A 142837-nucleotide genomic window follows, 5' to 3' on the forward strand; every position below is an offset into this window, starting at 1 on the left:
AAAATGTATAATTCAGTGGTTTTTAATTAACGGGGTTGTGCAGCCATCACCACAATCTAATTTTAGAACATTTTCATTCGCCCCCTCCCCAAAAAACATACCCGTTAGCAGTCACTCCTCTTTCCCCTACCCTTGCCCCAGTCCCTGGAAACCACTAGTCTACTTTTTGTCTCTATGGATTTGCTTAATCTGGAATTTTATATAAAGGGGAACGTACAATATGTGTCCTTCTGAGTCTCTTTTAGCATAATGCTTTCAAGGTTCACCCATGTTTTAGCATGCATCAGTACCTCATTCCTTTTTATGACTGAATAATGTTCTACTGTGTGGATGTGCCACATTTTGTTTACCTATTCACCCTCAGCAGGTGAACGTTTGATTGTTTCCACATCTGGACTATTATGAATAATGCTGCTATGAACATTCATGTACAGATTTTTGTGTGGATATATGTTTTTTTATTTATCTTGTGTATATACCTAGAAGTGGAATTCCTGGGTCATATGGTAACTTTGTGTTTAACATTTTGAGACACTTACAAATTGTTTTCCAAATTGATGCACCATTTTACATTCCCACTAGCAAAGAATGAAACTCCCAATTTCTTCACTTGCTCACCAATACTTCTTGTCTGTCCTTTTTATTTTAGCTATCATGGTGGGTGTGAACTGGTATCTCAGTGTGTGTGTTTTAAGAAACTGATGTTTATTTTTCAACAACCTTATTTCCATTTTATATTTAAGAGCCTGTGGAAGAACAGCTTAACCACCCAGTGGTTATTCCTACCCATTCAGTGATGTTGGGCTGACCAGCAGTGAACTAGGGGAGCCAGAGCAGTCTATTCACCCTGAAATTCCTCCTTGGCAACAACCTATTCAGCAGCAGCCTGCTCTCCCTTTTCAATCTCTTTAGGATCTATGTAGAAGTAGAGCTCAGGCATGACCTCCCATGGATGCTCACAGGAGATGGTCCTACACGTGCACAACAGACCTGCTCAGGGAGCCCCCCTTGCTGTTGCAAGGGATGGCAATGTCCACGTAGCGCAGAGAAGTGTCTGTGTTACAGAGCAATGGTAAGCAGGTTAACATAAGATGCCTCTGTGAGCCCTGGCTGGTGTGACTCCATGGATTGAGCCCTGGCCTGCGAACGAAAGGGTCACCGGTTTGATTCCTAGTCAGGGCACGCGCTCAGGGCACATGCCTGAATTGCGGGCCGGGTCCCCAGTTGGGGGCGCGTGAGAGGCAACCACACGTTGATGTTTCTGTCCCTTTCTCCCTCCCTTCCCCTCTCTCTAAAAGCTAAAAAAAAAAAAAAAAAAAAAAAAAAAAAAAAAAAAAAGATGCGAGAGGCTGGTGGTCAGACCTGGGATCAGTAATCACTGGAAGTCAGTGGCTTCTAGCATGCGCCTGGGTCTGATTTAGTGAAGGTTCCAGGAATGAGGCAGCCAGCAATAGTAGTGGCCCTGGTGAAAGCCCCAAACCAGCACAGCTCACAGGCCAGTAATCCTGGACAGTATGATACTAACATCAGCAGGGTTTTTCAGTGGCAACAAGAGCACGAACTGCCGGCAGAAGCTTCTCTCAGGTTCTCTTCAGACTTATGATGCAGATGCCATCACTTTTCCTTTTGTAGATGTGCTGTTCCATTTGAAACTCAAGGTTGGTGCCATGTAAGTGGGTTTCTGCTGCAAGGAATTTAAGGGCACCCTCCTCCTTCATCTGCAGAACAGCAAGGGCTCGGACGTTGTGAAAGTTTCCCTTTCAGTTACAACAGGAACCCAGAAAAACACTTTGGGGGTAGCACATGAAACTCATTGTGGTTTTGCTCTGCATTTCCCTGATGGCTAAGGATGTTGAGCATCTTTTCGTGTGCTTAACTGGTTATTTGTACATCTTCTTTGGAGAAATGTGTATTCAAGTTCTTGTTGGGTTGTTTTCTGTTGTTGACCTGTAAGAGTTCTTTACATAATCTGGACACAAAACCCTTATGAAATATATCACTTGCACATATTTTCTCCCATTCTGGGTTGTCTTTCCTGTGCCAAATGTTTTTGCATGTTTTTTTCCAAGACCACCCTGTGAGGTAGGTGTTATTGATAAGAAAATGAAAGTCGAGGGAGAAGATGAAATTTAAATCCAGTTGTTTTTGTTTTCTGACAATAAAACTCGTGCTTTCTCCTCTACCCGAATGTGCTCACAAAGATGAATGAAGACACATTTCTGGCTTTTTAAAGAGTTCAGTCTGGCAGAGGACATAAAATAAGAACACAAATGAATGCACTGTAAAGCAGAGTTCCACTTGTCCCTCAAATGACACAAGAGAAGTGTAGAGAAAGTGCCGTGGGAGGTCAAGAGGAGAGAAAAAGTGAGCACTTCTGGCTCGGGAAATCAAGGTTTGCTTCAGTAAGGTGGCATTTAAGTCGTGAAGGGTGGGTACCGTTTCAGTGTGTGGAAATAATGGCCTGAATGGGGGAGAAGATTTCCAAAGAAGAGTAGAAAATGAGGGTTTAGGGAACATACGGCGCTTTGATCCTAAGTCTGTCTGCGATGGTGAGTCCCAGGGGGTATTGGAATGGGAGATCCTGAGACTGCTTTGGTTGCAGGACCTAGGCACTGGCTAACCTGGGGGTATCTGACACTTGACATTGGAAGACCCAAAGGGGATGGAGAGTCCGTGGGATGCCTGGACCGGAGGGCTGCATGGGATGGGGGAGGGGGGTTCCTGGGGGGTTCCTGGGGTGTCTTAGATGAGGATCTTGGGCCTGGCGGACCCGGGGTGCATTGGGACGGACTGGACCGACTGGCATGGAGGGCTTCATTAGGTTGCGTTAGGTGAGGACCCTGGGACCCGTGAAGGGAGCAATCTCCCGCACCCTGCGATGGGGCTGGCCGGGTGCTTGGGGCGGGTCCGGCTCCGGGCGCTGGTGGCTGTGGCAGGTGGGGAGCGCGGGGGCGGGCCAGGAGAACCGGGTGGGGGCAGGGGCGGGGGGCGGGCCGGCTGCCGGGGCGGTCCCGCGCGGCCGTGCTGCGCAGTGACTCCGCAGCGGGCGGAGCGCCGTGGGCCTCGTCCTCCGGAGCCGTGGTGGTGGCGGTGGCGGCAGAAGCGGCAGCCTCAGCTCCTGCTCCCGGTGCCGCCGGACCCAGCGCTGTCTCCCGGGCCCCCCCGGGCCCCGGGGCCCTCGAGCCCGGTGCGCGCCCTCGCGTCCCGCCGGCCCCCTCCCCCGGCTGGGCCCGGGGGAGGGTGGCGCCGTGAGAGAGCGGGGACCGGGCTCTCCTGCCCCTTCCCCTGCCCCTGGGCCGCCAGGATGGAGGCGGGGTCCGGGCCCCCGGGGGGCCCGGGATCCGAAAGCCCCAACCGGGCGGTGGAATACCTGCTGGAGCTGAACAACATCATTGAGAGCCAGCAGCAGCTGCTGGAGACCCAGAGACGGCGCATCGAGGAGCTGGAGGGCCAGCTGGACCAGCTCACCCAGGAGAACCGCGACCTGAGGGAGGAGAGCCAGCTGCACCGTGGAGAGCTGCATAGGGACCCCCACGGCGCACGGGACAGCCCGGGCCGCGAGAGCCAGTACCAGAACCTGCGAGACACCCAGTTCCACCACCGCGAGCTGCGGGAGAGCCAGTTCCACCAGGCGGCCCGGGACGTGGGGTACCCGAACCGGGACGGTGCCTACCAGAACCGGGAGGCGGTGTATCGGGACAAGGAGCGGGACGCCTCCTACCCGTTCCAGGACACTACCGGTTACCCAGCCCGAGAGCGCGACGTGGCCCAGTGCCACCTGCACCACGAGAACCCAGCCCTGGGTCGCGAGCGGGGCGGGCGGGAGGCCGGGCCAACGCACCCGGGCCGCGAAAAGGAAGGCGGCTATTCAGCTCGGGAGCGGGGCCAACTAAGCCGTGGCGCATCCAGGAGCTCCAGTCCCGGGGCCGGCGGCGGCCACAGCACCAGTACCAGCACCAGCCCGGCCACAACCCTCCAGAGAAAGTAAGGAATGTGTTTGTGCCTCTGACTTGTACCCTCTCATTCCCTCTCCAACTTGTCCAGCTGATAAAGTCAGAACCTGGTGCCTGATTCCATGTCCTCCTCTCCTGTCCCAACCTGTTAGGAGAAGTGGGAACCCCTCATGGGGCAAAGGCCCTTTTTCTAGCCACCCCAGACAGGGTTGGCCCGATGAGAGCAGGCATCTCTTCTTTCTCAGAACCATGGCCAGTGAGAGCCTACAGCAGTCATCACCCCTCCACTTTTTTTTACTCCCTAGCTGTATCCTTGCCAGAGGATGGCTTTGCATTTATTTATTTATTTAGGGTGTGTTTATTGTCTGTGAAGGTGCCAACTCAGAGCCCTAAGAAAAAGAAAACCCACCTCCTTTTTCTTTTGGCCTATTGGGGTCTTCTCTGCAGGTCCTGAGTGCTTTGCCTGATCTTGTTTCCTCTGGCAGCCTCAGCTCCATCCTTTCTCAGAGAGGCAGGTGGGGACCAGAATGGCTGCTCGAGGCTGAGACATCCATCTGAGGGGAACTGCAGCACATCCTGGCCTGGGGAGCAAAGATGGGGGAGCAAAGATGGAGGCGTAGTCTGTGACTAGTTCCTCAAAGACCACCCCCTCTCCACCCTAAAGAAAAACACCACCCAGTTAAAGAGCATACAAGGAAGAGAAGTCTACAGAGCTTCCCTCTTCTTGGATCAGGGCCAGTTTCTGTGCTGGGGTCTGTGTGTCTGCCTATTTGGGACACCTTGGCATTATCTCTTGGGTTGGTGGGACCTGGGCTGGGTCCACTTCTTCCACGCAGATACCACAATAAGCTGCTGGTCAGGATAAATGTCAGGCTGAGAGAGTCAAGGGCATGCAGGCTCACAGGGCTGCCCTAAAGGCTCCCTGATTTCTATTCTGCTGGGTTGGAAAGAACACTGAACTGGGAGTTAGGAGACCTGGGTTCCCCTTCCAGCTCTGCTGCAGATTGGCTTTGTGACCTTGACTGAGTCTCTTTCTCTCTCTGGCTATCAGTTCCCTTATATCTTTTTCAAAGGCAAGGTCTGCCTTGAATGGTCTTTAAGGGCCGCTGCAGCTTAAATCTGATGGTTCTGTAACTAATCCGGCCCCACTACAGAGCAAGTCTAAAGTCCTCTAGCGAATGGACAGCCTTCCCCCTCCTCTCACTGCTCAGCTGGTCCTACCATGTGCCACAACCAGTGGAGTGTCTCTTGGAGGCTGGGCTGGGGGTGGGGAAGCCTTCTGCCTCAGGAAATCTGCCGGGAGACAGCTCTCTGCAACTCCCCCGTGGTGAGGCAGCAGACTGGGGTGCTGGGTTGAGATGGCTGGGCCCCAGGAGCAGCAGCTGCAGTTCAAGGGCCCGGCTGGGCTCCACTGCAGTGCACCCTTGGCTGAATTTTGGTGTGCACTGTCCTAGAGTAGTCCGGGGGCTAGGGAAGTAGGCTCTCCTGACCAGGTGGGGCTGCTTGGAGCCCATTCCTGAAGGACTGACTACACAGGGCTTGGGACCCCACACTGGAGGAAGGGTCTGGGTCAACCAAGCACGGTCTTGGTCTTCTTTCTGGAGAGGGCCACGGTAGGATGAGGGCAGAGGGAGATTGGATAGGCGCTGTGGTCCTCAGCCTGACTGCGGACTCTCCTAGGGTAACCAGGCCTGTGACAGAGGAGGCAGCCTCTTTATGTGTGGCTCTGGGGAGCAGAACCAGGAGCAGTGGGAAAAATTTGGGATAAATCAGGAAGAACTTTCCAACCTGGCCGTCTGATGATGCAATGGACTGCCTCAATAGGTGGGGATGGGGGCTGGCTGGATGTGTCCGGCAGAGGCCCAGTGGGGGTCGAGGAGAGCTGAAGAAAGGCACAATTCCTGAATCAGGTGTAAAGCCCAATGAAATGACCTGGGCCTCCCCTGGTTCCAGGATTCCATGATGCTCACACTCTCCATCCTGCAGACGTAGGTTTGAGTCTCTTGGCTGGCAGCCCATTTGCTCTTGAGCTCTGTGCTTCTGCCGTCCACACAAGTCAACCTCTTGTTCCTTCCCAGTTCTTGTTGGATTTCCTGGTTTCACATTTCCTACTGGATTAATAAGGGGGGGTTAGATAATAGTTCTTCGAATTTCTCCTAACCACACATTAAATATTTGCACATCCAGTATTTCCTCTTTTGGTCCTCACAATAGGCCCTGTACAGTGAGCATTAATAACTCCATTTTAGAGATGGGGAAACTGAGACTCCAAGATGAAGAGACCTTGCTCAAGGTTATGCTGCTAATTCCTAATGGAGCTGGGACTAGAACCCAAGTCCACCTGTCTTCTATGACTATTATTTTTTCACTAGAGCTTTCCAACCCACAGGACTCTCTTGGCCTCAGGAACCTGGCTGGGTCATGAACTGGGAGAGGCGAGGAGAGCCTTAGGTATCTAGAGGATTGGAGCGGAAGAAAATGACTCTGGGATTAGTGGGGGAGTCAACGTGGAGGAAAGAAGGCTGTGTCTCCCTCCTTTCCACTCTTCCTCCTGGCCAGGTGTTAGGAAGGCCTGTTGATGCAGTAGCCATTGCTGCCACCACAGCTACTGCAAGCGACTCCCCTGCCAGGCCTGTTCTGGGTTTGTAGAGTGGGTGAGAAGCCTGCCTCTGGAAGCTAGGGCAGGCGGGGTGGGAGTTTAGCAGCAGAGGCTGCAGCATTGGGGGAGGAAAGGTAGATGCTGGTACAGGCTGGGCACTCCTGGTCCCCAGGCTCCCTCTGGTGGAGGAAGAGGGGAGAGACGGGCCTGGACCCAGCTGCCGCTTTTTGAGAGCCCCCTCTGCCTAGGGACTTACTGAGTCCTCCCCACCACCCCGTGCGTCTGTCAACACAATCCACATTTTACAGCTGAAGCAACTGAGGGCTCAGAGCAGTGAAGCAACACAGCAGAAATCACACTACCCATAAGACAGACTCCCAATCCTGCGAACTTTCCCTTTACTGCTGTTGATAGCAGCTATCAGGTCCACCCGCACCCATGTCACCCCCCAGGATTCCCACGTCCTCCCACACTGTCTCTTCTGGACAAGTTCCCGGATGCCAGTATGCCTTCTGCTGTGGTCTGGGTGTGGCCTTTCTAGTACAGCAGAGAGCGAGATAAAGCCCGGCCTCCTTCTGGCCACTGGTCCTCTGTACGTCAGGGCCTTGCTTATTTGTTTGTGTTTTTTAGTAGCTGCAGGTCACTACCAGTGCTCACATTTTTTTCCCTGGAATTGTCAGCTCCCCACCACCACCACCAGATGACTAGAAAAGAGCCCTGCTTTCTTTGTTGATCTTGGCCTGGCCCCCCTTGCAGCTCAGGCACCTGGAATGATTTACAGGCATGCTGGGGGCCACTGCTGAGCCGCTCCGTGCTGAAGAGAGCTGCGTTCCCCGCACTTTGTGTACAGGCCCAGCTCTAGTTCTGCTGTAGGCGGTGGTGAGCTGAAGCTGCTTTGGTGGTAACTCTCTGTCCTCTGCTCCCACCTCCTGCCCACCCCACAAGCTGCCTCACATTAGGGGACAGCAACAAAAGGACTGGCCTGGTATTCTTGACATCCAGGGAAATATCTGGGCTACCATGCAGCTGTTTCCCACATGCAATGGGGTGTCAGAGTGCTTCCCAAAGGGGGCTGAGGGTGCTGAGAGGGTGCGAGTGAGACCAGGGAGGGGCTCCTGGGGAAGTCTGTCTCCTCCGGGGTCTCTGGTGCTTTTCCCAGGAGGGTCTCCGTCTTCTCAGGAGGGAAAACCATTTATCTTCCCCCTACTGTGTTGGGAGCTTTATACTTGTGTGGGAGGAAATGATAATGTCGAGTTGAATGAGAATTAGAGGAGTTTTCCTTCTCTGTCTAGATCTGTGGCAAGAATGGGGTTGTTGTTATCCACAAACATTTCTTAGCTGCGTGCACACAGCAGGAGGGTCCACCAGGCTGAGCCAACACCATGCTCTCTGTACTCGAGAGCCCCCTGCCCCCTGCCAGAGACACAGGGTTCCAGGCTGGCCCCCCATCACAATGGTGCCCGGGACAAAATGCGTAGCAAGGCTGGTGAGGAGTGGGTATTCTCTGGACGATCAGGATAGGCCAGGCCACTGGTCAAGGACCCAGACAGGGGCCTTTGAAGAGAGTGAGTGTCTTCTGGAGGAGGCGGTGGGAAGAAGACTGGATGCAAGCTTGCTCTCGGCTGGTCTTCGATCTGTCCCATCCCTGTCTGCTGTGGCTTCTGAATTTTCTGGGCACACAGTTAAGTCCTGGAGCATGGAGAGGGGGCCATGCGTGTGCTGAGTGAGTCTCAGCCTTCTGCATGCCAGGCGCCACCCTGTGTGGCTTTATGTAATAATAGCTAACATTTTTACTGCATTTACCGTGTGCCAAGCACTATTTGTTCTAAGTGCTTTCCATGTATGAATTCATTCAACCTTCACCTGAATCCTTTGATGTAGATAGTTATTAAAATCATTTTACAGGTGAGGAAACCAAGACCCAGAAAAGTTGGATAAGTTACCCAGGGTCACTCAGTGAATAAGAGGAAGAACTGAGAAGGAGCTAGGAGGAGCCCTTGTCAGTCGGGCTCCCGAGTCCGTCCTCAGAGTTCTTACGCATCAGGCGGTACTGCCTCTTAACTCATTTGCACAGGGTCCGTGCCAGGTGGATGTTAGTATTATCCCCACTTTTCAGACAAGATAACGAGGATCAAAGGGGTGTGGTTACTTGCCTGAGGTTACTCAACTGCATGGAGCCCAGAACCAGTTGGCTCCCAATCCTGTGGTACATTGTTGCCTCCTGCAGGCAGGCAGAGTGTAAAGACATAACACTCCAGGTATGGCTCAGGGCTTCCCCCATCAGAGCTCCCGGGACCACTGTCCCAGTCAAGCTCCCTTTCCTGGTTCGCTCACGGATTTTTGCCATTGTCTCCCAATATACCCCTCCTGCTCTTGCTTCGCCAGGCCTCTGATGAAGTGCAGCCAGGCCAGGCTTTCTGCGGGGCTCCAGCAGTTTCAATCTCTCTTCTGCCTGCAGACGTGAAATGTTCAAACTCTTCTGCCTGCTATGCATGGTCCTCTTTGGATGTGCCCCCAACTTACCTCTCTCCTCTCATCTTTTTACAGCCGCCCCTCACACAGACCGTGCTTCAGCCCGACTGGCCTGTGTTCCCCATTGTTTGCTCACTTAGCCTTTTGATAGCCCCTGGGTCTTTGCTCATGCTGTTTCCTTCTCCTGGGCTTTCTCCGTTCAGTTCCCAGGCTCAGCTCTGCTGTCATCTCCCCCATGTTTGTTCCCTGGTTCCTCCTGATGTTTGGTCTATCCCCAGCCCTTGAAATGAGCACTTTGGCCCTTTTTATACCTTAATGGTTATTTGCTTACATCTTGTGTCCTCTCTACTAGATTGAGAGCCCCCTCAGATTGTGATTTAATGGACATATATTGAGTGCATATTGTATCTATGCTAGGTGCTCTGGGCATGAGTCAAGGAACAAGAGGCTTGGAAACACATAGCGTAGCACATAATAGCTGCTCAATAAATATTGAGTAAACAAATGACTGTCAGATTAAGTCCTAGTGCACTAAGGGCCACATGTGTCTACCTTTTTCTTCATCTCAGGACTTCTGTATAGAGAGATGACTCAACTTCAGAATTCTCTTGGCTTCTCTCTGGCTTTTCCCTTACGTTCCCTGATGCTGTTTGGCCTCTGCTCTCTGATGCTCCTCACACTCACCAGTGCCCCAGTTCATAGAATGGCAGATTAACAGAGTCAGATGAGACTTTGGAGACATTTAGGCCCATCGTCCTATGGTTATCAGTTTGTTCCATGCCATGGCCATGTCATATCGTGGTCATATTCTATTCTGAAAGGAGCAAAGAGGCCTACATAAGACGTCTGTGCAGTCTTCCCAGTCCAGTGAGAAGTTCGTTAAATTTAGCTATCAAATCTTTTTTGGGCTCAGACCCTGGGCCAGGTACAGTATCTTGGAGTCAGAATAAGACTCAGCCAGCCTCTCTGGCTCATTCCCTGCTGTATTTCCTGGAAGAATAATAAACACTGGTCACAAGGGAAAATGATGAATAAGTGACTTATTTCCTCTTTTGAGGTAACTCATTTCAAGCAAGATCATTTGCTAGTCACTCTCACTTCCTTGTGGCATTGGGTCTCTCTCCAAGCGTCCATGTTGAAAGCATTTATACAGGGAAGCCTGTTCTCAAGCACTTAGGGACTGAAGTTCTCTGGGAACTTAGCATTCAGAGCAAGTGTGGTGTTGGAGAAGGTGGACTTTGTCACTTAACTTTCAGGGCCTCTGTTTTCTCAAGTTGGAAACGGGCATAAAATTATGTTTTCTGATATATAAGATTTGTGTTGCCCCCTACAAAAATGTACCAGAAAATGTCCTGGTGTCCTAGCACACTTGTCAAGCTTCTGATCAGGATAGAAAGCTGAGGGACAAGGATGGAAAATAATATGTAAGGCTGCCCTGCCCCCTAGAGGTGGAATGTAGCAAGCAAAACAACCAGACAAGATCGTTGCATCACTGCTTTTCCAAAACAAAGATGACAAGCCAGAGGTACACTGCTGACCAGGGTGATGTCTCTAACATTTTAGAACGAAATCTATCACAGTTATCACTCTATATGTGCCATTTCACAAATATCAAGTGCATTTATTTGTAGCTATCTGATTTTTATGCCATTTTAAAAAGGGATAATATGATTGCATATCTGGGCCTTATGATCTCCTACCGGATTCCAGAATGCAGTATACTGCATTCACCTGAATAAAACCAGTATTCTTCTCTATATAACCACTTTAAAATTATTGTCATTATATCTGTAACAAAAGGTACTTACTTTCTTTCTTCCCCCACATTTCCTTACAAAACTGGGAGGCATCTCACAGAACTGTACACATTTGATATGCTAGCCAATTCATAAATAACCCATCTTATGGTGATTGTTGTGAGAATTTAAAAAGATGACGCTTATAAATTGTTCAGCACATAGTATGTGTTCACTCAGTTCTAGGCATTTTTATTATTAATAATAACTTTGTAAAACTCTGCCATGGAATGGCCGGAGGGGGAAGTCATGTGGGAACTTACCACATCTCTGAGAGAGATGTCAGTCCAGTGACTATTGTATGCCTAGTATGTGGCACACCTTGTACTATTGCAGGGAGGTCATTCTTTGGTTAACATTATGCACTTCCTGGCCTCAGGGCACTCACATTTGGACGGAGAAGATTGTCATGGAAACGGATGATTGCGGTGTGGTGTTTGTGTGTGCTGTGCCAGAGGGGAGCTAGGGTGTTCTGGGTACCCAAAGGAGAAATGTCTACCCTGATTATCAGGGAGGGCTTCCTGGAGGAGGTGATGCCTGAACTGAGGCTTGGAGGGTCAGTAGGAGTTAGCTAGGTGAAGAAGGCTAGCATGTGGGTTGGTGGGAATTGGCAAAAGGGAGGTTAAAATAGAGAGGACAGCATGAGCAGAGGAGACAGTATGACCAAAGGTACAAAGGCATGGAAGCAGCAGGGTATGGGGAAGGGATGAGTACTTTTATCAAACCAGTGCAAACTAGAGCACAAACGGAGGCAGGGAGCATCTGTAGAAGAGTGAAGAGTTGGCCAGCCCAGACCATGAGGACACTTGAACGGCAGGGTCAGAAGCTTTATCCTGTTGGGAATTGGGAGCCAATGTAGGGTTTTAAGCTAAGGGAAAAGTCGTGCATTGTAGAGCATGGAGTGACCTGTTGAGAATCATGTTTTGAAGAAATCCCATTAGAGGGATGATAAAGCCTGAGCTTGGGTAGGGGGAATAAAAATAATCTACTGAGGAAAAAGGGCAGTGATAACACAGTGACAAGTGCTGTGACAGAGGGAAGTGCAGCCTACAGCCAGAGCTCAGAAGAGTGGTGACCATTCATGACCAGAAGAGTTTTAATAATACTAGCATAAAAGTCAAGAAAATTGGAGCTGGAAGGATCCTTAAAAATGATCCAGCTCAGCTGCCCTGGCCAGGTGGCTCAGTTGGTTGGTGCATCATCATGTGTACCAAAAGGTTGCAGGTTCGATTCCCAATCATGCACATACCTAGGTTGCGAGTTCCATCCTTGGTCAGGGTGCTTATGGGAGGCAACCAATCCATATTTCTCTCACACATCAATGTCTTTCTGCCTCTCCTTCTGTCTCTCCCTAAAACCAGTGAACATATCCTCGGGTAAGGATTAAATTAAAAAGTAATCATCCAGCTCAGGCTCTTCATTTCATAGATGAGAAGACTGAGGCCCAGATAGAGAAAAGATTTGTAAAAGGCGATTTAATGTGTAAGCAGAGAAGCTCTGATTAGATGAGTCACTCTCATATTGATGCCAGTGATCAAAGCATCGTTCCTTAAATGAACTATTTTATGCCTTGAAATCTTGTGGAGGTTTCAGGGATCATTATCTTTGTGTTCTGCAGATGACAAAATGGGGGCTCAAGAAACCTAGATTACTTGTGGGGGAGGAAGCGGTGAAGAGGCATCACCTAAACAGAGGGTTTCTTGCTTCCATATCAGACAAACCCTCTGCCCTGGGTCAGCCCCTCGGAAATCAGATCTGCCAGATTCATAGCTGGGGTTTATGGTCTCCCTTCCTCAACTTAGGCCAGCCTGCTTTCTGCTGCTTTCTGCCTTAGAGGTCCTCATTTAATGTCAGTGAGGCAGCTCAGGGGCAGTGTCTGGCCTGACAGCCAGGCCTGCCCCGCCCCCATTCTATTTTCATGGGAGAAGGCAGGCCTGTGTCTGTCATCAGTGTGTCCCCATTGCCCTGGGCAGGGTGTCTCTAGCCTGGGTGCCTTTGTTTTGAGGTCAAATGGTATGACATGCAAAGAATGAGCGTTGGAAACAGAGAGACCTAAGTTTGAATCTAAGCTCTGCCCCAACCCACTGGATGACCTCAGCTAAGTCATTTTACCTTCTCTGAGCCTTAGTTTCCTCATTTGTAAAATGGGATGGCAATGCACAATTCACAGGATCGCCCAAGATCATTTGAATGGCACTTCCTGGTACTTTCAATAAGGAATCATTGGGGGAAGAAAACTGATGAAATAATCCACAGTTGTGTCAAAGCATACGCTCTTATATCTTATTTCATAATCATGATATTACCAGGAATTCTTCAGTTTTTATAGGACATAACTCATCCAAATATTTAAATAGCATATCGCTCAAACAAGACAAGGTTGAAAAGAAACAAAGCAAAACAAAACAAAACAAAGTCATTTTCTTCTCCTTCATGAACTCTCCCATGGACAATGACTTCAAGAATTCAGTGCCTGGCAGAGATTTGCTTCTCGTATTTCCTCCTTCCCAATATGGGCTGTCGTGGCTCATTGTATCTTGGTTTCTCCTTCAGCTATCAGTTAATTTGAAGAACAACTCTCATATCATTGTTACTCTCTTTTTTGAGTTCTTATTTCTAGTTCAATTTTTATTCTTTTCTAGTCTGTGTTATTGGAGTAAGCCACCTCAAATCCTTTGTGACTCAGGTGGGTATAAATAACTAATGGGTGTAATGGGTGTAAATAGTTGAATGAATGGGAAGCTGGAGAGGCTGGACTGGCAATGATGGCATTAGAAGAGGACCAGAGGGTGGTGTGGGCTGGGGCAGCCAAGAAGGCAGCGTCTGCTTGGGTCACTGAGTCCTATGTGGAGTTGAAGAATTGGTTAGGGAGGAGCGGGTCCTTCACTCACCTGTCCTGCTCCTGCTCTAAAAAGAAGCATGGATTGGCGAACAAGGTCCTCATGTTACCTCCCCCTGGAATCAACAACCTCCTCCTTTTGTACATACCGTGTGGGTGACCAAGGTCCAAAAAAAGAGGAGGGACTTGTTTTTAAAATGAAATCAAAGCAGTCCATTTACACAATTTAAAAAAGGCAAATAGTACACAAGGATGTATATAATAAAAAAAACCAATGCCCCCACTTCACAGCCTCCAGAAGTACTTCCTATCTCTAAATAACTTGCTCCAATGGTTATTTCTTCATTTAGCAACTGTAAACATTATCTATTGAATTCTTCCTGCTATGACAAATGAGAATTTAGCTTTTTTATAACACCTGGCTCTTTCTCGGCCCCTCCTAAATTTTGATAATTATATTACTATTTTTGTTTTTCTATTAGTTACCTTTGTAACTTTATTAAATACTATTTTAATATGTGATTTATTTTTCCATCAATTTTCCACAATATCTCTTGAGTACTCACTTTGTAAGATGTAGTTACTAGTGCTTCATCCTTCCTTCCATCTTTCCTCTGCCCTTCCACCTCCCACTTTTCTGTGTTCAGTAGTTTTGCATCCAGTGAGGCTGGTGACATTTGTATTCTGTGCTGTAAAAATAATTAGCTTTCCAGCGATTTAGCTAGACAAATTGGTTTTAAAAGTTGAACACTAAGACACTGTGTTTATGTGATGATGACTACGTCAATATTATTCATCGCAGGACCAAGTAATGTACTATAATTGCACATCACTTCCCACGGGTCCACTGTCACAACCTCTGTACTCCCAGGAAAATGTTTCTAGCTTCAAGAGCAAATAAAATTTCCTTTCTTATCCTCTATGAATTGCTCAAAATCATGCCACTTTTTATTTTGTTTCATATCTGAACGACGACTTTCCTTCTGCCTCCCTCCCTCCTTCCCTCTCTTGCTTCCTTCCTTCCTATTTATTTGCTTGGTTGCTTACTGTTGTATGGAGTTCTTGAATCCATGAGATAATTGTAACACCTTTTCTGGGGACATTTTACTTGTAGGTTTTTAGGAGAGGTTTCTTTTTTTTTTTTAACTTCATACTGAAGTATAATATGCATATAGATGAGCGCTCATATCACGAATGAATTAGTTGGTCAGTTTTTACGAGGCAAACATTCCTTATGTAACCAGCACTCAGCTCAAGGTCTGCTTGTCATTCACCCCACCTGGTGCTCAGTGAACCCTTGCCATTTGCTGCTCTTTGGTTTTTCTTACATAATTTCTCTGATAGTTTCTCCCCCTTCGTTTTCTCCTTCTGGAATGTGTTAGTTGGATTCTGAACTTCTTGGTTGATCCTCTAGGCCACTCACCTTTCCTCTCATATTTTCCATCTTATACTTTATAAGTGAGTTAGTAGAAGGTCAGATCGAGACATCTGTCTATCCAGGCTGGTTTGTTCACTCACTGGCTTTTTTTTAGGTGAACTACCAGGGAGCTGGCTGTTATAATGGGTGTCCTCCAAATGGTAGAATAAAAAGCACTTTATTTGGGGGGCACCAACATGTCACTAGGTGCCCTAATTCATCCCAGATAGTTTAATTTCTTCAGTTAAAAGCCTTCTGATATTTTGCCTAAGGATGAATGGCAGGCAGCTTGTGCTCTGGCTCTGAGGGTTGTATTTACCTTCAGTTTATCCCCGTTTTCAGCCCTTCCGTCATACCTACCATCTCCTAGTCTGGAGTGTCCTGGGCCTCTGGTGGCCCAACTGGCTCCCTCCCTGGCTGCAAGCCCCTGAGTGATATCCCTGGCTGTCCTCCCACTGTGAACAGTCTTCTGTTTGATTTTTGCTTCCAGAAATTTGTGGGAATTTCTCAGCTATTGATATCATCCTTTCTTTCACATTTGCTTCACTGTTAGGAGTTCATACCTTATTTTATTCCTTCACTTGCGTGTTAGTGGGGTCCTGAAAAAGAGGGGAGATAACAAACATTTGTGCTCTTGAGGTCCAGACTAAGACTAAAGCTATTTTTAGAAATGGTTGTTCTGTTTTCTCAATCCATATTGAGAATGGAAATTATTAGTAACCCCCCTAAATACCCAACGCTGGGTGGCCTCACTTTGGCGCGTGCTGCTTGTGGCTCCAGCCCTGTCATGCATATTCCTGTGGCGCCCCTTTTCCTCAGCCTCAGCCATTGAGCCCATGCAGTCCAGAGCATCCCCAGCTGAGGGGCTGGATGCCCGCATTCTGACCCCGCCTTGCCACTGCCTCCCTCTGGATCTCTGGGTCAGCCCCTCCACCTCTCAGGATGCCCTTGCTGGGACCGAAGAGGACCTGGGTCTGCTGTGAGTTGTGCTTTGGCAGGATTTGGGTGAGTGCTCAGAGAGCAACCCAGCCTCCTTTGCTCAGGCAGTGGGGAGCAGGTGGGCCAGAGATGGACCCCAAGTGCACAGGAGGGGGGTTTCCAGGCTGAGCCCAGGCTTCTGCAACAGCAGGCTGCTCTAACTGCTCCCCCTTCCGCCCACTCTTTCCCATTATGGCTGCTCCTCCACCCTTCTTTCTCCAGCCAAGGGAGGCAAGAAGGAAGGGCTGGAAGGCCAGTTCTAGTTTTCCTTTCTTTCCTCTCTCGCTCTCTCTCTTTCTTTCTCCCCTCACCCATCCCTCTATCTCTCTCTCTATCTTTCTCTCTATCTTTATCTCTATCTCTAACTCTCTGTCATAGTGCTGAGCTGACCTGGGCTGCAATACCTGTGCCTAACCCCACCTTCCATTTCTGGTGCTCCCCTCTTCCACCCTTGAATGATTACCTCTTTCGGTGGCACTCCCTAAATGCTCATGGTATGGGGGACCTTGGGCTGTGCTGTGTGGAGGGGAGACTGGAACCAGGCAAGGAACAGAGGCCAGGCCTATGGGCTGATATGTGAGATAAAGTGACACTTAGCTCTGGCATGACAGAAGGAAGCCATAGCTGTAGCAGTTAAACGCATTGATTTTGGAGTCAGACAAACCTAGACTTGAATCTCAGCTGCACTACTTATTAGCTGTGTGACTCTAGGTAAGTCATTCACATTGCTACTCTGAGCCTCAGTTTTCACATATATACAATGAGAAGAATAACTACCAAGCACAGCTGTTATGAAGTAATACAAGTCTCGGACCATTGTAAATGCTTAATAAATAGTCACTTTTTTCTTTTGGGGTTATTAAAAGGCAGAATATGAAAAGGACCAAATAAAGCTTGCTTTAGTTATTGAAAGGAGTGGGCGGGGGTGGGGTTTAGGGAAGACAGCATTTGACCTTGGGGCACTCCTTGGGTCAAGCACCCCAGAGGCTCCCCAGCAATTACAGAATGAAGTTCCCACTCTTGCCTGCTGTTCAAGGCTCTCTTTGCTATAGTCCCTGCCTGTCTTTCTTCTCTTTAAAATAAAAATGTAAAGTGATTCTTGTTTCTTTATTTACTAAGAAATTTAAAAAATGATAGACAAATATTTCCTTTGACGTATACAGCAATCATTATCATCATCATCACCATCCTTGCCGTTCCCAGAATTTGTCCAATGAGTAGTGGCAAGAATGAGAGAAACAGCAATGTGTAGTTGCCTCTAATGCACCCCCAACTGGGGACCTGGCCCACAACCCAGGCATGTGCCCCGACTGGGAATCGAACCTGTGACCCTTTGGTTCACAGGCCAGCACTCAACCCACTGAAGCACGCCAACCAAGGCTGTTCCTCTCTTTTAATAAATCTTTATAAGATTTTCTTGCATGTCACCATTACCTCTTCCACCTGACTTCAACACCTCCCTATTTGTGACTTCTAGGTCTGATTCCTGGCTCAGATAGGCCCCTTAGAAAGGGGTTTTTCTCTCCATCTGAATTGTCTTTCAAACGGTTTTTACTTGCACCTTTCACATGGTCATGATTTAGTGGAACTTGAACTTGGGAGACAACTTTGCTTCTCTACTAGTGCTTTTCCACTTCCTGGCCATCACAAGTAGGTCTCCACACCACTTGTGGTCTAGGAAAGGTCTTGTGTGCACCTTTGGGTCAGACTGCAGCTGCACACATCTTTCTAGCCACTCTGTTTCCTTCGTGACCTTTTACTCAAGTTGTACTGAACTGTCTAGGCTTCTCTAAGCATGGGGACCCTAGACATGCCTCCATGCTTATGTTCCAGCTGTTCTCCTGGTCAAGAATGCCTTTTACCCCTGTCTGCACAGCAGATATCTACTCAACTACTGAAGAACATTTTCACACTCCTACTATTCCAGGCACTGGGAAACAGTGAACAGAACAGACAAAACCTCTGCCCCAAGGAGCATACATTCTAGTGTGTGAATGTAGGGAGCAGAGGCAAAAAAGAAACAAACAAGAAGATACAGAATATGTCAAATAGTAATAAGTGCTATGGAGAAAAATAAGGCTGGGCAGAGGGATGGAGAATGCAGAGGCCCAGTCAGCTCCACCATAGCCAGTATTCACAGGGCCATTATTAAGCAGCTTTTTCTCATTTAAGCATTTTCCAATGTTATTACATGTTCATTACAACAACTTTATCTGGTTAGCGATATTATCTCAATAATACTGGTCCATGAACTGTGCCTTAGATCTGGAAATCACACAGTTAGGAAGGCAGAGCTGGAATTTAAACCGAGGCCTGTCTGACCCAAAGCCTGTGCTCCCCACCACTAAGCCATTGTGCTCCCATCACGCCTCATAACAGCTCTATGAAGTTGAAATTATTATGCCTATTTTATTGTTGGGGAAACTGAGGTTCAGAGAGGGGAATGGACTCATCCACGGTTGTATAGCAAATAAATGGGTGTGAACCCTAATCTGTCCAGCCAACACTCAAGGCTAGTCCTTTCTACAAACCCTGAGGCTTAGTAGGAACCTAAGGACTTGTCTCCATTTATATTTTTGGGGCCCAGGCAAGGTACAGTGCAGGCCCTGGCCCTCCACCCTTCTCTTCCCACCTGTGGTTCATACGGGACCTTGAGATGTATATGGGCATCCTAGTCCACATCCAAGCCCCATCTATTTCTCTTCCCTCTTGGCCACCTGTTGGACTTCGCAGGTGGACCTAGATAATAAGACCTTACAATTCCTGCAAGTAAGCTCAGGAACCATGGACAAGGAATTATGGGGTCCTGGGTATCTGGAGTGGAGTCTGGAAGAGAGGGGGCGAAAGATACTGATGAATATACTCCCTTTGCCCCAAAAGACCCTTTACCTCATGGAGAAGAGCCTCTAAAGTGTCAGGACCAGTGTAGCAGCCTCTGTTTCCCAATAAAACTTATGACATTGTGATTTGTCCTGGACTGGGCTTCATGAGCCCCTTTGGCTTCCTGAGCTAAGTCCTGCTTTGTAGTGGGGATGGGGTGGTGACCCATGGGCCCGGGCCTTCAGGGTCTCTGGTCAGTGAAGAACTGAGCCTTCCCAGCAAGCACTGCTAGATGTGCACACAGACCCTTAGATCCCCTTCATGGTATTTTTTTTCATAGCACTCTCAGGATACTTACCTTCCTTTTTTAGGAGACTTTAAAAATTATACATTTAATGTATTCTTCCATTAGAAAATTTAGAAAAACTTGGAAAAGTAGAGGAGAAAAACATTGCCCATCATTACAACACACAAAGGCAGACACTCAGAACATCTAGTGTATTTCCCTCATTCTCTGCATTCTTTTCATATAGTTTAAGTGATACAGCACATATGATTTTTTCCTTGCTCTTTAAAAAAAGATTTTATTTATTTATTTACTTGCTTATTTATTTATAGAGAGAGGGGAAGGGAGGGAGAAAGAGAGAGAGAGAAACATTGATCGGTTGCCTCTTGTACACGCCCCAACCAGGGACATGCCCTGACCAGGAATCGACCCGGTGACCTTTCGCTTTGTGGGATGACACTCCAACCAACTGAACCACACAGGTCAGGGCTTTCTTGCTTTTTCTGTTTGAGCATTCCTCCATGTCACTGCACATTCTTCATAAGCATAGCTTTTAATGGCCTAATTTTTAATGGCAAGGATATACCATATATACTGAATCATCCTCTGAATGTTGGGTGTAGAAGCTGGGCCCATTTTTTTTTTTACTGGTTTAAATCATGCTACAGTGGGCATCTTTGCACATACAGCTTTTAGGGAACTTACAACTTTCAGGGAACGGACCTTGTACAGGAACAATTGCATTCAGCTTCTTATTTCCTGTCCTAGATGGTCCCTCTAGCTGCTCTGATTCATTGTCATAGTCATTCATTTATTCATTCATTCCATCACCACATGTTTGCTCTGTACCTCTGCGGACCAGATGCTGGGAACTTGGGGTATGGACATGACTAAGACACAGCACAAGGCCACCAGGAGCTCGCAGTCTGCAGGAAGAATAAAACATGAAAATGGACACTTTTGCAACAGTTTGCTCAAGGCTGTGATAGAGTCAAGAAAAGGATCCTGTGGAACAACAAAGAAGGGCTCCTCATCCAGCCTAGGGACATTAAAACAAGCTTCCTGGAGGAGATCTTTCCTAAATAAGTCACTGGAGGATGAATAGGTGTTGGCTGGAATAAGAAGGCAAACTTCCTGTTAAACACAACAAGTTTAATAAACTTATTTATCTCTGTTGCTTCCCCAAGTCCCACTGAAATATGAGTAAAGGAATAAAAAAAGGTAGAAACACATAAGGTTAAAAATGTTGATCAGAAGTAAACTATTTCATTCAGAAGGCTCCATAAATGCTCAGGATTCAGAGGTGCTATGAACCACAAGGTAGGGTGAGGTGTGGAACTGAAAACAGGGAGAATATTGAAAATCTGTTAACAGACCTCTTGGCCCATCCCCAATGCCAGCGAGTCAGGGACTCTTCCCACCCCACCCCATCCCACTCTGCAGTTGGATGTCAATTCTTTGGAGAAACTGAAGAGGTGCCAGGCTTGGAGACGCCAGGAACAATGGAGGAGGGGTTGAAACAAGGCTGCAAGCAAAGGGATCTGCATCCAGGACACCAAAGTCAGGACCACATGAAAGGGCAAAAGTGTCTTCTCTAGGGAAGTGAAAGGCCCCACAAAAAGGCCTCCAAAAGATGAAATTTGCGTCTTCCAACAAAAGAACAGGTTTGCAGCTCAGTAACTCTGTAGTGAAGCCCACCACCTGGCAAACACCATCTACACATAGAGATTCCCATCAGCTTGTTAGTGTCATGGGAACCAGTCCCAAGGAACACCAGCCAAGGACCCTTAAATTAGGTATATTTCACTTCCTATAAATCAAACTGACATTAAAAAAAAAAACCCAAGCCTTAGGTAACCAGAGATGATCAGCTAGTACAAGGCTATTTGAGGAAGACCATCAACCTGTAAAAATGACCAAAAAAGCAAGTGAACAAACAAACAAGATTTTTAAAAAAGGATCTTGGAAGGAACAGAGGTAATAAAGAGAGGAGAAGACCCTGGGAGATAAAAGGCAGTGAGAGCCAAAATAAAAATTTCAACAGAAGGACCAGAAAATAAAAAGTGAAGAAATGTCCTAGGAAGCAGAATAACAATATGGGCAATGGAAGAGAAAAAATGAGGAAATTGGAGGATCAGCTGAGGAACTTTAACGCCCAACAATAGGAGTTCCAGAAATAGAGAATGGAGGAAACAGCAGGAAAGAAATGATCATAGATGTAATACAAGAGTCAAAGGAATGAAAATCCCACTGAGTAGCCGGCAAAATAAATGATAAAAAAGACCCATACCAAGGTATGCTCCTATGAAATACCAGAGATAAAAGGAAGATCCTGAAAGCTTCCAGAGAAAAACCGTATCATATACAAAGGATCAAGAAAAAGAATGACATTGGACTTCTCAGCAGTAACACTAGAAGCCAGGAGACAATGGATTAGTGTTCTCAGAATTATGAGGGGACATAATTTCCAACCCAGAAGTCTATACTCAGTCTGTATGAGTCAAAGGTGAGGGTGCAATAAAGACATTCTCAGACATATAAGATCTATAAAGATTTTATGTCCTGTGCCTCCTTCCTCAGGAAACACTGGACAAAGTGCCCCAGTGAAATACAGATCTGAACTCAGAAAAAAGGCCAAGGAATCTAGGAAACAGAAAATCCAACACAGAACCCCAGGATTATGGGGAAGGGAGAAGATCTAAGGGCAACCTTGTGCAGGTCTAGAGAGCAGCTAGTCTGGATTGCAGAGGGATGATGTCTTGAAGAAACAAAACATATATCTGATGGATTACCTATGTCATAACAAAAGAATTGCACTTGTGACAGAGTTTGGGGAGAATTGATTATATATACGAAGAAAACTATGCAAGCAAAAATAATATTAATCAACCCCAGGGAAAAGAAAAAGTGCATGGAAAAGTAAATGTAATTATAGCATATGATATGATTTATCCACTCTTAGCATCGAGAAAGTCATAATAATGGAAACCACTAATATTGATTTAATCAAAACTTTGTGATATGACTACAATGGTAGAATGAGGCGGGGGACATGTACACCTGCATGACAACTGGGGGCTGGGGGTGGAAGTATGTGTAACAGCGCTGTATCCTCCCTGAATAGTAGGAATTCTGTAATAATATATAAAACTAAAAAATAAATCAAGAAATAGAAGTATGAGTATGTTCTTTAGAAATGAGGGGGTAAATATCAAAAAAATCAGCTAAAAGATTTGAAAACCTTTTGTCTCTGAGAGTGGGAGTTGAAGGGAGGATGGGTAGAGTGGGGAATTTATGGCGTTTTTTTATTATAATTCTTGCGATACAGTGTGACATGAAAATCTATATACATGTATTGCTTTGGTAAAAAATATTTAAAGGGCACACAGGAGTATTTCGAATATGGACTAACAATATGAGCATCTACTTTAAAAATATGAACACAAATTCAGGGGGAAAAATAACTAAAGTTGTTTACAAAAAGACTTATTTTTGTTAAGATCTTGTTACAATTTGACTTTTTAAACTATTTCATGTATCGCTTTAATAAATTAAAATTAATTTTAAAGCCATAAAAAGGACCAAACACTAAATGTAGCAAACACTAAATGTGCTTTAAAAAAAGAAAAGAAAAAAAGCAGATGGCAAGGCAGAGTGTGATTTAGAGCTTTGGAGAGCTTGGGCTTGACCAGCAGGCCTGTTGGTGCTGAAATTACTGAATGATGGAGGCAGGAGAACCACATCAACTGGTTTGCACTTCAGAGGTGGGAGTTGTCCACTGAAGAGGCAAAGTGATGTTTGGGAAAGGAGCTGCCTGGCTGTCCCCAGGACTGGCTCTCAGCTTTTGGAGAGACCTACCTGACTCCTACGTCAGGGTACCCACCTCTTTCTCCTTGGGACCCTTCTGGGAGGTGCCCTGCTCACAGTTGCCTTTCAAGCCTCCTAAAAAAAAAATATCTACTTTCATTGGTGTCCAATCTCCTTTCTAATGGACACTTGACTTTTTACATGTGTTACTCAAATCCTGGCTGGAGGACCAGTCTATTTCTTTCAGGTAACTATGCACATCTTATTTCTGATGCATTTTATGTTTTTTCTTTTAATAGTTTAGTTCTCAGAGGACAACCTTGTTTATCTAATTCCAGCTTCTTGGGGAGAGGTGCTTTATAGTTTCACCAGGTGCCGTTTATAGATTGTGTAGAAGATCAAAACCAGAGGCAGGGAATCCAGGCAGGAGGCAAGGACAGAAGCTCCAATATGGCCATCAAGGACCTACATTCTTTTAAATGATTCTGCCCTGTTGTCCCCATAAGTCTCCAGAAGGTTCAGGAACTTTCTATATTTTGCCATTTAATCTTCCATCTGCCACATTGTCCCTTGCATCTGGAAGCAGCAACATCAAAATCCTTGGTAGGGTTACATACCTGAGTTCTTAGTTCAGAAAATGTGGTCACTGTACTCATAGGATTCAATACATTACCGTTTAGTGAGCTTCACTCCTGAGGATAGGAATCGGCATAGCCGACCCTTGAGAAGTGAGGTCCAATGTGGCCTTTCCATAGGAGAAGGCTGTGGGACAAGCAAGAGAAGTCTATTTCCTCTTCTCACATGGATGGATAAAGGGAGGTCTGCCTGGGTCTTTGCTTCTTTATGCAGACAGTTGATAAAAGAAACTTTGGGATTCTAAAGAAACTAAATGTTTTAGACCTGAGGATTGTTCGGAACTCAACTAACACAGCCCCATTATTTTACACACGAGGATCCAACGTCCAGAGAGCAATAACGTCCAAGTCTACGTACGCTGCCAGTTAGGGGAGGAGCCATAATAGAACCCAACATTCTTTCTACAAGTCTATGCTGCCCCCAAGAGAATGGTGGCCCAGCTTCCCGGAGTAAGAGGTGGACTGATCACTGGGTAGGGCACAAACCCCAAAGAGGTGTTAATGACTATTATTATTTATGCATAATTAATAATATACTAAGTGCATAAGGGGCTGCAAACCCCTGAGGTGGAAGCATGCCACGTTGAGGGTCACATAATGTCATATACCCCCAAGCTAGTAAAAACCAGCCTGCAGTGAGGAGAACTGGCTAATTCACTCTGCGTCATGGCTCCCCTTAGCTGTCATCTTGAGCACTGTAACATCTGTCTTGACACTGGGGAACAGGATAAGGAAAGCCACCTTAACTGTTCACAAGCGCCCAGCCCTGAGCTACTGCTACAGTGGAGCCTGGTGGTAAAAGCACAAGCTTTGGGGTTCACACCAAACTCCCTTTACTTGTGTGACATGGGACAAATCATTCCAACTTCTCTTAGTCTCAGTTTCATCATCTTTAAATTGGACGGGTAATTCCCAATTTGCAGGATCAAAGAAGATAATGTACAGAAAGAGCCTGACACCTTGCCCCGTACGTGTAGGTGCTTAGTGATTGTTCACATCAGAATGGAGAGGAGTATGTATGTCATTCTAAAGTAAGTTGGGACAGAGGGCCATTTCATGGGATCCTTGAGGGTTTGTACTTCTGGGTAAGGACCTGGTTACAGTAGACTGCATAAGTGTGTGCTGGGGTTTGGAGGTGGGGTGGGGTAGCAAGGAGACCTGCTTGCCTGGGGCAGAGGGTTAATGTTAGGGAGAGAGACTGAGGAGCTTGGCCTCAGGATCCTTGGACCTGATACCTGTGAATAATTGGGCCAGGCCTCAGAAGCAAGCTTGTTGCTGCAGTCAGATGGATAGTTTTAATAAATGTGAAAAGGTGCTCTGTGGCCCTGGTCCTCTGTCCCTTGAGGGGGCTGTGAAGGCTAAAGGCTTGACCCGCTGTCAGGCACTATGCTAGGCTGAGCCTCATAGCCCCGCCCATAAGGGGAGGGATTCTTACCATCCTGCCCCCAGTTTACAAGTGAAAAAACTGAGGCTGGACAGAGAGGAGTGCCTTCCCCAGGATTATGTGGCTAGTAAGTGGCATAACTGAAAGTACTGTACTCACCCACTGTCTGAGCTCCCGCACCCTGATGCTTGCCTGCCCCACCTCATTGGCGGGCGCTCCGTTCCCTCCTCCAACAAATAAATACTCTCTTCTGAGGTGCACCTGCTTCCTGTGTGTCCCTCTCTCATTTTGCACTCAGCGTAGATGACGCTCCCCTCACTTAAGGTTGCATCATGGTTCTCTCACCTGCAATGTGTTGGTGTCTCTCCCATCTGGAGTGTGTAATGCTGGGGGAGGAAGCTAAAGAAGGAGAAAGAATAGAACAGGGAGTGAGGAAGGCACTTCCCATAGTCTCCCACTTCTCCCAAGTTCTCTGGTCCTACTTTCTGCCTGTGGCCACCCCTGGAGTGACAATGTACCAAGTTCCTTCCTACTCCCCACTCCCCTGCATGCACAGACACCCCCCCAGCACAGCTCTTGGGGAGGAGCGGTAGAGGGGTGTGGTTCAGAGTTTACTCGTTCCCTCAGTTCCCTCAAAGCTGTCCCCACCCCATTCTCTTTCATCGCCCTTCCTTTGCCTCTGAGGGAGCTCACAATGAAGAAGGCAGACCAATGTAGTAGAAAGGAGCTCAGCAGCTGACTCACTCACCCTCTCAGCCTTGTTCTCTTCATCTGGAAAATAAGCAGGTTGGACCAGGCAATTGCCAAAGCCTTTTCTATGTTGTTAATAATATCTGGCATTTGTCTGCTGGGTTCCAAAGGGTTTAATCATCCCAACAGCTCTGTGAGTATTGGTCTTATGTTACAAGTGGGGAGACTGAGGCTCAAAGTTCCAAGAGGGAAAGTGACTTGCCTGGGTTCCGAGGCTAGTAAGTGGCAGAGCCAATACATGAGGCTCAGTCTGTTCGTGTTCAAAGCTTGGACTTTGTCCTTGCCCACAGTTGCCAGTTGCCACTGAGCTACAGTGATGGAAGACCTCACTCCTCACCTTGACCCACGAGGCCCACATGGCTGGTTCCTGGCAGCTCTTTGACCTCCCTTCCAATCACTCTTCCCCTCACTCACTCCACTCCAAGCACGCTGCCCTCCTCCCTGTCCCAACAGCTATCCAGGCCCTTTGCCATCTCAAACCCTTTGCACTGGCTCTTTGCTCTGACTCCTTATTCCTCACTTTCGTGATGTGTGTTAGGCTTCAAGACCATTGCACAGGGTAGAAGGAGGAAAGGTGAAAGCATATGTTGACTGTCGGGTTTTTTTTCTCTGTTTCCCTTTCAGATCTGATGGTGAGAATTCCCGAACAGTCAGGTCAGTACCTCTTTTCTTTAACAGTGGTTGGGAGATGGGACAGGGACTGGGGTGGGGGTTCTTTGGTTTGTTACTTTTGGATCCATGAGCAGGGGTGGGGACCAAGTCCAAGGGTTCTGTCCCATTGGTATTAGGGGTGGGTATGGAGTGGGGTGGGAGGGCTGAGGTGAATGTGGCAGGTGTGGGGAGGGGGCTGAAACTGTTCCTCAGTCTTTCTGACCCTAGCTGACTCATGGGCTAGGCTGAAGCTGGAGGGGTTCACGGGAGCTGCCCAGATGGGAAGGCTGACCTGCAGGGAGTCCAGCTCTGGCCCTGGGACCTTTTCAGCTTTCTCCTCCTGGGAGAAGAGAGCACAATAAATGCATGGCTTCCCTGGTCTGGCTTTCATGCTCCAGCCTGAACAACTGTAGCTCTGAGTAGTGGGATTTGGAGTGACCTTTGATGTGACACATTGTACGTATTAGAAAAATACATCATGGTGACAAGTGGACATGTTTTTTGCATAACTCAGTAAAAAGGTTTACAAGCGTCAGTAAGTTTTCAGGGTTTGATCAATTTACCACTTGAGGAGGTGGGAATAAAACTGGTTTAGAGACAAGGGCTATTTGTGCATTTCCCAGCCCTTAACCCATCAGAAGCTTCATGAAGACACAAGTGTTAAGTATAGGAACAAAGTGAGAATGATGGGGGATGGGTCTCAGAAGAGGGCCCATTACTCCTAGCATTAAGGCCTGGGGTGATAGGGCGGGCCTCTGAGGTGAGATGGGCCCAGGCTACAGAGGCAGGGGATGGGTGTGTCACATCCCAGCCAAGGCTGCGACCAGCATATGTAGCACCTTCACAAAGAACAGAATCCACTGAGCGTGTCAGTTGGAAGAATGTTCCTTTTCCATTGGGCTACTGCAGCCCATCACCAGGGTTTCTGGCTCAGTAAGCAGAGCACAGGTTGGATTCAGCCCCCACTTATGCCCTCTTGGCTGCGAACCCTTGCGCAGGGCACAGCTTGTCCAACCATATGCAGCAGCCCAAGTCCTGGCATCCAGGCAGTGGGCATGGGAGGGGTAGAAGAGCCTAGCACACAGAGGTGCACAATGAGACCCACTGTATCCTAGCGTTCCAGGCAGGGTGTATGGGTGAGCACACTGATGCCCGGGGCCAAGGTGGGGGCTATGGAATGGGAGCATGCTCAGGCCAGCAAGCAATCAAGGGGAATATGATGGCCACAGTCAGGCCCAGTGTCTATGACAAGACATAATTAGTCCCTGCCCATGCATGCAGTGGAGGATATGACATGGGCACAGCCTGTCCTAGAGTTTAAGAGGGCACTGGTCTCAAAAAGGACACAGATCCCACTGTACCCCTTTGGGTTTAGAGAAAGGCAGTTTGGGCTGACTTCCAGCACAGGCCCCCAGGATTCCTGCTGATATGCCTGCTACTTGTCAAGGGACAGATTGAAGGCGTCTCTAGCTCTGAGCTCTTCCCAGTAGGGCAGTTCCTGAAACCTGTAGCTCAGGGTATTTAGTAATTATCATAATCATAAATCATATGGTGATATAAGTTGGGCCTTTACAACTTACTGAAGTTGTCAGGGACTTTCTTTGGTTTGATCCTCCCAGTGACACTGTAGGCGGAACCTGGGCTGGCCCTGTCATCATTGTTTTACAGTTGAGGAAACTGTGGCTCGGCCTGGTTTGCCCACAGCCACACAACGAATATTTGGCTGAGCCTGGATTCAAACCCAGGTCTGCCTGGCACAAAGCCCAGAGTCCAGCCCACGTCCCTGCGGGAGCTGTTGGAAGCCATGCAGATAATAGTAATCGTCCTCATCCTCATCCTAATATTAGCAATAGTAGCAGTTATCATTTGCTCCTCACATTCTAAGAACTCTAAACATGTTCTTACTTAATGCTCACAACATTCCTATTAGTCATAGATTAGGATCCTTGATTTACAGATGAGGAATATGAAGTTCCTGAGAGGGTCAGTGACTTACCCAAGAAAAGAAGAGCAATGGGGCCTGGTGGCATCGCTCTGACTCACACCCTGGGCTATCTGGATCCAACCAGCATCTGTGTTCCCAACATCCGTCCTGGGCCCACAGTCATGGAAGCTACAGGGGCTTTGAGGATTCAGCAATTGGATAAGTAAGGGTCGGGCATAGCACTTGTGGGGCAAGACCTTGCAAACTTGGCAGGAAGACTCTCTAACTGGGAATAAGGGCCAGGTGGGACTGTCTGAGGATGCTTTCTGGAACTGCATGTAAATTCTGGAGCTCACTTCAGTTCAGGGTCAGGGATGACTTCCCAGAGAAAGTGGCATCTCAGCTGGGCTGTGGAGGACTCTGCATATGAAGGGCATCGCTGGAAGTGGAACCAGTGTGCCCAGAATGTGCGCTTGTGGTTAGAGATGGTGGCAATTAGTTAGGCTAAAACAATTCTGGAAAAGGCAGGAAAGGCTCAAATATTAAAGATCATTCATATGTGGAATCTAATGAACACACTGAACTAACAAGCAGAATAGAGAGAGGCTCATAGATGGAGAGCAGGTGACAGCTGGTGGGGGGCGCACAAGGTACGGGATGGAGCGATTGTGGAGAAAGGACTCATGGACGTGGACAACAGTGTGGTGATTGCTGGGGGGAGGGGGTATAAGGGGACTAAATGGTAATGGAAAAAAAATACAATAAAGTTTAAATTTTTAAAAATAAATCAATTTAAGAAAAAAGATCGGAACGCTGGTCAGAGCTGGGTCACAGACACCTTCTGTCATTAGTGAGGGGCCAGGGAAGTTTGGAGGAGAGGCTGGGCTCCACAGCATAGCAAGGGAAGCAAAGGGCTCCATTTATGGTCAGGTCACTTTCTAGATACATGACTTCGGACAAACCTGTTTATCCCTTGGCACCCCAGTGTCCTCTAATGAACGTGTGTGTGCGTGAGGGAGAAAGGTTAGGACGGTAGGAGAAACTCCACGGAGAAGGGTTAGGCTGCAGCTGTGTTGGAAGCAAAACAGCAAGGAGTGAGCAGAATTGGTGGATTGAAAAGCCCCACGGCAAGCCCCGGGACTGAGGGCTTCCGAGTATGGGGTGCCAGAGGAAGTGTGGAGTCTAATTAGAGCTAAACAGCTTGTGTTGCAGGAGGGCTGTGGGCAGAGGAAGGTGCCTGGACTTCCTGTAGATCCGTGAGAAGTTGTCAGACCTCCAGGCACCTTAAGCCAAGAGAGGGGCTGGCAATGGCTCAAGGTCATGAAGCTGGCTCTCAGCAGAGCCTGCTTCTCAGCTGTGTGGTCTTTGTGAAGTCACTTAACTTCTCTGATCCTTGTTAGTTTCCTCATTGGTAAAATGAGGATAATAATTCTGACTTCTGTGGGTTGATGAGACAACCTTTACAGTAAAGCAGTTCTCAGCAGAAAATAGTGGCTAACACGTTGGGGTGCTCTCTACCCTCCCCTAATGCAAGCTATTGTCATATCCTGACTAGTCAAGCTTGAGAAATGGGAAGTGTAGAACGTGAAAACAGAAGGGCAGGAGGGGTCAATCCCTCTGCCACCAGAAGCGGAAGGAGCCGGGTCCTAGAGGCACTGCCTGTGCAGTTAGGGTCCGACTGGAATTCAGCAGTGGGGGGACTAGAAACCAGGCTGGGGTTGTTAGGGCATGCAAAGATGAGAGCTGGAGGAGGTAGCCTGTTGCTAGGGAAGAAGAGAGGGTGTGGGGAGCGGCTGACACCAGAGGATTCAGGGATGTCCCCATGGCAACTAGAGCCACTGCAATCTCAGGAGGAAAGGTGGGAGGAGGAGTCACTGCTGGCTCTGCTCCCAGAGGCCTCCCACTCTGGGCCTTAGTGCCCCCATCTGTCCAACGGGAGTCTGGATCATCTCTAAAATTCTTCCTTGTTTTGACCTCCTGGTAATCTGGGGTGACTGAGGCCTCATGGACGACCTTCCATGGTTCCCGCACTCACATGTCCAAGACACCATCAGTCCCCAGAGCAGCCCAAGTGACATTGACTCTCCCCTCCCATGCTGCCTCGTGTTTGCTACAGCCTGGGTGCCTGCCCCATCCAGCTGTCTGTTCCAATCAGTTCCTTTGTCTGGAACCTTGTCACTTACCACCTGCCCAAAGCGCTCTGGGGGGCCACTCCAGCTGTGCTCACTCTGGGAAGACTCCCCTGCCTGCTTCCTCCCTCCTGGGCTTCTTTGGCTCCAGAGGTCTGAGCTCCTTCTGCTATCCTTAGTAATCACTGCTGCAATTCATCAAGCCGCTTTTGAGAGCTGGGCTCCACACAGGACACTTGACAGGCTGAAATCTTTACAGTAAATCTATGGTGTCATATTGCAAATGCCATTTTACATAAGAGACAGTGCTCTGAGAGCTTATGTGACTTGTCTGCTGTCCCCTGGGTAGTATGTGGCGGAGCCAGGCCTGAGGAGGGTGTCAGCAGCAGCGCTTACTGGGTGATCACTAAAGCCCTGTTATACGCCGGACTCCATGCAGGGCACTTTCCTGTTATTCTCTCATTTAATCTTCACAATAATCCTATAGGGTTTATATTCTTGTTATTTTACAAATGGGGACACTGAGCCTTAGAGAGCTAAAATGCCCCCCACCCCTGCCATGGTAGAAATAAGATAGGAACCCAGACCATCAGAGTTGCAGTCACCCCATTGTGCTGTACTGGAGCTAACCCAGTCAGATTCGAGAAGCACCATGGAGCATTCTGTATGCACCAGGTCTGTGTTGAGTGATCCTTGGGGTGAGAGAGCTGGGACAGAAGCAGGGTACAGACACACAGATGAGACCCTTCTGGTAAGCCCAAGTGGGAGTGTGTTGCCGAGGAGAAGCCAGTTGTAAGGACAAGATTCTGGAAGGAGTGGAGCTGGAATCTGACAGTGGGACAGAGGAGGAGGGAGGCAGGGGAAGTTGGGTAATTCTCCCAAAGAAGGTACCTTTCCAGGAAGCTCACAGGAGACAAGAGGGGCAAGAAGGTCCTCCCTCCCCTTCCTGTTTGCGCTCCCTTGCCCCCCACCTGCCCAGTCCCAGGAAGTGGGTGACCCCTAAGCTGGCTGCATGCCTGGTTGGCACCAAAATAAACTTCTCTCTCTTCCCCTCCCCTTGCTTCTGTCCCCTCTATCCTGGCTTTAATTAGCAGCCCTGGGGATGAGTCATTTGACAGCTGGGGAAGGAGGCTGCTCAGCACCCAGTGAAGCCTCCACTCCTGGCCCAAGCCAAGCCATGCGGGCAACGCCACTGTGTTCATGCACGTGGGTGCACTCCTGCCAGCTGGCTGGCCTTGTCCATGCAGCTGTGCGGAGTACAGGGGCAGTGCTACATGCTAGTGCGTGTCTCTCATGTCAGGGTGTCTGCATAGGAGCATATCTGGTTGTTGCTGCCTTTGTTTCTGTGTGCCACTGGATGTCAGTGTGTGTGCACGTGTGTGGCTTTAGCGTTTGTCTGTGGTAGAAAGTGTTAGGAAATAAGGGAGCATTTGGGTGAACAAACACACTTTATAATTCATTCACCCCTCCCTGCATAAGTGTTCTCTTGGTGTTTTTGCTTATGCAAGCCCTGCACTTGTAATCTCCATTTTCCCTTGTCTTAGTCTGGGTGCATTTTGTTGCAGGGAAGAGAAACCTACTCAAATTCACTCAGGAATAAAGAGTGGAGGGGACTATTATGAGGCTACATCTCACAGAATCTAAGAATAGTAAATGAAGTATAGCCAGGCCTCATCCACTGGAAGTGGGACCAAGAAGTCAAGGACCGAGGGACCAAGATCTCTCTCTCTCTTCTCTCTCTCTCTCTCTCTCTCTCTCTCTCTCTCTCTCTCTCTCTCTCTCTCTCTCTCTCTCTTTCTCTCTCTCCATCTCTGGCACCCATGCCTTGGCTCTCATCTCTCATGGCTTGCCTGGTCCCTGTCATCTCTTTGTCATTGACTCCTGTCTCTAAACTGGCTTCCTCTGCTTTCCTGATATGGCCACCAACCTGGAAACCTGGAGGCAACATGACCTTTCGGCTTCAGGGTCCACCCCCATGTGACTACAACATTTCTGTTTAGCCTGGAGTAACATGAGGTGGCAAGGAGCTGTAGGTGGGAGTCAATTCCCTACGAAGTGGATGAGGGTACAGAGGTCAAATACTTGATATCTGGGCTTCTACAGTGACCACAGTTTTTGTGTCCACAGTAACGTCAGAGCCTGGGTTGCAATCTGCTCAGAGGCCTGTGATTATAAGATTGCATCAAGCTTTGGTTCCCACTGTAATGCAAATTGACCTTTGCTCACTATGCTTTCAAATTTCATGTTCTTGCATCCAAATGCCCTGTTCTATCTAAAAATTTCCCTATTTTATGCCAAAACAGCGTTTAAGTGCACAGCGGCTATTACCATTGCTTCCAGTATGTGGTGATTTTCACAGCCTCAGAACAACTGGCACAATGCTACTCAAGGTACAGCTGCTACCAAGGTCTTGGCTGCTTCAGAAATTTTTACATTTTATTAGTGCGGTGACTGAATTTATACTTATCTGCAGTATATAATTATAAGCACACATTATCAATATTATCAGCTTGACGCTTGAGCTTAAGTTTTCCATTAATACAAACCCTGTAGTTTTTACATTAATTACAGAGGGAATTAATGATCCCCTAGACAAGTTTTCACCTATGAATAAAGAGTTTGGAACTGGCTGTGCCTGTAATGACTGTTCTCCAGACGCAGGGACAATGCCCACAGCTCTGGCCTCAGCCCTGGCCTCACATTTCCTGGCTGAGGCCAGAGGCTGCCCACCTCCTTCTTGGGGCCTCCTGTTTCTGGTGTGGCCTGTAGCAGGGGCTGTTGTTATTTCTAATAAAAACAATACTTTTCTTATTATCGTGAAAGCCCGTCTTTCACGTGTAAATGACAAACCCGAGTGGGTGACATCATCCCAGGCTCAGGGCAGTCTCCTTCAGCTTCTGCCCTCCCTTTTTTCACAATTCCAAATATTAAGAATTGCTTTGATTCTAAAAATGTCTGCTGTGTATCAGGTATTGTTAGGGAGCACGCAACACGCATTGTCTTTAATTTTCCCAGATGCCCTACCAAGTAGTGATGATCATATCCACTTTACCAATAGGGAACCAGACTAGAGAGGGTAAAGTGACTTGTAACAGGTCATCCATCCATTCATCTATTTACTTATTCAATCGTTCGCTCAAGGATGATGTGCCAGGCACAAATGTGCTAAGTTAAATGCAGTTGATAACGATGATGAGTAATAACAGAGCTCTTCTGTGAGGAAATTCACTGTCTTCTTGTAGGACAACAGGCAAAGAAAAAGACCATTACAGAAAATTACAGGGAAGTGTAAGGTGCTGTGGGGGCACCCAGGAAGTATACCCAACCCAGCCTGAGGGTCAGGGAGGCTTCTGCAAGCTGACATCTAAGCTGATAATTGGAAGATGAGTAGAAGTTAGTGAGGTGAGGGGTGGGGGTGGGAGTGGGGGGAGGTGAAGTGGAGAGTATTGCAGGCAGAGCCAAAATGTATATGAGGGCTGTGGAAGAGGTATTTGGCACTTGCATTTGTGAATTACGAAGGCTGAATGTGCAGTGGGATGGCGCTGTCATGACAAGTGGTCTGGAAAGGGAGCAGAAAGTAAAATGGGAGGCTAGAATGGGGACCCTGGTCAATCAGGCCCAGAGCTGAGGAGCTGCAGGACCCAAGAGCAGTTTCCATGCTTCCGGCTCTGGAGACAGGCGATTTGCCTGTCAGGCCCTGGGGCCCAGCCTGGCCAGCATCAGGCCTGGATTTCAGTGGTTACAGTGCCCTCGAGTGTCCACCAGCCCATACTGCAACCTCCACCTCAGTGTGGATTGTCTCCTACTAACACTGACCTGTGTGACCAGGTGCCCTGTACTGGATGCTGGGGACACTGAGATGAATAAGACACAGTCCCTGTCCCGCAGAGCTCCTGGCCCAGAAGAGGCCACAGACAGTGCTGAGAGAAACACAGGGTGGGAAGGACACAGGGGAGGGGTCAGAGCAGGTTTCCAGAGGCTCACAACCACTGAACTGACTTGCAAAGAATGAGGAGGAGCTAAAGACAAGGGGAGGCGGAAGCGCGGAGGGGTGGTGGGAAAGGGTCTTTTGAGCAGAGGGAGGGCACAGGCAAAAAGACAGGCTGACTGCAGAGCAACAGAATTGCAAACACTTCTGTCTGGGTGGAGCACAGGGTGAAGATGGGGGTGGGGTGGGGTGGGGGGAAGGGACTGAAACTAGCTGGAGGTAAGGGGTAGAGGCCAGCTCATGGAAGGTTCTAGGATGCCTGCCACTAGCTCAGTGTAGGCACTTGTGAATTTATTCATATAAGGAGCTTCCCTATTCTTTTGGGATCACAAACCCACCTGAGGATCTGATGAAAGCTATGCTCTCACCAGAAACATGCTGTCACTCATTAATATTTGTCATACAACTTCAGGGGCTTCGGAGACACCCCCTATGCCTATTCATAAACCATAGGCTGCCATAGGTATTTAGTATAAATACCAAAACTATTGTGGCCTCTGAGGCTGTGCAAGATCGGGCCCCTTCTTACATCTCTAGTCTCGCCACTCTTCCCTCTGCTTTTTCCACTCAGCCCATTAGGCCTGTTTGCAGTTCCAGGAAATACCCACTCAGGTCCGTTGTCCAAGTTGTTTCCCCCAACTGGTACATGCTTCCCTGCTGCCTCCACTTTTGCCCAGCTTAATTCCATTAGTTGTTGAATATCTGTTTCCTCTCACTTGGATATAAGCTCCATGAGATCAAGACATTGACTACCTGTAGTCATGACTATATCCAGCCCCCAGCCCAGTGCCTGGCCTGCAGGATCTGGAAACAAGTGAATGAAAGCCTCACCGGTGCCCTGTGGCCAGGTCAAGCTCCTTACTCATATAATTCCTTCTTCCCTTCAGCCCTTGATGGGTCATCACGTGAGTCTATCCAACATGCTCAGATAGTCTGAATTCCAGGAATGGTCCAGATTAAGAGATATTTTCCTAGAAATAGTTCCTTCCTTGAAACAAACAGCCTTCCCATGGGTCTTTCTTGCCTCTGTGGGAGAGGGGTCAGGCTCTCTCAGGCTCGAGCTGACACATTTCATCATGTGCCCATTCGCCTCACTGAATCTTCACAAGAACCTATGAGGGAGAAATTGCTACTCAATTTTTATAAACTGAGCCTCAGAGGGGTTACCAGCTGAAAAGTGGTCAACCTGGGAGTTGCACTCAGCTCTACCAGGCACCAAAGTGAAGGCTCTTGGCCTCACCAGAGAGGGGAAGGGACTTGCCCAAGGTCACACAGCATCAGCCTTAGGGCCAGGACTAGAATTTTTGTCTCTCAACTCCTGCCTGGCCAAGAGGAAGGTTTAGACTAGAGGTTCAGCTCTTAGCACAATAACTGTAAATGGGCACCAGTACAGCTTTGGCCAAAACTAGGAAAGTTGCTGAAGGAGAGAGAAAAGAGCAGGGCTGAGTCCAGAGTCCTGAGGACTAGGGGGTTTTAGGGGGTGGGCAGAGGAGGCCACGAAGGGCCCACAGATGCTGACTTTGTGGTGGTCTGGAGAGCCTATCCCTCTCAGCAGCTTTGGCTTTCTTGAGAGGAACCAGCTGCCCCGGCAGGGAGGCAGGAAGGCTGGCCTGTTGCCTGTCAGCTTCTATTCCTTCTAGATCACTGGCCCCCTGGCCCCTCCCAGGGCTGCCTTCTGCTCAGAACAGCCAGGGGCCTGGGCTCTGGGGCCATGAAAGGATAGGAACACTGTGAGCTGGATCTGGGGTACTCTTCAGGAACCCCACATCCTTTGAATCCTCCACATTCTCTCCTTTTGCCAGCCCCACCCATGTGGAGAGAGAGATTACTGTGGTAGGTAGTTGGGGAGTCAGGGCACCTGGATTCTAGTCTGACTGGCTGTATGAACTCCAGGAAGACTTCCCCTCTCTGGGCCTCAGTTTCCCCACCCATAAAATCAGGCAGGGAAATTTCCTTGGAAAAATAGCCTCTTGATTGTGAATGGTGTTTCTTCTGATTTTTGCTCTTCTCATCAGGGAGCTTTCCTCTCAGCCAGTCCAGAAAGCAATACAGAATAGAGTGAGAACTTTTACAGTGGTCAGGAATATTGGCCAGGGCCTCATTTTGATTTCCCAAAATGAGTGATTTGCATTTTACTTGATCAGGAGCATCCCAGAGCAACAACCAAATGGCCTCCTTAGCTGTGCTGAAGACGAGGATGTTTGTGAAAAGCTTCTATGGAGAGGCTTCTGTGTTCACAAGGCAACAATATGGTCGAGGAGACAGATACAGGGTTGGGAATGACCAAACCAGGCCCTGATCTTGGAGTTCTGCCACTCACAGCTTAGTACCTGTGCTGTGTTGCCTAACATCTTTCCATCTCAATTTTCTCTTCAGGGGACTAGGGCTAGTGACACATACTTGACAGGGTGCCTGGGGTGATTCCGGTGGAGGTGCACATAGGGAGCCCAGCCTGCGGTTCGGCCCAGAGGATCACTGTGAGCTCTCAAGCTGCTTCCTCTAACCAGGACTTCCCAGCCCTCCTGGGGGAGCAGGGGAAGGAGCAAAGTTTCCAGTTGCAGTCTGGCCTACAGCCCAGCTGGCCTGGCCCCGCCTCCTTGGTTCCTCCTTCTAGGGAAGGGCTGGGGAGGAGGGTTTGGTGACACGGTGGAGGCACCGCCCGCCCCAGCCAGGGGGCCGCCCACGAGAAAGGTCCAGACCCATGGAGCCCCCCGGGAGGAGTAGCAGCAGGTAGGAACCCGGCCCCTCCACCCCTGCAGCCTGACCTCCTCCCTTCCTGCTCAGGCCTGGACCTGGTCCCTGGGCTGCTGATTCAGCAGCCTCCTGGCTTCCTGGTTCCTGGCTCCCCTCTTGGACTCTAGGAGGAGGCCTTTGCCTTGGAGGAGGGAGCCAGCTGGAGTGGGTAAGCCCTTGGACATCAGGGTGTCCAGTACTGTTAAGACCCTGGAGCCTGGGATGGATGTGATTGGTGGCTGTCCTGGGGTGCTCGCCTGGCCCAGCACTGCAGGGCTCGAGATAGCCACTGAGATTCGCTGATACCAACATTCCAGCAGCCTTAGGGTCTCTGAGGTTCAGGTTTAATGAGATAACTAGTCAAAGACTTCGGCATGTGACTGGAACATAGATGGCAGTTGAGAAAGAGTCGGTCTCATGATGATGATGATTCAGATTTCTGATAAGAGTCTCAGATTCCAAGATTCTGAAAGGTTTTAAGATTTGGGTATCCTCAAATTTGCAGAAAGTGAGATAGTGGGCAGCTGGCCTGGCCTGCAGCCACGTCCTTCAGGCCTTTATTTGGGCTCCTGAACGCCAGGCCCTGACCACAACCTCCCTTTAGGGGCTTGTTGGGGGGCAGGGGCTGGCTGACCTGGAAGGACCTGCTCCACTCCCAGCATCTGCCCTGTGCTGGGTATGGAAGGGACCACAGGCCCTCAGCCTCACTATCCTGCTGTCACTCCTGTCCTTTTCCATTCTCTGGACTTTAATCACAAGAAGCAGGAGGCAGAGGGGCCTTTGGACCCTGCACTAGGGGTGGGGACACAGTGCTGGGGGGCAAAACGTGGGCCCTGTCCTGGGGTGGGGGTGCAGCACTGGCCTTGGAAGCAAAGACTTCTGCTCCTTGGAACTACCCTGTCCTCTGGCTCACTGGGCTCCACCTGCCCAACTACCCTTAGTCCCATCCTGTCACCAAGACCACTGAGACCTTATCAGCTCTCCTCCTCCCGCTCCTCTCCTCTCCTCTCCTCTCCTCTCCTGTTGCACTCTGCCTCTCCCTGTCTTCTCTCTGTGTCCTTTGTCTGGCCCTTTCTCTGTCTCCCTCTTCCTCTGTCTTTCTCCAGTTCTGTCTCACCCTTTCCTTGTCCCTTTCAGTTTCTGGCTGTTCCTCTCCCATTCCCCCTACAGTGATTCCTCCACCCACCTGGCCTGGGCTTTTTCCCCTCTTTGGACCCAGAGCTTTGCCCCTCTCCATCCCTCCCTCCCTTATTGTGAGGAGTACTCTATAAGGGGGAGCCCCCTGCATCTTTTGCCTTTCTCTTTCATCCCCACTTCCCCCATCCCTCTTCCCTACTCGTGTGGCGTCTGGTGTGAGGAGGGCTCCCTTCCCCCTTCCCTGCTGTGGTGTGCCATGTCTCCGTGGCCAAGGCCCCCACGGAGTCACCTGGAACACAGGAGGCCCAGCCCAACTCTTTTGTCTTTGCTGCCCCCTGTTGTCATTGTGTTCTGTTTGTGGTTCGAGTGCCGTCCTCTCTTTCTTGACTTTGTGGTTTTTTCTTTTTTTCTTCCTTCCTTCCTTCCTTCCTTCCTTCCTTCCTTCCTTCCTTCCTTCCTTCTCTCCTTACTTCCCTCCCTCCATTTCTTCCCTCCTTTCCCTCCTTTCCCTCCTTCTTGCCTCCCTGCCTCCCAACCCCCCTCTTCCGTTCCCCATCCTCCACTGCCCATTCCTCTCATTCTTCCCCTTCCCCTCCCCAACTCACTCTCACCTCCTTGTCCCCATCCCCCACCTTTCCTCTCCCCTCCCTCCCTGTCTCTTTCTCTGTCTCTCTTTCCCTCTGTCTCTCGCTGTCTCTCAGGTCCACAGCGTCTCATACTCTACACCAGTATTGCTGTCCTACTCAGGTCCTTGACTCCATGAAGCTTACCCCCTCAGGCAGGCTGGCAGAGAGCAGGTAAGAGCTAGACCCATCCCTCCCCCAATCCTTCACCCATCCAGACAAATATGCAATTTCATTGCGAGACCCTCCCCCCATCTCCCTCTAGCCCCTCAGAGTGACTGTGGAATGGCTGTCTGAGCATGTGAGAATGGCTGGGGGACCAGGTCAGTAGACCAGAGAGGACATTCAGAACCTGTTTGTAGTTTGTCCTTCTTTAAAAATTCTTCCCTAGATACCTGTTGTCAAAAGCAGGAGTGGTTGGCCCTAGAATATGTAAAGTTTGAACTGTTTTAAAGGAGGAGTAAGAGTTTGCCAGTTAGATGGAAGATGGGGAAGGGTGTTTAAGCAGAGGGAATGATCTGCTCACGCCTTTGGAGAACAACATTATTTCCAGGTTAATTGGAAAACACATTTTACGTTTTCTGATTATAATGCAATAAAATGAAAAATTAATATCAGTGGCAAAAAGGCTCAGTCCATTTGAAAGTTTAAAAATACTTATGTTAAAGAGGAAATAAGAATGGAATTTATGCACTATTTAGAATAAATACCAATGACAATACCACATATCAAATCCTATGGCTTATGGCCATGGGGTTCCCAGAGGAAAATGCTAGTGTTAAATGCTTCTACTAGAGACAAAGCAGTTTAAATTAAATGAACTAATTATTCCATTCAAGAATGTAGAAAAAGAACAATCAGAAGAAAGTAATTACTGTAGATAAACCAGAAATTAATGAAATAGAAAACAAAAGATTTGATCAACTAAGCAGTGGTTTTTCAAAAGACCAGTAAGCTGGACAGACCATCCTCTGGCAGATATATCTGAGAAAAAGGCAAGAAAACATAAATAAAATAAGGTATGGCAAAAGGGATTTAAGTACAGATTCTGAGGAGAAAAAAAATTCATGAGAAAATGTTTTGTATAATTTTATATCAATAAAATCTAGATGAAATGGGTAGTTTTCTAGGAAAATATAAATTACCAAATGGCTCAAGGAGTGGCAGAATATAACAGTATAGAATAAATTTGAAAGATGGCCCAAGTTCTGGTATTATGGAAGTTCTTTTGAATCTTTTTTTTTTTTTTAAGATTTTATTTATTTATTTTTAGAGAGAAGGGTAGGGAGGGAGAAAGAGAGGGAGAGGAACACCAATGTGTGGTTGCTTCTCACACGCCCCCAACTGGGGACCTGGCCCACAACCTTTTGGTTCACAGGCTGGTGCTCAGTCCACTGAGTCTTGAAAGATCAGAAAACAGGACAAGATCGACAGCTTCCTATTTATTCCAGAAGGTTGACATAACTGGACAGGTTTAGCCGGAAAAAAAAAAAAGGAAAACTATAGCCTGATCTTATGTATTAATAGAGTAACAAATATTTTAATTATCAAACTGAATCCATCAGTGTATTAAAAGAATGTGTCATGACAAATGAAGGTGTGTCCCAGTAGTGCAGGGATTGTTCAACATTAGGAAAGATGTTATTGTAATTAATTAAACAGAAAAATAATATAACTACCTCCATAAATGCTGACAAAATCATCTGCTAAAATTACATATTCATTCTTAATTTAAAAACTCTTAGTAAGTATCTTGCTCCATTGGGGCAAGAGATAACTAGTACAATAAGCAAGGAATCAATGAAAAGTTCCTTAACTTGGTGAAGTATTTTTGTCAGAAACCAAAACCAATCACCAAATGTAACAAGGAACTAGTAGATGAATTTCCATTAAATTCAGGAACAAATAAAATGACTGCTATCACTGTCATTAACTATTGTTTTTCTGGAATTTTGACCAATGAGACTTAAAAAAAGAAATAAGTGGTATAAATATTGGAAAGAGTGAGAGTTAGTGTGATTTGAAGATGATATGGGTGTCTATTTAGGTAACCCAACAGAATAAAATAAAAAACAATGTTAGAACTAATAAGAAAATTTGGTGAGATGGGTAGATACAAGATAAATATATACACACCTAAACTATTAGCTTCTCTGAATACTAGCATTACCTTATTAGAAGACATAATACATGTATAAAGATTTCATTCACAATTGCAAAAAATATATAAAATTCCTAGGGACTTACAAGAAATGTAGAATAGTTTTCTATAGAAAACTAAAATTTCATCAAAAGCTGTAAGGAGACTTGAATCAAGAATCCTATCCTATCCTATTCCTGGATGGAAAGATTCAACATGGTAAAAATGACATTTTCTCTCCAATTTGGTCAAAAGGTTCAATGCATTTCTCATTAAATTTTCAGGGGTATTTTCTTTGAGAATTGGGCAATTGGAATTTGAAGATTATTTAGAAGAGTAAATGCCCATGAATTACTAAGAAAAAAATTTTAAAGAACAATGAGGGGGTCTTGCCCTATTATGTACAAAAACTTACCATAAAACCACAGTAATTAAAATATTATATCATCATAGAAATAGAAGAATACATAAATGAAACAAAATAGAGAGTTTAGAAACAAATCCATATATTCATATGCAAATTGAATTTATGATAAAGAACACATTTCAAATCAGTGGGGAGTCAATGAGATTATGGCTACTACTTGGAAAAAATTAAACGACTACAAAAAATAAAGCTGTACAAATGCTGAAGGAAAATCCAGAATATTTTTTATAATATTAAGGTAGAGAAGTTATTTTGAACATAACTTAAAAACCCATAAACTGTAAAGTGAAGAGCAATAATTTTGACTACATTAAAGTTAAGAACTTCTGTGTGAAGAAAAATATTATATACAAAGTTAAAACACAAACAACAGGCTAGGAGAAAGTATTTCCTACGTAGATATCAGGCAAAGGTTAATATCTCTGTCTATATATGGTCTCCTGGAAATCAATAAGCAAAAGGCGTGCAACCCATTTAAATGGAGAAATAACATGATTTTGCGACTCAGGGAAGAAATACAATTAGCTACTGAATGACAAAGGATGCTCAAGCTTACTAATAGCTAAAGAAATGTAACTAAAACAACAACGAAGTGTCGATTTTTAAAAAGATTTTATTTATTTTTAGAGGGAGGGGAAGGGAGGGAGAAACAGAGGGAGAGAAACCTCAATGTGTGGTTGCCTCTTGGGCACCCCCAACTGGGGACCTGGCCCCGCAACCCAGGCATGTATCCTGACTGGGAATCAAACTGGCAACCCTTTGGTTCACAGGCTGGCACTCAATCCACTGAGCCACACCAGCTAGGGCTGAAATATCGATTTTAAAATACCAAAATTTAAAATAATGAAAGGGCTGTAAGTAAATATAACCTCTCACTTACCTTGATTGAAGTGCAAATTGGTACCATTTTTTTTATGGGACAATTTGTTAGTTGCTACCAGAATCTTACATGTCATATACTTATAAGCTGAGAAGCATGTCTGAAAGCTAGATTTCTCTACAGCTTTAGTACTAGATGGGCCCCAATTTAGCCAACAGAGGCCTTTCCTGAAATACCTTAATCCCAAATGCAAACATAAGTCATACCATACAACTCTTTATCATAGGCCCTTGTAGGATAGCATTCTCTCTCAGCCAACTCTTAATGAAAAGGTTGCATGCCATAATAAAAACAGGATTATATGAATAGAAATACTCTTTATTTTTAATCAGTTTGTGAAAATGTTAAAGCAACAGTAATAACTTTTATCTACATTTTAAATACAATGTACATTCCTTTGGCCCAGCAGTTCAATTTTTAGGAACCTGTCCTTCAAAACTACTTCCAGACATATGTGAAGATATTCATTGCAGCATTGTTTGTAACAGTGAAGAATTAAAACAACTCTAATATCCATCAGTAAGGAACCACTTTTCCTTCATGATGCATCCATACTATGGATTGCTCTGTAGCAGATGAAAGGAAAAAGATTTATCTTCATGTACTGGCATGGAAAGACCTCCAAGATTTTTTTTTAATTATTTATTTATTGTTTTGTTTATTTATTTATTTTTAGAGAGAGGGGAAAGGAGAAAGAGAGGGAGAGAAACATCACTGTGTGGTTGCCTCTCACTTGCGTCCCCAACTGGGGACCTGATGTGCAACCAAGTCATGTGCCCTGACTGGGAATCGAACCAGCGACACTTGGCTTGCAGGCCAACGCTCAATCTACTGAGCCACAGCAGCCAGGGCTGCAAGATTTATTGTTATATGAAAAAAGTAAGTTGCAAAACAGGGCTTATGATATGATCCTATTCTTGTAAGGAAAACAAAACCCCCATAACAACAATGAGAGCATGCTATTCACACCCTGCCACAATTTCAAGAGTACCGGCCTATTTTTTTGGTTCCATTTTCTTAATTTCACTAACTAATTTCCCTCCTGCTCTATGTCTTTTCCTGCATCCACTGGTTAGATCTTGCTTTTTCTTTTAATAACTAGCTCAAAGACCACCCCATTCATTTAGCAAGCGCTTGTCCTTCCTGCTAAACCTTGAGTGGGATACAGGAATGAGCTGTATCTGGTTCTAGCATTAGGAACCTCAAGTTTAGAAGGGAGAGAGACAAATAGACAATGACAGCATAATGTGGTTTCAGATGGGACAGAGGTAGGCTCAGAGGGCTGCCAGAGAAGGGGCACCTAACCCTTTCTGTCCACCTACAGGAGAGGACATCTGTATTGAGTGTTGAAAGAGTAATAGCTTTTCTTCTTCCCCAACCCTTCCAGAAACAGTTGCCGACATTTGGCTTTTCCGAGCAGGATGACCTAATTGGGGGGCAGGGGGAATGGTTGAGTAAGTACCTTTATTTACGTCCAAGTTTGGCCACTTAATAACAACTCTATGACTTTGGGCAAGCCATTTAACTTCTGAGCCTCTGTTTCCTCATCTGTGTAATGACGACAACGCCTACTTACCTCTCAGGGCTGATTTTAGGATTTGGAGATGATACATGTAAAACTCCTGGGTGACTCTCAACTCCTGAAGCGCAGAGACTGTCCGTGTCTTGTTTTCCTCGTGGCCAAGTGTGTAGCATTGTATTAGATTGGATCTAGAAACTGTGCATGTCTGGGGATGGCTCTGGAGAAGAGGGTGGGCCTGACCGTAGTGGGGCTTTGGGATAAGGAGCCTGAGAGTAGTACATGGGAATGGAGGGCATTGCAGCAAAAGAACGGAGAGCCAGATGTCTGGCCTTGCATGAAGGTGACACAGGAGGGAAAGTCAAAGTAGCTGGCTCTGGGACAAGGAGCCCAGGCAAGGCGTTCTGGCCTTGGTTCTTGGTCCTCTTTATTTGTTGATGCCATCTCTCAATCCCACAGCCTAGGACAGGGGAGCATGGTGGACCACTACTTGTATTGGTGCCAACACATCTTGATTTCAATCCCAAATCTGTCACTTACTAGCTGAGTGACCTTAAACAACTCACTTCACCTCTCTGAGCCCAGCTGTTCATCTGTTAAAAAATATACTACCAACACCATGGAGTTTGTTTACTGAGGAGTAGATGAGGTCATAAATAGAATTCACCTTGGGGAGTGCCTGGCACACAATGGGTACTAAAAAAAAATGCATAGCAGTTATTAGTATTCATTTCAGTAGACACTTAGGGAGTTCTGCTATGGCCCGGCCTATGCTGAGTAATGGTTCTTGCCTTCCACAAGTTCCCAGTCAGTTAGGGAGACTGAGAGGGGCTATAGCAGAGGAGAAAACAGGGGGCTGTGGAAGCCCAGAGAAAGGGATTTGGCCCCATCTAGATCTGGTGCAGGTCAACTCAGCCTAAGAGCTGAGCCTTAGAGGATGAGGAAGAGTTTGCCAGGGGCAGAAAGGTAAAGTGTGGAAGAAAATTCCGGGCAGAAGGAACAGCATATACAGAAGAACCTGGATGTTGGGTAGGGCCAGAGGTTCTTAACCTGGAATGTAGGGGTCCCAGATGAGCTTCAAGTGGCCCATGAACCTCCTGAAATTCAATGAAAAATGTTGTGTGTGTAGAGGTATGTGTATCTTTTGGTCAGGAAGATGGTTAATGACTTTCATGAAATGCATAAAGGGTTTGTGTTTCTCCCCAAAGGTTAAGGACCAGTATTTCCGGTGAAGAACTGTCATATTAATTGATTATAAATAGGAGAGAAGTTTGGTAAAAATTTGTGATTTAGAAACATATTAGCAGTATTGGAAAATGGATTCTATGCAAGGAGGTCAGCTGGAAGACTCAAACTGGATTGTTAGAATAAAGAAATGGATTCGAACAGGGCTACTGTTGCACTACTCCAGTGGGAACCATTCATATATAAGCCTTTCAACTTCAAATTATGGAATCTAAATTTTTTGAGAGTTATTAATGAGCCAGACCCAATAGAAAGTGAGAGAAGAGGAGGAGGCAAGGATGAGTTGGTGTTAGCAGAGGTCCAGGGGGCCATGAGTCCAGGGTAATCATGCAGGAGGAAAAGGGAGCCCCTAGTATGCTTACCCAGCACCCAAAGTCTTTGTTCCCCAACATAATTACTGCCCTCCATCCTACTCCTGATACTTGGAGAGCCTGAGGGATATTGCAGATAGTTATTTCTCTATGAATTTTGGAGAGGAATTACTTCTCTAGTTTGTGAGATTTCTGAAGTAGTGTTTGAGCCAGCCACTTGAAGTCCATAAAGATTCTGAAAGAGAGATGGGAAAGGATGCTCTGAGAGGGTAAACAAAGGCCTGGAGGTGAGAGATGGTGAAATGAAACATCGGTGTGGGCAGAGATCAGACGTGCCCTAAACAGCTGTCTGGGGAGTTCAGCTTCGTGTTTGCGGTAGGCTGCTGGATAACCATGAGCAGTTCTTGAGCAGGGAAAATGACGTGATCAAATGAGCAGTTTAGAATGAAACGAAACTAAGGAGGACTGTTGTACTAATCCAGGAGAGAGAGAAACTGAAGTGTGGCTGTGGAGATGGAGCAGAGGAGATGGATTTGAGAGGTGATTGGAAGGAAGAGAGGACTGGATTTAGAGACTAAAATCATAACAGGTCGGGGCACAGCCTCCGCCTAGCACAGCGGGCAGTTGCCTCCCTCACCTGCTGCCTGTTACAACCGCTACCCCTGCCCACCGTGCTGCGGTCGTGGGAGGGAGGAGAAGGCACATACCATTTGCGTTAGGGGTTTGCACAGGGGGTGACTGGGACATTGGGTGCCTACCTAGAATGGCACCTAGAAGGGAGAGGTGGGGGCCTGGAGGCCAAAAAAGGGACCGTTTACATTTGAGAAGGACTATGAGACAGCACATACCCGAGGAGGAAGTCCAGGTCAAATGTAGGAGGACAGCCTCCCTGACCAAGCAAGAGTGTCAGTTGTATCAGGCGGTTCCAGCAGCAGCAAGTACCTGTGGAGGACTTCCAGGCAGGGCTAAGGTAGGCTTTCTTAGCTGAGCCACCAAGAGGTGGTCAAGCAGTCTTGGAACATCCCAGGTAGCTGATTGCAAGCCAAAAACAAACAAACAAACAAACAAAAACCAGTGTCTTTCAATCAGCTGACAATGTAATAAAGACATTACCGATGATTTATAAAAATGATAATGGGTGGGGGGTGGAGATGACAGAGGGTGGAGTTCCCTGTAAGTTGTGTTCAGACCTAGCAATGCATTCATTCATTCAACAAATATTTATTGAGTCCCAGGCGCTGTGCTGGGGATTAGGGATATAGCACTGAACAAAACAGTTGCCTCTCCTGGTAGATCTTCCAGTGGGCGAGACAGATAGTCAATAAATAAACAACTAAATATGTAGACTGTGTCTGGTGCAACAACAGGGGAAGGAACATCAGTGCAAAAGCCCTGAGGCAAGAGTGTGCTCATTATATTTGAGGGACATTAGAGAGACCAGTATGTTTGGAGAGTGAACAAGGGTCAAGAAGAGTAGAAAATGAAGTAGTAGGGGCCAGATGATGTATATATAGCCTTTGGGAGCTATTTAGCAGGTAGAATCAGCAGGATTTGGTGACTGGAATTGCTAAGGGGGCAGGAAGAATCAGGGTGACTCCCAGCTATGTTCTGGGCTTGGGCAACTGGATGGACGGTGGTGCCTTTCACTAAGGTGGGAAATGCAGGAGAAGAGGTTTGCAGTGGTAAGATGGTGAGTTAGTGGCTCCTGTGAACTCTGAAGGCCCTAAGGACCATTCTGGTGCAGCTTCCAGCAAGCTTTAAGCCTGATGGGTCTAAGGACCAAGGAGAGAGACCATGCTAGAGAGAGAGCTACAGGGGCCCGCAGCCATACCTAAGCTTTGGAATAGAATGAGATCAGTGGCAGAGTGTGGAATGAAGGAGAAGAGGACCAGAGCAGAACTGGGTAGGAGGTACTAACACATAAGGAATGGGGAGAGGAAGAGAAGCTGGAGGTGGACAGAGAAGTAGGAGGAAAACCAGCAGGGAGTGGGCTCACTGAAGCAAAGGAAGAAAAGAGCCCTCCATGCACGGCGGTGGGGGGGGGGGGGATGGGGTGGGAGGGCAGGGCTTGTTAACAGTGGCAAATGTTACAGTTGGGGAAATAAAATGAGGGTGGAAGAGAGTCTATTGGTTTTAACCACTAAGAGGTCCTGGGTGACCTTACTAAGTGCAGTTTCCGTGGCTTGCAGATTGCAGTGGGTTGAAGAGCTCGTGGGAGGTACTGATGGAGATGGCCAGTGTAGACAATTCTCTCAAGAAGCTTAGCTGTGAAGAGGAGAAAGGGGCAGTAAGTGCTAGAGGGAGATGTGGGGGCGGATAGAGGGTTTTTTATTCCCAGATGGAAGAGAGTTGAGCTTCTATAAATGTTGGTAGAAAGGAGGCACAGAGAGTGAGAGGTTTAAATACAGGAGGGAGAGGGGATGATTTCTCTGGGGGAGGTAGCAGGGGTGGGCTCCAGAGCCTGGGTGGAGGGACTGGCCTTAAATAGCATCGGGAAGGAAGGCAGAGGTGGTGGTGGTAGTGGAAGAGGGGATACAAGGGCACTGAGGGGGTGGTGAAAGAAATACTTCAGGAAGGTTCAAAGCAATAAATGGAGATCCCTAACCAAGGGCATGGATGCTGGAGCTAGGAAGAAGCAAAGAATACTTCTGGTTGGTAATCAGGGAGGGCTTCCTGCAGGAAGCGGCATTTGAGCTGGGCCATGCAGTTCAGATGGGTTTTCAGTAGGTAAAGTTCTGTGCAGAAGGAAGAAACATAATTAGGAAAGGCATATAGAGGCATAGAAAGGCTGGACATGCTGGTGGAATCATGAACAGCTACTTTAATGAAGGCTGGGCATGAGTGAACAGGATTACATTGATACCACAGACAATGACAGTAATAATAACGGTTACCATGGATGAAGCACCAAACCTACCCTGTGGTTGGTGCTTTAAATACTTGAACTTATTTATTCCCACCAAGCTATGCAGAAGAGGTATTTCCTCCTTTTGCAGATAAGGAGAATAAGTCCTAAAGAGTTGAAGAAATGGAGCCAAGTTCATCCAGCTAGTACGTGGTGGGGCTGATAATTCAAACCCAAGTCTTTCTGACTCTAAAGCCCGTGCTTTTTTCACCTGACAGGAAAGGCCAGGTGAAGCCATAATGTGGGGGAGCCTTGAATGCCAAATTGAGGAGTCTGAACTTTATCCAGGAAGCAATGGGGAGCCAAGATGGGTGTCTGAGCAGAAGATTCATGGTCGAAGGTGGACTTTAGGAAGGCTAATGTGGTCCAAGAGGGTAAGGAGAAGAAATCAGGAAGTGGCTGCAGTGTCATTGGTGAAAGGTAGCAGGGGCCGGGCCTGGGTATGAGGGAAATGAGCAGCGGGCCTGGAAGATTATTTGTTCCTCATGACAGCCTTAAGAGGTATGGAGTTTTCTTCTCCTTTTATAGATGAGGAATGGGAGACTCAGAAAGGGGGAGCTGCTTGCTCAGGACTTGAGCCCTGGTTCATGTGATTTTGTTGACTCAGGGGCTCTGTGGAACAATGTGTCAGAGGGAACTTTGAGTATGAGGAGGGTGTGCGTGCGTGCGTGTGTGTGTGTGTGTGTGCTTGTGTGCAGGCGTGGGTGTGCACGCTTGTCTGTCTGTGAGGACAGCAGTGCCTTCCCTTGCCTGTCCTCTTTCCTTCCCACCTCTTCCTAATCCTCCACTTTCCTGGATTCCATACCTACTGCCTCCCCTAAGCCAAGGGGTCTGGGAGTGGGGTGATAGTGTTTCACTGGGTCTCCCCAGAAGATCAGGCTCATCGCTCCCAAGGCACCTGTCCCCCTGCCACCGCCCCCAGATCCACTGTCTGTCCATCCACCCCATGAAGCTGTAGTGTAGCTCCAGTGACTGCCACATGCAGACTGGCCCCTGACACCTCTGCATTGTACCCTAGGGGTAGGCATTTGTTCCTGCAATGACTCCTCCCTGCCTCTGTGGCACTTCTGTGTGGGTACAAAATGGCCACCTTGGTAATTAGATTCAGCTCATGAGCAGTGACTAACCACCACCACCATGTTCCCATTGCTCTTATTTACCAGGCACTTGACATATGTTCTAGTCCTTGCAACAATCCAGTGGAGTTGGCATATGAGCCCCAATTTTACAGATGAGAAAACTGAGGCTTCAGGAGGGGCAACAATAGCCTGGGGACATAGCCTGGAAGCACTGGTAGAGCTGGCATTGGAAGCCAGGTCTGTTTGCGTCCAAAGCACAAATCTTTGTCCTTCAAGGGCAGGGTGGATTTCTAGAGCTAGTGCCAAGTTCACCCAAAGACCCTGGTGCCATGAACACCAGGAACTTGGAACTCCAGGAACTCCAGATTTAAATCCTGATTCTACCACATACCATCCAGGTATGTGACCTGGAGCAGGTTATCTACCCTCCCTGAGCTTCAATTCCCTCTTCTGTAAAATGTTTCAGTGTTGTTGCAAGGGGGTGGGTGTGGGGCTGTTTAAATGAGATGATATATGCAAAGTACCCTAGAGAGTAAGCTGCTACTATTTATATGCCAAAGGTTGGGCCCCGGTCATATCAGAAGTGGAGTCTGTATACTCTGGCTAAAGACTGAGCCCAGCCTGAGCATGGGGCAGAGCTGTCCTAGGAGGGGACCAGCCACAGGCTCCTCTGACCTACTCTGACCTAGTCTGGTGTGGTCCGGGACAGTCTGTCGCACTGGCCTCCCCATTCTGACCCCATTCTATAGCCCCAACTCCCTGGTTCCAGCCCTTCATGTATCTCCCCTGCTCTTCAAACTAATGCCTCTGCCTCTCTCTGTCACCTGCCGCCTGTGGCCTCTACCCTGCCCTTCCTGGTCCCAGGGAAGAGGAGGAGGAGGAGACTGAGGAAGAGGAAGAGGAAGACGCTCATCAGTTCTGCTGTCCAGCCTCCGAGTGCAGCAGTCCCTCCTCTCGGTAACTGAGAGGACAAGGGTCATTTTCTATGCAGAAGCAAAAGCCTTAACCAGCCCCCTTTGCCCCCTTCCTCGCAATCCCCCATGGAACCCCATTCCTGCTTCAAGAACCAGATGGGCAAGCATCATGTCCCTTCCTCCCTCACCTCCTTCTTGGAATTCCTACCCCCACTGCTGCCTCCCCTGGACTCCAGCCCCCTATTTATAAAGGCTGGAGCCCTAGGTCGAACTAAGATGTGGGAGCAGCAAAGCTTGCAGCTTGGAACCTGGACCCTCCCACACCTGCACCCCACTTCCCAGGCACCCTGGAACCTGCCACTCCTGGACAGGGCTCCAAATGACATCCCAAGGACCTACCTTTGTCCTCTGTGAGCACAGAGATGCAGGGTGCCTAGGGCTCAGAGGACCAGATGGGGGCAGGACCCAGTCTGCCTAGTTCCCCATCACTTGTTCCCTTGCTGTGGCCATTGCTGCCATCTCTTCCACTGCTTGAAGGCCTTGTCCCATGCCCCCTGCCACTCCCATAATGCTCTGTAAATATGATCAGGAGGAAAAGGCCTTTTAGAGTGCGTGTTGCTGTGTACAAAGGAATTTCCATCAATAAAAGCTGATCTCTTCTCTCTGTCTGATGTATGTACCACCCCACCCCTGCTTCCCTCTCCCTGTCCTCACCAGGGCCTTACCTGCTTTCCTATCCAGGGCTGGGAGCAGAGGCTGGGAGAGAGAGTAGGGTTTAATTTGCAGTGTTGTCAACACCCCAAAAGGCACCCAATAAATGAATGAATGGTGTGGTGTTCTCACTGTGAGCAAGCCTGTTGCCTTCTCCAGCCCGTCAACCTGAGGAAGCGTGAGCTGGCCAACTTGGACATGTCACTTGGCCTCTCTGCTGCCTAGTTTCCCCGTGTGTAAAAGGATGAGGGAGGCTTGACCAGAGGATCTCCAAGGGCTTCTCCAGCTCTGACATTCTGTCAATCTGAGATGCTACAATTTTAAGGAACTATGGATTTAAGATATAATTCAGTGATATAGTCCGTGAAATCCTGTGGTTTCTGTTTGTAGAATAATTTTGGATTTTCTAATCTTGTGGTTTTAAGATTTCATGATTCGACCATTTCAAAAAAGTTCTGATGGTGTGATTTAAATATTCTGAATGTTAAGAGTCCTTGATTTTGTATTTTCAAGCTTATTTTTTAAAATTTGTTTTATTTTATTGTTCAATTACAATTGTCCCCACTTTTTCCCCATTGTTCTCCCCAGCCCCTCCCCACAGTCAATCCCCACCCTGTTGTCCATGTCCATGGGTCATTTATACTTATTTCTTGACTAGACCCTTCCTTTCTTTTCCCCCTTCTCCTTCTACCCCCTCCCCTCCAGTCACTGTCACTCTGCCCCTTATTTCCATGTCTCTGGTTCTATTTTGCTCGTTTGTTTCTTTTTGTTCATTAGGTTCCTGTTATAGGTGAGATCATATGGTATTTACCTTTCACCGCCTGGCTTATTTCACTAAGCATAATACTCTCCAGTTCCATCCATGCTGTCGCGAAGGGTAGGAGTTCCTTCTTTCTTTCTGCTGCATAGTATTCCCCTGTAGAAATGTACCGCAGTTATTTTATCTACTCATTCTGCAGTTTTAAGGATATCTAAATCTGAGGGGAAGCCATTTCTGCCATCCCAGATGCAGTGACCCTAAATGTTTCCTGCACCTGCCAGAAGCGGGCTCTAAGAACCCCTGGAGGCTGTCGGCAGGAAGATGAGAGGTGTCCTTTCAGGGATGTAGGACGCACATCTTCTATTATGTGTTTGTATTAGGAGCAAAGCCAGAAGACCCCCCCCCCCGAAAGTGGGCTCATACCCAAGTTTCCCTTTCTGAGCTTTTGGCATTAGATAAATCTGGATTTACCTCTTGTTCTGCCGCTTAATCTTTGTGTAAACTGGAGCACAGATTTTCTTCTTGTGCTTTATTGTCCTCCCAATCACAGTGAGAATACATTTACCTCTCTAGGTTGTCACGAAGATTAGCAAGGAAACACAAGGAGCGCAGCATAGGGTCTGGTGTGCCGTTGAGCAAGTGCACAGTGATTGTGGCTCTTGGTTTGATTACGGCCCAGGTGAGAGTCCCTCCTCTCCTTTCTTTCCTCCTACCCTTCTGTATCTTCATCACGTTGATCCCATAGTTTTTCCAGAAGCTCACCTCATTCCTTCACTCATTACTTCACTCAGTCACTCAACTCCTCTACTCACTTACTCATTCAAACTCTCATTTATTTCTTCCCTCCCTCCCTGCCTTGCTTCCTCTCTCCTTTATTTACTCTTTCAGAAGGCATTGCTCGAGCACCTATCGTGTGCAAGACTTCAAGCTAAGTACTGTGAAAGATCAAAAGTAAGACAGCGGCTGTATTCACCATAAGTTCTCTATCTCCCAGGGGAAATGAGAAATCCTTTAGGAAAGTAGGCGGGGTGTGAAGGGTTGAAATGATGAAGCAGATATGGCTTTACTAATGAGCAAAATATGTTCTCGGCCCAAAGAGGAGGGAGTTATCAAAGTGCACTGAGGGGTGGTGTCCAAGAGGGCTTGCTGGAGGAGAAGGGGCAAGAGTTGAAGGTTGGAAAGGGTTTGAATACAGGTCAAGAGGTGAGAAGGCATTATAGGAGAGGGAGAAAGAATGGACAAAAAGCTGGTGGAGAGTTCCAGGGTCATGTTGGGGAATGGTGCATAGATTGCTGTGTTTGACTGACTCTCCAGGGCATTGGGTCTAGGTGACCTGTATCTGATGAGTGGGAGAACATTCTACTCTTCAAATGATTGGAGATAGAAGGGAGTAGTGGGGCAAGGGTCCAACTAGATGGAGGGACAAGGCAAGTCAAGGTCAGGTGTCCATCGTGGGAGCTGTGGTGTAGACTCCTGTATAGGCAACTGAATTGGCTGAGGGCCTGTGCTGTGCTGTGCTGGAAGTGTGTGTGCCTGTGCGCATGTGTGCATGCCTTTGCTGGAGGCCACAGATATAGTAGGAGCGAGAGACTGTGCACTGGTATATATGTGAGTGAGTATGATTGTGTGAGAATGGGTGTGAGGAATTCTGAGTGGGTGAGGTCGACTGTGTGAGGTGGCGACTTTATGTACCTGGTGGAGATAATCACAAGACTGGGTGTGGGTGGCTTTTGTGCATATGGGGCTGTGGCTTCTAGGGTGATAGTTGTCGGGCAAGATGGTCACACAGACACACATGAATACTCCCTTCCTCTTAGGGTACTGAGGTGGCTGCTGAGCACTTGCTACGTGCTGGAGCTTAGCCTGGGCCTGGAAGGTCCAGAGAGATGAATCACCCCAGCCACTGCCCTTAGGAAACAGGAATAGGGTGGGGGATGGACAGTTCAATGGATATTCACAAGTTGGCTGGAGATGAGGACCACCTGTAACACAAGGGAGTAGCTGACCCTGTCGGGTTTTGAGTCAGAACCAACTTTCCAGGAGGGCTGGCCTGCCCAGCATGCTGCAAGCTGCAGATGAGCTTCCTCAGACTGATGGAAGCTACAGGTGGAGAGGAGAGAGGGGGCATCTTGAACAGAAGAAACCAAGGGAGGGCATGAGCACAGGCGTGGCAATGCGGATCAGGTCGCCATAGCCTAGGAAGTGCAAGTAGCCTGCTGTTGCTTTTGTCTAGGAACTTTAAAGTTGGGGAGGGGGAGGCTGGACAGATTTAGCTAAAAAGCTAAAATGGGATGCTGGCCTGGAAGGTAGGGGACTTGGGTTTCTGTCCTGTGTGACCCTGGGCTAGTCACTTTGACTATTGAGACCTCGTTTTGGGTCAGTGGTGTTGGAGGGTTCAGAAAGGCCATCCCACTTCTGTGGATCGTCTACCCTTGGCCAGCCAAACCCATGGGCCCTTGCTCTCACAGCCAGGCACTTCTCCCTTCTCACCCAGGCTTTCCTGCTTCCTCCTTGGGTGCCTTCCTCACTGACACACTCCACAAATATTTACCCAACCTTTGGCCCTTTGCATCCCCCTGTGGGAAGACATGGGGAGCTGGAGAATGCAGGGACTCCATGTTGGAGGGACTGTTCAGTGCAGGATGGTAAGAGCAGGAACTGTGTTATGACTCCTGGCTCCACCACTGCTAGGCTTCAAGACTGTGGGCCAGCTACTTCATCTCTTGGCACCTCAGTTTTCTCATCTGTGTTATCCTCTTCAGGAGAACAACCCAGACCTTGCAGGGTTGCCAGGCATAGCAAAGGGCAGGTACTTGGGAAATGGCAACCATTATTTTTAGAGCTGCAAAGAAGCGGGGCTGGGATTCCAACCCAGGTCTGTCTGCTTGCCAGACTGTGTTTGCCCGCTCTCTACCCAGTCAGCCCTTGGATGTCTTCCTTCTCCCTTGCCAGCCCCTGTGCCATGCCGGGCCGACCTCAGGTTTGGAATCTCTGTGGCGCTGGGATTGAGCAGCAAAAACAGTTTGCAAAAGAGCTGTGGGAGAAGAGGGGCGTGACCAGAGTCCCTCCGCCCCTCGCTGCGTGCCATCTCCTTGCCCAGCTGTCCTTCAGAGCGTGCGGCCCCTGGCCTCATCTAGGTGTGCTGGTCTCCTCATCTTGTTTTCTTGTCTCTCACTTCCGACCCTCCCCTTCCAGCCCAAGTTGTCATGGGGATAGTCCTCAGTATCCCTGGCTTCCTCTTGCCCTCATCTTATGGTATCTATAGCAACAGCCCCCATTCATTTCCATGGCAACTGCATCCTGATCCCATCCCCTGCTGGCTGCCTGGCTCTGGGCAGTGCCAATAAAGGGAAGGAGGAAGAGAGACCTCCCATTAGGAACAGCAGCTGGGGAGGGTAGGTGACTGCCATGAGCAGGCTACCATGAATCCATACAGAACTTCCTACCCTGCTTCTCCCCATCTTAGTGCCTTGACTCACAAGGTTCTTTCCTCCTCATCTCTATCAACTTCTCCTAGCCAAGGCCCCATTCAATAGCTTTCTCCCCAGGATGCCTTCAGGGAACAGGGGAACTAGCAGGGCTCTGGGCTTTGAGACCCTGTTCTGCCACTTGCTGAGACCTTTGGCAGTCAGTTCCCCCTTCGGAGCCTTTTTTCTCACCTGCACAGTAGGAATCCTAATTCTTCCTTCACATTTGCCATGCAGGTTAAATAACGTGCAGAAAATGCCTGACACAGAGAAGGTGTGCTGTAAGTGTGAATTTATTTTTATTCTGCTCAGCAACCCCCAAGCAGAAGGAATCTCTCTCCTGAGCTACCCCAACACTTTCTCTGTTCCCCAGCGCTGAGAACTTTCAGCTTTGTACTGTGCTTATTTGTGACACATGGTTTATTTCCTCCAACACGGAGGACGCTCTCAGTTCCCCCACAGAATAGCCCAGTAGAGAGTGCACGCGGGGCACGCATCTGTGTGTGTGTGTGTGTGTGTGTGTGTGTGTGTGTGTGTGTGTGAGAGAGAGAGAGAGAGAGAGAGAGAGAGAGAGAGAGAGAGAGAGAGATTTGCCATCTGATCAGCGAGTTCCTGAGTGTTTTGTGGGCTCTGAGTTAAGGCATTTCACGCCCCCAGGTCTCAGCATCGGGAACAATGCCCTCAAGCACTGTCCTTTTTGCCAGGCCCTCTTGAGGGAACCTGAGTTGACAGCCTGACTTCCCTGCCACTATTCCCTTTGCAACCAAAATTGGGTGTTGAGCTCCCGAGGGGGGAATTGCCAAAGAGTGGAGAGCCAGGGGCAGCACGGAGCCAAAAGTGGGGAGAGACAGTGATATGTTACGAAAAGACAGCTTGGGCCCTGGATTTGCATCCTGACTTCCTCACTTAATAGCTGTGTGACCTTGAGCCAGTTTACATCACCTCTTGGAGCCTTCATGTCCTCAGCTGTAAAACGGTGCTAATGGTACTTGCCTTGGTAAGTTGCAAGGCTTCAGTGAATTAATTAATGTCCTTGCCTTAAGGATCGAGGTGACTAGAGGACTCTATGGCAGCACAGAGAAGGACCTGTAAGCCAAACTGTGTGGAGAGGGGGCAGGCAGGCATGAAAGGGCACACCTGAGCTAAATGTTGAAGGGTGAGCAGGAGGTTGCCAGGTCGGGGTATTGGGGCAGAGGGTATATGAGGCAGAGACCAGGTCAGGAGAGCCGTCCATGGCTATGGTGAGGAAGTTGGAGGTCATCCCATGAATGATAATTCCTGAAACACCTGTTAGATCGTGTCCCTCCTCTGTTCATCTCAATCAGAGCAAAAGCCAGTCTTTACTATGGGCCCAATGCCCTGCATGATTTGGCCCCTTACCACTTCTCAGATCTCATTTTATATCCTTCCTGCCACTCTGCTCCATCTAAACAGGTTCCCTCTCTGTTCCTCAGTCACACCAGGCACAGTTCTACCTCAGGGGCTTTGCACTTGCTCTTCCCACCCTGCCCCTCCCCCCCAATCTGCACTGCTCTTGCCTCAAATAACCACACAGCTCACTTTCACTTCCATCAGGGCTCTGCCTATGTGCCATTTCTTCAGAAAGACCTTCCCTGACCACCACATCTCAAACAGCACTTTTTATTATTGCGCTGTAGTTTCCTTCCTAGCATTTACCTCTACCTGAAATGATAGTATGTCTTTATAGTCTCCTCCTCCTGCTAGAATGCCATCTCCCCAAGGAAACAAATCTTATGCATCTTGTTCACTGTTAAATTTGCAGCACCCAGCACTGTGCCTGGCACAACGAAAGTGCTCAATCGTCGTTTGCTGGATGAGTCATGGGGAGCCATGGAAGCGTTTTAGTAGGAAAGCAAAACAGTCAGAGTTGTACTTCGGAAAGCTCTGTATCTCTGACCACACGATGGAGAACGGATTCGATGCTGTGGTCAAGATTTAGGTGAGAGAACTTTTGTCTCCTCTCACCTAATAAGCCCATCAGAGCACATTCACTGATTTCCTTACTCCAGAAGTTTTTATTGAGCACCTGCTCTGCTCCAGGCCTTGTGCTCTGTGTTAGCTAGGAGATTGCCAGATTCTCTTCTTTTGTGGGATTCTGGGAGTCATGAGCACAAACAGCTGTCACACTTTGCCAAAGCTAACCTGCGCCATAAAAAGAAGGACAGACGTGCTGTGTGGGGGAGTTCAGAACAGGATCAGGCATCACTTCTGCTTGGAGGCAGGCTTCAGGATGGCTTCTTAGTGTTGGCGTAGGACCTGAATCTTCATGGAACCAGGGTGTGGGGGAATTTTTCAGATTGCAGATGGCAGAGATGATAGGGACTGCATTCCAGGTGAAAGGTACTGTGTGAGCAGCTTTGGAGTACTGGGAAGAAACAGGATCTGGGCAGGCTGGAGGGAAGGGTGGATGGGGTGGGGGACTGGCAGCCAGCCCTGCAGCATGGCTTAATGTTTAAGAATGTGAGCTCTGGAGTCAGACTGCCTGGATTTGGATCCTGGCTCCATCGTTAATAGCTGCGTGTGATCATAGATAATGTCACTTAAGCTCTGTAAGCCTCGGTTTCTTTATGTGTAAAGTAAAGATAAATAACAATACCTATCTTATAGGGTTGTTTTGAAGAGTAAACATGTTATTATATGTGAAGTGGTAAGAACAATGCATGGACACATTATGTGCCCTCTAGGCATTAGCTATTATTATCTTAGAGACCTCAAATGCAACAGTAAGGAACTTGGGCTATCTCCTGTGAGTAGTTCGTGAACAAAGGAGACAGCTGATCAAAACTGAGCTGGAGCTGTGTGCTGGGAGAGGTTTGAGAGGTGGTGAGCAAGATCCTGCAGTCCTCAGGGGGAGGAGAGAAGCATCTTAGATGCCTGTGGTAGGGGGCAAGGGGCTGGGCTGAGTCTGACTCTTGAGGCCCAGGAGGAAAGAGAATTTGGGGTAAAGGGCAGCTCCCAGTTTGTTTCTGCCTGGCCCCTAACAGTGTTGCAGACAACGCTTGGGAGGGTGGAAGATGAGCAGTGGGTGGGAGCTCCTACCAGGGTGGAGCAGAGCTCCTCCCTGCAGCCAGGGATGCAGCCTGGGGCTGGAGCTTCCCCACTGAGCCCAGCACGCAGCCCAAAGTGCTCTTCCCCAAGGCAGGCAGGCCTGTTGCAGCTCAAGCTCCTGCGCTGGTAGGGAGCTCCCCTACAGCCACCTTAGCTCTCCTCTGCCCTGCACCCTGACCTTTGCCAAGTAGGGGCTGGGAAGTGGCCCCTTAATCCTTTCACCAGCCAATGGCTCTCCCAGCCCTGTGCCTGCCCAAACCAGACCGTTACCTGGGCCCAGCCACACCCATTCTCCCTACACCACAGTCCCCCTCTAGGCCTTACCAGACCTCCCCTCCCAGGCCCCTCCACTGTCCACCCACCTCTGTGTCTCTTCACCATGCCCTCTGGGCTCAGGGCGGCTGAGCTCTGTCGCCACCTGGGTTCCCTGGCAGCCTGGTTGCCATGGCATCATGGGAGCAGATCTGGTGGAACAACAGCTCTGGGAAACCAGGGCAGGCAAGGCCCAGTGCCCAGCTCCTGCCACTATTCAACCTTGAGACCCCTGGCTCCCTCCCCCAGCTGAGCAGAGGAAGCCATGAGGAGAAAAAGGAAGCTGCCTCGCAGGGCAGCTCTTTACCTGTGAGGATGCTGGATGGGAGGCACCTCCCACTGTTGCTGAACCCTGTGCCTTCACAGCCAGGGAGCCCTGGGAACTGGCCAGGCCCAAGTCCCGGCATCTAAGGGGGAAGGGGTGGGGCTGCAGGGGGCAGGGCTGGGCAGGGAGGGAAGAGCTCGATTGCCCAGGATGCGAGGGATGGACCTTGGGCCTGGGGAGAGGGCTGATTGGGTAGTGCTTGGGTTCAGACAGGAAGGGAAACCACAGCGCAATTGTGTTGGGAACAGAGCCATGAGGGGAAGAGGTGTGGGGGAAGGGATCAAGCTCTAAGGGAACTGGGCCCTCAAGGGTAGGAGGATTTGGAAATGGAACTGTTAGGACAGGACTATTAGAAAAAGGGGCTGATGGGGACAAGATCAGGAGGAAACTAGTCTGGGGATAAGTCTGTGACCGGATATAGCCATGAGGGGACCAGGCAATGAGGAGTGAATAGGACTGGGGCTAAGACTGAGAAAACCAAGCCTTGACGGAAAGGAGTCTAGAGGATGAAGCTGTGAGGGGACACAAGTCACTTGAGGATGGAGCTGCGAGGGGAGGGTCTGTGAAGGGGCAGAGCTTACTTGGGGATAGAGCTGTGAGGGGATGGGGCTGAAGTGGAATGAGGATAAGACTGTGAAGGGAAGGGTCCATGAGGGCAGTGAGGAGACAGCTTGGTGGGTAGGACTCTGTTCTGGCCTTTAAGTATTAGGGTTCCTGTATCTGTGAAGAAGCTGGTGGAGATGGGGCTGCGGGAAGGGATCTATCTTGTCCACACAGCTCAGTCTGGTCCAGCAGACCTATCCTTTGTTCCCACATCCTGGCTCATTTATCTCATCCCCACAGTGTGGAGGGTGATGCCCCAGGCAGTGACCTGAGCACAGCGGTTGATAGTCCTGGGAGCCAACCCCCCTACCGGCTGAGCCAGCTGCCCCCCACCAGCAGCCACATGGGGGGCTCCCCTGCTGGGGTGGGCCTTCCCTGGGCTCAGCGGGCTCGCCTCCAGCCAGCCAGTGTTGCCCTGAGGAAGCAGGAGGAGGAGGAGATAAAACGTTCCAAGGCCCTATCGGACAGCTATGAACTCTCCACGGACCTGCAGGACAAGAAGGTACAGATGACATGGCTCTGGCTGGGAATAGTAGTAGGAATGGGGGGATGAGAGAACTAAGGGAGGGATTGGGATGTGGCACTTGAGGGTGGTATGCATAGGGTGAGCTAGTGAGGCCGCAATGGGAGGACTGGCTCTGGGACCCTGAACCCCATTGGGAACTCATTCACCATGTACTCACCAAGTCTCGATTCCCTTAGCAAATACTGATTGGGCTCCATGTTGGGCCCCTGCCAGAGATGGAAGCATGAATGAGACCTGGACCCAGCTCTCAAAAATCTCAGTCTAATGGGAGAAGCAAACACATAAGTCGACAATTTCCGAAAAGTGTGCTACAATATATCACATATATCACATAAGATATCATTTGGCTAAAAGTGGGGGCACAAAATACTACATATAGAAAAAACCTGGAAAGATATATACCAAAATGTTAATTGTGGTTATGCTTAGGTGTTGGGACTTGAACTGAACCAACCTTCCTTCCTTCCTTCCCTCTCTCCGCCTCCCCACCTTCTCTCCCTCTCTTCCCTTTTCTTTCTATCTCTTCTTCCTTCTTGCTCTCAGTTCCTTCCTTCCTTCCTTCCTTCCTTCCTTCCTTCCTTCCTTCTTTCCTTCCTTCCTTCCTCCCTCCCTCCCTCCCTCCCTCCCTCCTTTTACTCCTCCCTTCCTTCTTTCTTTCCTTTTTAGACTTCTCTGTTTTTTTCTGTGTTGTTTTGCGGAATACTGACTGTCTACTTCTTAGAAATTAAAAAAAGAAAGAAAGAAAGAAAGAAAAACCACAGTCCAGTCCCATGTGACAAGTGCTATGTGAGAATAGACTGAAAAGACAACAACACTGTGAAGGTAGCCTGGCGCATTCAGGCAGCTGGAAGCAGTCAGCTGTGACTTGGTGATGGTGTGGTTGAGGTCCAGGGAGATGAGGCTGTAGTGAATGTCTGAACTTGTTCCCATTGAACCTCCCCTGCTAGGTGGAAATGCTGGAGAGGAAGTACGGGGGCTCCTTCCTGAGCCGCAGGGCTGCCAGGACCATCCAGACGGCCTTCCGCCAGTACCGAATGAACAAGAACTTTGAGCGGCTCCGCAGCTCAGCTTCGGAAAGTCGCATGTCCCGACGCATCATACTTTCAAACATGAGGATGCAGTTCTCCTTTGAAGAGTATGAGAAGGCACAGAACCCCGCGTACTTCGAGGGCAAGCCTGCCTCGCTGGACGAGGGTGCCATGGCTGGTGCCCGGAGCCACCGGCTTGAACGGGGACTCCCGTATGGAGGCTCCTGTGGAGGGGGCATCGATGGTGGAGGAAGCTCTGTCACCACATCTGGAGAGTTTTCCAATGACATCACAGAGCTCGAGGACTCCTTCTCCAAACAGGTCAGCATTCCTGAATAGGGCCTTTCCTTCCCATCCCTATGCTCTGGCTACTCCTACAACTTTTTACCTATACTTCAAACTAAAAGGTTTTGCTTTCCAGGCATTTGAGAACAATGATCATCTCTCATGTGTAGGGACTGTGAGAACAGTGAGAAAGAATTAGCAAAATGTGGGAACCATGGGGATCGGTATGGAGGCAGTGGCCTTTGAGGGTTCATTTCCCCCTTTCCAGGTACCTAGGGCCAGAAGTTTAAAGACTCTTGGGGGGATGCCCTTGGGTCGGGGTGATCCACTGGTGTGGGGAGTCAGGAGGCCTGGCCCATCTCCTCAGGGTGGAGCATTGCATCATGCCACCCTGCGGCTCACAGGGAGGCAGGAACCCCTGCCTGTTGAGAGTGGCGAAAGAATTGGCAAGACAAAAAAATATATAGTTAAAACAAGCAAATTAAAAATCTGGGTGTATAGAACACATAAGAAAATTAAAGTTCTCACTCTTTGGAACTTGATCCATTATCAAATTAAGGCCTAACTAACAAGCGATGAGGACCTACTGTGCATACCTCGTAATGATCTGTGAGATGTGGTTACCCCAACCTTGCAGGGGAGGCGACTGTGGCTCTTAAGACTGTGAAAGGTGAAATGACTTTTCCAAATTGGATAGAACTCAGCTCTATCTGGTTCCAAAGCCCATGCCCTTTCATTTACACCACACTACCGTATACCAGGCTCTATGCTGGGCACCATAGGGGAAACAGATGAACCACCAGGGTCCTTGTTCTCAAGTATCTAATGGCCAACACATGTGCATATGACCGTCTCCTGAAATAGAATGTGGTCAGAGCCATGAGAAAGGATCACATAGGAACCCAGAAGAGGGAGAAGAAATTTCCTTCTGGGAGGACTAGAGAAGGCTTTTTTGAGAAAACAACAATGGAGCTGGGCCTTACCAGACAGATAGGATTTAGCAAGTCAGAGCTAGTTGGCAGGGTGTTGCTTACATAGGCATTGCATCAGCAAAAGCATGGACAGGTGGGAATGTAGAGGGCACTGATGGTAGTGGGAGATCATTCTAGGCTTGGGTGTGGCAGCACAGCTACTCAGGTGCAAATTCCAGCTCTCCCATTTCCTAGCTGTGTGACCTTGGTCAAGCAATTTAATGTCACTGAAACATGATGAATAGAGTGGAGATAAAACTTTATATTTAGAGTTGTTTTGGATATTCAGTTCAGCTAGGTAATATATACAAAAACACCCATTATGTGGTAGCTACAAAATACATGTTAGTTTCCTTCTTAAAACCAAGAAGGTAAATGGTTGAATGGATGAATGAATGAATAAAGCTTTATAAAAGGTCATTCTGCTCTGACCCCTGTGATCTGGCCCTGCCATCAGCTTGGCATGCCTCCCTGGAGCTAGTGAAGGGGTGTGTCTTGGGGTAGGGGTAGAGGGAAGGAAAGAAATATTAAAGAAAAATCTAAATCACTCATCAACCAACATTAATTGAGCATCTCTTCTTTGTCAAGAAATGTGTTGAGCTGAGTTAGAGAGAAACTGGGCCTGGAGCCACCCTTCAAGGAGGAGAGGCCAGAAGGGACTCACAGTCTGGTGAGGAGATCAAGGAACCATGCCTAGGCCCAACCCTCAGTGCTATCCAAGTCTGATGGGGAAGTGTATTAGTTATCTATTGGTGCGTGACAAATGACCCCTAAAGTTAGTAATTTAAAACTAAATTTAAAGACCAAGCTTAAACAACAAGCATTATCTCTGAGGGCCAGGTATTTGGGAATGGCTTGGCTAGTGGTTCTAGCTCAGGGTCTCTCATGAGGCTGTAATCAAGCTGTAGGGTGGGATCGCAGTCTGTGAAGACTCAACTGAGGCTGACAGATCTGCTTCCAAGCTCACTTGCTTGGCTGTTGGCAGGAGGATTCAGGTTCTCACTGCAGGGGCCTCTCCATAGGACTGCTTGTGGGATGGCTTTCCCTGGAGCAAAGGGTCTGAGAGAAAGAAAGCACAAGCAAGTGAGAGCCCTCGGGACAAAGCTGCAGTCTTCCCTAAACTAATCTTGGAAGTGATTTCTCATCACTTCTGCCATATGCTATCAATCCCACAGACCAAACTCAAGACAGTGTGGTACACAACAGTGTGAATATCAGGAGGCAGGAATCACTGGGTGCCAGTAGAGAGGTTGAATACCACAGGAAGGCAGAGTTACCAGCCATGGTCTGGATTCTCAAGGCTAAATCATATGGGTTTCCTAAGATAGAACAAGACAGAGGGCTTTGTAAGCCCAGAGGAAGCTGGGATTTTGGTTCGCCCAGAGGATGGCAGAGGCAGAAATGTTGATAGAATGAGGGAGGAGGTGGCATTTGGCTTGGGTTTCTATGGACGTTGAGGAGGTATTGGGATATCTGAGAAGGAAACTTGTGGGCATCAGTCCGTGCTCCTCTGAGCTCACAGTGGTTCCCTGGGAGGTGGGGGAGGGGAATCCCTTTTCTTGTCTGACCCAGCAGGAAGTTTCCCCTATTTGCTTCCCTTCCTCCATCATTCCCACCTTTCTACCATCCCACCAACCTTCCCTTCATCTTCCCTTTCTTTCTCCCCTACCGTTTCCCTCCAAACACAGGTAAAGTCTTTGGCTGAATCCATTGACGAGGCCCTGAACTGCCACCCATCGGGGCCCATGTCTGAGGAGACAGGATCAGCCCAACTGGAGAAGCGAGAGTCAAAGGAGCAGCAAGAGGACAGCTCAGCCACATCCTTCAGTGACCTTCCCCTCTATTTGGATGACCCAGTTGCCCCACCATCCCCTGAACAACTGCCCAGCACAGAGCCCCCACCCCAGGGCCGACCTGAGTTCTGGGCACAGGCCCCTCTCCCACAAGTTCCTGCACCAGGGCCACCAGGGACCCGGGAAGATGGTAGCCGTGAGGAAGGCACTCGAAGGGGGCCTGGGTGCTTGGAGTGTCGAGATTTCCGGCTGCGGGCTGCCCACCTTCCCCTGCTTACCATTGAGCCTCCTAGTGATAGCTCCGTGGACCTGAGTGACCGCTCAGATCGCGGGTCTGTCCACCGCCAGCTGGTGTATGAGGCTGATGGCTGCAGCCCCCATGGGACCCTAAAGCACAAGGGGCCACCAGGCAGGGCCCCGATTCCACACCGCCACTACCCAGCCCCAGAGGGCCCAGCCCCAGCCCCACCAGGGCCACCAGCCCCCAACAGTGGCACTGGGCCCAGTGTTGTGGCTGGGGGTCGGAGGTTGGGGAAGTGCGAGGCAGCAGGGGAGAACTCTGATGGTGGAGATAATGAGAGCCTTGAAAGCTCCAGCAATTCCAACGAGACCATCAACTGCAGCTCTGGCTCCTCTTCGAGGGACAGCCTGAGGGAGCCTCCAGCCACTGGCCTGTGCAAGCAGACTTACCAGCGAGAGACAAGGCACAGCTGGGACTCACCAGCCTTCAACAATGACGTGGTGCAGAGGCGGCATTACAGAATTGGCCTCAACCTCTTTAATAAGTATGTGCTTCCTGTTCCTGACCCCTTGCCCCTTCCTACCCTGCCACTGGGCACTTTGACCCCTGGGGCTGAACTTCAAGCAGTAATCTGCTTCTGCCATCTTCTCATTTTGTGGATGGTGTTTCTCCCCAGCTATTCGGTGAAGAGGATTGGAAACAGGGTGGCAGAGTAGAAAGTCCCCCAACACACCCATGAGAGGCACTTCTAGTCCGAGCACTGCTTTTGACTGGCTCTGTGATCTTGGGTAACATGCTCCAGTTCACTATCTATATAATGGACTCTGAACTTGGGTTCACCCACCTCCCCTTTTTTGTGGAGAGCCAATGTGGTATCTAAAGAGCCCTGCTCTGAGAAACAGGAGACCTGGACCCTGTTCTGACTTCAGCCAGACTCATTGTGTAGTCCTGGGCAAGGTGGGTTTCTTCCTTGGGCTTCTATGTTTTCACCTATCAACTAGCAGGGTGTGTATATTTGAGGTATTGGGGGGCAGGGTGGGGTGCTAGACTAGTCAGTACCCAGGACCAAGCTCTTTCTAGATGCCTGGTCCTGGGCCAGATGCTTAGGAGTGGGGTGGGAATGTGTCATTTGATTTGAAAGTGGTTGGAGAATAAATGCCTTACATGTAGCCTATCAGACACTGCCACCTATATTTAGCTCTCAGAATAACTTGGTAAGGTGGGTGGTAGTATCCCTGTTTTAAAGAGAAGGAACTGAGGCTTGAAGAAGTAAAGGAAATTGTCCCAAGTCATGCATAGTAAGCGATGGGTCTACGACTCCTGTCCCACCAAAGTCTCTTTCAAATTCTAGCATCGTGGGATCCTAAGCCTCTGGGTTTCTAAATATAGGATAGTTCAGACCCAGATTTGGCCTAGGGGAAAGTAGGGAGCACCTTGTCTATGGAAATGCTCAGAGGCTGGGTGATAGCTGTCTAGGTGGGGTGTGAGATAAGGAGCAAAATAACCTCTTCACTTCTTTCCTACTCTGAGGGTCTGGGACTTGGATAAAAGGGCTTAGCCTGGAGCTCAGGTCTCTCCCAGGACTCAGTGCCTGCTGGGAATATCAAAGCCCCTGGCATAGAGCAGGCTCTCACTAAATCTTAATTTTCTTTCCATTATAATGTAGTTCCAGTGAAGGCGGAAGTTAGGTTGAGGATGTCTTAGAATTTTGAAACTCTGTGAAATGGGAAAGTGGCTTCCTTTCCTTTTCTCACTTGTACAATGAAGGGATTGGATGGACCAAATTATGTATTTGACTTCCTTGCTTCTCCGAGGTCATGATTGGGCTCAAAATTAGTTCAGAAAGTGGAACAGAAGGCAGTGTTCTCGGGGGACAGTCATCTCATCTACCTCCCTTCTTTCTGCAGGAAGCCAGAGAAGGGTATCCAGTATCTGATCGAGCGAGGATTCCTGTCAGACACACCAGTGGGAGTGGCTCACTTCATCCTGGAACGGAAAGGCCTCAGCCGGCAGATGATAGGGGAATTCCTAGGGAACCGGCAGAAGCAGTTCAACAGAGATGTGTTGGAGTGAGGACCCCAAGATGGGGCAGGATGGGGCAGGCGGGGGCAGGCCGGGCCAGGGATTCCTAGAAAAGAAGGGCAGGAGGGAGAAAGTGGGCAGCCTGTCCTTTCTGCTCAGATAACCTTACAAAATGGGATGAATAGCCTTTCCTGCTCCTATACCCTTGTGCCCCAAAGAGTCCTGATCTCTTGACCCTATTCCCAGAGTCTTCTGTGTGGCCCCAGGTAAGGCATGCTTATCCTATAGCTTTCTTTGGGCCTCAGTTTTCCTGTCTCTGAAATGAGTGGGTCAGTGGAAAGGACTCTTAGTAACCATGTGTCTGGACTTGATTTTTCAGGGGTGGATTCAATTTCAAACGCCTGTCCTTATATATGTACTTACTTGGGCCATGGGCCCGTATTATGTGGATTTGTATCAGTGGAGAGGTTTGTCCCTTTGAGCAGGTCAGGGTGGGTCAGAGGTTTTCTGCAGAGGAATTAAGAGCACCCCCCTGCTCTTTGCTCCTCAGCTGTGTGGTGGATGAGATGGACTTCTCCTCCATGGATTTGGATGATGCGCTCCGAAAGTTCCAATCCCATATACGGGTTCAGGGCGAGGCCCAAAAAGTGGAGCGACTCATCGAAGCCTTCAGGTGTGCCTATTTCCCACTACTGAAGCTGCCTTTCCCTATTTAGGGGGTGCAACGTAGCATATCTGCAGATCACCTCTCTGAGCCTCATACCTTCCTTATTAGAAAATGGCAATTATAAATCTTATCTGGCAAGGTAGTTAAGTTGTGAGGATCAGAGGTAATGTGCATAAAGTATATAGCTTAGCCTCTGGACATGGACCTCCAATAAGTGATGACAACATCAGCCACAATAGCTAATGTTCATTGAGCATTTACCAGATATCAGGGCACTTTACATGATTATTTCACCAAATACAAAAACCCTATAAGGTAGGTGCCTCTATTATTATTTCCGTTTTGCAGATGAGAAATTAGAAGTTTAAAGGGGTGAAGTAACTTTCCCAGAGTCATACAGTGAGTAAATGGTGGAACCAGGATTTGAACTCAAGTGTGTCTAACTCCATGACCCTTAACTCTTATCCTCCATTATGAATGCTGCAGGGTTCAACAGACCTGGGTATAAATCCCGGCTTTGTGGGTGTTTAGAGGAGATACAGGAGAGTTGCTGAAAACGTGTTTCCCATAATGGGAGAAGGATTTGCTTTGTAGTCAGAAAGATCTAGATTTTCAGCCTGGCTTCCCCATTTACCAGTTCTATTACTTTGAGCAAATTGCCTTATCACTTGGGGTCTTAGTCACTTCATCTGTAAAATGGGGCTGCTAATAGATACCTTGTAGAACTGTGATAGGATTACATAAGACATGTCCATGAATCCTGGCAGAGTTCAGTAAAAGGTAGTGATTGTGAATTTTACATGCTACTCTTGGGGAATCTTTGATGAAAAAAACACAGACCTAAAGGGCTTGGGAGTACTTCTCAAAGGAGAGGGTTGGGGGTGGCAGGCTTGAAGGATTGTGGGTAGGTAGAGATTACTGGTGCCTGACCCTGGCCCTGACCCCTCCTGCCCTGCAGCCAGCGGTACTGTGTGTGTAACCCAGCCCTTGTGCGCCAGTTCCGGAACCCAGACACCATCTTCATCCTTGCTTTTGCCATCATCCTCCTCAATACTGACATGTACAGTCCCAGCGTCAAGGCTGAACGCAAGATGAAACTAGATGACTTCATCAAGAACCTGAGAGGTGATCCTACACCTCCCTATCAGCTTTTCCTGTCCTTCTCCTGGGAAGGGAAAGTGGGCAGGGTGAGGGGGAATGGGGTTGGGGGGAAGGCTCCCTGGAAATTAACCTGTGATGCTCTCACTTTCTGCTAAGGCTGGATGTTCCCAGGGCATTCCGTTATTAATTCATTCAGTTGTTTGTCCATCCCCTCATTCCCACACTGAATATTGACTGAGCGGGTCCTAAACAAGAGAGGTAAAAGCCCCAACTCTTACAGAGCTTATACTAATTCACCCAGTCATGCATGCGTCTGTTCACTCATTGCTTCCCTCCTTTTCTCTCTTTATTTATCCCCATAAAGACTCACGTAATTACTTTAGCACCCTTTCCTCTTTTTATGCACTTATTTTTTAACTCAACCAGCCAGCCAGCCAGTTGACACTAACCAAGTACCTCATGTGTGCCAGGGGCTATGATGGGTACTAAGGGTCATGGAGGGGCATCTGCCATAGCCCCTGCCCTGAGGGAGCTCTCTGTTTGTGGGAGAGACCGACTTACAGTACCAGAGACACAGCACAAGGCAGAAAGTGAACGGTGATGTCAGACCCTGATGCCAAGCAGGCCAAAAGTATGGTCAGAACTCAGAGGAGGGAGAACCCACCTCCAATGGGCTTCCTGAAGGAAGCGGTATTCATTTTAAGGTGGACATTGAAAACACAGATAATGTGGCAGAACAGAAGCGATAAAGTGAGAATAACAAAGGCACAAAAGTAGGAAAGTGTAAAATTGTCTGGATAATAATAGAGATGGGGTAGATGATCCAGTTCGAAAGGTCAGTTGGAACCAATATACGAGGGCCTTGAGTGCCAGATTAAAGGTGTCACCTTAGCCTTTTTTCTTGGTTTATTGTATTGATGGTCAGGCCCAGCACCTCACCCAAGAGAAGCCTCCTAAAAATGACACAGATGTTAGGATTATTGGAACAGAAACAAAACAGGGAAAATAGAATTGCAGAAAAACAAAACAGAGAAGACAAATTTGCTAACCTTCGGTGTTTGCACAGTCAATTAGTTTAACCCTTCTGACAGTTGGAGTCAAAAGGCAGTATGATGAAGGATATTCTTTTAGCACCTGTCCAAGGAGCAGGCATGGCATTTCTTTGGTTTTTCTTTTCTTTAAAATCCTCACCCAGGATATGTTTTAGTGATTTTAGAGAGAGAGAAAGAGAGAGGAACATCGATGTGATAGAGAAACATCAATTGATTGGCTCCCACACGCGCCCTGGGGATTGAACCGGAAATATTTTGGTGCCCATGATGATGCTCCTACCAACGGAGCAGCCCAGCCAGGACTGGCATTCTTTTTAATCACCCCAAATTGTGACTGCTGGAGGCAATCGTGGTTGATATTTTGGTGTATTCCAGTCTTTTTTCCTATGCTCATGTAACTTTTCATGAAGTAAAGATCATATATGCAATTTAATGCTAGAGGAATTTTCTCGTGCTTTTTGTAAACATCAAATTTTTAATAGCTATAAATGATTTTATTGATCAGATATAGTCAGCTTTACCTAGCTGTTCCTCTGTTGTTAGAACTTAGGTTGTTTCAAAAATTTCCCCTCAACACCACTTCTACACATATCTTTGTACACCTTTCTGTGTAATTTCTTAGGGCATCAGATTCCTGGAAGAGGAATCACTGAATACTTAGGCTCTTGCCAAATTACCTTCCAAAACAGTTTTGTTAATATACACACCTACTTCCTTGCACTCTTTCTAAAACTGGATATTATCATTTAACATTTTTGCCAGTTAGACAGGCCCCAAAAACGTGTCAGATTGTTTTAATCACAATATGATCAGAGTTGTTTAGACAAAACCCCCATGATGGGGAGAGCAACTGGCTATCTAGTTGAATGGCGCCTTTCCTGGCCGGCCCTGACCGAAGGGTCGAGGGTGCTACTCCTACTCCTGGCCATTGTCATGACCAGGTCTGCATGTGGGGTGCTGTGGAGAACCCCTGCCACGCACTCCCCGTATTTATGCCATGTATCTATGTGTTACTCCCCCTACCCAGGGGTTGACAATGGTGAAGACATCCCTCGAGACCTCCTGGTGGGTATCTACCAGCGAATCCAGGGGCGCGAATTGCGGACCAATGATGACCATGTGTCCCAGGTGCAGGCTGTGGAGCGCATGATTGTGGGCAAGAAGCCGGTAAGTAACTTGTGAGGCTTCAGAGGGGACAGGGCTTGGGTTGGCCTCTGCTACCAAATGGTAAGTCAGGACCCCTCTTTGAACCCTAGGCCCACCTCACTTGCGAAATGGAGTGGGTGATAATGCGTTCCTCAGGGGTCACAGTGTGCACTGAGACACTATGGGAATGCACCTAGCACACTGCAAGGCACACAGTGGGTGCTGTACAGATCTTAGCATCCTTCCCACCTCTGGTTGTGCCTGTCCATCCCAAGTGAGGGGCCAAGCCAATAGTTGATAACCAGAATCAAGAACACATTCTATTTTTTTAGTCAGCAAATATTGACAGATACCTTTCCATTGAGCCCAGCATTTCACTGGGCACCACGGATGCAGATACAAATTAAGCACGGTCTCTGTCCTTGGGGGCACTCACAGACTCTTTGGGTGGAGGAGAGGGGGTGTGAGACAAAGACACAGTACTTCTGCCTTATAGTTAGTTTAAGGGAGCACAAAGGAGGGAGAGGTCATTTTCAGTCCATGGAGAGCAGGAATGGCTTCTTGGAATAAGATGGCACTGGAACTGGGATTTGGAGGGAGAGTGGAATGTGTCCATAAGAAACTGCAAGAAAGGCATTCCAGACAGAGGGAGCTACCAGGACAAAGGCAAGGCAGCAGAAAAGGCTGGGCCTTAGTTTCTTAGGCTCCTTGTGTGTATCAGAGATAAATGTCCTCTTGCGGTCAATGTTAAGGTGCCTGAAGCTGCCGCGTTGGTCTTGCTGACACCTATTTCTTCATGCCTGTCTAGGTCCTGTCCCTTCCTCACCGTAGACTGGTTTGCTGCTGCCAGTTATATGAGGTGCCAGATCCAAACCGCCCCCAGAGGCTAGGGTTGCATCAGCGGGAGGTCTTCCTCTTCAATGACCTCCTTGTGGTAAGAGCACTGTAGGAGAGGAAATGGAGAGGAGGTGGGGGGCTGGGACCCTGTGAGCTGTGAACCATGTTAACAGTAATGCAGATATGGTGGGTGAAGTGTTCTGCCATGTGATTTCTGTGTGGTCGTGGACAGGTATAGGCCGCTCCTGCCCCTCCTTTACCTCCCAGATCCATTTGTACGTAGTGACAGCCACATGGGGGCAGAAAATGTGAGGAACAGGGGACATAATAAGCTCATAATCTGGAAAGTGGTAGGAAATGTCCCTATCTACCTCAATAACCTGAAGGGTTGGGTGGAGGAAGATGAACCTGTGATCCTGGGCTCATCTGAAACCTTCAGGTGGTCAGGGTGCTTGAAGTGATTCTTAAAACTGAGCTCATCACCAATGTCGATATGCATCTTTTTTCTTTTTTAAATATTTTATTTATTTATTTTTAGAGAGAGGGGAAGGGAGGGAGACAGAAAGAAACATCAATGTGTGGTTGCCTCTCATGCTCCCCCTACTGGGGAGCTGGCCCGCAACCCAGGCACATGCTCGACCGGGAATTGACCCAGAGATCCCTTGGTTCCCAGGCCAGCACTCAATCTGTGGAGCCACACTAGCCAGGACAATATTTGTCTTTTACAGCTGGGACTCTGAAGACTCTGCAGGTGGGAAGGGAATTTCAGGGTCTCCTGTTCAACCTCTTACCCAGGGCAAAAACTGGCTTCCTGCATGGCGCCCTGCTGATAGGACTGTGAGGGGAGAAGGCTGCCTTGGCAGCTAGTTTCCCAGTCAGACAGCTCTGACTGCTAGAATCTGTCTCCCAATGGGATTCCTCCAATGATTGTCACTCAACCCTTGGGATCACAGAGAACAAGTTGTTCAGGGATTTGAGGACAGCGACTTGTTCTGCTTGATCTTTTCTCCTTTAGAGCAGGGTCTTTCAACTTCAGCACTATTGACATTTGAGGCTGGATAATTCTTTGTCGTGGGGGCTGTTCTATGCACTGTAGGATATTTAGCAGCACCCTAGTCTCTACCTACTAGATGTCTGTAGCTCTTCTTCAATGTCTCCAGACATTGCTAAATGTCCCCATGGGGGCAAAGTCACTCCCAATTGAGAATCACTGCTTTAGATGAAGCCCCCCGCCCCGGTCCTCTCTGAGCCTTAATTTCCTCCTCTGTGAGATGGGGCTACTCCCTATTTCATAGGGTTTTCCTAAGAATGAAATGAGAGGTCATATGTGGAATAGCCTAACGCAGAGGAGTGCCTGGCCCATACAGTTGCTGAGTAAATGTTTCAACATCTGTCAGACACTAATGCCTGTGTGTGTCTGGCCCCATGTTAGGCACTGGGTTCACAAGAGATGGCTGAGCCTCAGTCCTTATTCTTGGGGAGCTCACAGTCTAAAGGATTAAACAAATATTTTGCCTAACTGTACACTGTAACCCTCCTGAAATGAAATAATTTGCTTTAAAAAAAAAGATTTTTTTTTTTAATTTCTAGAGAGAGGGGAAGGGAGGGAGAGAGGGGGAACGAAACATCAATTGGTTGCCTCTCACATGCCCCCAACTGGGTTTGTGGGACAAAGCACAACCCACTGAGCCACACCAGTCAGGGCTCAAATAATTTACTTTTAAATGGAAATTGCAGACTTCTCTGCTTGCAGACTGTCTGAGGTGTTCACAACCTATGTTAGTTGAGTCTAGAGTGCCCAAATACTTGATAAAGACCTTGGGTTATTGAATGGAAGACATTAACTCTATATGCTGGTTCAGCAGAGATTACCACTGTGTGCTGGACCCCGTGGGAGTGGGTAAGATATGTGAAAATGAGACTCCTGCCTCTTGGTGCTCCTGGTCCGACAAGGAGTGATCACACACTCAGAGCGCTCTCCTCGAGCCTGACAGTGGTGAAAGGCACTGAACAGCACTCCGAGAGGTGGGAGTGCATCTGTGTGGAGTGTTAGGACAGGCTTCCTGGAGGGAGCAGCATTCAGTCACTTCCTGTGAAAGTTGTAAATGCCTGTTTGTGCGTAGTCACTACATCAGGAACTTGCATTTTCTCTTGTCTCTCCTGTTCTGCTCCTCAAGCTTCAGCCCTCCCCAGTTTGTGGGTATGTGTGTCTGTGTGTATACATCTGTTAGTGGCAGTGGGAGGGGAGGGAGGTGATGAGAAGTAGGTGCCATTTGGAAATTCCCCACCCCAAACCCTGCCTCTTGCCTTTTTCCCGCTCCTGCCAAAGGTCACCAAAATTTTCCAGAAGAAGAAGATCTTGGTGACGTACAGCTTCCGTCAGTCTTTTCCCCTAGTGGAAATGCACATGCAGCTCTTCCAGAATTCATGTGAGTCCCTTCTTGAATCTCATGATCCTAAAAGTCTATGCCATGACCCCATGCTCATCCTGTATCTGGGCTACGGTCACCTACGTGGTCCCGGGATAGAGAGTAGGATAAGATGGAGTATGACTTGGGTCTGTGTCCTGGGGAGCTCATGGTCCCACAGTGTGTATGTTTTCTGGGAGGCCAAAGAGATAGTGATAACGCTACACTTTGAAGGACTGAGCCAGAGGCCCTTTTTTTCGGTGGCTTTCTGGGCAGAAGAAGCAGTGTGGGCAGAGATAGAGGTGTAAAGGAAGGGGTTCTAGAGGGCAGCCAGAGTTGATTTTGCCAGAGTAGAGAGAGTAACAGGGCTGTGACTCCCAGGTGGCTCTTGGGGACTTTGGAAACAAAGGGGGACGTCCCACTGAAGATGCTCAGGCAGATAAGAGGCTCAATCAGAGCTGGACGTTACAAAAGCTATTTTGCATACGAGCCATCATGCTTTAGTCCTGACAGAGGAGCCCTGCTTCCCCTTGCCTCACAGATTACCAGTTTGGGATCAAGTTGCTGTCTGCAGTACCTGGCGGGGAGCGAAAAGTCCTCATCATCTTCAATGCCCCCAGCCTCCAGGATCGGCTGCGCTTCACATCTGACCTGCGTGAGTCCATCGCTGAGGTGCAAGAGATGGAGAAATACCGTGTGGAGTGTGAGTAGCCCCACCACCTCTTCTTCCCCCTCCCCACCCGAGGCTGATTCAGTACCCTGTTGACACCAAGAATCCTGTCCTCTGAAAATCTCAGAGTTGAGGGTTAGCTTGCCCAACATTCCCACCCTCATTCCAGGAATCCTTCAGCCTCTGCTTGAATACCTTCAGTGACAAGGGGCTCATTACCTGTCAAATTCTGATTATTATTCCAAGCCCTAATTATGAGCAACTCTTTTTGCTAATGAAGGGCATCAGGGAGAAGAATCAGGGTATTGGAGGTAGAACTCTAGTTTCAGACCCCTGGTATGCTACTTATTATCTGGGTAAGCTGGGGCAAGTTGTTTGACTCTCTTCTTACATGAAATTGGGTTAATGAAACCTTCACAGAGTTGTGGAGATTCAATGAGATAAGACCAACATAGTGTCTCTGCTAGTAGGACACTAGCTACTCTCCTTCCCAGCCTCTCCTCTCCCCACATGCCAGTTCCTCAACTGAGTCCCAGTGACCCATCCTCCCAGGCCACAGGGACCACCCCAAGTCATTTTGATCATGTATAATGGGAAATAGCATGATTACTGATTACTTCTCATTTTCCCAGTGCTGTCCAAGTCTTTTCTTTTCTAAACTATGCAGTTATAGTTGTATAACTGTGTGTGTATGTGTGTATATGTATACACACACACACACATACACACACACATATGTGTGTGTATATGTATACGAGAGAGAGATGGCAGACAGGTCCTTGGTGAGGCCTTCACAGTTCCAGGGTCTACTCTACTCCTCGGCAAAGCAAGGTCACAAGTTTTAGTTCACCAGATCCTTGAGACCTTCAGAGAGAAGGATAAGCATACCAAGATGGAGGGGGCCACACGGCTCCATGACCTCTGCAGGGTGGTGGGGGTATAAGGAGGTCGAATAGCATAGGCTCTGGACTCAGGAAGACCTGCTTCCAGAATGTCGGCTCCCCCATTTCCAGCTATATGACCCAGGGTAAGCTCTATGACTTTAGGATTCGCAGTTTTTTTCCTCCGAAAAACGTGGATAATAACATTTACCTCCAAACTCTTGTGAAGATTGACAGAGATCAAGGACACATAGTGCCCAGCATACTGCTAGCACATACTGAGGCCATGACTCCTGTCTGTTTCCTGCTCCTGCCCTTCCAGCAACCCTCTGCTCTGGAGCAAGGTTTCTGAGAACTGAGCCAGTTCTAGAACGACTGCCCTTTGCCATAGTCTAGAAGGGACTTTGTGTCCCCCTATTGTGAACCAGCCACTATACAGCTCTGTTTTGAAGGGCAGGGCTGATTTAGGAGACTAAACTGAGAGTGAGCAAGGGAGGGGGAAAGCAAGAAGGGCGACAGAAGGGTAAGAGGAGGATGAGGCACTGAGAGGGAGGAAGGAAAGACCAAGCCCGAGGAGATAGTGCAGGATGGGGCTGGACGCTCCAGGGGGCTTGGTAGATGTAGCTGAGGGTTGTGGGGACTTGCTGGAGGCCCAAGGAGCAAAGCAGGAGCCCTGGAGACAAAGCAGATGAGGAGGGGAAAGGCCCATGAACAGCTGGGTCATTCAGGGGACCTATCACTGCTGTTCCTGACTTTTGATCCCTGTCTTCCCCACTGCCACCCAGCGGAGCTGGAGAAGCAGAAAGGTATGATGCGGCCTAACGCCTCACAGCCCGGAGGGGCCAAGGACTCGGTAAATGGCACTCTGGCCAGAAGCAGCCTGGAGGACACCTATGGAGCAGGTGATGGGCTCAAACGGGGCGCACTCAGCAGTTCCCTGCGAGACCTCTCAGATGCAGGCAAGTCTTCGGGACCCCTGCCCTGGCTGGGGAGACGTGGGACCCGTTGTCCTCTTTGCCTCCTGTCACTGATCGCCAGCCTTCCCTGCACCCGCCACACATGCATGCCCCTGCCTTCGTCCAGAGCCCTGGGCGCTGTGCTGTAGGGGCCTGGGAGCCAGATCAGAACAGGTGGAGCCCAGGGTTTGGGCCAGGGAGCGTGAAGTGGGGCCACAGTCTTAGCCCCTCTCTGCTACTCCACTTCTCCTCCTCTCTCTCCTCTTCTATTTCTCCAGTACCACCTCTCCTCCTCCATCTCTTCCTCCTTTTCCTCCTCCTTCTTCACCTCTCCTCCTCCCCACCCCCCCTCTTCAACGGGGGAAAGGGAATAGGGGTGTCTGTCCCCGGGAGGGGCCCAGGCCTGGTGCCCAGCTCTGGAGCCCAGCAGGGTGGGGAGGGGGGGTTGCCACTCTGACGCTGGGCTCCTTGCTTGTGGGTGCAGGGAAGCGGGGGCGGCGTAACAGCGTGGGATCGCTGGACAGCACCATCGAAGTAAGTGCCAGCTCCTGCCCAACTCGTCCTCTGCATGAGCCCTGCCCTGCCTGGACCCCAGAGGAGGAGGGGCCCTGTTGCTTCCCGCCTCTTCCCTGCTGGGAACCCTGCTGCTGCCTCTCCCAGCCAACCACTCTCTCCATCTGTCCTCAACTCTGTCTGTCCTCACTCTGCCTGTCTCTCAGTCTGTCTTCCACTCTCCCGAGCCCCCGCTCAACCCCTGGGCCAACTCTGAGTAGTGAGGCCCTTGGAGTTGGGCTGCGAGGAGCTCTTACCTCCAATTCCTGCTCTTGGAGCCTGAGCGAGTTACTCTGTCTCTGCGTCTAACATTCTGTCTGCCTGCAAAATGGGGATGAGGAGGAGGAACTGCTAATTCTTCCACTCCCAGCTGAGGCTCAGATGAGATAGTGGATGTGACAGCAGAGCTCTGCAAGCTGGGGAGCTCCATGTACAAGTACAGGACTGTTACTCGGTTCTCATGATGTGGTGGGGTTTCCTGTCTCCCCAGCTCCAGCCCTCAGGGCCCAGGGGGAGTTTAAGGTTGGGGATTTAGGGCGGCTAGACTGGTCTGACTTCCACCCTCCCCCTTCCAGGGGTCCGTTATTAGCAGTCCACGCCCTCACCAGAGGATGCCACCTCCGCCCCCACCCCCACCGCCAGAGGAGTACAAGAGCCAGAGGCCCGTCTCCAACTCCTCATCCTTCCTGGGCTCCCTATTTGGAAGCAAGCGGGGCAAGGGGCCCTTCCAGATGCCACCGCCGCCAACAGGCCAGGCCTCTGCCTCCTCTTCATCTGCTTCTTCCACCCACCACCACCACCACCACCACCACCACCATCACGGCCATAGCCACGGTGGTCTGGGGGTGCTGCCCGATGGGCAGTCCAAGCTCCAGGCCCTGCATGCCCAGTATTGCCAAGGACCAGGTCCTGCCCCACCACCCTACCTCCCACCCCAGCAACCCCCTCTCCCCCCACCTCCTCAGCAGCCCCCACCCCTGCCCCAACTGGGCTCCATTCCACCACCTCCCGCCTCAGCCCCACCCGTGGGGCCACATCGCCACTTCCACGCCCATGGCCCAGTTCCAGGCCCCCAGCACTATACCTTGGGCCGGCCAGGCAGAGCTCCCAGACGGGGGGCTGGAGGACACCCTCAGTTTGCTCCACATGGCCGCCACCCCCTGCACCAGCCCACATCCCCCTTGCCCCTGTACAGTCCTGCCCCCCAGCATCCTCCAGCTCACAAACAGGGCCCCAAGCACTTCATCTTCAGCCACCACCCACAGATGATGCCAACAGCAGGGGCCTCTGGGGGTGCAGGATCCCGGCCACCAGGGGGCTCCTACTCCCACCCCCACCACCCCCAGTCACCACTGTCACCACACTCACCCATCCCACCTCACCCCTCCTACCCACCCCTGCCCCCACCCTCACCCCATACCCCACACTCACCCCTGCCACCCACCTCCCCCCATGGCCCACTGCACGCCTCTGGGCCCCCTGGCACAGCCAACCCACCCACTGCAAACCCTAAGGCCAAGCCAAGTCGGATCAGCACCGTGGTCTGATGAATGGAAAGAGTGAGCTGGGGCCCAGGGAGGTCTGAGGAATCCATAGGAGAGGAGCCTTGCACCCTCTCTGCTTCCTCAGTTTTTCCAAAATATATGTACACATGGAAATGTCCTCCTCCCCACTTCCTCCCTGCCTCGGACTGCCAACAGTTGCCATGGGGTTTCCTTCCAAATTCGAGGATCCTTGCCGCTTGAAGCCTGGACACAGGGTTCGAGCTCTGGGGAGGACCTTTTGGAGATCCTTGTCTTCTTCTTCCTCTCTTCATCCTCCCCCAACCCAGGTCTAGCTGGGTGGCCTCAGACCTCCCCACCAGTGTGAGGTTTCTATCAGCTCTGGCTGGTAGGGAAGGGCAGGTGTCAGGACAGGTGAAGGCAAAGGCTTCCCCAGGGTGCCTCTGGCCACGTGGGGCTAGAAGGGAGCTCCATAGAGTTGTGGCCAAACCTTAGGACTCGGCCCTCTCTCTGACCTCAGGGCCTGACTGTATCTTTCCATGTGTCTCTCCACCTGCCAGAGAACATGGACTGTCCACGCACTAGGTGGATGGGCCCCCACTTATGCTTGCCCCTGGATGGGGCAGTGCTTCCTCTCCAGAGCCAGTCTATGCCCCAGCCCTGGCCTCTTCAGCTTCAGGACCTTGCCTCTCCTTGCAACGTTCTTATCCTGATCAAAGTCCAGACAGGTTTGGGGGGGCTCAGGTCTGGGATGAGGAGGGCACCGCCCTCCCTCACCCATATTGCATGCCCCCCATTCCCTTACACCTACCCCACCTACTACTGAAGACAATGCACTTTACAGATATCACTCACACACACCTCGCTGGGGCAGGGTACCCAGCATCAGCCCTGGGGAGAGAGGCTCCTAGAGGGCCACGATGAGCCCAAGATGTCCTTCCTGAGGCAGAAATTGAAGCCGTCAGAGTGGGGACTGGGAGCCAGGATGCCTGAGTCCTTCTGTCCATCAGAATCTCCGCAGCCTCTCCAGCCCCTTAACACCCCTGTTTATTTATTATAAATATATTTTTTACAAGCCCCAGCTCCTCTTCTGGACCCGCATCTCCAGCTCCTTTCTCAGCTCCTGCCTCACCTCACTCTCCCCTCTCCACCATGGACTACAGTAGAGACAGACAGACCCTGGCTGTATGAAGGGCCAGGCACTGTGGGGCCTGGGTATAGGGGAGGGTGGCAACGGGAGGGGCTGTATGGAGAGGAGCTGGGGTTCAGGCATTGTCTTTTTTCCTCCTTGTATATAAGAATGTATATTTGATGCCTCATAAAAGACCTTGTGCTCACTTCCCGCCTCTGCCTCCTCCTTATGCCCCCTCCCCCATGGTGAAGCCCGTGGAGAGAGAGGCCTTAGCCCTGGGAGGTGAGGCACTATTGGGAGACGCTCAGGCAACTGCGTGGGTGAGATGCTTTGATTGGGTGGGAGATAAGACTGAGGGAGTTTTGCCTGTCATTTTATTAAAGGTCTGCATGTGACAGTAGCAAGGATCTGAGCTGTGGAGTTGATCCAGCTCAAACGCTAGGATTTTTGCTTGCTAGGTACAGGCACTTGGGAAAGATACCCTCTCTGAGTGGGTGCCTCAGTTTAAAACTTGTGATGAGCCGTTGTCACACAGAGGTAACAAATGTCAGGCAGCCAGCGTGGAGTAGGTGCTCAGCAAGTTAGTTCCCTTCTGTCCCATTCACAGGTTGGATACTTCCTTCTACTCTTGTGGCATCTACACTTACCCTTCCTGTGGCTGGCCTGGATTGGCCCTCGAGTCCTTTCCCTCCCTTCCCCACATCTGGCCACATTTCTGTCCTTGAGGTGGGTGGTGACCTTTGCCAGGAAGCCAGGGGCTAGATACATTCTAAGAGCTCTGTGTATATACTTAGAATGTTAGATAAGAAGGTTAGATAACAAATAGCTGGATTCCCTTTAGTTTACAAAGCAGGGGACAGGCCCAGACAAGAGAAGGATCTTTTCCAAGGCCACAAAGCGAGTTGGGATGGGGTTCCTGACTTCTTTCCAGGCCCCAAACAGTCTCACTATGAAATGGACATGTTTCCAGCGCCATTGATAATGTCCTGGTCCTCTACAGAGCCCACGAGGAATAGGGCAAAGCAATGGTTCTTGGTTAGGATCAGCGGGGTCCCTGGGTGCAGCAGTCAGTAAATATTTTTTTGGTGCCTTTTTAGAGTCTGGAATGGCCTCTAGGTAAGCATGGTTTGACTGACCCTACTCTATAGCATTTTCAACCAAAGCCTGTTTTCTTCTTCATGTGCACAGTGAAACAAAAGCAGCAGCTGGGGCCACCTAAGCATTTAATACCTCCTTGAGGACCAAACCTAAGCATTTGAAGAGCTTAGGCCCAGAGAGTCAGAAATTGAGTCCAATCAGCACTGTTGTTTCTTCCCTGGTAGACCAAGCTGCAATACCTTTGGTCATGCCCCTCTTCTCCCACCTTCAGTTTGATGCTGGTTTTGTTTTCCCAAAGCTCAGTTTTACCACTCAAAAATCCTGGTTCAGTCACAGACATAATCGTGTTGCCTTTGGCAAGTCACCGAGCCCCTTAGAACTTGATCTTTCACCTGGAAAACAGGGTTAATACTTGTGCAGGGCAATTGTTAATTGATACATGTGAAATATCTACCTCCTGTCGGACACACAGCTAGCTCTTTCCAGCCACCTACAGAAAGAAGTGTAAACTCCTTGTCTTGACATTGAAGGTTCTCCATCACGTGGCTTCAGCCCATCTCTGTAGACCTCACCTACATTTTGGACATTCACTTGTTCCCTGAAAACGCCTGTGTGTAATTTCCAGACTCAGTACAGTTGATCCTTGAACAACACAGGTTTGAGCTGCATGGATCCATTTATTTGCAGATTTCTGATCTGCAGTGGGTCAGCACCTGTACCCCTCTTCCCTACGGTGTTCAAAGGTCAACTGTATTTTACCTCTGTACCCCCCTCTGCTCCCCACCAGATGTGCTCTCCTCAAAATCTCTGATGAAGGTTTCCTCACTTGTGAGATGGGCTTAAAGGGTCCATCGTCACAGAATGTGCCCTTCGTCACATTTTCTGAGATCCCTCACATCATCATCTATCTCCTCCACTAGGCTATATAAAGCACCTCAAGAGTGGCATTGGTCTGAATCATCTCTGACCACAGCATTGCCCAGCACGGTGCTTGGTACAGCACAGATGACATAAGATTTGGCTGATTTGAATGAATGAATGAATAATTCTTTTAAGCTAAATCTTAAGAGTAAGTTATCTTTGGTTGATTCATTGATTGATGCTCCTGTGTACCAAGCTTTTGGGCCCCTTTGGAACATCCTCATGCTCCCTTCAGCTCTTTTTGATGTTCTCCTCCTCCCCTCTTCATTGCGGTCCCAGCACTGGGCTGTTCCTGCACTGTCTCCCCCTCTCCCCGGGAGGCTCACTGATCAGACTATGGAGGCGTGGTTCAGCTCCTCACCTGATTTATTCGAGGACCTGAAGTCAAGAAGCCCATTGGCTGTCCTCATATCAAAGGTTCTACTGCCAGACTAGGAATGTGGATGGGGAGGGACAACACATAACAGAGGACAAAAGTCCTAGAGTCTCACAGAGTTCTTACCTTTGTCCTAGGCCAGTGCTGTCCAATAGTCTTTCTGTGATGGTGGAAATGTCCTGTAACTGCACTCTCCAATACGGTAACCCCTAGCCACATATGGCTACTTGAAATGTGTCTAGTACCACCAAGAAACCAAATTTTTACATCTAAATTAAAGTAGCCATATGTGGGTAGTGGCTACCATATTGGACAGTACAGGATGAGACCTTGAGGAGTGGACAGCCTTGTCAGACTATGTCAATACAGTATAATGAGTACAGGCCAAGAAGGAAGCACAGTGTGCATTAGGGTGCAAAGAAGGTGAAAACCCAGCTTGGGGTGCAGTGGGGTAGGTGTGGAAGTGTTTCTGAAACTGCTCCCTTCACTGAGTCTTGAAAGGTGAGTAAAAATTGGCCTGGTAAACAAGGGCATTTGTCAGAGGGAACTGCATATGAAAAGGCATGGACGTGTGGGAGTCTGCAATGTGTTCATGGAATAATGAGAAAGGAACAGGAGAGGGCAGCCCAGGGGTGACGGCACGAAGGTGCGCAGTCCGTGTATCCTCATTCCTCTGGTGCCACAGGTTTTCTCACCAGGGCTTCAGTAGGAGTGGAAGTAGGAGCTAAAGTAAGACCAATGGGTGGGGGAGAGAAATTAGGGGAAAAGGGGACAACTGTAATTGAAAAACCAAAAAAAAAAAAAAAAAAAAAAAAGTCGTAAGAATTCTTTGTGGTGTTTTTTAAAGAATAAATTCAAAAGTTAGTGCTTAAATAGAGGAAATAAGGTGAAAAATAAATAAATAAATAAAGTAAGACCAAGTGATACATTGGGCCACGCAGTGTGTCCACTGTAAAGTTACTATTTTTTCCTTTGTAATTAATGAATATCTTATGGAGAGATGCATTGAGACAATATAAATATTCTATTACCCACCAGTTTTAACATTCACTGTTGATTCTCCAGGTAGCCAAATAGTAATATCATCATTCTTTTGATTTGTATTAGTTGGCTTTCCACTCTAAGGAAGAGCTCTTCCCTCCCCTACATTTATTTATTTGTATCCACATGGACTCATGGTTGCTTATTTTACTCAATGGGTTATATATAACCCAGTAGTATCATTCTTTATTTTGATGTTCATATGCCTCACATTTGGCCCTCCAGAGGCACTCCAAGCTGGCGCCTGTGCCCTTTTTGCAGGTCCCCACCTTCCTTTGAACACTTGTTTTCTGGCACCACAAGACGCCCCAGGCCCATCTTGTACTTTCTCTGCCCCAGCCCTGGCATCAGCCATTTTTTCCAAGAAGTCCTAGTTCTTTTGGATTGAAAATGGCACGTAGGAACCAAGACTTCGGCACTAGGTGTTATAGCTGCTTTAAGAGTTTGCTTTATTATTTGAAAAAAGTTTGAACATCTATTGATGATTTTCTAACTCCATCATTCCTTTAAGAAAGAGCTTTCCCTTTTCCATCATTTACTTATATCAGTGTGGAGTTATGGATTTTTATTTTATTTCATGAGTTATAATAAACTTATAATTCATTTAGAATTGTTATTTTGAATATATTTTTATTGTTAATATATGTATTAAGCACAATATACATCTATATTTCTCTATATACACACACACACATATATGTATATGTACACCCATGAGTTAACACAGAAACCTTGACACCTTGAGGAGGCTAGAGACAGTAATGGCTCTCACAGGGGTAGAAGATTAGAAAATGGCATACCGGGACAGGATGGATTCCAGAACTCTTTAGGAGTCAGAACGCACAGCTCACACATACTTCAGAACTAGAAGGAACCCAATCTTACAAATCCAAACAGTGAGGCACAAAGTCACACTCATCCAGTTCATCCTGAAAATATGTATGGGGTGAGGGTGGTCAAGAGCCCCCTGAGCCTTCCAATGACAGCTCTGCACCACCTGCAATCCAGACCCTCTCTCTCAGGGGGTTGTCAGGCCCCAGTCCAAGGTGAGCTCCCTGGTGCTTACCAGTTCTTAATTCTGCAGTACCCAGACTGGGGTTGGTACTCAGCAAGACCCAAGGCTTGGAAAAGGAATTGATTTCCTGGGCACCATATTGTGTGTTGGGAGAGTGGCACCATCTGAGACTTTTACAGGAAGAATTGTACGGCTGTCAGACAGATGGGTTTGAATTCTGGCTCTCCCACTTACTAGCTATGTGATTTGGGTAAGTTTATACCTCCCAGAGCTTCAGTCTCCTCATCTGTAAAACATGGATAACAATACCTATTTTAAAGCACCTAGCCCTTTATGAATGTCAGTCATCGTTATATCTAATCTTCATAACTACCTGTGAGGAAGAGATTATAGTGCCTCATTAGATAAACGAGAAAATCAAGGCTCAGGTAGGTGAGGTAGTTGGCAGATCTCAGTAGGTGAATATCAGGTTCAGGAAAGCAGGGACCATGACTATTCTGGTTGCCATTATATTCCCAGGGCCCAGAAAAATGCCTGGTGCATAGTAGGAATTTAATAAATATTTGTAAATGAATGAATTGGACCAAACCTGGTCTCCCAACTCCTGATTCATGCATGCTCTTTGTCCTTCACTGAGCTGCCTCCAGACAGAAAGGCTGAACCTCCTTCAGCCTACTACTTTGCATATTCTCCCATCTTCTTCATTCTCCTCAAACTTCTCCTGCCCAGTTCTATTCCCCATGAGAGCAAGTGACAGGAAGAGCATTTGACCAAGAGTCAGCAAATTCCTGTGTAACAGCAGGCAAATTGTTTGATCTTTCTGGAACATGGTTCAATATCTACAAAATGGGTTGCAAAGATTAAGGAAGATACCTGATATGAAAGAGCTACATGGGCTGTTTGGTTCTTACACACGAGAGGCTAGTGATTTTGCTGTCATTAGCATCACCTCACCTAACTTTCTGTTTCCCATCCAGACAGCTGTTCATTTGGTTCATTCACCTGTATTCCTGGTGGAAAGGCACTGAGGTTCTCCTGACACCTAGAAAACTAGAAAAATATCACTTACTATTTGTATTACTTGGGACAAGTTTCTTCACAAGTGGAGTGAGGATAAAGATTCCAAAGATTTAAGGTAATATAAGGATTCAGGTGATTTTAAAAAATCACTAGGTATGATGCCTAGAACAAGAGATTCTTTATGAAATTTGACATATTGATTCTCATAAATAAAAATAACAGTTAACAGATACCAAGGGCCTCCTATGTGCCAGATACCATACAGCAGTCTTGCAAGGTAGGTATTATAATCCTCATTTGTTTCAGAAGTTAGGTCTTGCCCAAGGTTGTATAATTAGAAAATTGCAGAGAGCTGGTAGAACTAGAAGTTGGACCTCTTTGACCCTAGAGTGTGAATTCCTACCAGTGTGCCCTGCTCCCATAGTTTGTCCTCCTTACCTCAGTCCTGAAGCAGGCACAATGATGCACCTAACTAGGACACAGTATGTGATTAGGAACAATTAACTGAATGAAGGAATGACACTCCCCACCCCCTTCAAACATATTCAGGCACATAGCAGATGCTTAATACTGTATACATAGAAAATGTTTGCAAAGAATTTATATTAGTTTCAGTCAATATATACTAAGGCTGCTCAAAAATACACAATATTTTTTCTTTCCTTTACTCAACATTAATTTACTGTTTACCATGCCAAGTGTTAAGGATGTATAAGGCCACATTGTTCCTGCCTTAAAGAATTCAAATCTGATGGGGTAACACAAAATAAGCACTTAATCAGCATGTATACAAGTATTGTAATATGTGCACAGGAGGTGTTCAAACCATATGCAGTAGCCCCATAACTATTGAATAACAAAGATGATCATCAAATGCAGTATGGACAAAGTACTGGTTTGAAAAAAAAAAGTACTGGTTTGATACTCGAAGTAGTTGCGATAAACCTATGCTCAGTGAACATGTACACAATAGGAGTAGATATATATGGTAGGTACTCAGAAGCATATGACGGGCTGTACACAATAAATACAATCCATGTACGCAGATGTTTGATAAATCCACTGTAGGCTCACAAATGCGCAAACACTGTTTCATATGGGAAGGACTGATAGGCAATAGATAAGCTGTTTTGAAACAGCCAATAGTTTTTTAAAAATATATACACTCAGGCTTAATTTGTAGGAGTACATGCCACAAATATGCACACAATAAAAGCGCATACAGAACAGCTGAAAGTGTTCATTAAAATTCTGATTGACAATGACTCTGTGGATAAGAATGGAAGCCCCATCTTTGAGAGGCCTCTACACATAACCTTGGATGAAATAAATACTTTTTTTCTTTCATTGGGTCCCAGGAGTCTTAAAAAATCCATAATCCCCGGGGAGTGCGCAGCCTCCTGACTTCCTTGCAAAGCTCCAGAGCTGAAGAGGTTCCTAGCAATTGCCCACAACGGAAAGACCCTAGAGAGAATGTTGGGGCGGGGCTCCAGCCAGGGCTGAGGTCATCGGGGGAAGGGGGGGGTGCCAGTTTCGCCTAACGCCCACCAACCCCGCTCCTCTTCCGGTCTGTCTTCATATTGCGCATGCGCAGAACTGGCCTTTAAACGTGCACCGCCGGTCCATCCGGAAAAAGGATCCGGCAAGTTAATTACCATTTTTCTCCTCCGCTGCCGAAGAGAACTATTTTACCTCTGGGAGCTACTTTTGAGTTCTCGTTTTCAAATAGGCAACTCACGACTGCTGATTCTGCTTGGTCCTCACGGGGTGAAGGCTTCCTAGGGCTTGGTCTCACACAAGCTATACGAGGCTCGGAGGGATACCTCGCGGAGGGATCCGGTTTGTTGTGGTGTGAAAGGGGGAGGACGCTGACAAACCAAGATGGCGGCGGCGGCGATGAAGGCCGCGGGGGCTGGGAGGTAACTGTAGTGGTGAGGACTGCAGGAGTTGGGAGGCAGCAGCAAGTTTGGAAGGAACGGAGCAGGATTAAGAGGCGCCAGCAGTAGCGTGAGCCTGAGCCTCTCAGAGCGTGGCATTCAACACGCCCCCTTAGCCCTCGGCGGGCGGCGGCCGCCCCGCTTAGGGCCTAGTCTCCGAGCAGTGCCTCGGTTTCCTACGGCGGCATCCGCCATGAGTCCTTAAGGGCTGTCCGAGCCCTCCAGTCCTAGGGTCCACCATGGAGCCGGGGTCTGACGACTTTCTACCGCCGCCGGAGTGCCCGGTGTTCGAACCTAGCTGGGCCGAGTTCCGAGACCCTCTTGGCTATATCGCGAAAATCAGGCCCATCGCCGAGAAGTCCGGCATTTGCAAGATCCGCCCACCCGCGGTAAGGCCCGGCGGCGAGGCCGGGAATGAGAATCTAGGGTAGCTGGCGGGGGAGTCTTGGGCGCAGGGCAGCTCGAGATGTGGGGAAATGGGGTGCCTGGGGTCGTTGTGGGTACGACGCGGATCGGAGAAAGGATGCTGGGGCCAGGGGACCTCGTGATGTGAGGCCCCCAAGTGACTTGGGCTCAGAAACCTACCCCCGCTCCCACCTCGCATTTCAGAATCATCCCTGGTAAGGGTTCAGGTAGGGATGCCTAGTGGGCCGGGGAGAGTGCACAGATAAGGACACGCACATCTCAATTACCCCGGACCACCCAGGTCAAGGCTGCACTAAATGAGGCTTTTCTCCTGTCTACTGTCATCACTTTTCCTAAGGCAGACGGTGTGTTGTAGTGGGCGATCACAGCTCTGAAGGGAGACAGACCTGAATTCAAAACTCCACTTCCCAGCTTCCCAGCTGTGTGACCTTGGACAAGTAACATAATCTCTCCACGCCTGTGAAATGAGTCCCCTGAATAGTTATTTCAAAAATTCTATTAAACTAAGTAGCGTCTATATGCAGTAGGCTCTATATAAGTGGTAATTACTGTGACTATGAAGGTGTTTGATGTAGTCATTGGTTTGCTCCTATGTGAGTTGACTCATATTTACTCACACCCTGCCAGGCCAATCCATCTATGATAATATCCTAGCCTGGTAGATCAGATAGGAAATCAGTCTTATGGGGAATGCTTTTATCTGGCTCCCCTGAAACGGGTTCAGAGAATTGTCCCCCTTTAAAAAAAAACACTTTTTTGTTATTCTATTACAGTTGTCCCAATTTTTCCCTCTTTGCCTTCCTCTGCCCAACCCCCTCCCCCTTTCTTTTCCTGGTTGAAGACCGTATCCACGCCTTTCCTGCACATCACCCCTCCCCAGACTTGACTTCTATGGACAGGTTTGGACCAGTTGGCTTGGGGGGTGGGGTATGTGTCCTTCTCAGAGGATTTCTATTCTGTCCTGTCCCAGGATGTAGGAGGTCCCAGAGGATAGGATATTCTTGGACTCTCAGAATGGAACCATGGTAGTCTGCCTTCTTTGGAACAATTGATTCCCAGAGGTCAACGACAAAGGGCATATCTTTGCTCCTAGGCCTGGCTTCAGGCCAGGAGAAGTCCCCCAAGGGCTAGGATAGGCTGGCATGGAGGAGAAATGATGATATGTGTGTTCAGTCACCATTTGGGATTCTAAGGGCAGGAATTGAGTTTGTCTGGAATACGGTGTTTTTGAGTAGGTGTCTCTGGCTGAAACGGGTTGGGAAGCCTCACTGCCACCTGAGGAGGGCACCACAGGCCTTCTTATTCAACTTGGTGCTTTCTGGTGCTCTGCCACAGATCTAGGCTGGTTTCAAATGGATCCTCTGGGAGGTGTTGGGTAAGCTAATTTCTTCCTTGTTGGAGCCTGGCCACAGATCTCTGAGGTATCCTTGTGCATGGTGAGGGAGTGGCAGTGGGTAAGAGAAAGGTCAGGAACGCTAGCAGAAAGGAGAAGTGGGACTTCTGGGCAGCCTCAAAAGAGGCAACATCTGACACAGGAAATAATTTAGGCCTGAATTTTCATTTTTCTGTCTTGGATTTATCTGGGCAATCTGGTCTTGTGCAGGTGTTCCTCTTCCTTGGGGAAGGGGGACCAGGAAGGGGAAAAGTGACATGTCCGTAGTGTGTATGTGACATAAGGGGGCTGTTCTTTGTTATGCTTCTCTTCTCTACTTCAGCGGTGTGCTCCTATCCAATTCAGGAGATCTGGCGCTCTGGTTTTGTTCTTTCTTTCTTTCTTTTTTTTTTTTCCTCCTGTAGGGCTGTTCATAGGCTGCCTTGGGAGCCAGGCCTTCTTGCTGGAATTTGAAGCACTCACCCGAGTGGTGCCTGGGCCAGGGTGGGAACCTGTGTATGGTGGGTCCTTGGAAATAGAAGTTTGCCTGAGGAAGGGCAATTTGGGTTCTGGATTGCTAGACAGGTGACTATTACTCCTGGGGAAGACGGGTTGAAGGAGAGTACTCATACCCTGGAGTAGACCAAGGGAACTTGAAAGGGGCTTGCTTTTTGCATCAGGAAACCAACCTTTTTAGCACCATCCTGATACTACTGACATACTGAGTGTTTGACAAATGGGGGTGTGCAGTGTCGGACTAAAGGTAGAATGGGGGAGCTCATAGGTCCCAGAGAGAGCCAGGCAGGGCAGTTTGCTGGACCTCCCCCAGCTATCTGTTGCACTCACAGCTCCTGCTCTAGGATTTTGCTTCTACCATTTCCTGTCAGTTTGCTTGATGTTGGGCTTATTTTTATCTAGAACTTGATTCAGCAGAAAAGAAGGATGACTGGAGTTGAGCACCTTTCTACCTGGGTTACCTGCGCTGAAAGGAATGCCCTACTAATGGGAGGCCAGAGGGCACAGGGAGTTTGTCTGGGTTTCAGCCATAACATTTTAAGGTTTTTTTTTGCCCCTGCTTGACTGAGCCCCAGGTGTTGCTATCTGCTTGGGGAGTCAGGGAAGTATGTGTGGATGCAAATATGAGTACTTTGGCCTCTTTTCTAAAAATGTGCATGTAGAAGAGGCCAACATATTTTTCTTTTCTTTTACTGTCCCTCCCCCTTCCATATGTATGCATATGTATATGAATGCTTGTAGCCTGGTAGAGTGCAAAAGCCTTGTACTAGCATTCAGAAGATGTGGGTTCTAGTCTTGCGTCTGCCACTAACTCAGCATGTGATTTTTGGAGAAATCACATTTCTTTCCTATTTGTAAAATGAGGGCATTGGTCTTGGCTACTCTAGGTCCTTTCTACAACCCCAGCAGGAGCCAGGGCTTTGGGGAGGAGAGGACTGTATGGGACGGCATTGGGCAGCGGGTTCTCCACAGACATTCTCTGGGCAGGACACAACAAGCCCTAGCTTGGTAGGACAGAGCCTTCCTCACTTCTATTATCTTTCCCTGACTTCCCTTCTCCTCCCCCAAACCTCCCATTCTCAGCCACCATAGTTGGACATCCCTGCATGTACACCTGCTTCTCACCCCCGGGGCTTTCTCCCCTGCCTCTTCTTGTGCGAGGCAGGTGTTTTAGAGAGGACCCAAGGAGCCTGCTAGGTCAGTGATGTAGATTCTTGCTCCATTCCTTGCAGTGTATATCCCAGGCCCTTGAAATTGAGAGAACAGACATTAAGGCCCAGACCTCTAAGTCCTGCAGGAATCCAGAGCTGATCTACCCGACATGTGTATTTCGTGGTGGGGTCAGCCTTAGATGTCAAGTCTTTTTTTCTTTTTTAATCTTTGCCCGAGGATACATTTATTGATTTTAGAGGAAATAAGGGAGAGAGCGAAACATTAATATGACGATCGATTGCCTCCCGTATGTACCCCTACTGGGGACCAAACCTGCGACCTAGGTATGTGCCCTGACCAAGAATTGAACCCGTGACTTTTTGGTGTACAGGATGATACTCCAACTGAGCCATACTGGCCAGGGCTAGATGTCAAGTCTTGATGATGGCACCTTTGAATAACATTGTCATTTGAAAACCAGTTTAATTTTCCTTATTGGTCTTGTAATGAGGCCAGGGCAAGAGTTCATATTCCTGCCTTGTAGATGTGAAAACACATGTGGAAAGATAAAATTCTATGACTAGTAAGTAGTGGAGCTAGAATGTGAACCTAGGTCTTCTGACTCCAAATCCTGTGTGCTTTCCAGAACTTTCAGACCATGTGCCCTACATCACATGCCTAGGGGATAAAGGGTTAATGTGGGTGTAGGGAAAGTTTGGGGTCAAAATTTTGGGCCTCATCTCTATTTCTTGAAATCCTAACATACTGTACTGTTGGGAGGGATTTGGGAGAAGTTTCCCAGGGCCTGTCCATGGGTCATTGGGTGTGGACTTAAGGGGCTGCTAAGGCCCTGTTGTGAATTCTGGCGTAGTGGGTTGAGTATTTGCCAGGTTAAAAGGTCTGGGGTGGCTAAAGGTCTGAGAAGGTGTGTATAGGGTGTTGAGCTGCTTTTGGTGTCCTTGGTCTTGCACTGTGCTGGAATAACCCAACTCCTTTTCCCCTTTGTACCCCCTCAGGACTGGCAGCCACCCTTTGCTGTAGAAGTGGACAACTTCAGATTTACTCCCCGAATCCAGAGGCTGAATGAACTAGAGGTGAGAAGACTAATAGCTGGTGGTGGGGTTGAGAGAATGGATACCTGAGCTCTGACCTCTCTTCCCTCAAACCTTCTTTGGCTGAGGTACCTTACTGACTAGGTCTTTATTCTCTCTTCTACAAAGTTGCATGGAGAAAACTTTAGGGTTCTTGAGTATAACCAAGAACATGGGCATTTAGCATTTCTGACCTAGTAGCCCAAGGGCTGGGGATATGCCTTTCTCATAAAGGTTTGTTACTTCTGAAGAACCGCTGTCAGCTAACCTACCCTAGCAGCCTCAAATAAAGGGAAGTATGGGTCTGGCCGAGATCCTTTGTTGCTTGGCCGGCTGAATGTGGCCTCATTATCCAATTCATTCAGAGCCCTGTGCTTCCCATCTTCTTTCCATAGTGCTTGATGAGATGAATCGGTGGGAACAACACAAAAACTTGGCTGTGTGGAGGCTGGAATGGTTACAAATTTGGGCAGAGGGTCACGCAGGTAGACTTTTCTCTCTCCCTTTTGTTCTGTATGGAAGTCTAGGTCCTTTGCATGGGTAGGTGAGGTTTTCCACCAAGGGCTTGAGACTGTCCCGGAGAATGAGAACGGGTGCCCTGAAGCCAGTTCCAGGTAACATCCTGGAGTTTCCCATGGGAATGGAGGTTAGGAATATGCTACTACCCCTCTCCCTCATTACTATGTATCCACAAGCCTTACTAAATGTCCTGGGGGGATATTAGGCTCAACTGAATACCCATGACCTAAAAACTTACTTGTCTCCTAGACCACAGTTCCTCAACCTTGGCACTCTTGACATTTTGGCCCAGATAATATTTTGTCATGGAGGGCTGTTCTGTGCATTGCGAGATGTTTGTCAGCATCTCTGGCTTCTACCCACTGATGCTAGTAGTACCCTTTCCTAGTTATGACAACCAAAAATATCTCCAGGCATTGCCATATGTCCCTGGGGGCAAAATGGCCTCTCACTGAGAACCAGTGTTCTAGGGTCAGTCTAGGTGCTCTTTGGATCAGGGCAAAAATCATCTCCTGTAAGGAGTACAGGTTTCTTAGAGAAATGGATCTGACCAGATCTGTAGGGTACAACTAGGGCAAGGTGTCACCTAATATGGGACAGGGGCAGGTTTTCTAGAAAGATAGTGCTGGCTGAGGGGGAGGAGCAAGGATGAGGCCAGGGCTGGAAATCTAGGGTTGAGATGGAGGGGTTCTGACATCTAAGGAACCATAGGTTGTTCCTTTCCAAAAATAGATCTTAGTTTTCTTCATCTATGAAATAGACCTGTCTCTGTTTCCCTTAATAGAATCAGAGCAAGTTAGTAAATAGTAGTGACTTATCTAGGTCTTCCTAGAATGAGGCCCTCTGACCAGGGTGAGGTGGTCATAGGCTTGGGACACTGAGATTTTAGGGAAGCATGATACATGCTTTATGCCTAGGACGGTTGGCCCACGTTGGGTCCCGGGCTGGCCAGGTGCTAATGCTACTTTAGTACACCATCTCTTAGTTCAGTAGGCCATTCTGTTGCTAGCATGCGCTCTCACCCTTCAGCTGCCGAGGAACAGGTTTGGTGGTGCGTAAGAAAACATGAATGTGCTCTTTTGGAGCCTTCATTCTCTGAAACATGCCTAGGATTTAGATGAAATTCTGGAGTTTCCAGAGGGCCTTCATTGTTCCTCTCATAAGTCCATCCTTCTGGATTAAGAGGACTGGGCACTTACTTTATTTTCCTTTTATAATTAGAAAATGAGGATCAAGAGAGCAAAACTGATTTGCTCGGGGCCGTTCAGCAAATCAGTAGCAGACAAAAGCTGAAATGTGTTATTTGACATTCAGCTCTCCCTTTTTTTTTTCCTAAAGATTTTATTTATTTTTAGAGAGAGTATAAGGGAGGAAGAAAAAGAGGGAGAGAAACATTGGTGTGTGCTATTGGTTGCCTCTTGCATATCCCCAAGCAGGGACCTGGCCCACAACCCAGGCCTGTGCCTTGACTGGGAATCAAACTGGCGACCTTTAGGTTTGCAGGCTGGTACTCAGTCCACTGAGGCACACCAGCCAGGACTCTCACTCTCTCTCTTTTTTAATTGAATAAATTTGACATGTAATGTTGTGTAAGTCTGTAATACATACTACATATTACTTTGATACGTTTATACATTGTAATATGATTGCCGATGTAGCAGTATTTATCTCATTGTGTATTATAGTATTATATAATGATATCATTATATCATACTAACATTCAGATCTCCTGGTACCTGCTGTGCGACTTGAGGAAACAGAGGTTCTCTGTAAAAGAGATGATACTCATCCAGCCCTGTCAGGGTGATTGAGGAGTATATGTAAAGCTTTGGCTTTTGTGATGCAACCCTCTCCATCTTGGGACCTTGGGCTTTCCTATTGACCAGAAGGTGGCAGAGATGAGAGTGAGGTGGGCTAAGCACTGCCTAGAGTTTGAGATTCGGGCCATTGGGAGAGGCCCTGGGTAGTGGTCCCCTCTGTACTCTTCCTCCACCCCTAACATTAGGCCAAAATACCAGAGTCAAGTGGAAGGGTCATCCTCTTTGAACCATTTCTTTTTCCAGGCCCAGACGAGAGTGAAACTGAACTACTTGGACCAGATTGCCAAATTCTGGGAAATCCAGGGTTCCTCCTTAAAGATTCCCAATGTTGAACGGCGGATCTTGGACCTCTACAGCCTCAGTAAAGTACGAATAGATTTTTCTAAAACTCCTTCCTACCCCATACCTTAATATCCTTACTATTCTGGAGGTTCCCTTGGTTTGGGTATTGGAGCTCTAGGCTGCAATGGAAGAGGCACAGCCTGGTAGCACACAAGCTGTCATCAGAACTTTTGGGCATCTCTTACTGCAATTTGAGTCTTTGTATTTGTGATAGGAGGAGGGGTAGCCCCCCAGTGCAGTGAGGGGCTGGAGTTGTCCTCATCGCCCTTTCTTCAGACCTACTCCCTCATGTACATACACATAGCATATCCACATCCCTTCCTACTTGTCCTTGCAGATCGTGGTGGAAGAAGGTGGCTATGAAGCCATCTGCAAGGACCGTCGGTGGGCCCGGGTGGCTCAGCGCCTCAACTACCCACCAGGCAAAAACATTGGCTCCCTGCTACGCTCCCACTATGAACGGATCGTTTACCCCTATGAGATGTACCAGTCTGGAGCCAACCTGGTGGTAAGGATGCCAGGCCGGGGTGGAAGGAAGCTTCCCCTCGCAGACACAGATTTTCACACTTGCTTGTAATGAATCTGGTTCAGTGGACTAGAGACCTGGGAACTAGACTCCACTATTTCCTAGCAGTGCTCATTCTTTTCCCACACTGCCCAGGGTCAGAGGTCCTGGAGTACCCGCATGACCAGCTGACTATCTGTTATGTGACTAGGTTTTAACTGATAAAGGAATTCAGAGGAGGGAGAGATCTTTTGGTCTGGAGAGGTCTGCAAAGAGATGGAATCTGATTTACTGTAGTTGGGAAGATGATTATGGGGAGGTGGTTGGAAGGAGGAATGGCATAAACAAAGGAATGAGAAGAATTCCCAAAGTATATGCTGGTGTCAGCAGTAAAGACCGGTTGAGCAGCATCTATTGCTATAGGTCAGGGAGGTGCAAGCACAGCTTTGGTTGCCACTGGGTGAGGGTAGAGGGAAGTCCTTGCTGTTGGGGGCTGGGACCCCATGCGCTAACCTCTACCCCTTATTTTTCCTCAGCAGTGCAACACACGTCCATTTGATAATGAGGAGAAAGACAAGGAATACAAACCCCACAGCATCCCCCTTCGACAGTCTGTGCAGCCTTCCAAGTTCAACAGCTATGGCCGGCGGGCCAAGAGACTACAGCCTGATGTGAGTGCTTCCCTTTTCTTAACTTATGGCTCAGGGGTGGAGAGAGTCCTCTCCCTCCCTCTGGCCAAGGCTCTGTTACCTGTTCCATTCTCCCTTCTCTCAGTTCTCTAGTTCTCAACAGTAGTGGGCCTGTCTCTGAGTTCATTCTTATTCTTCTCTGCACTCTCTGAGCTTTTGAGCTGGGTTTTGATCTGTTCATACAATATCTTTTCTATGTGTTCCCTTCTTGCCTGCCCTGTTATTTTCCTGACTCACTCTGCTTGTAGGTGCAGAACTCTTCTTCCTCCTTACACCTATATCCTAGCTTCTGCCAGAAACTTACACACCAGGCATTCTTCTAGGCCCTGGGAATACAACAGAGAACAAGATAGACACTGTCCCTGGATTCACCAGAGCATGTAATCTAGCAAGTCGATTATGTCACTGCCATTTACTATATTGTTAGTGTCAAATACTGTTAAGATTTCTTTATTTATGTGATCCCCAAACCCCCTTGTAATTTTAAGGTAGGAGTTAGTAGTCTCAATTTTAGAGTTGGGAAAATTGGAATACTGTCTTAATTCATTTCCAAGAGAGAGCTGAGGGAGTTCACTTACCCCCCGTCTCCAAAAAGCAGCTCTCAATTCTTGCCCTGGCCCATCTGTGCTTCAGCCCCTTGCATATGCTCAGATGATCCATACTCCAAGCTGTTGTTCTTTTAGGATGAGGCAGTCTGCCCCAGGTAGCTGTCTTGATTCATTTCTTTCTTTCTTCCAGCCGGAACCCACGGAGGAAGACATTGAAAAGAATCCAGAGCTGAAGAAGCTACAGATCTATGGGGCAGGCCCCAAGATGATGGGCCTGGGCCTCATGGCCAAGGATAAGACTCTGCGGAAGAAAGGTGAGGCCTGAAAGGCTGGGGCATTGTGAAGGGTGGCCTTACCTGGGGTGTGGGGGGAGGTCCCTCATTGTTCCAGACCTGTACTGAGAGCTGTTCTACTCTCTCCCAGATAAGGAAGGGCCTGAGTGTCCCCCCACTGTTGTGGTGAAGGAGGAGTCAAGTGCGGACATGAAGGTGGAGTCAACCTCACCCAAAACTTTCCTGGAGAGCAAGGAAGAGCTGAGTCACAGTCCAGAGCCCTGCACCAAGATGACCATGAGGCTGCGGAGGAACCACAGCAATGCTCAGTTTGTAAGGACCCAGCCCTAACTTCCTAATGCTTTGCTGCTTTTCCCTTCAACAAGCATTTCCCAGCATGGCATGGACCAGGTTGCATTAAACAGAAAAGTGGGCCTGGTTCGCCCTGCCCTAGATCAGCTCACATGGAACAAAGAACCAGAAAAGGTGATCAGCCCTGGCTGGTGTGGCTCAGTGGATTGAGTGCCCACCTGCGAACCTAAAGATTGCTGGTTTGATTCCCAGTCAGGGCACATGCTTGGGTTGCGGGCCAGGTCCCCAGTTGGGGGCATGAGAGAGGCAACTGATAGATGTATATCTCTCACACATTAATGTTTCTTTCCCTCCCTTTCTCCCTCTCTTCTCCTCTCTAAGTAAATAAAATCTTAGGGGAAAAAAAGAAGGGTGATCAAATACTGTCAAGGTGAAGTGCAGAAAGCGTCCAGAGAAGAAGACTCCCTCCATTGTTTCAGGATAAAGGCCAAGCTGCTCATTACCATGCATGATGCAGTCCCCGTTGATCTCTAGCCTCATTCCCCAGCACTGCCCCCTTCACTCCTCTGCCGTAGCCACACTGAACACACTTGTAGGTGTGTTTGTTTTTTCCTCAACACACCGTGCTCTTTTCTTCCCCGTCCTTTGCACATGCTGTTTCTTCTGCCTGGAAGAGTTTCCCCCTGCACTCTGTCCCACTAGAGTTTGCTTTCAGATTTCAGTTTCAAGTGTTACCTTATCAGTGGAGTCCTTCCTTAAGACTTTCCCTCCTTATCTTCAGCTGATTTGAGTGCTTTCTTTTCTACTGTCTCACCGTACCCTTTATGGGCCACTATTGGTAGTTAAACACTGCCTGTTAAATTTTATGAACCCATGTCTGGTGTAGTGGATGCCTTTAGAAGGCTGATGCCATGTCATATTCGTCACTATTCCGCAAAGTCCATTATACTGTAGAACATGTAAGTGTTTATTAAGTGTTTATTGAATGAATAAAAATGAGGGAGTCAAGATTGAATGGTAAAGACTCTGCTTTCACAGCTCTGCCAGTTTATTGGGGGGGACTGTGCCTGTATGCAGGTAAACTCCCGAGCTACCATGACTAGCCTATATGGGGTCGAGAATGATCCAGCTAACAAGCATGGTGGGTTCCTAATGGACCTGGGTCCTTTCTGGAGGAGTCCACTGTGTAAAGACTGGACTGGGTTTTGGTAGATAACTGTTGCCTCCCTTCCCTGGCAGATCGAGTCCTACGTATGTCGGATGTGTTCCCGAGGGGATGAGGACGACAAACTCCTGCTGTGTGATGGTTGTGATGACAACTACCATATCTTCTGTCTGCTGCCTCCATTGCCTGAGATTCCCAAGGGTGTCTGGCGGTGCCCAAAGTGTGTCATGGCGGTAAGGCCTTCCCCAACCACAGTCCGTGTCTGCCTTATAGGGTATCCTTGCCTTTCTTCATCTGGCTTTATTGAGAGCAGCCTCCTAACTCAGCCACAATTGTATGTTTTGGGCCCCTGGGAGGGGACTAGGCTGAGCAGAGCTTTGGGAAAAGGAGGAGGAGGAGAAGACTCACTCAGCCTTTGCTTGTGTCCTCTGGGAGCTCCCAGACCACCTGGGAAGGCGAAGGTCCTGATTAGACGGACTGTATGTAATGAAATGCCAAGTTGTGTGTTTGAAACTTGGAAGTGTAGAAGTTCTGAAAGGAAAATGACTAAGGGTGGGTGTCAGGATTGAGGTTTAGAGGACAGGAATATGAAGAAAAAATTGTTCTTTTGATTTCCAAGTTTTTTATTCTTTGTTTTGTTAGAAAGCTTGGAAAATAGACAAATTACCTATCATCTCACCACCTAGAGACAACCATTGTTAATAGTCTGGTATATTTTCTTCTCATCTTTTTGTGTTGCATATTTATATCTTTAACACATTTGGGATCTTATTGTATATTTTCATTTGTTATTTTATAATCATTTTTCTATATTAAATTTATTCATGGGTATGGTTTGTTTTTATTATAGGGGGTCCATCATATGGGTATAATATTTACTTGTTTTCCCTCTGTTGTGATAATTAAATTGGTTTGTAGTGATGCAAACCCTCAGAAAAGGTGGGCAGGAGTTCTAGGCCAAGGAATAGAGGGAATGCAGAACAGAAGCGAGGATATATGGGGAGAAGGGTAAGAGGGGCAGTAAGGAGAGCGCTGAAATAGCAGTGAGGGCTGAGAGGCCTGCAAAGTCTGCCAGGTCTGTTCCATGAGCTTCCGACCTTCATCCAAATTCTCAGTGTGCATCTGTTTTTCTCTCTGGGTTTCTGGAGAGCAGATGTTGGTAGTCTCTCTAGCTTTATCTTAGGAATGGAACTGTGGTTGGAGAGACCAGGTGTGCATGTTGCATGCACACACACAGATGAGGGAAGAGACCAGGGCAGTGCATAATGAGTGGGCTTGGTAGTGGTGGAGAGTTCTTTGGGGAGGAATTTGGATACCAACAGTGTTCTAGACGGCAAAGACTCAGCTCTGCATGGCTCTTAAGTGGTCATGGGCCGATGGACCAATTGACATTTATATTTCAGACATGAAAAGAGCATGTGTCTTACTCTGGGGTACATACAGCTCTCATATAAAACCATAAATGTAGGTACAAAGTGAGGTCAACCCGCATCCAGCCCTCTGAGGCAAATCTAAAGCACAGGAACAGTGTAGGGTTTGGCACCGTAAAAGCTAGTGCTTTTGTTTCCCATCCTCCCAGATACCACAGTATTCACTGTCAATGCCCCAGGCCTGTAGTTCCAGTCCAGGCATAGTAAAGTTTTCCTAAGCACCCTGTATAAACTCATGTTTTAACTCAAGAGAAAAAATGGTGGCAGAAGAACATAGCATAGTATATTTAAGTCAGAGCCCATGGTTTAGATAGTAAAGTCCTAAAGGAAGAGATGAGCAAAAGCAGGGTAGCAAGCATGTGGGAAATGAAAAAACTAAAGTGAAGTCCTAGGAGAAAAGGTGGAGCTATTAAATGAGGCCTGCCTCAGGGGCCTTGAGTGCAGACCTAGGGCTATTTTCCCTCCCTGCTCCTACCCGTATCCAGCTCTGCTTTTGAGGCTTCTCCACCTCTTTGCCTCTGCCTTGGTGACATGTTCTCCTTTGGGTTTCAGGAGTGTAAGCGCCCCCCCGAAGCCTTTGGCTTTGAGCAGGCTACCCGGGAATACACTCTGCAGAGCTTTGGCGAGATGGCTGACTCCTTTAAAGCCGATTACTTCAACATGCCCGTGCACGTAGGTGATGGAGGGCTGGGGTAGTGTCAGGGCTAGGGTCATAGGTGTTGGTGTCTGATGGTCTTAGCTCTCCTGGGCCAGTGGGGCTAGGATATGATGGGCCATAGTCATTCGCTACCCCTGTTCCCCAGATGGTGCCCACAGAACTTGTGGAGAAGGAGTTCTGGCGGCTGGTAAATAGCATTGAGGAGGATGTGACAGTGGAGTATGGGGCCGACATCCATTCCAAAGAATTTGGCAGCGGTTTTCCTGTCAGTGACAGTAAGCGTCACCTAACCCCTGAGGAGGAGGTGAGTGGATGATTCATGGTTATATGTCAGCTCTGTGAGCCTAGGCAAGTCATTTAGTGTCTGAAAGACTCAGTGGCTCTGTTGGATGCCCATCTTTTGTGGTTGCTGTGGGGTTTCGGTGAGACGATATATGTGTGAAGAACACAGCCTAGTGCAGGCATGGCATCTCCAGTCATGAGGTTGGCCGTTTCCTTGTCTGTAGCTTGGGGATAGTATGTACCTTACAAATTTGTTAGGAGAATTAAATGAGAAGGTGTGTGAGATGCCTCGCAGGGTGCCTGGCTCGTTCCTAAGAAGTTCAGGGACTAGGATTGTGTGTGCAGGACAAAATGAGAGCCCAGGCCTGCCTCCCAGGAAGGCTGCATTTTGGTTCAAAGCAGGGTCTTTTAACTTGCAGATACCATGGTGGTGGGTATATCTGTCAGCCTCCCTGAAATTGAATTGAATTGAAATTTCCTGCACATGTATTTTGTGGGGAGAGAAGAATACTTATACTATTTCTATAGATGTTTCAGAAAGGTCTGACCTCAAAATTAAGGTTCCCTGGGCTAAAGGTCTCAACTATTTATCAAAACCCTCATCCCCTTTCCAAAATACTTGACCTGGCAGGAGTATGCTACCAGTGGTTGGAACCTGAACGTGATGCCGGTATTGGAGCAGTCTGTACTGTGCCACATCAACGCGGATATCTCCGGCATGAAGGTGCCCTGGCTCTATGTAGGCATGGTGTTCTCAGCCTTTTGCTGGCATATTGAGGATCACTGGAGTTACTCAATCAACTACCTCCACTGGTGAGTGGGATCCTGGGGAGCTAGTAAAGCAAAGTGGACTCCCTCAGGATCACGGGTGTGATCACTCTGTATGTCCCTTTTCCACTTGGACAGGGGCGAACCGAAGACTTGGTATGGGGTACCCTCGCTTGCAGCAGAACATTTGGAGGAGGTGATGAAGAAGCTAACACCTGAGCTCTTTGATAGTCAGCCTGACCTCCTGCACCAGCTTGTCACCCTCATGAATCCCAATACCCTCATGTCCCATGGTGTGCCGGTGAGTGTCCAGGAAACAGGGACAAGGGGTAGGAATGATTTTAGTGATATCCTTTGTAGTGGTGGTGGTGGTGGTCATTGTCTGGAATCTTCCCCTCCCCCTTTGTCATTCCTATTGTATCTTTGTTAGGCTGTCAGTCTGACAACTCTTAATAGAGACCCAAAATAATAGTGGTTAGATATACAATGTGATGGTGAGCCATCTGGGTCATGTGTTTGAGGGCAACACCTCCGCAATGGCTTCTTATCATATCTACATTCCAGCCAGTGGGAGAGGGAAATGGGGGAAGGACAGAGCAAGACAAGTCTCCTTACTTTTAAGGGCAGACATCATATCCTGTTAGTCACAATCTAGTCATATGGCCACATACAGCTGCAGAGAAAATTGGGAAATGTCGTTTTTGTTTTGGATGGTTATATACCAGCGACAAATTGGAGGTCATGTTATTGTGAAAAAAGGTGAGAGAATTATCAGAGGATAACTAGCAGGCTCTGCCATACCTCCCATACTATAACCCTTGGAGCAGTGGGTAGGTCTTTTTACTTATTTAACAGGTCAAAAGTTGTAATACATAAGTCTCTCAAATCAATACATTGTATACTTTAAACTTACACAATGTTTTGTATCTCAATAAAGCCAAGGGGAGAGAAAAGAAATCTTAAAAAAAGTGCTAATATCTTTCAACATTAAAAAAAAAAGTTGAACCCAGAGTCCTGGCTTATACTGTCCTCCTCTGTGGACCTGTCTCACCCTATAAAACATTTTGCTGGGGGTACAACCTGGCTTACCTATAGGAGACTCAATATTCTTTGTAATCTGCAGCATTGATTAGCATCAGCGAGTTCTCTCGGGTTGATCTTAAAACAGCCTGATCAGCCTTGTAGGAACGGGATTTGTACATTTACCACCTCTTTGAGTCTTGTTCTGTACTCCTCCCCCCCTACCCTACCCCCCTTACCTGCCCTGCCACTTAGTCTAATGCAGTCAGTATGGTAGGCAGTAAGTATGTTTTGAATTGATGTCTCCTTGAGATCCCTGGACAGCTGTACAGTAAGGCTTTGGAGTGAGTCAGTGGTTCTCACCTGAATTACCTTCACCTTGTTTTGATATACTACATACCCTTTGAGTAATATTTTTTATTATACATTTTAGTGATATTTAACCAGGGTTTGAGATATCTAGGGAATTAGAGAAAACTTCAACAGTTTAGGCAACCTTCTTTCACTTAGAAGTAGAGTATCCTTTTCTGCCTCTGCCTTACTCCATTTAGGAATTATTGAAGTTAGATGTTGAGATGATCGAGGGCCCTTCCAGTTCTCTTCTCAACTAGTCACTGGGGCTGACCTTTCCTCAAACCTTGCCTACAATGTCAAGGAAAATTTATAAGAGTAGAGGAGGGTTCTCCTTAAGGATTCAGACAGCTAAGATGCATATATATGTAGTTGTTGAGTCTTTACCTCTTTTTAAAAAACTTTATCACAGACTTTTAAATATGTGCTCTTTGCTTCCATAGCATTTCTCTTGCTCATGGCAGTATCCCTCAATCAAAGACACCTGTGATTTTTATATTCTCGTGTTGGCAGGCTGCAGTTTAGCCAGTTGGAGCTCCCCCAGAGCTATCTTTAGCCTGGCCCCTCCTTCCTCTTTGGTGAGAGAAGGCCATTTCTTTTTATAGATATATAGTATAAGTATTACTTTCATTATAAAACAAAAAATTGGGACTACTATAAAAGAACAACAATAAGAAAAGCCAAAAAAAAAAAGTCCCTTCCCCCAAAATGGAAATAGGTCTTTATTTCCTTCACATTTTCTGTTTCCACTGTTGTTTTTCTATGTAAATTTTGACATAGCAATAATCAGTGTGTGGTCTAGAATGACACTGTCCAGTTTGGTAGCCACTAGCCACCTGTGGCTGCTGAGCAGTTGAAGCATGGCTAGTCCTAACTGAAATGCTTAAAGTTAAGGCACATATTGGATTTCAAGACTTAGTACAAAACAAACAATATAAAATAATAATACTTTTGTATACTAGTTACACATTGAAATGGTAATACTGTGGCTATATTAAGTTAAATAAAACATTGAAATTAATTGCACCTGTTTTACTTTCTTAATGTGACTGCTAGAGAATTTTAAAGCGCATATGTGACTGGCATATTGGACAGTGCTGATCTAGAATGATTTTGTTTTCTTATTATGAACTATTTATAATCACCTTTTAAAAAATACAAAGTCTTTTTAAAAAGCAATTTTATTGCAGTATAATTTACATACTGTAAAACTCATGCATTTTAAGTGTACCGTTCAGCAAAATTAGAGTTGTGTTACCATTACCACGATCCAGTTTTAGAACATTTCCATCACCCCCAAGAGGTACTTCATGCCCTTTTGCAGTCACTCCATTCCAACTCCCTGGTCCCAGGCAACCACTAATCTGCCTTCTGTCTGTACATATTTGTCTTTTGTAGACAGTTCATATATATTATGGAATAATATGTAGTCTTTTGTGTCTGGCTTCTTTCATTTAGCATACCGTTATCAAAGTTCATCCATGTTGTATCCTGCATCAGAATTCCATTTTTTTTTAATAATGGAATAATTTTCCATTGTACAGGTATACTACATTTTGTTTATTCAGTCACCAGCTGATGGACATTTGGGTCATTTTTTAACAGCTGCAGAAAATGAGGAGAGCTTTTAAAATAACTACATAGGAAACGGTAAAGTGACATTGTCAAATGAGGGGGTAGGTTGAGATAAAGAATCAGGAAGGAGCATTTTCAAAGAACCTATATAAAAGACTCATGGACATGGACAACGGGGAGGGATATGATTGCGGGAGAGGGGGTGGGGTGGGTGGGGGAGAGAAATTAGGGGAAAAGGGGACAACTGTAATTGAAAAACCAAAATAAAAAAAAAAAAAAAGAATCAGGAGCATTAGGTTCTATTTCTGGCTCTGCTACTTGAGGCTTTGATGGGACTCAGTTTTCACATCTATAAAGTAAGGCTAGAACTAGATCATTCAACAAATATTGCTAGAACTCCCTCTGTGTGCAAGACCTCTGTCATCACCCTGAAGGTAAATAAACCAGTCCCTGCCTACGGGTGTGCACAGATGGGTGGAGGACAGAGGAGTGTAAACAAGTAGGATAAAATGCTAGAGGTGGTACAAAACAACAGACCGGGTCCTTAGGAAGGGGGTGGTGAGGTGGTCAAAAAGCATTTGTAGAAATTTCTCTGGGAGGAAGAGTTTGCTTGTCTGGCTGCGGCATTATCATGTAGCCATGGGGATTCAAGTGAGGGCTTCTCGGTACGGTTAGATTTGCGTTTTGGAAAATAATTCTAGTGGTTGGTAATGGGGCCCAGTGCAATAATACAGGCAAGAAATGCTAATGTTGTCTCTAAGCAGGGGTATATTTGAGAAGAAAATGTATTGGAGGTAGGAATTGAGCATGACCTGAATAAATGTGTAGATGTTTTCACAAATGGGAAGATTCGGTATTGTTAGGATGTTAATTCTCTCCACATTAATCTAGAATCCTAGCAGAGGAATCGTTGGGTTGAAGGGTATAAACGTCTTAGGTTCTTGAGAGGTATTAGCAGTTTTATCTTCTAGAGAGTACAAGTTGTTGGTCCCCTTGTTGACACTACCTATTTCACTTTATCTTCATCAGCGTTGAATATTCATCATAGAAAACTTTATGAGATTTCTTGGTAAAGATGGTGAATTAAACATATATGTGGATACTTCCATTCTGTAGTGAAGCTCCCCTAAAACAGCACAAAAGGTTTTTTTTTCTTTTAAGATAAAAGAACAGATGGATAAACAAGACAGTGATAAAATGCTTGAAACCAGAAAACAGATAAGAAAACTCAACCTTAAACCAATACTGGTACATCTGAGAACCCACCTGATTTATACCTCAAAGTCCTCTAAAGGTTTAGTAGTTGGTGGCACCAGGCATTCTGGGGTTAAAGAAGAGTGAGGTGAAAATAAGGATTGGTTCCTATCTATATAAGGAGCTGTGAGATATCCTCTCGTGCTGGTGCTGGAAAGGTGACCCTTCCTCGCTAGAAAAAGACTGGAAATTTAGTTTTGAAGAGGTTAAAATAGATTTTAGATTGAGGTCTTCTAGGTACAGTTGAGGGTGGAGGGTACAGTGAAAATAGGAGGATTTGTTGTGTACGTACTAGATGGTCAGGTTCCTAACCATATTCCTCCACTTGGCCCTCAGAACACTTGACAGTCAGACCTTTTTCCTTTAGGCAAAAAATGGGAGAGTTTGGGGAAGCTGGCCCCAAAGAAAGACCTAGAGTTTCCCAAACTATATGGCTCAGCCAGATCACCCTGCAGTGACGCTCACAGTTGATAAACTTCACCTATATATTCAGAGTTTCTATTCCTCTTTTTCATTTCTTACTCTTAATATAAGTAGCCACAAATTAACATATGACCAAGTAAACTGTAGAAAATAGAACCAAATAGGAAAAAAAAGCAACTTAGAAACACAGAGCATAGGCAGGGAGAAGTGAACTTTAAAAAGGAAAGGAGGGCCCTGGCTGGTGTGGCTCAGTGGATTGAGCACCAGCCTGCAAACCAGAGCCTCACCGGTTCGATTCCCAGTCAGAGCACATACCTGGGTTTCAGGATGGGTCCCCAGCTGGGGGCTAGCGAGAGGCAACCGCACATTGATGTTTCTCATCCTGTCTTTCTCACTCCCTTCTCCTCTCTCTAAAAATGAATAAATAAAACCTTAAGGAAAAAAAAGGAAAGGAAAAGAAGCCTCATTAATATCTTCAGAGATGAGCATCTATTGCAAACATGAAAAAACAAATTCTACTTTCAAAGAGCATACAGAGAACAAAAAAGAGCTCTTTGAAATTAAAACTATGCTAGCAACACTAAAAAAAAATTTTTTAAGTTAGAAGATGAATAGTTAAGGAAATCTCCCAGAAAAAAATAGAATAAAAAGATAAAGATGGGAAAATATAGAGAAAACCAGGTTTTGTTTAGGTTTAATATTCAAATAGGAGTTCTGAAAAGAAAATAGATAAAACATCAAAAGAAACAAATCATTAATGAAATCATTAAAGAAAATTTCCCTGAACTGAACGACTGTTTCTAGAAACAAAGGGCCTACCCAGTACTGGAATGAAAATAGGTTCACACCAAGGTATATTTGGTGGATTTTCATATCAAACACTGGGACCAGAAAAATCCTATAAGCTTCCTCAGAGAGAAAACAGGTTTAATTCAAAGCATTAGAAATCAGAATGGCTTCGGACTTTTCAAAAGCAACACTAGAATCTAGAGGATGAGAGCTATGCTTTCAAAATAATTTTCAACTTAGAATTCTGTATGCAATATACCACCCCCCAAAAAGCTCTTTCCATCATTTCTCAGAAAGCTAAAGGAAAATGTACTCAAGCACAGCAAAGGAATAAACGAGGAAAGAGGAAAACGGGGGTGGGTGTCTGGGAACACTGATGCTCCTTCATGGGAGAGTGATGATCCGGTGGGGGATCAGCTCGTCCAGGCTGGCTCTGTGAGAGACTGTTACAGAAAGGTGAAAACTGACAGTAGAGTTGGACACTTGTCCAAAAGGTGGAGATTAAATTACTAATACAGGCATAGACAATTAAGCAAATTGAGAGGTAGGCTATTTTTAATATAGACATGTTATTTACTTAGTTTTAAGGTACATGCCAAAATAATCAGAAGAGGCGAAGGTGCTAGGCTGGGGAGTGGAGAATGACAGGGCCTGCTTGCTTTGTAACAAACCTTTTAGAACCATTTGGCTCTTAAAACTGCACATATGACTGATAAAAATAATTACTAATGAAAAAAACCTTGACTAGTTTAATGAAAAGTGATATTTTAAATTTTTATATAAATTACTAGTGAAATTGAAATATTTTGGTGTGTGTATTTTTTACTTTTGATTCAAGTTTTCCTGTCATCTGTCAACACAAAACCTTGAGAGCAGAGACCAATGGTCTCTCCTTTCAGAGTTTGAGGGCCTGGGAATCTATTGTCAGACTGCGATCCCTGAGGCTTTCCTTTGTCTCCATGAGAACCCTGCTCTTCGATCAGTTTTCTGCAGCCTGGAAAACCTCTGTCTCTGGCCTTTCTGCCTCAGGTGGTCCGCACAAACCAGTGTGCAGGAGAATTCGTCATTACCTTCCCTCGTGCTTACCACAGTGGCTTCAACCAAGGCTACAATTTTGCCGAGGCTGTCAACTTTTGCACTGCTGACTGGGTGAGTCTGGAGTGTGGTGGGCTGGAAGGGAAAAAACAGGAGGGTTATGGGGAGGCTGAGGCACCATGGCCTCCAGACTTTGTGAAATTCAATTTTGGACCTGTTCACAGTTGCCAGCTGGGCGCCAGTGCATTGAGCACTACCGCCGGCTCCGCAGATACTGCGTCTTCTCTCACGAGGAGCTCATATGCAAGATGGCTGCCTGCCCAGAGAAGCTGGACCTGAACCTGGCAGCAGCTGTGCATAAGGAGATGTTCATCATGGTGCAGGAGGAGCGGCGTCTACGAAAGGCTCTGCTGGAGAAGGTGAGTGGTGGGGAAGGTGCCCTGGATCAGGCACCCTAGCATGGCACAGGTGGGGGAGGAAGGGGCAGCCTCAAGAAGTAAATGTAGCTTCTAGTCTTGGGAAATAGTAAAAAGAACTACATGCATTTGGATGAGGAACCACATTCCATTCCCTGCTCTGCCATTACCAACAACCACAAGCAAGTTAATTTACTTCACTGGACATCAGTATCCATGTCTGAAAAATTGGGATTATAATAGCGCTTATGTTTTGAGTAGATGAGTAGGTTAAGATGTTTATTAAGTAACTGTGCCATAGCAGGTGCTAGTATAGCTGCTATTATTATTTAAATAGCCCAACGAGGCAGACTGACATGCAAATCAGTTGAATGACCTTTTCAAGTCACTTAGCCTCTCATAGTCTCACTTTCCCACTCTGTGAAATGGAAATAAAAACTTAACAAGGCAGTGAAGCTTGAGTTAAGGTGATATTTGTCAAAGCATCTATTACTGCACTTGCAGCATAGCAGCTGCTGTTATTGGTAATATTGATACGTGAAGAAAATGATTGAAATATGGACTACTTCTTTGGAAATGCCATTTTATTACATTCAGATGGCTTAGTAGCTCACACTAAGTTACTCTTACCAAGTAGAAGGCAGTCCTCTTCGAATAGATTTCTCATAAGCATGTGTCAGTTGTGTGTGTAGATGAGTGTAGTTCAGCTGCCTTCTTAAAGCTCCACACTTGCCCAGTTAGGGAATTACATAACTTAGAGTCCTCCATAGGATTACAAAGGAATTCCAGTCCTAAGAGATTGCTTGCTGCCCATTTAGGGTAATACTTCCTTATTTTAAAACTCATTTATAACTTTCCTACAAGCATGGGCTGTAAGGAGAATTGCAGTAGGAGTAAGCATGGGAAGTCTGGGGCCTGTCAGTCTGTGGCATTAGTTGGTGAGCCCTGTGCATTTCCAGGCATCACTTTCTCTCTCTGTTGAGTACTGTTATTAACGGTGACCCTGGGGCCATGCCAGACTACAGGAAAAAGCCAAACCAAGGTGGAAAGACTAGCCGTTCTCACTCTGCCATTCAGATTTCTTTATACTTGAATAGAGAATGGTTCTGGACCCCTAATCTTGGAATTCTGTAAGAGACTGTGTATGCATACATGTGTACACTTTTTGAGAGAGGGCTCATAGTTGGCATCCAATTCTCAGAGGAGTCCAAGGTCCAGAAATACTTAGGGGACTTCATCCTTAGAGCATATCCTGGCTTCAGTCAAAATTGACTGCAGTCAGATTCTCACATTGGCTAAGTTAGTAACCCATTCTCTCTCTCTCTCTCTGAGACTTAGCTCCCTTCTTAGTAAAATAAATAAGCCTGTGAAATAGGTATCCTTAGCTGAAAATTCGAGCTAATAACAGTAAATATTTGTTGAGCACTTTTTTCTATAGTCACTATACTGTACATTAGATCCCCAAAACTTAAAACTCTAACCAAAGTCTTTCCATTTCCTCCACCCCCCAAGACCCTGGCAACCACCAATCTCTTCTCTGTTTCTATGAGTTCAGCTTTTTAAAATTCCACATATAAGTGATATCCTATTAGTATTTCTCTGTCTAATTTAATTTAATGCCCTCAGTGTCTGTCTTATGTTGTCACAAACGGCAGGATTTCATTCTTTCTCATAGCTGAATAATATTCCAGTGTGTGTATCATCTTTTTTTCTTTCTTAAAAAATTTTTTTCTTTTCTTTTTCTTTTTTAAATATTTATTTTAAAAAATAGTGGACATACACTATTATATTAGTTTCAGGTGTACAGTGTAGTGATTAGGCATTTTATATGTGTTATGAAGTTATCACCTCAGTAAGTTGGGTGTCCATCTGTCACCATACATAGTCATTATGATATTATTGACGTATTGGGTGGGCAAAAGTAGGTTTACAGCTGTATGTGAAACAGTTTATTCTTGTATTGTTATTTTTAAAGATTTTACTTATTTTTAGAGAGAGGGGAAGGGAAGGAGAAAGAGAGGGAAAGAAACATCGATGTGTGAGAGATACATCGATTGGTTGCCTCTCACGCCCCCAACTGGGGACCCAGCCCGCAATCCAGGCATGTGCCCTGCCTGGGAATCAAACCGGTGACCTTTTGGTATGCAGGCCAGCATTCAGTCCACTGAGCCACACCAGCCAGGGCTATTCGTGTGTTATTATTTATTAATTATTGCATTATTTATTTGTATTCTAACTGTAAACCTACTTTTGTCCACCCCTGTATTCCCTGTGCTGTATAGTACATTCCCGTGACTTATCCTGTAATTGGCAGTTTGCACCCATCTTCCATACCCGCTCCCATCTGGCATCTATCAGTTTGTTCTCTGTATGTATGAATTTGTTTTCTGTTTTGTTTTGTTGGTTTGTTTTGTTTTTTCAATTCCACATATAAGTGAAATCATATGGTATTCATTTTTCTCTAACATTCCATTTAACATAATACCCTCTAGGTTCATCCATGTTGTTGCAAATGGCAGGATTTCATTCTTTCTTTCTTTTTTTTTAATGGCTGAGTAGTATTTCATTGTATATACAGTTGACCCTTGAACTTGAACTACACAGGAGTTAGGGACACCAACTCACTCCCTACTCCCCACTGCCCTGTGCACTTGAAAACTTTCATCTAACGTGTGACATTGAAAGAGTGGTTCCAGGACCCCTTATAGGCACCAAAATTCACAGATGCTCCAGTCCCTTATATAAAGTCATGTAGAACAGTGCATACAGTTGACCCTCCATGTTGCAGATTCCCAGCGCAGATTAAAAATACTGTTTGATCTGCAGTTGGTTGAATCTGCGGACACAAAACCCAGGAATACAGAGGGTTTGAAAATATCAACATGTAAGTGGACCCATGCAATTCAAACCTGTGTTCAAGGGTCAACTGTATATACATATTCTTCATCAATTCAGCATTAGAAGGTTGCTTCCGTATCTTGGTTATTGTACCTAATGTTGTAATGAACATAGGGGTGTGTATATCTTTTTGAATTAGTGTTTCCAACTTATTTGGATAAATACCCAGAAGTGGGATTGCTGGATCATAGGGTAGTTCTATTTTTAATATTCTGAGGAATCTATGAACTGTTTTCCAGTGTGGCCATGCCATTTTATGTTCCTGCCAACAGTACGTAAAGGTTTTCTTTTCTCCTTTGCCAACACTTATCTTTTTAATGTAGTTATCCTAATAAGAGGTGTGAGGTGATAAGTCATTGTGGTTTTGATTTGCATTTCCCTGATGATTAGTGATGTTGAGCATCTTTTTATATATCTGTTGGCTGTTTGTATGTCTTTAAAAAATGCATTTTCAGATCCTTTGTCCATTTTTTAAATTGAATTGTTTTTTGCCATTGAGTTGTATATTTATATCCTTATATATTTTGGGTATTATCCCTTTATCAGGTATATGGTTTTCAAATATTTTCTACCATTCCATAGGTTAGCTTTTCATTTTGTTTATTGTTTTTTTGCTGTGCAGAAACTCTAGTTTGATTTAGTCCCACTCATTTATTTTTGCTTTTTGCTTGTGCTTTTGTTGTCATGGAAAAAAAGAAATCATTGCCACAATCAATGTCATGGAGGTTTTTTTCCTGTTTTCTTCTACGAGGTTTATGGTTTTAGGTCTTATGTTTACTTCTTTAATCTATCTCAAGCTAATTTTTGTGAGCAGTATAAAATAGGAGTCCAATTTTATTCTTTTGGATGTGGTTATCCAGTTTTCCAAACACCATTTATTGAAGAGCCTGTCTTTTCCCCATTGAATAGTCTGGGCTCCCTTGTCAAATATTGACCATATATATGTAGGGGTTTATTTCTGGGCTTTCAATTTTGTTCCCGTTGGTCTATGTGTCTGTTTTTATACCAGTACCATACTGTTTTGATTACTAGATCTTTGTAGTATAGTTTGAAATCAGGAAGTGTGATGCCTCCAGCTTTGTTCTTCTTTCGAAAGACTGCTTTGGCTATTTGGGTCTTATGTAGTTCTACTTATTCTAAGTGTGTTAAGATACTTTTCTAAGTCCCTAGTTGCTTCATCTTTGTTAATTCCTCATAACAACCCAGTGAGGATGGTACGTACCATTATCTCCATTTTACAAGATAGGGAAACTGAAGCCTAGAGAGGTTTAAATAAATTATTCAAGGTCACACTGCTAATAAATGGCCAAGTGGGATTTATAATGTGCACTGGACTCATATCTTATGAAGAGGATAAGTGTTAAGTCAAAATAGAAGATAAAAACCTTTAAGAATCAAATTGTCCCTTTAAAATCCCTAAAATTGCCCATTGTGGTAGCATTATATTATCTTTCAGTTCCTCCCTCAAAGCCAGTTTGTCCTCTATTTTTGAAATGGGTTGCTTTTTCTTCATTTGAGCAACAGATGAAGTCATTGTTTAGGTTTAGAAGCCATGTTGTCTTTTAACAATGGACACGGGCATACAGTTCTATTTCTGTAACTTACATATGTGCATACAGTGTGTCCTGCCTGCTAGGCAGCCAGCACAGTGCCTGGAACAGAGTGGGTGCTGAGTGACTAGAAGCCAACATTGTTCCCTAGTACGTGACCTTTCTCTTAGCTCCTCGCACACCTGGCCACCTCTCTGGTGCCTTGGTCCACTTTCCTTACCTTCTCCCAGCCAAAGGCCCTTTCAGCTGATCTGAGTCTTACCTAATTTTTCTTCTACTCAGCCCACACTGATTTTCCCCTGGGTCTCCTGATTCCCCCAGCTGTGAGAGTCTGTACTTCATATGGGTAGTGTGCTCTTTGAAGTTTGGTCTCGCCCACAGCTCTCAGCAGATTCATTTCTAGCACGGGGCTCAGTGGTGGCTGAGATGTGGGTTTCTATGGCCCTGTTCTGGTTCTATATAATGTGCGTGGGTCGAACGCCCCCAGGGCATCACGGAAGCTGAGCGAGAAGCTTTTGAGCTGCTCCCGGATGATGAGCGCCAGTGCATCAAGTGTAAGACCACATGCTTCCTATCAGCCCTGGCCTGCTACGACTGCCCAGACGGCCTTGTCTGCCTTTCCCACATCAATGACCTCTGCAAGTGCTCCAGTAGCCGGCAGTACCTGCGGTGAGCAGGGGGCCTACCTGGAGGAAGTGGGCCGAGGAGGGAGAGGCAGAGCTGGGCCAGAGGTGCTCTTCCCTGCCCTCTTCCTCCAGGTATCGGTACACCTTGGATGAGCTCCCTGCCATGCTACATAAGCTGAAGGTTCGGGCTGAGTCCTTTGACACCTGGGCCAACAAAGTGCGAGTGGCCCTGGAGGTGGAGGATGGGCGGAAGCGCAGTGAGTGATGGGGGGGACAGAGGGACTCCACAGGCAAGTTCTTCTCCCTTTTCTTTTGTACCCCTCACCCTCTTCCTCTGCCTTTACTCAATACTGCGTACTCCTTGCTGTCCTCATTTTTCCTTCAGGCCTTGAAGAGCTGAGAGCACTAGAGTCTGAGGCCCGTGAACGGAGGTTTCCTAACAGTGAGCTGCTGCAGAGACTGAAGAACTGCCTGAGTGAGGCAGAGGCTTGTGTGTCCCGGGCCCTGGGACTGGTCAGCGGCCAGGAAGCTGGGTATGGCAGCATGAAGTGTTGGGCACAAGTAGCCTGTTGAGACAGTACCTAGGAAAAGTACTATAAGGGGTGGCCTCTGAGTACCCTTGGAAAGGCGACATTAGTAGGAAGCTGACGAGTACTGCAGCATGAGGTGGCCTGGGAAGTGTTGGGGAGGACAGAGGAGCCAGGTGACTAGAATGGAGAAGAGTGCCTCGGTCCTAAGAAAGCTAGAAATGTTTCTTTTTATCGGTACCTGGAGGAGGTTTCAGACAGGTGGAGGGATTTTGTGGGCAGGAAGGAACTGTGGAAGGTTTAGGGGCAAGAAAAGGACAAAGAAGCATAAACCTCACCATAGAGTTCATGGTAGAAGATGGATTGACAAGTCCAGCTTCTTTTACCATCAGTTCATTTCTAAGCACCCTGTTCCCAAATATATCCTACATTCCTCTCTTCTAATTCTTCCCCTCATCATATAAATGCACTTATGTCTTAGAACCCTCCCTCTACCCTGGGCAGATGAGAGGAACTGTGAAGCATGAGAGATCAAGGAAGGAAGGTGTGAGGAAAGGTGTTGGGTCTCAGCACAGACATGGGAGGAGGGGGCTGGGTTTCAACTTGAAATTTCACATGTGAAACTTCACAGCCCCCACAGGGTAGCTGGTCTACAGATGACCCTGGCTGAGCTCCGGGCCTTTCTGGACCAGATGAACAACCTGCCCTGTGCCATGCACCAGATTGGGGATGTTAAGGTGAGTAGAGGTGGACTTGGGGTGCTGCTGGGTGGCCAGGAGGGCTGGGGGACCTGAGCAGCAGGACAGGTTGCATGTGTGAGAATATAATGGGAGGTAGGAGGCAAAGGGTCTTGTGACTGCCTCTCCGAAATGCGATTTGAGGGACAGGTGGCAAGGGTATGAGTACAGGATGCAGAGTCAAGGGAAGGTTTCCTGGCGGAGGTGAAAGAGGAAAAGGAGGAAGTAATGAGGGTGTTTGTGGGCCTGGGCAGCTGCATTGAGTTCAGGAAGGTAGAGAAGTGGGGCGGAGGAGGCCGTGGACACTGGTGTGAGTGTTGTAGGGGTTTGCGAGAAGGCCAAGCGTAGCAGAGTGCAGAAGGTGTCCTAGTTCTAGACATCAGAATTCTCTGGGGACTTGAAGCATAGACTACTGACCAATGCCTACTAAGAATTTGAGGGGCTAGGTCCAGGAATATGCATTTTAACAAATCCCCCAGGGCATTGTAATAGGCACTGAGTGTTGAGAACCACTACAGGGGCATGGCGAAGGAGGAGAGCCCAGCCCATGTTCGGTTCTCTTCCCTAGGTGGGGTAAGGGGATCTGGTGATGGGACCTCTGAGTGGGCCCAGCTGAAGACTTTGTTCTTCATCTGTGTCCTGGTAGGGTATTCTGGAACAGGTGGAGGCCTACCAGGCTGAGGCCTGTGAGGCCTTGGCCTCACAACCCTCCAGTCCAGGGCTACTGCAGTCCCTGTTGGAGAGGGGGCGGCAGCTGGGGGTGGAGGTGCCTGAGGCCCAGCAGCTCCAGCGGCAGGTGGAACAGGCGCGATGGCTGGATGAGGTGAAACGCACGTTGGCCCCCTCAGCCCGAAGGGGCACCCTGGCTGTCATGCGGGGACTGTTGGTCGCGGGTGCCAGTGTAGCCCCTAGCCCCGCTGTGGATAAGGCCCAGGCTGAGCTGCAGGAGCTGCTGACCATTGCTGAACGCTGGGAGGAAAAGGCCCACCTCTGTCTGGAGGCCAGGTAAGTCCAGCCTTCTCCCCTCCCTGCCCTAGTCCAACCTTGCCATGGGTGGCCTTTGGCACCCGGCTCCTGTGTTAGTGTATTCATTCTCATTCCCTTTCTTGTTCCCTATGGTATCTTTGTTTTGTTTTTTTTTTTAACTCCATGTACACATAGAAGAAGAGACAGGCTTGTGGGGAAGCAGAGATAGACACAGAAGTGTATAGAAGACTAGCTCTGCAGGCTGATGTGTTCCCACACACTAGCACAACTACCAACAGGCAGATGGACAGATGCTGGTAGGAAGACATGATGCACAGTGCAGTCTGACAGACTATAGCATGGGATTACTACCTCAGGTTGTGTGTGTAGGCACTGCCAACAGGCTGACAGAGTGGCGGGCAAGCAGAGGCACGAGGGCTCTGGCAGAAGTTGGGTGCGTGCAGTCTGGAGCAAACAGTGACTGACTGGCAGCCACCTGTAGGCAGAATACATGCAAGTAGGCCCACACGGCAGCCCCAGAAGCTCATGCAGATATATCTGGTGGTCAGGCAGACCACCTTAGACTGAGGCAGGCTTCTTTTTTCCTTACCTGTAGGCAGAAGCATCCACCAGCCACACTCGAGGCCATAATCCGTGAGGCAGAAAACATCCCTGTTCACCTGCCCAACATCCAAGCTCTCAAAGAGGCTCTCTCCAAGGCCCGGGCGTGGATTGCTGATGTGGATGAGATCCAAGTGAGGACCCTGTCGCCCCACCCCTCCACACTGGACCTCAGTCCAACCAGGAGGGATGACGTGCATTGCGTTGGGTTGGGTTGGGTTGGCTACAGAGAGGACAGGGCGCTGCACATCATGAAGAGGCAGAATGTGCTTAGTGAGCTGCGTGAGGAGGAGTTGTGAGGCTGGCCAGAGGGAAGAGAGGATGTTGGTGAGGGCGAGGATGGTGGGGCAGGGAGTAGAAAAGGCAAACCGCAAGAAAATAATGTCTGGGGTCCTAGGGACTGACTGAATATCTGGGGGCCGAGCCAGTGGATGTAGGAGTTGTAGGGTAGAGCCAGGTGGGTATGCTCATCTTAGGGTGATCACAGTTTTTTCCTGCCTCAACACTGCGAGTCCATTCCATCTTCCCAGCTCAAGGTGGGGCACAGAGCAACATCAATAGATGTTGGCATGTTGAATTGAGCATTCTCTTGACCCTGTTCCAGAATGGTGATCACTACCCCTGCTTGGATGACTTGGAGGGCCTGGTTGCTGTGGGCCGGGACCTGCCTGTGGGGTTGGAGGAGCTGAGACAGCTAGAGCTGCAGGTACTGACAGCGCACTCCTGGAGGGAGAAGGCCTCCAAGACCTTCCTCAAGAAGAATTCATGCTACACGCTGCTGGAGGTGAGGCCGGGACCTGACCCACAGCTTCTCTAGCCTCTGACCTGGCTGTTGTGAGATGGTTCCTATAAGACCACAGGGCTTTGGGGGTGCTGGGGAGGGGAGGAGAGAGGGTGAGTAGGAGGGGAAGCCCATTATCCCTCCTCTGTCTGCCTGCCTGCCTCAGGTGCTCTGCCCATGTGCAGACGCCGGCTCAGACAGCACCAAGCGCGGCCGGTGGATGGAAAAGGAGCTGGGGTTGTACAAGTCTGACACAGAGCTGCTGGGGCTGTCTGCACAGGACCTCAGGGACCCAGGCTCTGTGGTAAGGAGCTTGGGCCAGTGGGGAGCAGAGCCTGGCGACAAGAGTGTCTGAGCTGGGCCTCAGTTCTCCTGGTTTGGGAGTGGGGTGTTTATGGCATCAGACAAGGGAGGGGTGGGCTGGTAACCACCTCTCCTTTGTTTTGGGCATGCAGATTGTGGCCTTCAAGGAGGGGGAACAGAAGGAGAAGGAGGGTATCCTGCAGCTGCGACGTACCAACTCTGCCAAGCCCAGTCCACTGGCGTCATCGACCACGACCTCCTCTGCAACTTCCATCTGTGTGTGTGGGCAGGTGCCGGCTGGGGTGGGCGCTCTGCAGTGTGACTTGTGTCAGGACTGGTTCCATGGGCGGTGTGTGTCAGTACCCCGCCTCCTCAACTCCCCAAGGGCCAGTCCCACCTCATCCCCACTGCTGGCCTGGTGGGAGTGGGACACCAAATTCTTATGTCCGCTGTGCATGCGCTCACGGCGTCCACGCCTGGAGACCATCCTGGCACTGCTGGTAGCCCTGCAGAGACTGCCCGTGAGGCTGCCCGAGGGCGAGGCCTTGCAGTGCCTCACAGAGAGGGCCATCAGCTGGCAAGGCCGTGCCAGGCAGGCGCTGGCCTCTGAGGATGTGACTGCTTTGTTGGGACGACTGGCTGAACTTCGCCAGCGACTGCAGGCTGAACCCAGACCCGAGGAGCCCCCTACCTACCCTTCAGCCCCTGCCTCTGATCCTCTTAGAGAAGGCAGTGGCAAGGATATGCCTAAGGTGAGCTGCCCAGCCCAGCTCTTGTCCTCAGATGCTTGTCCCAGCCCACGCCCCTGTTTAGGCCCCAGCCCTGTCCCTGATCTCTAACCTGTCTCCTTTGGCCCATCCTCCCTGCCCCCTTCTGTATTCTGTCCAAATTCCTAGATCATTCCCTGCTGGCATACTGTGCCTGTCCTCCACCAGGAGGTGCGCAGTCCTAACTCCTGAGCTGGGGGGAGAACAGGGCCTGGTTCTTCAGTTGCCACTCCCCATTCTTGCTCTCTTTGACAGGTCCAGGGATTGCTGGAGAATGGAGACAGTGTGACCAGTCCTGAGAAGGTAGCCCCGGGGGAAGGCTCAGGTAAGAGAGGTAGGTCTAGGTGTGGGTAGGATGTTTATTGGGCGTCACCAGACTTGACCCATGTGGTCCTTGGCTCTGTCATGGTAGTAGGCAGGCAACCAGGGGCAGCCTGTAACCCAGCCTGTCTCCACACTCCCCAGACCTGGAGCTGTTGTCCTCGCTGTTGCCACAGCTGACTGGCCCTATGTTGGAGCTGCCCGAGGCAACTCGGGCCCCACTGGAGGAGCTCATGTTGGAGGGGGACCTACTTGAGGTGACCCTGGATGAGAACCACAGCATCTGGCAGCTGCTGCGGGCTGGGCAGCCTCCAGACCTGGAGCGGATCCGCACACTTCTGGAGGTGAGGGAGGGATTGTGGGCAGAGCCAGGAGGTCAGGCCAAGCAGGCAGGGAGCCCAGGCCTGACTGCTGGCCCACACCTCTTTCTGCCTATCTGTGATCACAGCTGGAGAAGGCAGAGCGCCATGGGAGCCGGGCCCGGGGCCGGGCGTTGGAGAGGCGGCGGCGGCGGAAGGTGGACCGGGCTGGGGAGGGTGATGACCCAGCCCGAGAGGAGCTAGAGCCAAAGAGGGTCCGCAGCTCAGGGCCAGAGGCCGAGGAGGCCCAGGAGGAAGAGGAGCTGGAAGAGGAGACTGGGGCTGAGGGTCCTCCCCATCCTCTGCCCACCACTGGCAGCCCCAGCTCCCAGGAGAATGAGAATGGCTTGGAGCCGGCCCTGGGGGCCAGTTCAGGCCCCTCGGCCCCTTTCTCCACTCTCACTCCCCGGCTGCATGTGCCCTGCCCACAGCAGCCGCCTCACCAACAGTTGTGACAGTGGCTGAGCCTGGCACAGACCCCCAACAAACAGAGAGACCCCCTTTGGCCTCAAGGATCCTCTTTCTGACCATCAAGCCTGCTTCTTGGGAGGTGGGCAAGTAGGGGGGGATGGCCACCCCCCCCCCCCGACCCCAGCCCACTCCTAAGTCCCTTGACTTTTATATTCTGACTCCAAGGTATTGTTCAGACCTCAGCTCCTGGGGGCCGGCCCCTGGAGTCCCCCTTCCTGGTAGCCTCTAACCAGCATTCCTAGACACCTGAGGCAGATAGACAGACGGATGGGCAGGCGGGTAGGGGGAGCAGGGTGTGGCTGGGGCTGGGCCAGCACCATTCCAGAGACAAGGCCAGTGCATATGCAAGCTGGGGGAATCTCCTCTCCCTTGCCCCAGTTCCAGCCCTGGCCAGGCCGGGCTACACTAACCTCACCTCGCCCCTTACTCCTCCCTCACCCCTTGTCCTTCCTCCCTTTCCCTTTCCCCTTCGCCTCCGTCTCCCTTCTCCCTTTTCCTCCCTTCTCCTGACTGGTCCACCCAGGAGGAGGAAACTTCACATAGCTGTGCTCACAGTTTCTTTTTAAAATGATTCGGTCAGGGAGCTGACCAGGGCTCCCTGTAATCTGAAGAAAGCTTTTGGTGCTTGTCCTCACAACCACCTGGCCCTTCCCTCCCTATCCTGCCCTGCCCTGTCTCCTTTCCTCCTCCTGGGTTCATGTTGTAATAAAACAAGATTGTTGGTGTGTAATTAATTTGTTCAAAAGAAAAAAACAAACTTGGTTCCAACTGAAGCCTATTTTAATTTTATTTTATTATTTTCCTCTTGTTAGAAATAAAACCCTTAGCAACATTTTTTTGAAACATGTTTCTGAAGTGCATTTCTCTTCGAAGGGGGAAAACAGAGTGCTTCCATCGCCTGTCAGTAGGGCACCTGCCGGGCTGGCAGGAGCACTGGGGCTGAAGCCCGCGAGCTCTGGGCTCTGGGATGGAGTTCCACCAGGCTCTCCTTAACTGGAGGCAGCGCATCCCCGGGTGTCCCCCACCCCCTGAGCTAGTGTTCCCCACCTCCCAATAGATGGCCCCACTCCTCCCACTGAACTCCTGCAGTAGCTGCTGTCTATCCTCCTCAAGCCCCCAGAGTGATTTTTGGGCTTTATTGCGGGGTAATTGATATACCGTAACATTTACCTGTTTTACATGTACAATTCAGCAAATAAGAGGGATGTTTCTAAAGTGCAGATCTGCTCATGTCACTCTATTGCTTAAAACTGTTCATGATGCTTCATTGCCCTGAAGACCAAGATTATATATATAATATGCATAATCTCATTCTTTCTGGAATGCTTACTGTCCAACCCATATGCCAATCAGGGACCCTTCCCTGATTTTTCTCCGCCCTCAAGGATTCTTTCTGACCCTGTGAATGGGGACTAAAGCTCAAGTGTGTGGTCATTTGCAACTGGAGTTCACTTTTTAAAAACAACTTTATTGCAATATAATTTACATACCATGCAGTTCGCCCACTTAAAGTATACAGTTCAATGGTTTTTAGTGTATTCTAATTGTGGAACCATCACTACAAAAGATTTTAGAAGTTTTTCCTCATCTTAACAAACTCCACACCCCTTAGGCACCACTCCCCGCCCTGTTCCCCATTTCTAGGCTGCCACCAAGCTATATGGATTTGGCTACTTTGAACATTTTATATAAATGGAATCATACAACATGTCCTTTTTGACTGTTCTTTCACTTAGCATAATGGTCTCAAGACTAATAATGTCTTTATAGTAGGCAGATTTTTTTCCCTCCTCATCCCCAAAGTGAAAGTGTTAGAGTAAATCAGGGATCATCACAAGAGTTTGTTTACATATTTGTGTATGTGTGTGGTGGTGGTGTTTCATGCTTGTTTTTCTGGCAAGAAGCCTAGTAGCCAGCTTGCGTCAGATGCATGAAGGGGTCCTTACCCCTCCAAAGGCAAACAAGCACTCTTTGTGGTCCTGAATATTCTGTTTGGTCTGCCCATGAGGATCCAGTGGAAAAATCAAGGGCACTGAAGCTGCTTCAATGGGGTAGTCTGCCAGCTTCCCATCATGCCTGGTTCCACAAGGGCTGTTCTTCCTTGGAGGCTGGGCACTGCATCAAGGGCTTAAAGCTTAAAGGCCAGGCCCTGATTGCCTACGTGGCCCAGGAGCCTGGCACACTGCTACTTGGCCCTTTCCCATTTGAATGTTCAGTGGGCTTATTTTGCGACACTAATAGGAGTCTAATTCTATTTTCAGCATTGCCACAGAGAATCAAAGGTGTGAACAAGACTCCTTGGGTGTATTCCTTAAAAGTAGCTCCTCAAGTACTACTTTTTCCACCTGTAAATCTGTGACACTTAAGACAAATTACCTGTCCCCAACACACCCAACATACAATGGTGGAACAGGCACAAGAAAGTTGCTGTAGACATTCCAGTTCAAAAGGGGGGAAATGGGAGACACTGGTCTATAGCAATGCTGAACTCCAGCTGGGCAAATGGATGTTCCTTGATTCGGTTTCAAGGCCTAGGAACAATTCTCCATGGCTCTTGGCTCTGCTCTCTGGGCACCTGGTTCCACCCTCTGCCTTCCTTTTTCAGGAAAGGTAGTACATGGTTGCAGTTGAGTAGTTTTCCCAGTCTGCTTCCTGCCAGTAGAGATTTGGGGGTCTCTGTAATCAGCTGCTACTGGGCAATTACTCCATAGAGGGGCCTGGCCCTTCTGTGGTGTTAACGTCGTACACTGAAAAGGGGCTATAGCCAGACTGGCCTTGAAAGTCCATAAGGTGCAGCCCATGCACCAACTCAGCCTGCCACCATGGCCATTTTGTTCAGGAGTCCATTCAGTAAGGAAAAGGGTAACAGAGATAGAGGTTGACTGACATCCACAGAACGGGACATGTTTTCCATCTGATTGAGATCCTCCTCTACGGTGGATTCTCTGGTGCTCATTTATATGTAGTGTGAATATCCTCACATTCTGGCCCATTCCAAGAGGGTTACCCATATGACTCCCAGACCTTATCAATATTTCAGACCTGTTCTTTCCAAGTCCTTGGCCATCTAGCCAGATCATTAGAAACTACATGAATCTCTGGACTTCTATACCTCTGACCATCTTTGCGACCAACCAATCTTCCTACTGGGATAATTTCCCTTTTCACTGTCCTTTAGGATCAACCCTAAGTGGGGCTATAATTCTGCAGCTGGCCACTGCCAGCTGCTGCCAGCGTATCATGCAGAACCATCTGTAAGCCAAGCTTAAATATTGGTTCCCTTAGTCATCTGGTCACAGGGAAAGCTCCAGGAGGCCTCAGATGTGACTAAGAAAGGGATGGCAGTGAAGCTGGTGAGAGTATGGTCCACCTCCTCGGGCAACTTGTGTCTTCTAGACCTGCGTGTAAAACCTTATTTTGTTTGGTCATGGACTGCAGCTGCACAGAGACAACCGCATGACTTGATGGGACAGTTTACCACACTGCGCAGGCATTCATTCACAAAATGATCTGCTTTTCCATTTCTTTTTTCTCTGTTTCTGAGACTCCCGTTATCACGATGTGGACACTTCTGATTTTCTCCTTTATTTCTTTAGTTTTTTTTTTTAAAGACTTTATTTATTTTTAGAAAGAGGGGAAGGGAGGGAGAAAGAGAGGGAGAGAAACACTGCTCAGTTGCCTCTCTCATGCCCCCAACTGGGGACCTGGTCCTTAATCCAGGCATGTGCCCTGACTGGGAATCAAACCAGTGACCTTTCGGTTCACAGGCTAGCGCTCTATCCAATGAGCCACACCACCCAGGGCTTTTCTTTAGTCTTTTAAAAATATTTTATACCTCTTCATACATTCCTGTTGATCTTTCTACACAGTAATCTGTTCTTCAGCTGTAGCCTACACACACACACACACACACACACACACCCGCTGCCAATGCCATCTATACAGTGTGTACTCCCGTAATATATCCAGGAACTGTAGGGAAATCACCACTGGATGGGATTTAGGATTTTGTGGGCCAAATATGAGAAAGACTTAGGCCAAAACTTAGGTGGACCACAGTGACAGTCTATGTCACTAGAGATTAATATTAACTCAGAACCAGTATCGAGTCTACTTTGAAAGGTCTGACTATTTCCCTGTCCCCAGGGCACAATTACACTGGCTACAGGTCCCTATGGGAAAAGCAAGGAGGGAGACTACCATACACATTTGTGAAAAGTATATAGCAAGGTCCCTCTTCAAATGCACTCTCTCCTTCATTCAAGGGGCTCTAGTCCATGAACTGGAAGAGAGGCTAGGACTCTTTAAGTTTTCAAGACTAGATCAGGATTCCATTTGCTAGACTAAAATTTCTTTGGTTATATAAATGAAATGGGACCTTATTAGATCATTCATCTATTTTGGAACTAGGGAAACCATGTTAATCAGCAACCACTACAGATCCCCACAAGTCAAACCATTCTGATTACTGCTGTGGCTCTGCTGTCCATTATAGGAATCAGACGCAACATGTCTTTGGAGGTGACCCTTTCATCCCCATTGAAATCATGGGGCACATTACTATGATTGTTCACCATGACCTGGACTTACAGAAACAAACAACAATAAAAATAAACCAACAACACTACAATGCTTTTTAAGAATACTGATGTTCACTCGTGTTAAAGTTAGCTGCTGAGACAAAAATATATATATCTGTGATTTAAGACAATAAAAGTTTACTTCTTGCTCCTGTAATATTCCAAAAGAGGTGTTACTAGTTGGGCTAACCTTTCTTTTTTATAAAGATTTTATTTATTTTTAGAGAGGGGGCAAGGGAGGAAGAAAGAGAAGCAACAATATGTGGTTACCTCTCGAGCACCCCCAACTGCAAACCTGGCCCACTACCCAGGCTTGTGCCCTGACTGGGAATTGAACCGGTGATGCTTTGGTTCACAGGCTGGCACTCAATCCAATGAGCCACACCAGCCAAGGCTGGGTTTCCCTTTTCTTAGTGATGATTCAGGGGCTGAGGCACCTTCTTTCTAGAAGGTCTGACCTCTTCAAAACACTATCACAATTGTACTTTTGTCCTCTCCATTCCAGACAACCAGAAAAGGAAAAGACCATGTGGGATGTTTTTATGAGCTAGGCCTGGATGTACTGGGAATTACTTCTGCTCACATTCTGTTAGATAAAATTCAGACAGTGGTTATACCCAACTGCCAGAAACACTGGAAAATGTAGTCTGAATTTGTCCCAAGGAGGACAATGAAACAGGCTTAATGACCACCTAGCTAGTCTCAGCCACACCTCATAATTTCTCAAAGCCCTTGTGAAAGGAATATGCACATAGTTAGGGAGTGAGTTATATGGGTTGCACATGAAGAATTGATTACAACCCTCTTATTGCCCTAAACATTTGGAAGGCAGCTATGCTCACCACTATACCACCAACACCACTAGCATTTGAATTTGTTCCTCTACAATATACATGTGTGTGTGATTTTAACACAGGCTACTCTTGAGTCCAGGTTTCAATCAATCAATAGAATAAATCTTTTAAATACTCCCAGCTGCTTCAGCTAACACACTACATCAAGGATTGCTGATAAGAGCACCCATATTGAAAGGGTTGGCCCTACCGAAACCAGATAAAGGTATCACAGGAAAAGAAAATTACAGACCAATATCCCTTATAAATATAGATGCAAACTCCTCAACAAAATTCCAGCAAACTGAGCCCAACAGCATATTTAAGGATTATACACCATGATCAAATGGGATTGATCCCAGAAACACAAGAGTGGTTCACCATCAGAAAATCCATCAAGGTTATATATCACATTAATAGAACAAAGGAAAAAACCTACATGGTTATCTCAATTGATGCAGAAAAGACATTTCAGACACAGAAAAGGCATAGAGCTAATAAATTCAGCAAAGCTGCAGGGTACAAGAGCAACACACAAAAATCAGTTGTGTTTTTATCTACTAGTGATAAACAGTTGAAAATTGAAAGAAAGCAATTTCATTTACAACAGCATCTAAAAGGAATATATAAGAATAAATTTAACCAAGGAAAGGAAAGACTTGTTTGGTATATTGAAAGCTAAAACATTGCTGGAAGAAGTTAAAGGAGACCTAAATAAAGGGAAAGACATCTTGTGTTTATGGATGGGTGGATTTTATATTGTTAACATGTCAATACCACCCTAAGCGGCCTACAGATAAACACAATTGCTAGCAAAATTCCAACAACCTTTTTGCAGAAGTGTGGAAATGACAATCCTCAGATTAATATGGAATTTCAAGGGGCCCTGAGTAACAAAAACAATCTTGAAAAATAAGAACAAAGTCAAATGGCCAAGTGATTTTTTGACAAGAGTGCCAAGACCTTTTAATGGGGATAGGTTAGTCTCCAACAGATGATGCTGGTACAACTGTATTTCCACATGCAAAAGAAGGAAGTTGGACCCCTACCTCGCACCATATACTATTAACTCAAAATAAGTCAACAACCAAAATACAAGAGCTAAATCAGTAACACTCTTAGAAGAAAACATAGAGGTAAATCTTCATGACCTTGGATTTAGCAACAGATACTTAAAGTATGACACCAAACGCATGAGCAACAAGAGAAAAAAATAGAGAAATTGAACTTAATAAAAATTAAAAACTTTGAGTATCAGAGGACATTATCAAGAAAGCAAAAAGACAATCTACAGAATGGAAGAAAATATTGCAAATCATATATCTGATGAGGCTTTAAAATCCAGAATACACAAAGAACTGCAAGTCAATGATAAAAGACTAATAACCCAACTAAAAATGGGCAAAAGAGTTGAAAAGACATTTCTCTAAAGAAAATATACAAATGACCAACAAGTGCATGAAAAATTGCTCAACATCATATTATATTAGGAAAATAAAAAATCAAAACCAAAATGAGATACCACTTCACACCCACTAGATGGCAATATTAACAAGAAAAACACTGGAGAAATTGGAACCTTTGTACATTGATGGTGGAATGCAAAATGTTGTAGCCACTGTGTAAAACATTTTGACAGTTTCCCAAAAAGTTAAACAGAGAACTACCATATGACCCCGCAATTCTACTCTTAGGTATATACCCAAGAGAATGAAAACAAGTGCTCAGACATACACTTCTACAGCAACATTCACTGCAGTATGATTTACAATAGCCATAAGGTGGAGACAACCCAAGTGTTCATCAACAGATGAATAAACAAAATGTGGTATATACATATACTGAAGTATTATTCATCCATGAAAAGGAATCAAGTTCAGACACATGTTACAACACAGATGAAACTTGAAGACATTATTCTAAGTGAAATAATCCAAACACAAAAGGGCAAATACTATATGACCCCACTTATATGAAATATCTAGAATAGGCAACTTCATAGATATAGAAAGTAGGATAGAAGTTACTGGGGGTGGGGGGAATAGGGAGCTACTGCTTCATGTGTACAGAGTATCTGGGATGATGAAAAGTTTTGGAACTAGATAATGGTGATGGTTGCACAACATTGTGAATGTAATTAAGCCACCTAATTGTACAAATTTTATATTATGTTTGTTACCACAATAAAAAAAATTTTGCCCTCACCCTGGCTGGTGTGGCTCAGTAGAGTGAGTGCTGGCCTGTGAACCACAGAGTCACCAGTTCGATTCCCAGTCAGGGCACATGCCTGGGTTGTGGGCCAGGTCCCCAATTGGGGATGTGTGAGAGGCAACCACATATTGATGTTTCTCTCCCTCTCTTTCTCCCTCCCTTCCTTTCTCTCTAAAAATACATTAATAAAATCTTCTAAAAAATAAAATAAAATAAATTTTAAAAGTTTGCCCCAATCTAAAGTTACATTTTTCTCTGATCTATCATCCATAGAAGCAATTCCCACACATGTTACTATGGTTTCTGCCAATATAAATTAGTTACATTTTATCTTTTTTGCATATATGAAGTCTTTCTCCTCACAGGTTCAACTCTACTTGCCCTGGGTTTGGAAGCACCAAAGGGTGATATGCATTGGTCTTGACAATGATTAGCCAAATCATTAGAAGGTCTCCAAGTCATGCAGGTCCAGCTCCGTTAGACTGGGGAAGAAGGGCTTCTTCTGCCTCCAAGCAGGGCTCTGTGGGGCTGGGGTTTAAGGAACTCAGATCTATCCATCAATCCTTATGTTCTTATTCCAGTTCCCAAGAATCCATTCTTCCCCCAATCAGTGGCATTTTGATTTCACATAAGAGACCTGGAGATCTGGTGAATTTAACCTTCAGGATTTGCCTTCATGTCTGATTTCAGGCTACATGAGTCCTGTGACTAAAAGAGATAAAGATATTAAAAAACAAACAAAGAAAAAAACAGATTCTATTTTCTTAGAGCAATTTAAGGTTCAGCAGAATATGAGAGGCCCTGTTGTTCCACATTGTTACCAGTCCTTGGTACAGTCAATTTTGAACTTTTGTCAGTCTGAGGAGTGTGAAATTGTATCCCATGTAGTTTAAATTGGTATTTCCCTGATAATTAATGAAGCTGAGTGCCTTTGCATATAGTTACTGGCCATTTGGGTACTCTTTGGTGAAATGCTTGTTCAACTCTTTTGCATATCTTTCTATTGATTATCTAAATTTCTTTAGCTGAATTGTAGAACTTAATCTTATAATCTGCCTTTGCACTGTTTATGATGTTTCTGGATGAAAAGAAGTTATTATTATTTTTTATGGATTTGAGAGAGAAGGGGAGAGAGAGAGAGAGAGACATGGATTTGTTGTTCCACTTACCTATGCATTCATTGGTTGATTCTTTTTTTTTTTTTTAATTGTGGGTCAGTCTAATTAGGGGTTTGGGTTCCCAAGGAACTGACCCCACTTTTTAAAAGATTTTATTTATTTACTTTTAGAGAGAGAGGAAGGGAGGCAGAAAGAGAGGGACAGAAACATCAATGTGTGAGAGATACATCGTGGGATTGGTTGTCTCTCATCTCCTATACGCCCCCAACTGGGGACCTGGCCTGCAACCTGGACATGTGCCCTGACTGGGATTTGAAATGGCAACCTTTTGGTTCACAGGTCAGTGCTCAATCCACTGAGCCACACCAGCCAGGGCTCATTGGCTGTTTCTTGTATGTGCCCTGATGGGGGATCAAACCTGCAACCTTGGCATATAGGGATGATGCTCTAACCAACTGAACTACCAGGCCAGGGCAAGAAGTTATTATTTTTAATGTAGTCGATTTTATGTCTGTTCCTTTTATTAGTAATTTTGGGTTCTTATTTAAGAAATCTTTTATTATGTCAAAGTCAAAAATATATTCTCTTACGTTATTTTCTTTGCTTTCCACATTAGGTTTATATTCTACCTGTCAATATCTGATTTTTTAGATGTATAATGTGAGGCGAACATCCAATTAAGTTTCTTTCTATTCGGACACCTAATTATCCCAACATCATTTATTGAAGACTGCCTGGCACCACTGCTCTCCATTGCCACATTTTGGTTAAATCAAGCATTGCAAATATATGCATGGGTATTTTTCTGAGCTGCTTGTTCCTCTAGGCTAGTGTTCCAGCCTTATGCCAATACCACAGCCCTACTTACCACAGCTTTATTAAAGAATTGGAACATCTGATAGAGCAAGGCCTCCTACATTGTTCTTTAGGAATCATGGCTATTTTGGGCCTTTTTCATTTCTATATAAATTTTGGAATCAGTCAAGTTTCAAAAAACAACAACAATTCTTTAACTGGAATTGTATTGAATCTGTAGATCAATGTAGGGAAAACTGATACGCTTGAAATATTGAATCCACCAGCCAATGAATATGGTATATCACTCATATCACTTCATTTATTTGCATCTTCATTAACGTTTTTAAAGTTATATAGTTTTCTTTATAAAGGACATATATGTCCATGGTTAAATGTATTTCTAGGACTTCTAAGTAACTGCTTTTTAATGCCATTTAAATGATAATTTAAAATTTTTATTTTCTAATTATATCTGCTTGTATACAGAAATACAGTATTCCCTCACTTAACGCAGGTATTACATTCCAGACACACACACCCCCCCCCGCGATAGGTGAAAATCCACGAAGTAGGAACCTTACATTAATTTTAGTATTGATATATATTTTAAGGCTTTATAAACCCTTCCCACACACTTATAAACTGTTTCCGGTCCCTTATTAACCTTTGCCACTCCTTTATTAACCTTTTCCACACTTTTATAAAGACTTACGTTCTTAAACATACTATACACTCTTAAACCTATGTAACTTTAACAACATACGTATACAGTACCACAAAATCCCGCGATATAGCAAAAAATCAGCAATAAATAATTAAATATAATATTTTTAAAAATCCCGCGATACAGTGAGGCCGCGATAAGTGAACAGCGATATAGAGAGGGACTACTATACAATGATGTTTGTAAATTGATTTTGTACCCAGTAAACCTTAATCTTGGGATATTTATCTCCATTCTTCAAATATTTTCTCCTCTTATTTATTTATTTTTTATTCTTATGCTTCCTCTGAGACTATTATCAAAATGCTGGCATGTCTACTTTCTTTTTTTTTTTTTCAATTTTTTAGGTTTCATCCTTTTAATCAGCTCCATGAAGGACATCCTAAATGCTACATGAAAACACAACAGAATATTTTTCTTCCAGTATTAAAAAAATATGACATTCACAAGTATTTTAAGAAACATCTACATAATCAGGGCAGTGATCTTCAGTAAAAAACACCTCTAAAGTAATCATGTTCTTGATTTCCTGTAGTTACATTTGGAAATTGCTTCCTAACCATGGTAAACACTGTATAAGTTTTGAAAATGTCCCTAGATGCACATTATTTCTGGGGGGTGGGAAAAAAAAAAAGTCTGGTCAAACATTCGTGTGTGTGTGTGTGGCCAAGAATCCTGAGCCTAAACTGAATAATGTCCCAGATTTTGTCTTTGAATGGGAGGGAAAAAAAAAAAACAACAACAACACACGGAACTTTCTAAAAGGTCTTTAACAAGCTACCTTGGGAGCTCAATTCAAAAATACATTTATGTACTAAAACAGATGTTTCAGTGCAGCTCCAAAACTCTTTATAAATACAGCCATTTGGAAGGACGATCCTGGATCAGAAGTTTTATTCCTTGTGTATCTACATTAGGTGTGCATGCCTCATCTCAGTTGTCGTAATTGTCTCTGTAATTTCCCCCTGAATAGCGGTCATAACCACCCTGGCTGCCACCATAGTCTCTGGACCTTCCATATCCATATCCATATCCTCCAGGTCGACTGTCATACCTGCCACTCCCATAACCCTGGTCTCCACCACCTGTAGAGTAGCTGCGACCACGCCCACGGGCTCCAAAGGCACCCCCTCTGGTTCCACGGGCTGACTTGCCTGCATGGTCCACACGGATCTGACGACCATCCAGAGACTCTCCATTCATGGCTCTCATTGCATCTGAGGCATGCTCTGGATTGGTGAAGGTAATGAATCCAAAACCCCGGGATCGCTGAGTCTCCCGGTCCTTGACGACGACCACTTCAGAAATTGGCCCGAAACTACTGAAGTGATCTTCCAGAGCTTGCTCATCGGTGTTGAAGTTGAGCCCTCCAACAAAGAGCTTCCCTTCTTCAGAGGACATGGCTTTGAATTTTGGTCCTACAAATTAAGTAAAACAGCCGAATACACAGCTACGGTCGACGAGCAGAGCGACTGGGGGCATGTCTACTTTCCATCTCTTGGTTTAAAAAAAATTATTTATTTGTGTGTTTGTTTATTTATTTATTTATTTATTTTTAGAGAGAGGGGAAAGGAGAAAGAGGGAGAGAAACATCACTGTGTGGTTGCCTTTCACTCGCGCCCCCAACTGGGGACCTGACGTGTAACCTAGTCATGTGCCCAGACTGGGAATCGAACCAGCAACACTTGGCTCGCAGGCTGATGCTCAATCCACTGAGCCACAGCAGCCAGGAGTCTCTTGGTTTTTTTAATTAATATTTTCTATATTTTTATTCTTTACTGCTACTTTCTAGAATTCCTCAATATAACCTTCCAACTCACTTATTCATTTTTCACCTGTATTCAACCCACTATATATCTCATCTATTGTGTTCTCTATTTCAAATATATATGTGTATATATAATAGCTAATACACACACACACACACACACACACACACACACACATTGTAGCTAATATTTCCACTTTTCTGTGCATGAGGGACTGAGTAATGGAAGATCCCACAGAAAAAGTGGGGAGGAGCAGATTATGAGCAGAGAGAGAAGAATCAGCCTGAGACCCGGCCGAGGGGCTCAGTTGGTTGGAGCATCAAGCCATGCACCAAAAGGTTGTGGGTTCAATACCTGAGCAGAGCACATACCTAGGTTGCAGGTTTGATCCCCAGTCACGGCACATACTTAGGTTGAGGTTCAGTCCCCAGTTGGGGCTCTCTCTGTCTTTCTCTGTTTCTCTCTCTCCCTTTCTCTTCCTCTAAAATCAATAAACAAATCCTTGGGTGAGAATTAAAAAAGAAAAGAATCAGCCTGAGAGTTCAGCAGGACCTAAAAGCCTGGAGACCAGACAGCAGGGCTCAGCTTGTCCTACTAGGAGTGATTGGAGCACCAGAAGTAGGGCAGGAGGAAGATAAAGTGGGAATTTGCAGGGCTTGAGGTTTTTCAGGGCCAGGCTCATTGAAGCTGGTGGAGAGGCCTGACTTGGGAGCCCTGCAGGCTGTGGTGACCTCCAGAAAGATGGTATGTTCAAGTCAGCATTGAAGGACACCCAGCCCTTTGAGGTGAACAGACTCCTCTACTTCATGCTCTGGCTCCATCTCCCTTCCCTTAAACAGCTGACAGAATGCCCCTCCTTTCCTTCCTAGGAAGGAAGGTAAGTGGAGAAGGGGAAGAAGACTTGGACCCAGAAAAGACATCCTAGAGTAACTGTGATTAGATCTGGATTTTGTGGAATGCTGGGGCGAGGGAAGGGAAGTGGTTCAAATAAGAAAAGGAGCAGAGGAAGGGAGCCACAATAAGGCCAGGAGTCCGAGAGAAAGATGGTGGGCAGGCACCAAGAGTCTGCCTCAGAACAGAAGAGCCTAATCTGGAAGGGTTTTTTAGAGCTGAAGCTGCTGAAGGAGGGGCAAGACCATGGTGGTGCCCCCAGGGCCATGCCCATCATTTGTCAGAAGTCACTGTAGGCCATAGGTATCTCTCCCTCCCCTAGCCTCCCCACTGCCTCCTTCCCAGTGCTCTTTTGGCACTCAGGACTCATGCTTTTCCGAAACTCCATCTTTGCCACACATCCCTCCTTCTGTCAGTAGAGGGTGCCTCATGTTTTACCCTCATGGTCTGGTCCAGTTAGGTAGCCCCAGGACCTTCATAGGAGTGAAACCTTCTGGATACTCTGTTCCACTCATGCTTTCTATAATACCTCCTTCCCCTGAGAGGACCCTGCACAGCATCCTTTCAGGAGATTTTGGACAGTGGGATGTCTCTGGGGTTTTCTGATAAAGGGATAGCTCTGGGACAGGAAGGATCACTTCTGGGCACATACACGGCTGAGACGGGTGTGTGGAGGGCACAGGAGTCGAGTCCTCAGTCAGCAAGGAGGTATTAATAATGACTACACCATGGCCTTGATCCAAAGGGAGGCTTTGAAAAGAAGGGTTTCCTGAGGACCAGAGTCAGAGATGTTAGTTCAAACAGTTCAAGAAATCAGAGACAGAGAGGCATCTGTGAGAATCCTACAGTACAGAGTGGAGAAGCTCTGATTGGGATCTGGGCTTCCCACAGGATTGGGACCACCAGTGAAGGCTACACAGAAGAGAAACCTTTGGAGAAGCCTTCAGATATGAACAGGTCTACAAAGGATATAAAAAAGTTAACAGGTACATGAAAAAAATGTTCAAACTAAGTAGTCACTGAATAAATACAAATTCAAATGCAAGTTGATATCATTTACACCTATTAAACTTGTGCAAGATACATCAACCAGTTGCCTCTCACATGCCCCCAACTGGGGACGTGGCCCGCAACCCAGGCATGTGCCCTGAACTGAGAATCAAACAGGTGACCCTTTAGTTCATAGGCCAGCACTCAATCTACTGAGCCACACCAACCAGGGCCAATTGAGGGATGTTCTACAAAATAATGGATCAGTCCTCTTCAAAAGTATCAAGGTCATGAAAGACAGGGAGAGACTGAGGAAATGTCACAGATTAGAAGATACTAAGGAGGCATCACAACTAATTGTAATGTGGGATCCAAGAACAGAAAAAGGATATAAGGGAGAAAACTGGTAAAATCTGAATAAAGTCAAAGGTAGAAACTTAAGTTGATTCATTAATAGTATTTTATCAATACTAATTTCTTGGTTTTGATCATTGTACTATGATTATGTAAAATAGTAACATTTGGGGAAGCTGGGAGAAGAGTATATGAGAGTTCTTTGCATTATTTTGTAATTTTTTATAATTCTGCAATTATTACAGAACAAAAGGTTTTTTTTTAAATTAAAAGCACATATTGCTGTGTAAACAAGTAGGAAACAGAACAAAATATACAAGATAACACCCTTAGATACATTGGAAATACATGCAAACAAAATAATATACTTTACCAGTACACATACAAACAAAGGTTATACATTTAAAAATTAACCTGATCCTTCCCTGGCTGGTGTGACTCAGTGGATTGAGCACCCACCTGTGAAGCAAAGGGTTGGCAGTTCGATTCCCAGTCAGGGCACATGCCTGGGTTGCAGGGCCAGGTCCCTGGTTGGGGGTGTGCGAGAGGCAACCGATCATCGATGTTTCTCTCCCGCTCTTTCTCCCTCCCTTCCCCTCTCTCTAAAAATAAATTAATAAAATATTTTAAAAATAAAATTAGCTTGATTCCCTGAGAATGGCGAACAGGTGAAGAAGGGAATCAACCAATCAGTCAACTGATCAAATGAAGAAATCTAAATTGGACTCTAGAAGTTTTTTTGGAGGGAGTGAGATTGGATTTGGACATTGCAGGATGGGTGGAGGGACTTGGAAGGGCTAAGGAGTGGTCTGAAGCCATGAGAGTGGCAAAATGTGGGAGAGAGAGCTAGATGGGGCTTGGAGGGAGTGCCGAGTCTGTCTTGGTCCGAGCAGAAGGAACTGATGAGCAGAGGGACTGGGAGCTGAGGCTGGCTGTAGAGGAACTCAAGCCCTGGAGATGCCTTCAGGGCCAGTCTCCTCTCTGGTCTTTTTATCCCCTCAGCTCCCAGGGGGCACTCCTGGGATTGAGCCCTTTCCTGCCCTTTACCTGGTTTGGGGGCCTCATTCTCTTCTAAGGACCACCCTTTTGGCACCTCCTTGACCCCTGGACGATGGCATCTGCTGTGTTGTCCTGTGATCAGCTCTGCACAGGAGGCTGGGTAGAAGGCCAAGCCTTTCCTCTAGACTAGGCTTAGGGTCAGGCTGGATCAGGGGCTGATGCCTCCATTACTCTCCATTTTCCCAAACTGGAGACCTCAGCGTTCCCTACTGGGTCTGTCCTGCTGTGTGACTTGGGTGGTCACCTGTTCAACCTGTAGTTTGGCCTGGGACAGTCCAGATAGCCTCTACACAACCTACCAGTGCAGAGGAAAAGCTGAGGCCCAAGGGGAGCAGAAAGTAATGGTTGCATTGAGGGTACTCAGAGGGGAGGAGCTACCCACCAAGGGGCTGCTGAACTGCCTGGGTGCAAATCCTGCCTCCATCAATTACCTACTCTGTGGTCTTCGGCAAATTCCTAATCTTCTATAGTCTCAGTTCCTACATCTTTATATTGTAGGATAATAGTACCTACCATAGAGGGTTTTTGTGAGAATTAAATGAGATTAAATATTTAGTGCTTGGCATAAATTAAGTTCTCAATAAATGGTAGTTGCCATTATTATTATTAAAGATTCTCAGTCCTGGTCCTTAGGCTTGAAGAGCTGGAGTAAAACTACTACAGCTCAGAGGAGGTAACAAGAGCCTGACTGTGGCTGTGGCTGTGGCTCTGGTTTGAAGGCATGGGGTTACACAGAGGGTGATGGGAAGAGAGTAAATCTTTAATTTGTATAACTAAACTATTTTCCCATTTTTAATGACATACGTGAGCATCTTCTCTGAATGTACATCTTACATAAGCTTTTACGCTGGAAATGGCTACGCACAATTCCTGACCCAGACTTTTCATTAATGATCTCTTCAAAATCTTGATTGTTGCTATTAAAGAGAAATGCTTTTTTTCCCCTTCAAGTAGGTGGTGGTAAATGGATAAGGAGAATTTATGTTTTTTTTCCCCTCCATTAACCAGAATTTCTATTTCACTCTCTAAATCATTTAAACCCAATTGACCATTTTAAGTTTTTATATGATTATTCTTTTCAGGTTATTCACAGATGATATTCTACTTCTTTAATTTTTATGATACAAGTTATAATACCAAAATTATAGAGAACAAAAGCAACAGTGAAAACTGACCAAACCATAGCTGATCTTTGAAAAGACTAATAAGAGAGACAGCCCTCCAACAAGAGTGATCAAGAAGAAAAAAAAAGAGAAAAATTTAAAACCAATATACAGAATGAAAAGGGGGTAATAACTATGGACAAAATAGACTTTTAAAAAGAGAATTATAAATGACATGCTAATGAATTTGAAAACCTAGGTGACAAGGATACATTCTAAGAAAAAATATATGCTAAAATTGGTGCAAAATAACGAGACTTGAGTAGTCCAGTGAGTATTAAAGAAACTGAAATGATAGTCAAAGAACCCCCTCCATTAAAGCCCCAGTTGGTTTTCTAGGTGAGCTGTAGCAAACTTTCAAGTTTCTGATCTTATCATAGTGACAAATAAGCAAAAGCTATCCATTTCATTTTTTGAGCCTAGTGTAACCTAGACTGCAAAACCAGATAAGGAGAACTCATGAAAAATAGTCCTATGGCCATTTCATTTATGAAACAAAAATCCCAAAATAAAATGTTAGCTAATGGACATTAACAGTGTATTCAAAAGTATAGAAGATGACGAGGAATATAAGGATGTTATGATTCAACATCAAATTTACTACATAAATGGTCCAAAGGACAAAAGTCGTAAGATTAGCTCAATTGATGCAGGAAAAGCAATTATTCTGTGAAATGGCTGTCACTGTGGGATATTCCCTGGTATATTCACTTTACATTGAAGTGAGGGTTCCATTACTACTGAATTCCATTTCAGGATAGTAAAAGGTACACTGGCTCTGATGGGTTGAGTTATTGCCCTCAGGTGAACTGAATCATATTGAGGGCTAACAGAACACTGTCTAGTTTCCCTAGAGATGGTGGGGCCCAGGAAGGGACAGTCCAAATTATCTGTTGCTGGTGGTGGGAGAAGGTAGAGCTCTGGGGAGTTCACCAAAGAAGCCTGATGATGGTGGGTTCAGAACTCTGGGATCAAAGAGGTGACATATTCATTAACATGGTATGGTTCCTGCATGTGGGGGCAGACCTGTCTGCTCTTAGAAATAAATTTGCCTTTCTTCCCAGGAGTATGGGGCTATTACATGGACTCTGAGTTGGCATTAAGATATCCTCTTTGAGGAGGACATTGATGAGAGTCTCTTCTGTCTTCTGCCAATTTTTAAAGCGGACACTGGAACAGGAAGGTGGCGACATGTGCTGTGTAATTTTGATTTTAATGAGAGTATCGGAAGCAGCTGGCCTCCCTTGTTAAGGTCAGCTGTGCATAAGCTGACCAGGAATTCTGCAAGGGCCTGGCTCAGAAAGCTGGCTATTGTGCATCAAACCAGGTGGTTACGGATGGCCTGGGGAGGACCAGCTATATACTCCAACTGGCCTAAAGCATATTAACATGCTTCATTTGTATGGAATGTTTCTACCTGATACGTTAGTAGACACACAGGATTTAGGCAAGAAGGCACATTCCTTGCTGAGGCATCTCATGATAATAGAGAACCATTTATAAAAGAGGGGATATTTGGCTTGATCGTGATTTAAAATGCAGCAAACAACTGATCTGACGAGGCAGACAGCATGGGGAGACAGGGTGAAATAGGTGGCCTCAGTGTTGAGGGGGAAATGTCCATTCACCCATCAATAAAGACAGGGACGCTAGGATTGGGGGACAAAAGGAGGCATAGTGTGGCTACGGGTGATCTGAGTATACTCACTGTAACCCCCCGATTCTTTCCAAGGCTGAGGATGGCTGAGGTTTACTCAAGCACTCATTTTTCCAACAGCCAGGGTTTTGTTTCTTGTTTTTAAACTATAGAGGCAATATCTGAGACACGGTCCAACATGGGACTGTACTTCTTAATACATCATCTGTATATTGTGTTGTGTGCTCATCACGCAGTTTAGCCTCCTTCCATCACCACATATTTGGCCTCCTTTACCCTCTTCAACCTCCCCCAACTCCCTTCCCCTCTCCACTGGTTTTTTGAGTTTTAGTGTGAAATGGGATGATAAGCCAAGGGCTGCATTTGGAATCCTTCAGGAACACTGGGCAGCAGTCCACAGATGACACTTGGGAGAAATGACCACTCAGAGGAGCCTTCAAAATTCTCCACCTTGGAAAACCTTCTGTAGCAACCATTTACTTCTAATAATCTTTGGAGTGTTCATATGATTTGGCTTTATACCTACTGGTTTTGGACCAATCAGATTTAATGAGGCCCAGCTTCTTTATCACATTCACTATTCAGGTGCAGAAAGGAGAGAAAGCTGCACTCCATGGTCACATTATTATCTTTCACAAGTTGAATGTGTATGTTTTATTTATTTATTAATATATTCCATTTTCTCATTCTCCACTCCTACTTCCAACCCTCTCCCTCCATAGGCAGATATTCTGATGTGTTTATTGTGATTCTCTTTGATTCTACATGTTCAGTCAGTTGTCAATATTACTAAGTTTGAAAACTTTGTTTCTTTTAAAATTTTAAATGCAGTCAACATATGGAACAGTTCCAAAAACTTGTACAGTTTAAGAAAAAATAATGAAATGTCCATATACCTACCAACCAGGTTAAGAACTAGAAGTTACAGTATTTTAGAAGCCTCCCGTTTCCCTTCACACGCCTCCTTCCCCTGCCCTACAGAAGCCATTACCCTGATCTTGATGTTCTCATTTTTTTGTTCTTGAAAGTTTTGCCTCCTGTGTACGTTTCCCTAAACAACATATTGTTTTATTATGAAAACCTGAGTGGCAAGCACACAACCCTGCTGGTTACTGAAGGTACTCTTAGGTGAAGATGCCCAGGAGAGTATCTGCTCAGCAGTCTCTCAGTCACACTCTGATTTCAGCTTCCTGAAGGGTTTGCAAGAGCTGCTTCTGAGGAAGTCAGTGGGTGAGGTCGTGTGTGAGTCCAGGGAAATGCACACTTGGCTCACCACAGTCAGGGCGCCGGCGCGGCTGTTGTGTGGACCTGAAATGAGTTGTCTGGTAACTATGGTTTGACAGGGAGTGGGCCCCTCTAACTTCTTCTAATCTCCCCATGACCCCCTCAAGAGTAGATGACAGCAGATAACTTCTGTGGGGTAGAATGCGTGCCCATCCCTGATCCAGGCTGCTGCAGTGCTTAAAGGGCGGGCTTGCACGTGGTCAAGTTTAGCCCAGTACAGGCACTGTGAGGCAGGCTCACCTGGGCATTCTGTCCCGAGGTTAACAGACGACAGGGGTGGCTGTTTCCTACTCAGCGAAGAGCACATCCTAAAGGATGAATGTCATGGAGTGGGTGACCTAAGACAAGGCAATATCCACTGTGTTTTTCTTTATTCCTTTCTTGTTTTGTTTATTGCATATTATCCACACTCCCATCCCTCCCCAAGCCCTGCCTTATAGGGATGCCTTTGAATGTATTTAATCTATGTCCTCTTTTTAAAAATCCTCACCCGAGGATACGTTTATTTAAAAAAATAAATTTGAGAGAGAGAGGAAGGGAGAAAGAAAGAAACATTTATTGCCTCCCGCACATACCTCGACTGGAGATCAAACCTGCAACCTAGGTATGTGCCCTGACTGGGAATCGAACCCCAAATCTTTTGGTGCACAGCACAACGCTCCAACCAGCTGAGCAACCCAGCCAGGGGTCTATATTCTTTTGTTCTGAGTTCTTGTAAGATGTATATTTGGTGTGTATACACATGCATTTGTAACTTCTGTGAATAGCATTTTGTTATACAGCTTATTCTTTTTGGCTCAGTGCTATCTGTGTGCTGAATATCATCAGTGTTGCTCTGTGTACATTTACTTTACTCTGAATGTGGAAAGGCTGACTATGGAGTGCATCCCTTGCTGTTTTCTTGTATGCTCCCCTGGTGGTGGGCACCCAAAATGCCTCTAACTCCCCATTGTTGCAAACCACACCAGAGTCAACATTGCCCTATGTAACCCTTTCTGGATCTGTGTGAGAATTTCTTCAGAGGGCCAATGGGGATACTGAATTTGACTACGCACTGCCACATTCATCTCTGGAATGACTGCTGAAGTCCCTGCTACTACTAAAAGTTCATGAGGCTCCCTATGCCCCCTGCATTCCCACTATAGAACTTGACGTGATTCAAGTTTTTTAAATTCGTCTCATCTATGAGCTATAAAGTGAAATCTTTTTTTTAATATGCTATATTGATTATGCTGTTACACTTGTCCCAATTTCTTTTCCCTTTGTTCCCCTCCACCCAGTGACACCCCTCCCTCCAGTTGTCCCCCCGCCTTAGTCCATGCCCATTGGTTGTGCATATAGTTCTTCTCAACATCTTCCTGTCTACTCCATTCCCTCCTACTATGCTTCTTAATTCCTGTACCATCTCCCTCCCTTTCCCCCCTCCCCCCTCCCCGCTGACCTCCCCACTATATGTTCCTGACACCTATAATTCTTTTCCCACTCTCGTTGCCTACTTAGTTTGCCTTTGTTTCGGTTCCCTAGCTTCTGTTGTTGGTTGTTGTGACACAGTTTTCATTTTAATGTTCATAGTTTTTTTTTCAAATTAATTAATTATTTACATATGTATTTTGTTTTGTTTATTTATTTATTTTTAGGGAGAGGGGAAAGGAGAAAGAGAGGGAGAGAAACATCACTGTATGGTTGCCTCTTACTCGCGCCCCCAACTGGGGACCTGATGTGCAACCTAGTCATGTGCCCTGACTGGGAATTGAACCAGTGACACTTGGCTCGCAGGCTGACACTCAATGCACTGAGCCACAGCAGCCAGGACTTAATGTTCATAGTTTTGATCCTCTTTCTCCTAAACAAGTCCCTTTAGCATTTCATATAACAGTGGTTTGGATCTGATGAACTCCTTCAGTTTTACTTTGTCCTGGAAGCACTTCCTCTGCCCTTCTATTCTGAATGACAGCTTCTCTGGATAGAGTAATCGTGGTTGTAGGTTTTTGCTTTTCATCACTTTGAATATTTCTGGCCAGTCCCTTCTTGCCTGCAGATTTGTGGCACTGTATGTGGGGGAGGGGTCTGAGAGGAAACAATGCTGCTTGCCTAGCACTCGCCCCTTTCCCAAGCACTTCTCCCACTTCTTGCATGGGACTGGCACCCCTCTACCTGCTGCCCTGGCTGTTTTTCCCAGAGTGGATGGGTCTGTGGATGTTCTAGGACCGTGGGGGCCCTTTAAACAAGCAGACTCTGCTGAGAGACCTGTAGTTTCTGCCTCGGCCCCAACCCCCACTGGTCTGCACAGTCAAAAGCTATGAGGCTTGGTTTTCTCCGGTGCTGGGACCGTGAGCTGCGAGGTCTGGTGAGGAGCTGGGAGCGCTCCCCAGGTGTCCCTCCTGACTTTTTAAAACATGTAACTGTGCTTTCCGCCGGCCTGCCACCGCCGCCGCTGCTGCCACCACCACCCCGTGTCCTCTCCGCCCCGGCTCTGCCCCTCCTACCTGTCTGGATGGGTATTTATTCTTTATATCTTTGTCTGTTGTACTTCCATACAGTTTGATTTTCTGGAACTTCTGGTCATTTCTAGTTTTGAGGTAGTCATATTCCTTTTTAGTTGTGGAGGGAGATACAGCGTGTCTGTCTACACCTCCATCTTGGCCGGAAGTCCTAAAGTGAAATCTTACTGTATTTTTATTTTGTATTTTTCTGATAACTAATGCATTTGAGCACCTTTTCTTATGCCTGTTAGCTTTTTGGGTTTTCCACTTCAGGGAATAGCTTGTTCATATCCATTGTAGACCTGTTCCTGGAGCACCACCCCCACCACTGTTTTTCCTTTCTATGCGGGCTACACTGATAGTCTTGACTCTGTGGAACACTGGACCCTAACCACGGATTCTGTATTCTATATCAGGCACTACCATTTCCATATAAATTTTAGGATAAGCTTGTCAGATTTATTTTTGCCAGATTTATTCCTAATTCACATTTTTAGATGTTATTGTAACTGAAATATTAAAAATTTCTATGCCTACTTTTATTCTATATATAATTGGTATATACAATTGTTTTGTGCATATTCAGCTTATATCTTGAAATTTGCTGGCTTTCCTAATTAGATGTAGTAGTGTTTTTATTGCTGCCGGTGTTTTTTGGTAGATTCAGTCAGATGTTCTACATAGACAATCATGTCATCTTCATATACAGTTTTGCTTCTTCCTTACCAATCTGGATGTCTTTCATTTCCTTTTCTTGCCTGATTGAACTGGCAAGAACCTCCAGTACAGCCCTGGCTGGTGTGTCTCAGTGGATTGAGTGCCAGCCTGCTAACCAAAGGGTCGCTGGTTCAATTCCCAGTCTGGACACATGCCTGGGTTGCAGGCCAGATCCCCAGTTGGGGGCATGAGAGAGGCAACCACACATTAATGTTTCTCTCCCTCTCTTTCTCCCTCCCTTCCACTCTCTCTAAAAATAAATAAATAAAATCTTTAAAAAAAAAGAACCTCCAGTACAATGTTGAATAGAAGTGGTGAGAGCAGACACGGGGCTGGGCATTCAGTTTTTCACCACTAAATATGTTAGCTGTGGGGTTTCTGTATATGCCCTCTATCAGGTCATGGGAGTTCCCTTCTATTCCTAGTTGGCCAAGACGTTCTTTTCCTTTTTTAATCGGGAACAGGTGTTGAATTTTGTCAAATGCTTTTCTTTATTTAATGCAATGATCATGTGAATTGTGCCCATGATGGTTACTGAGGCTGGGACTGTCCCCAAACTTAGAGAGGACCCAAGGTCCTCTCATTTTTTATATGATCAATCCTCCTTGTGGGACTGTGAATCAACTCCTGGAAGCAGCCTTGCCCCTCAACAGGTGTATGTTCCCAGCCTGAAGAGTCATCACACCCTTTAAAGTCTCTTAGTACCTGACTACCTGATGCAATTGATATCCCATACCCTAAGGTGCCCATGTAATTGCTTCAGATTCCTGACCTTGTGTTTTTTGTGAATAACTTTTGTTTCCAAGATACTGGGGGAAGACATGGGGTAGGATATACTTACTCTGTGTTTTCCTCATGGCACCAAAGAAACTCTTCTTTCAATACCATCAGGACAAAAGTAATAATGGTAATAACGGCAAACACATATAGAGTGCTTTTATACAACAGACACTATTCTAAACATGTTATATATATCAACTTCTTTAATACCTTCAATCACCCTAGGAAATAAGTACTATTGTTATCATCATTTTTACAGAAGATGAAACTAAAGAATTGTAGAGGTTAAGTGACTTGCCCAGCTATGAAATGGCAGACCTGGGATTTGAACCCAGGGAGCGCGGATCCATAGCTACTGCACTACCATGCTCTCAAGTGACAGAACTGTGGCACTGACCCATGCCTGCACACTAGTAGAGGGACCCTTTCCCCCTCACTCCCACTATCTGTACAAACTCTAAGGCTTCAGAACATATCATGTCTTCGGTATCTGCTGTACCTTTGGATAAATCTGGCAACAGTGAGAGTTTCTCACTGATGTTGACACCCAAATATATATATTTGGAAACAAAAATTATGCAGGGAAAAGAACACTTAAGAAAAGACACCTATTTAATGTCTTCAGAGTGACCAAAAGATTGCATTCAAGAAGCAAGATCAGGAAGCTATAAAAAGAAACATTTAGAGAGCAACAATAACAAAATACTCTTAGAACCAAGCAATAATCAAAGGAGGATCCTCAAAGCAGCCAGAGAAAAAGAACATCTACAAACACATACACACGTGCACACACACACACACACACACACACAATTAGAGCAGACTCTCAACAGCAATAATGGAACCTGGAAGACAGTGCCAAATCTTCTAAGTGTCAAGAGAAAAAGGGCAACTTAGAATTGAGCACCCAGCAAACCTATCTTTCAAGAAGAATAAAGTGAAATAAAGGCATTTACAGATTAATACAGATTGAGACCGTTTTCTGTTAAGAATCTTTTAAGTA

The 142837-nt window shown here is 46.9% G+C and overlaps 2 protein-coding genes and 1 pseudogene across 5 annotated transcripts; 2 read left to right on the forward strand and 1 right to left on the reverse strand.

Annotated features, from left to right (window-relative positions):
• Positions 1 to 3049: 3049 nt before the first annotated feature.
• On the forward strand, positions 3050 to 78408 carry IQSEC2 (IQ motif and Sec7 domain ArfGEF 2). 3 transcript variants are annotated; one of them, XM_090264446.1, is made up of 16 exons: positions 3050 to 3984; positions 26361 to 26390; positions 39000 to 39095; positions 59829 to 60090; positions 61062 to 61463; positions 64087 to 64976; positions 66340 to 66501; positions 67005 to 67127; positions 68080 to 68246; positions 70302 to 70441; positions 71229 to 71354; positions 73587 to 73686; positions 74207 to 74368; positions 76002 to 76175; positions 76657 to 76706; positions 77300 to 78408. In XM_090264446.1, exons 1-16 carry the CDS (start codon positions 3305 to 3307, stop codon positions 78269 to 78271), a joined length of 4536 nt encoding a protein of 1511 aa, XP_090120572.1. In that variant the 5' UTR covers positions 3050 to 3304; the 3' UTR covers positions 78272 to 78408. The 3 variants fall into 3 exon arrangements, with proteins under 3 accessions (XP_090120572.1, XP_090120570.1, XP_090120571.1); XM_090264444.1 differs by lacking the exon at positions 39000 to 39095; XM_090264445.1 differs by lacking the exons at positions 3050 to 3984; positions 26361 to 26390; positions 39000 to 39095 and adding an exon at positions 57069 to 57239.
• An 8152-nt stretch (positions 78409 to 86560) lies between these two features.
• KDM5C (lysine demethylase 5C) lies at positions 86561 to 118433 on the forward strand. Of its 2 annotated transcripts, none has more exons than XM_090264441.1 (26): positions 86561 to 87155; positions 91249 to 91326; positions 93906 to 94028; positions 94342 to 94512; positions 95046 to 95180; positions 95937 to 96060; positions 96170 to 96351; positions 97570 to 97728; positions 99478 to 99597; positions 99729 to 99887; positions 100497 to 100678; positions 100772 to 100934; positions 107075 to 107194; positions 107305 to 107499; positions 112432 to 112613; positions 112703 to 112827; positions 112956 to 113103; positions 113729 to 113834; positions 114481 to 114839; positions 115417 to 115555; positions 116026 to 116205; positions 116369 to 116506; positions 116658 to 117257; positions 117528 to 117606; positions 117738 to 117937; positions 118042 to 118433. In XM_090264441.1, the coding sequence occupies exons 1-26, from the start codon at positions 87006 to 87008 to the stop codon at positions 118405 to 118407; spliced, it is 4683 nt and encodes a 1560-aa protein (XP_090120567.1). In that variant the 5' UTR covers positions 86561 to 87005; the 3' UTR covers positions 118408 to 118433. The 2 variants fall into 2 exon arrangements, with proteins under 2 accessions (XP_090120567.1, XP_090120568.1); XM_090264442.1 differs by having other exon boundaries at positions 86563 to 87155; positions 117528 to 117597.
• A 10877-nt stretch (positions 118434 to 129310) lies between these two features.
• LOC149991390 (RNA-binding protein 3 pseudogene) lies at positions 129311 to 130121 on the reverse strand (annotated as a pseudogene).
• Between the last annotated feature and the right edge of the window lie 12716 nt (positions 130122 to 142837).

Source organism: Furipterus horrens, unplaced genomic scaffold (assembly GCF_987537825.1).
Source record: "Furipterus horrens unplaced genomic scaffold, mFurHor1.1.pri manual_scaffold_17, whole genome shotgun sequence".
NCBI lineage: Eukaryota > Metazoa > Chordata > Mammalia > Chiroptera > Furipteridae > Furipterus > Furipterus horrens.

Excerpts from the sequence above, each read along its gene's own strand:
- IQSEC2 (XM_090264446.1), top strand. The coding sequence starts at position 3,305 with ATGGAGGCGGGGTCCGGGCCCCCGGGGGGCCCGGGATCCGAAAGCCCC. Across the intron at positions 73,687-74,206 it reads GCAGCTCTTCCAGAATTCAT|ATTACCAGTTTGGGATCAAG; the intron begins GTGAGTCCCTTC and ends CTTGCCTCACAG. Across the intron at positions 76,707-77,299 it reads CGCTGGACAGCACCATCGAA|GGGTCCGTTATTAGCAGTCC; the intron begins GTAAGTGCCAGC and ends TCCCCCTTCCAG.
- KDM5C (XM_090264441.1), top strand. The coding sequence starts at position 87,006 with ATGGAGCCGGGGTCTGACGACTTTCTACCGCCGCCGGAGTGCCCGGTG. Across the intron at positions 113,835-114,480 it reads ACCAGATTGGGGATGTTAAG|GGTATTCTGGAACAGGTGGA; the intron begins GTGAGTAGAGGT and ends GTGTCCTGGTAG. Across the intron at positions 117,258-117,527 it reads GTGGCAAGGATATGCCTAAG|GTCCAGGGATTGCTGGAGAA; the intron begins GTGAGCTGCCCA and ends TCTCTTTGACAG.